The following is a 144,179-nucleotide window of genomic DNA, read 5'->3' on the forward strand; positions in this document are numbered from 1 at the left end:
TACCCGCCGTATTGGTGCCGACGCCGCATTGGTGCCGGAAAAATTTAGACCATCTCGCGTGTTTCACGTGCATCTAAACGTGGTAGATATTAATGCAGGGTGAAAACTGTTGGCTGACATCGATATTCATTTACACAAAAGCCGACGAACCACAGTACTCAAAGTCGACTTGGTACAGATCTTGGGCATAACTGTCAAGTCCACTGTGTCTAACGGATTGACCATAAGGAAGCTCCCAACGAAGACAGACAACGCATTACGTCTCCCCCGAAGTGTTGCCAATCGCCACCCCAGCTGCAAGGGAAGACAATCTCCTCCACATTGTGAATGCATTTGTCTTATGCGACTTCCTTTGCGTTGCGGCACTGCACAAGACAGATGGCAGAAAGGGACAATCTAAACACGCTGCTCCAGGAGATCTCTAAGCGTTCCATTAGTATAACGATTTTACCAAGACCAACCACCTCCTTCAACTTGGCGTCCACAGCACCCTTGAAGATATTGCGGAGACCCAGGAAAGAGCGCAACACGTGAAACTTTTCACAATGAGAGTTGGCAGACATATTTTAAAGGTGTTTAGCCCCACACCTACCGTCAAGGGGGCTCGTAAGTGTCAGCTACCCGCGCAGATACGCGACCTCATTAACATGGCTTCGTCGAGTATGGTTGTGGCAAGTGCCACAACTATACTCAGGCAAATGTATTGTGAAAAGCACGAGGCCAGTTTCGCTGATACGGTGGCCTACCATGGCCGACCTACCTTTTCTGTGTCTGTTGCAGATAAGAGGAGGCAGCTCCGAAATTTCGCGCCTATACGAACTGGGCACCCAGTCATAACAGAGCAGATGCATCGCATTCACACCTAATGATATCAACAATTAGATACAACGACTCTGGATTGATGTAAAGTACATACGAGTGTGAAGTAATCCGTGAACAGTCCCAGAGCCCACCGCAGATTCCCACCGGACAGGTTCTCTAACATGGTTCTCTAACTGTTCTCTAACATGGTTCCCCACACATCACATCTGTGCGCCCTCACCGTCTGTGCGAACACCGGACTCAACCTTGACTAGACTTCGGACGGAAGGGACGTTCCTGCTACCAATAAAATGACGAAGCACTATTAGCTAAGTACTCTCCTCCTCACACGCAATTGAAATTTACTTCAGGCGCTTAGATTTAAATTGCTCCAGGTGGAGACGTACCTGAATCTTTGTACACTAAATGAAAAATGCCAGGAGAACTATCTGAATGACGCGTCACCCGCATGTGAGGAGAAGTCCACAGCTTTGCAGGCACCCCGAATCAAGCCCAGTGTCCTCCTCCATGGTCAAGTGTGAGGCGGCGATCCACAGCCCGCTCCTGGCCGACCAGCTTTGGGCTGTCGAGCAGGCCCACGAAGCGGCCGAAAGGCTTGGCCTGGCGGTTCTGACGTGGAAGTTGCCACTGCGCGCTAAAGGGCGTCCCGCAGGATCTCTATAACGTTATTTTAATCAATTAATCTGTCAATAGGTCTATCTATCCATCTATCTTTCTTTCTATATATCTATTTATCTATCTATCTAACTGTCTATCTATCTATCTATCTATCTATCTATCTATCTATCTATCTATCTATCTATCTATCTAAATGCAGTAGACGGGCCACAAGAATGTCACATTGATCAAACAATGAGAGCGCCATAGAGAGGTTCGACGAATTTTAGGTCATCTCGCGAGCATCGTGACCACTTTGCCACCGCCCCTACGCTTAGCCATCACTAAGATCTTGCGTCATTGCAATTCTGCGTACATATGTTTTGCGCGTATACGACTACCACGTCCCGCTTGTGAATTCATTTACTTTTGGCATCCGTGACTTATGACACTCGGGTGATGCGTTATTTACATACAGGCTGTAGGAAAACATATTTAAGGTGGTGTTTTTAAAATTTTGAAGATAAATCGATGAAGCACCTGCTCAGTCATAATAAGAAAAATGCACCCAAAAATAATCTGAAAAGCAATTGGTAAAAAATCACTCATCTCTCTTCAAGCAATCTGAGGGTAATGATTCAGGCTAAAAATGGGCCAGCCATCCAATTAAGATCTTTTCTTGGTGGTGATTTATGCGCTCTTCGTAGGACATGAAAAACTCGCGATTCATGTAAAATATGTCCTAGCAGTTGGCGTTTGCCATAGCTATTTTGAAAGCGAGCCTTTTGCAGTTTTTGTGGAGCTCAATGACATAAACCAACAAGCCACATTCGTGAGTTAAGACTGCTACACGCTGCTGACTTGCAATGTGGTAGCTAGATAAAATCTTACGTGTGTGCCCTATAGAATATGCAGATTTATTCAGTTTTATTTTCTTCATTCTCGCGCGTGACATATATGTTGTTGTTGTTGTTTCCCTGTGCAAATAGCTCGTACCCAAAGGAGGGGATTGGCCGATTATAAGGTGAATTCGCCCTATACTTTCAGCATTGCGTCTTTCTTACAAAACTTTTGTAACTTAATTTTAATTTTAAATGCCGATATCAAGTTTGAAGAAAAAAAATGAAAAAAAAACAGTGACACCGTAATTTAGCAAGAAGATAGTTTAGTCGCAGTGATGTATTCCTGAATGGCGAATAAAACATCCCTGTGGCTGAAACCCAGTGTAGAGGCTCCAAAAAAAAGAAGATGAGGTTGTGATAATTGCTAGCCCAGTCTTTGAAGAGATGGTGCTAGTATGCTTTGTCTGAATAAATCGAAACGGCGACAATGTATTAAAAAATGACTGATCGTTTCCTCTTGATTACAGTAAAGGCACATAGGGAAATTCAATATACCTGACCTATGCAAGTGAAAATTGAGGGAGGTAACGCGGCAACGAAATTTTGTGATGACAACTTCCATCATCCTTGAATTAGACAGTTCACTGCGCCAGGGAAATAACAACTGTTTGTACTCTGAAGAAGCCGTCTGTGCAGGGTCTGATAAATTTTGCCTGATTTCAAGTGTGCGAAATCGCGCCACCGTAATGTATACTGTATGAGGGAAAAAAGGAATAATTGGGGTCGAAAGCGATGCCTTCACAAGATATCTGGCCAGCGCAAGCTTCGTCTTCAGCGCTATTCTTCACACGACATAATAACGCAAGCTCGGTCGCTTTCTTCAGTTTATGTAAAGTATGCGACTTTCATTTACGCAGAAAAGAACTCAGCGAATATGTCTTTTGATATATCAATGAAAGTTAACGAACATATTCACAAGGGACCACAAAACTTCAGCGAGCAATTTTTTTCCGATTACAATAATACCAAATCGTCTCTGTCATTCTGGCAATTTTCGTAGTGCGCAGACTGCGCCCTAACATTTAAATAAAGCTCCAGTCCCGAGTGTAGAAGCCAAAAAAGCGATGCTTGGTGCCCACCCTACACCAAAATACTTTGAAGTTTTTCTACTTCCTGTTTGGCATTGCTTCTCAGCTGCTTTCAGCGTCGCATGATTTTGAAAAAAATGAAAAGAACGTTGCCTAGAGTGTTGAACCATGGAGGAAAAGTATCTCAGTAACGCATATCAATTTATTCAACAGGAGGCGCACCTGATGGTAAGAGAAGCAAGTAAAAATAGCATCGGTACTTTATTCAGTCAAGCCCATCTTCACCACCGCCCATAAGTGACGTTCGGGTGACGACGACCTCCTCAGTTTAGACCTGTATTAGTTGATAAAACTTGATGAGTGCCAACGTAAAACGTTATTCGTGACTGCACCAGTTCTTGGGGCTACTCCACAGGTCAGCGAGAATCTATGTTTTGATATTCGGACTTTCTAGCGTAACAGATCGATGCTCAGCAAAAACAGTCCAATATTTTATTGATTGATATGTGGGGTTTAACGTCCCAAAACCACCATATGATTATGAGAGACGCCGTAGTGAAGGGCGCCGGAAATTTTGACCACCTGGGCTTCTTTACCGTGCACTCAAATCTGAGCACATGGGCCTACAACATTTCCGCCTGCATAGCGAAAACAGCCCAATATGCACTAAACCAGGACCCGAATCAGGGCTTGGAAAGGATGAATCAAGATTTAAACACCGCAATTCCGGAGTACAGCAACAAAACGCCTCTTTGTCGTCCTGCGAGTTGCCTCTAAATAGCCATGTGATGGAGCTACTGGTATTTACCAGCGACAGTAGGGGGGAAATGATATCAGTGAGCATCAATATAATGTTACCGCTTCGAATTGTACAGTACCGAATCTATGTGATATGAAGCAAAACGAAATTGCCACTGTAGACCGGGGGGGGGGGGGCGAATTTCCTAAGATTTCTATTTGGTACGTGTTTTTGACACTCTCTGGTCACCAAGCTTCACAGACTATACACCTAGCATTACGTTTGGCTAAACACTGTTTTACTAGTAATATTAACGTAACATGATTGCTTCACACGGGGAGCACTCAACGTATTAGTTATTGCCCTGTAGAAAGGCAATGTGTTCGATGCCTAGGCAGGCTCATGCTCCAGACCAACAGCCTAATGATATACCGAAGGTAAATACAAGATTTTTTTCCTCCGATAAAGATCCATTTGGTTTCTTTTCGACCGCATAATAAACAATTTCTCGCGCACTAACGTAGGATTGTTTTTCTAAATATTGCTGGATATCAAAGTTTTTTGTAAAAATTTTGTATTGAAGTACCACATCAACGGTAATGTTTCAAGATACAAAGATCAGCTTTGTTGGCAGTAGAAAGAATTCATTTTACGGTGAAACCATGCTGTACGGTACTAGGCCGTATGTCTCTCAGTGTATTTGTCCTCATATTTTGAACCCTAAAGTACATATTATCATGAAATCAATAAATATATAGGTAAACCATATATTAAATAAACATTGATAGGCAAAACAATAGGAATTATTGGCCGCAAAAAGTTTGTGATTTTCACCAAGTGCCTTGTTCTAGAAAGAGAAAAAGATTTTGAACCATAAAGAAATGTCTTGTTCTAAATTTTTCTATCATAATAAGGATTGAATATTTGCTAGTTACTAAGTCGTGTGCGCTGATTGACGTGCACTAGTGGGCTTTGTCATAATTCTTTGTTACCTAATGCTATGGGCACGGCGATACCAGCTCCAGTTTGCGCTCGCTTTTCTAACAACTGATTGGTCATGCTGTTGTTCAGAAGTTAGTCAGTGCCTGGACAGTTGAAAATTATAATGTGTTTACATATTAGCTGCCACCACAATACAGCTACGCAAAATTCAGTCATATGAAACTGAGCTTCAAAATTAGGCCAAACTGTTAGAACGCTTATATTGATAGCAAATACCAAGAGTAATCATGCTATTTTGTTTTTTTTTACCCTTTATTTCATACTATCAGGTGTAAAATGGTAGCCATCGCCAAGTAAAGGTGACAACGGCTTATTCATTTATTTCCTACTTCAATAACATTAAGCAATAATGAATCTCTAATAACTCCATTGTCGTGGTTAGACTTTCACTTTTCTGTTGCAGAGTCAGTTTTCAAATCGATCGAGCAGCTACTGTTCGCGTACCAAGACTATGCGTGTGGAATCTTCAAAGTAACCTTGCTCCACCCTGATCAAAGTACGTACAATATAAATAATATTTCAATGATTAGTATAAAGGTACAGTTACCGTAATTGACCCCTCAAAAAGAAATATGAGGACAGAAGGGTGATAAATCTACCGGAATCTAACGCAGTGCCCTTATGCTTTCATTGAAATAAATATTTTTCTCGTTCATGCAGTAGTGGGGCCTAATTCAAACACGGTCCTTCAAACAACTTTTCGTTCTCTCTCTGCGTATCCTAGACAGTCACGTAAGCATGTTTTCCAGACTCCACGCTCGCAGAAAGTAACCTACCAGGCGACGTTTCAATTAAATTGTTTGCAGAGAGTATACATGCGAACACACATCACCTAACAGTCATTCAATACACGTAACATACTGAGTCTTTATTAGGGTGTGCATTGTAGCAGATGGCTTATAGGGCTTATACATGCTGTACAGGTACCGTGTTTATGTCCCTCGTGAAATAACATGAAAAATCACACTTATGGGTAGAATTATCTTTCATACGTAGGTACCACTGTTGCTGCAGGAGTCAGATTTGGGTGCACGTTAAAGAACCCCAGGTGGTCAAAATTTCCGGAGCCCTCCACTACGGCGTCTCTCATAATCATATGGTGGTTTTGGGACGTTAAACCCCACAAATCAATCAATCAATTGTTGCTGCAAGAGTGGGGTCGGACAGTTTCGCATTTAACACCCACGTTTTGTCAAGAAAAAAATTGGCACTGGCGAAAGTACAATCCAGATTTCTGAGTGCTAAAGCCACTTCACTTTTGCGCTGCCCATGCGTTTATTTTCTGTATTTTGTGTGCTTCTTTTGTATATCAATTGAATGTAAGCCTATCTTTACCCTGTGATTCGTCGTACCAGCGCATTCATGATATACTCAGTCACGGTGGCATAAATGATAGGTGTACCGACTGAGTCAGTGCTCGTGACCTATTCCCTAAGGCGATGTGCTTTAATTTGAGTAAGAAATGATACAGCCAACGCGGATTTACTGTGCGCCCTAGTTGACGCAAAGTGTATTCTATAATGATGTCGTGCATGCCAGCGTTCCCGTCTACAGGTTCTTTCAACAATCTACAAAAATAAGTCAAACTAGACTTACGACAACCGCTCTAAGTTTCTCGGTTCACAGGGTTGACAGAACCACCAATATGACAAAAACAGTGTAGTTGAAGCATTCTGCTGAAATATCAAATTATTTACCATAAGCTATTTATTTCACATTCCGGGACACCAGCAAAATATGCGAATTGTTTTATAGCTGAGTTCTTAAACTTGTGATAATATTCAACAGACGTTTGCTCCGTCAACACATCTATTTTATTGATGAACAGGTCAATTCTGTATCTTATTTTCATAGGAGCAGTGTAGAAGCGGCAATCAGTGTTATCCTGCCACTACGTTTGTCATGCGAGTATGGCAACATCCCTTGTTTAGGTAGCCCTAAGCACGCTCTCCATCACTCTATCACTTCGCGTGTAGCACCACCATCGCATGCAATAGATGATTGTTGTTTCACACGTAAAACAGCCGGTAATAATAGTTCCTCCATCGTGATGTCGCAAACGAGTTTGCGAGCAGCATGCAGACAGTGGTTAGAAGCATTTAAACTACAACAAACTCCGCCATATTTTAGTTTTATGACACTGCGCGCGCATTGCGACAACTAATATGGAAGCTGCTGAGAGCCGCATCCTTATATGGACACAGCCGTGGTCACTGTCTTATGAAGGTAACGACGCGAGCAGCGCTGCGTCGTCTATGTTTCCTTGTAAGGCTGCTTTCACTCCTCTACGTTGAACATTCATGGCGCTTCGCACTTTGTGCGATGATCTTATTTATGGTGCAAATGACACCTGAAAACGGTTTACCATGGTGTCCAAACGCAATTTCGTTGAACATTTCAAGTACTTCATTCATGCCATTCGGCGGACGGAAAATGGATATATGTGCTCGTTCTGCGCAATGCGGAGGCCCCATGGCTAACGACAGGTTTTGTAAACCTTTCTAGGAGCACAATCACCAGAGGGAGGACAGTGAGTACCTAACAACGCCGCACGAAGCACGGATATTTTTCTCCACGGCTCGGTACCAGACCCACGGAGGTGCAATGGCGCCGCTGCTCATGACTAGGCCAGCTACACTGCACAACACGTAACCATAGCAAAGCCGCCACTGTGCCTACTGAGGCTGCCATGACGCCATTTTTCGACACTTATCACGTAGCGCACCGGATGGACATGCCCGCTCCCCTCGGCCCTTCCTCCGTGCTCTCACCCATTGCCTTCGCTTCAACTTGGCAGGTCACTTGCTTTTTCATCGAGCGGTAATGGAACTAGGTTACCGACCCACGATCAGGCACTTCACGGTTAGAGCGCACATCCGTACAGAAAAGGTTATTTCTTTAGCGTGTCTGTACGATCATCGCCTAAGTAAAACTGCAGCTATAAATGTGCTGGACACAAGATAAAACTGTGCGTTGGAAATGCTTGGTAAACTTCAGGTTCACCATCGGCGTTCTGTTATCTACGAAGTACACCTTGCGCATTCAGTTTCTTTTTTTTTTCTATGTGCCGCCAGTGCTCCCAGTGCACGGGCAGGCACTATACAGCGTGGCCAGTCTCTTTTAGTGCGCTGTGAGACGCTGGGCAACAGTGTACGGTTTTCTCAGTGTCTTTCAGATCACTATAGGTGGCATTGTCCACGCTTTACTGTCTGTCATCGTCTATTCCTAACACACTGTAACACACTGGGACACATTGTATAGCGTTTTCAGCGAAACACACAGCAATGGGGGCACTGCAGGCGCTTCTTTTTTTTTTTCGTTGGAGAGATGCATATCGTGGCGTGCATTCACACCTAATTATGCGTATGCTAGGGGAATAAAGATAAAATTGACAATTTGGGCCTCCCGTGGGGAGGGCAAGGGAGAAGATGATAGGAAGGCGTGAAGAATTGCGGAAACAGGGAGCAGCATGGCAGGATGGTAGCTTGTCATCGCATGGGAGAACACAAAGGCGTTTGTCTGTTGGGCGGCAAGGCCTACAGGAGCCGCAAACTTGTGGAAGTCTCGCAGGGCAGGCATATTTGACGATTTCAGGAAATTGCAAGTTCTCCCCACTTATCCAACGCAGATTAGTACAGTGATTGGAGTTCACAATCAAGTTTCGTTCTGGGGTCTGAACAGGACCGGAGTTATTTGTATGCAGTGACGTTTCTTCGTTGCCACATGTTTCGCATCCAGGGGATGAGCAGCAACGCGTAGAATACGTGCGTACCACAGGAGACGCGGTGTTAAGTGCCAGGATGATTTGCTGTTAGACCGTTCGGAATTCGATCACCATAACGGTGACATAATGTTGCCACATACCCTTTGGTAGCGCTATGGTATAACTGCTAATATTCACAGTAGCTCTCATTCGAGATGTTTACATATATGTACGTTCTCATTGCAGTGGATTACCTTGAGCTCCGGGTGAAAGAATCTATTCTGTCTGAGCCAAAACGACGTTGCATCGAAAAGTTCGTGGAGCATTCGAAAGGAGCAAAAATTACGCCGCTATATAGCAGTGCTTGCCGAACAAAACTCAAGCTGTGAGAAAACGCCACAGATCTACAAGGTCGAGTACACCAAGTCAATGTCAACGCAGTCGTCTGCAACAATATCATTTTGGCACGTAGCTTTCATGTGGTTGTTGATTTAGTGTGTACCGAAGTAAATAAGTGTATTTTAAATGTAAAAAAGAAATGCTCGGCCCTCATGACGTTGATTCTCCAATTCAATATTTCATCCCTAAGAATAACGATTCCACTTGATCTGTTTAGTGTTTCTTTTTTGTCGGGTCCTTTTATTATTTTAGAGCAGTTTTTCTTGCATAGAATAAGCCAACTATATAGGTACCGTCAAGACTCAAGGCTCTGAGTGTAGTCCCTCATAAATATTTAACCACATGGCCATCGCCATGACAAACTTGTTTTTGAGAAGAAAGTTATAGGTAAAAATGTCACAAGCTTTTCTATAGAGTGGTCCACCCACTTCTTAGATTGCATTACAACATTAGTGGACGTCTCTTTTGTTTCAATAGCAACAGTATGCACATTCCTGCTGGTGCAACGCCATGCCGCATATGTATAGGTTAGTAGTTAAAGCTGAATCTCAAAGAAAACGCAATTTTACACATTACCTTGTCTAACGAGGACATTTCCATTAATCGACCGCTACCATACACTCCGGTGTGCTGGCGAACTTGTATTAACGAAGCTTTCATGACGCTGAACACGTTCTAACTAAGTTTTTTTTTTACAAACGTATACATAAAACACGCAATATTTCGAGAACTTAGATACAGGCACGTTTTCCTTCGAGCATACGCTGTAACGCTTGCCGCCCTATTCATTACATTATCTTCATGCTAACGCGGTAGCAGGCACACCAATGTAGCGCCTTTACATACCATTAAGCTTGACTAATACGTTATCTTATGGCTTCTCCTGCCAGCTCGCACAATCACGTTGTTTATTCTGTGTGTTTCTGCGTAACTGTATCTTGGCACAACTTGGCGTGACTGCCCGTGCCGCTGGAATGGCGCCGGCATTGCAGGCTCTACTTTACAGCTACGTGATAGGTTTTATGTTCAAGCCCCTCTTGTGAACTTTTCGCTCCCCCTGGCGTGACTTGGCGTAAATAAAATGCAAGGTAAATTTTCACGTATTCCTGCTGTCGACGTTTCAACAATGAAGCTGTTTCAGCAACAGATTGTAATAATAAGATTATCGGAGGTTGAACATCCTCGAACCACGATATGAATATGAAAGACGCTGTAGTGGAGGGCTTTATACTTTTTAACCACCTGCTGTTTTTACATGCATAGGCTTAAGACAGAACACGAGCTTTGTATTAAATTGCCTTCATCGATATGCGACCGCCCCTGCCGGGATCGAGCCCACAACGTTCAGATCATCAACCGAACAGAGCCACTGTTCCACCGAGGCCGACAACCATGGGTCAGGCCATTTGGTGTGTGCTGAAATGCTTCGGTGTGCGATGACGTCACCATGCGCCACCAGCAACATGTTTCAGGAAGAAAATTTGCTATCAGAGAAGTGTGGAGAATGACTACATCAAACGAAATAAAATTTCTGACCAGTTAGAATTTGAACCCGAGTACGCACGGCCCAAATGCGAGCGTCCTGAAGGCCCAGCTATCCAAGGCTTTTAGCACGCTTTCGACCGTATGCTGCGTTCGCCACGGTGGTCGGCTTCTATCCCGAAGGTCGTGGGTTCAATTCCAGCAACTGTGGTCGCACTGCGGTGGAGACGGAACGGTAGAGTCCTTGGTACTGTACATGGTTGATACTTCCGGCACTCTAATACAGCGTTCCTTAAAACCATCACTGGCTGCTGGGGCGTTAAATAGGAGATAATATTGTTATTAGCCCAGTCCTACTTATAGTGGTTGTCTATAGTCCGCAAACAAAACAACAATTGTAACACCTAAAGACTGCTTTTTCATCCTCACAACTTGTAGGGGACGGCTGCCAAAGCTGTCCAGCGTTGTAGTTGTTTTGTCTGCGCAGCATAGCAGTTTTCTCTGTGTGCATTTGTTATTACATGTCTAGCTTGTATATTCGAAATGGAGAAAACCAACGCATTTTAGATTAAAAAAAGCGGCAGCAGTGCCACAAAGGTCATTTATTTTCGTAGTAGCAGGCCCTAAATATTATGACCACTTGCGGTTAAGAAGAAGTAATTCTCGTTCTCTTGGATAAATATTGCTTCTAAGAACAATGTATGGCGATTTTCAAGAACTGCTGTTGAATAGATTGTAATCTGTGCGCTGTGCGAGCAAGAAATAGGGACCATAGATAGTATATTCAAGTATGAACTAGTTTATCAGACTTCTTCAATGTGGGTTTTGCATGAAAGGAGGGTCGTATTTATAGAAAAACAAAACATTCAAAAAGAGCGTTACACTGGTTCATCTTCGATGTGTAATGATTGATATGTGGGGTTTAACGTCCCAAAACTACGATATGTTTATGAAAGACACAAATTCGCATATCGTTATTCATGTATCAGTACTTTAACTGTTCTGGAGAAGTACTTTATGTACTCTTGTTACTCTATTCCGGTTCACAATGTCATGACGTGGCCGAAGGGAGTCGACTAGACATCGAAGATGCCCCGCCGTTGTGGTCTAGTGGCTAAGGTATTTGGCTGCTGACCCGCAGGTCGCGGGTTCAAATCCCGGCTGCGGCGGCTGCATTTCTGATGGAGGCAGAATTGTTGTAGGCCCGTGTGCTCAGGTTTGGGTGCACGTTAAAGAACCCCAGGTGGTCGAAATTTCCGGAGTCCTACACTACGGCGTCTCTAATAATCATATGGTGGTTTCGGGACGTTAAACCCCACATATCAATCATTACACATCGAAGATGAAACAGTTTACTCGGGCCGAACCAGTGGCCAACAAATGAAAATCAAGATTACAGCGAAGCAATGGCACTGATAGCGGCGGGCAGAGCGTAGGGCGTCGATCAACTGACAAGCGGCGAAGTGCGTAGGCATTTATACACTTGCCATCGAATGATCTAGTGTTGTCGCCAGTGGTGACGTACTTTTTAGAATAATCTGTAAAGTTCGTTGAGTGGGCGTCCTGTTATCAAAATTATCTACTACAGTGCTCAAGCTTCTCGAAGACTACAGGCGCAGTTTGCGGTGAGAATTACGTAGTGTGATGGGGCGATAACAAACCTTGAGAAAACGAATGTGGCAATATGAAGATACATTCATATGGTGCTAATCTGCAAGCATTTGCGTCTAACTGTGGCCATCTGTACTGGCCTGAAAAAAAAACGAGCGTAGAACCCGGATAATTCCCAAGCTTAGTGCTGAGTTTGGAAAATAGGGTGCTTTCACTACACCAGTTGCGCTGGACCTCCTCGCCTTTCGAAGGCCTCCATACTGTGGTTTCTGTTTTTAAAGCTATAGTTCTACCAGACTCCTCCAATACATTTACTAGTCATAAAACATTGATAATTAAGTTTCAATGTCCCAAAATCACCATATGACTATAAGAGACGCCGTAGTGGAGGGCTCCGGAAATTTCGACCCCCTGGGTGTTTTTTTAACGTGCACCGAAATCTGAGCACACGTGCCTACAAAATTTCCGCCTCTATCATAAATGCAGCCACCGCAGCCGGGATTCGATCCCGCGACCTGCAGGTCACTAGACCACCGCGGTGGGGTGGTCATAAAGCTTTGGCAAAAGCTTTATATAGGGACAAGAGCAACTACTAAAGGTGCCCTCGCCCGCGCATGGACATCGGAGCGGGCCGGGCGATGCAATTGTACGGCATATGTCGAAACTGTAAAGCTTGATTAAGTTTGCCCATGAAGGTTGATTACATTTGCAGTGTAATGTTACCTTCAAAAAAATTTGGGGAAGCTGTAATACAGATCAATTAAACGTCAAATGAGGCCTTGAAGCCAGATTTTCAACGGCAACAAATGCGTGCTGCTTCTGCTGCGAAATATGCTACCATTATAAAAGGATGCTTATTTTTCACGAAACATCTAGCGGAAATTTGTGGATGACCCAACGCCTTTCAAGGCCTCTGTTGGATTTTAACGGGTCGCATAAATGCTGTGGTTGCAACTATTGACAGCGCATATAGAATATTTCAAGTCAATTAGACATTTGGTGTTCGTAATAAAGATATTCTAAAATAATCACTTGTTTATCGAGCCAACAATCAGTTTGATTGAGTCAGTGCTTTGAATTTACCCCTTCACGGCTATTGAGGAATACTTCATGCGGATTTATAATGGTTTTCAAGCTATGTTTTACTTTTATTTACCACCACGACACCCTACCACGTTAAAAAAGTTAAAAAATCGGTTGTTAGTGTCATTTAGTTCCTCAGTAAATCTTTATTCTGCTGTGTAGTTTACTCATGATCTGTGTTCCTTGTCTTTCTTCATTGTGTTTACTCTGAAGGCAAAAGCCTTAGAAGTGGCTACGATGTTCATGTGAATGGGAGCACTTTGTTGTGTTTCATTCGTTTACGAGGTAGATAACTGCACTGGCCGGGCCGGGTAAGACATTGTCGGATCAGGCTTGGCCTGGCTTCAGAACCATGAGCCTCGAGCTCGGGTCAGGCCCGGGCCTTAGTCAGGCGCGTAGGAGGCCCGGGTCTTATATACAGGATGTTTCAAGAAATGTGTTCAATATATTTGAAATTTACAAAAACGAGGTATCTGCGTGCTACCTGAGGCAATCTCTTTATATTATCATAAGGTATCTTCTGTTGTGTAAAACCTTATTTAGAACAATCTTTATTGAAATATAAATAATCAACTTTTTACGCTATTGGAAGCAGCTTGCTTTTCATCGAGGGTGTTTTCCAAGTGAGCGGGGAATGCGATGTTTGGTGCGGCGGAATCATTTTTGCCAGCTGAAATATCCAGATTTCCTCGTTCCGTTGGGATTACAGGTGGCAGCTTTTCCAAAAATTTTCAAGTAGGTATAGACTATTCGAAGAAAGAACTTTATTTCACCCTTTCGACTTGACTGGCTATTTTCATTCGTTAAAAAGTTATTTCTTTTAATTCCTTTTATTACTACAGTAATTATTGTGTCTACCCATACGACGATTACTCCTGGCAAAGTAAAGGAGCACTGCAGGTGGAACGCAGATGCCTCATGTCTGTAATTTTCATTAACATTGGACATTTCTTTTTGAATCACCCTGCATATAAATATAATGACCTCTTTACCTGTTCGTTTTTTTGTTTTTTAGAGTTTTACATTCTGAAGTGGCGCAGGTTACGTAAGACGCCGTAATTAAGGGCTTCGTCTAGGCTATACCACTTTGAGTGCATTAGGATTAGCGTGCATTGAACACAGGAAGTACAAAGTACAAGACGGCTAGGATTCGTCTCTGTCGGTATGATGTACACGTTTTCCAAAAACACTCGTAATATACTTACACCATTATATTGAGTGTAAGACGCTCTCGCGTACCGTAATGGTGAATTCCGCTGGTAGATTCGGAGTGGACACCGACGTTTTGGAGCGAGCACTCTGATTGCACCATGCCAAGTTTACGAGTAGAGCACGTAAATGCCCCACGTGAGGTCTCCGGAAGCTCTTTAGGCATACGTCACGAAACCACTAGTGGAAACTTCTCGGACGTAGCCGATTATCTTTAGTCGTGCACACGGCTGGCCGGGAAATATTTTCTTATACATCATTTCGTATAGCACATGTGGCTCGTCACCCTCGCTGCGGATACCGCTAGCAGAAGAAGTGTTCTCGCTGTCTCTCAAAGCGAGAAGCAAACCAGCCACAGCGCGTCGAGCAGAGTAAAACGCCGCCATCTTAGAAATGTAATTAAGTGCACAGGGTGACTAGACAGACACCGCCTCAAAAGACGCTGAAAACAACCTAGCTGCCGTATTGTACCTGAAATGACGGCAACGCATTCTTGTAGTTCCGGTGAAATCCATCTCTGCAAGAGGGAGCACGAGGAACGCTTCATCACTGAGTAGGTTGTTCCGAATCTGCCCGTAGAAAACACGGCCTTTCTGCGAATTTACCTACAGAATGCAGATTCTCGGCCTTGGAGCAACAAAACTTGCTCCCACTTGACGAGTAGAATTCGCCATAAGGAAAAGTTTGCCAAGTAAGACTGCTGCAACAGCAGTGATACAGGACTTACCTTATATAGTGGAGATAACATGTTCGCGCTTGTATCTGGAGAAAAAAATTAAAGTATGCAAATATGCTCGAATGTTCATCACGCCTTTTTCCTCCTGCGTACTGCGTAGACTCGTCAACGCGACTCGCGAGTCATAAATATCTGCGGAGCTGTAGTTGTTGCACTTTGAGTGCGAGATTTAAAGTGACTCTTACAAAATGTGCACCAATCAATGCAAATGTTACCAATTTTTTGTGCTAGCAAGGCAGTTGCAAATATTTATCACTTAAAAATTAGCTAGAAATGTTTTTCTTTTCACTGAAACACCCAAGATATATAGAACAATGTGTAACCTATTTTCACGGCCACGTTTGCGCTTTCTATATTTCTACAGTAATTCATAAGCGTCCTCATTTATCGAAGCGCAAGCGTTCCAAAGGCACGCTAAGATGAGGAAGCACTCTTACGGACGAAGTGAGAGCTCTGTATAAGGAAGGTCATGAATGTGATATTTATATGCTGTTGTACCCTTTGAATAAGGGGGGGGGGGGGGGGCGGCGTTAACAGGCATGGGTATTTTGGCACTTTTTACCGCATAAACTTCCTAAGGCTCCCACGCCACCCCGAGTTCATCAATCTTTCATCCATTCGGACTTCTCCCAATTGCAATCGTCGTTGGTATAGCGGATAAGTAACATAGACCAAAAATGGAGACATGAGTCCTACTCTTGTGAAAAAAAAACGCATACAGATTGGATGAGCTTAGCTCATTTTTCATTGGTGTCTGCAGAGGACCAAGCTGCGCATAGTTTCGAAAGATGCATACTCGCTTCATTAGGGACCTAAGGGGACCACATGCCTGTGCACACCACGTGTTTGTTACAAATTCAATGTATGCCTGTTGCTTGGCTCTTCAAAATATCTCTGGCAGACATGCTGCTTCTTGTTTAGCATGCACCTTTTTTTCTCACAATAGTCGCCACTTTTTGTTTCTTTTTTGCCGTACACCTTTTCCAACATTGTTGCCTCCGCGAGCCCAAAGCCTGCAACTACAGCCATACTTAGCTGTCCTGTTTGCACCGAAGCCTTCGGCCAGTGTTGACTGGGCAACCCAGTCTTCTGCTTCCGGACCCAGCAGGGGATCGCACTCCAGACACACGTACGTGTTCGACGGGGAGTGCTAAATAAGCCAACTGGTTCACTTCGGTGCTTGAATTGACAGTTAGTTTCGAAACCCTGAGTACGATCATGCTTTAAGAGCGCTGAAATTGCGTGCGACATGGACTGAAGAGACTAAGAAGAGTAGTAGGGCAGAAGCTTGTTGTTCTTGGCCTGTCTGAATACACGCCATGCTATAAATGACACAGCTTTGTGCGCTAATGAAGGCTCTATGCACATTTTCCCACAAAACATAAAACCATCAAATATCAAAGACTGGCACAAGAACACCATGAGATAGGCATCTCCAAGGAACAATGAGGACGGCGTCTCGCTTGCTTATGGATGTGGCTTACTTTGACTTATATGTTAAACTGTGGGGGCGGTGACTGACTTGGGGAAGAAGGGTAAAAAAAACAACCTTCTTTTGAGCGCGAAAACAGTGTACGTGGAGAACAGCTGAGCAGTTGACACGACAGCTTCAATTTATGAAATCCTGCCCAGCCTAGTTTATTTCTCTCATAAGTAGGCACAGGATGTTTTTTTTATTGCATAGCTTAATAAATGACGTTAGAAGGAGGCGTGTTACTTTCACTCAGTAGCTACGACTGACATGCAATTAATGTAGACTCATACTTTCAATGTCTTCCTTTTTTTCTCCTTCATGGGTGTAGAATCTTTTGGAGTGGTTCTTTAAATGCGAAAAAAATTGCGTGCTTAGCACTCCGTACATCAGACAGCCAGATATGACTGCCAATATAGTTTACATGACCCTGCGATTGTTTTGCGAAAGTGTTACGGGTATAATTAAACAAACGTACACAGAGTATACCAACAAAAGTAGTTACACTGAATGATGTTCCAAAACACTTACTAGAATATATCTTGTATGAGGCAGGCATCTTAACATTAACGAAAAAGACGGCAGTGCCTCGTTTATGTTGAAGGCATAACCGGCTGAAACAGGCCCGGCTGGGCCCAAACCTTTTGGGACCGGGCGGGGTACTGGCTCAACATAAAAACACCGGGCCGAGCTCGGGCGGGTCGTAGCATGAAACTTTCGGGTAGGGCTGAGCTCGGACCGGGCTCTGGCCGGAAAAATCAGCCCATGCAGTTCTATAGTACTATGAGACTCGGTGGTTTCAGTGGTCACCAGAAAGGCTGGGATTCCCCAATCACCCGTCTGACATCCCCGCGTACCGCATCTATGAACGACGACACAGCCTGGGCATTCGGTAGAGCTGCTGGTCCTGAACCTATTTTGGCACTGTAGTTCGCACCCACTCACGTAAGTTACTAAATGATCGTTCCGAAGACAGTCGGCACAAAGTCAGTGGGGGCCACACTCACATCCTGGTCGTAATTCTTTGCTCGTGGTTGAAGTGTTTTTTCCATTGTCGCGAACTCAGAACAGAACTGTGGAACGGTGTATGGTTGACTCCGAACAAAACACAAAACAGGTGAAAAGTAAAATCTCGCTGGAGCAAAACACAGCACATATGTTCTGTGCTATTGTGAGCAATATGAGTTCGAACACGTGAGCGCGTGGTGAACAGGCTCGAAACCTACATGCGCTGATTCGCAATGGCCATTGTTGGAGGCAAAGTGGAAAGGGCAACGTGCTTCTGGTATCTGTTGACACTCCCACTTAGGCTGCCAGCTGTTATATTAACTCACATAACTCGCACAGCCACACCCCATTACTCATGTAGCTGCTAATATATCAGCTGTGACGTAAGCTGCCGTGATTTTATGCCTGTATTATATGTAGATGGTGTTGACTGCGTGTTTTGATACACGTCTATTCATTACTTTCTGATGGGGCATTTTTTTTGTCCTATCATCGCCAGCGGCATCTGTCAGTCATTTGCCCACAACGCTAGCCACTTAAGTGGAAGGGCTGACAGGCAGTGGAATGGCACCCCTTCCTTCCCATCTGATTTCGGCAGTGCCATGTACGTATCAGGTTATCTTGGTTTCGAGGCTAATTGCCACGCACTCACGTGTTCGACCTCATATTGCTCACGATAGAACATACAAATTTTCATTATTCTGCCAGCCTTTTTTTAGGGGGCAGCGTCGGCTTTTCGCCGGCGGTCCGTATTCGAGCAGGAAGCAAACAGCTTCCGTAAGAAGTAATACACCTCTCCCTGTTTGTAAGCAATATGACGTCACTGCGAGCACCCCACCAACATTACTCTCTCTTGGAGCAGGTGCTGATTGGCAAGGAAGTTCCGCTGGCGGCCTCTTTCTGCATAGCAGAGCTGCGTGTCTGCATTCCTTCGACAGAAACTTCTACATTACTATGCCCTAAAGTAACAGCTTTTAAAAAAGTGGGGTCGCGGAAGGGTCACTACTCATAGCGTAGAAATTTTCCTATCGCAGATGGATGGAGAAACTTAATTTATAGTACTGAGAGACGCGGCTAGCACGCAGTGGGCTTCCCCCACGTAGATGGCAGCCTTAAAAAATCTTATCTTTTTCAAAAGTTCACGTTTTGAATGTACACGGTGACTGGCACTTTGAGAAATATTTGCACGACACGGATGCAAACTTATTGAATTTTCATCGAGGCATAAGCAATGCAGTTTTAAATGAGGTACAGCATTGAAGGCAGCATGGTTTTGAGCTACTGTGCGCGACTTCACGGGTAAGATTCTCACTCATTGCGCAAACGTCTGATTGGAGATGAAGGGAAAAAAAAGAAACGCTTCTTGCCGTGCGTTAGGCTGAGGTTAACATATCATTGGGAAAATTAAAGTGATATTCTGCCACTGCATTTCTCAATAACCCAGTGAAAAATCATGTGATGTAAAACCAGACAGCTTAATAAGATCTATTATCTGGCACTGTTGCATTGCTCAATTTAACGCCAATAACGTGTTTTCGTACCTATAAGGCTCCTTTAGGCCTGATACACAAACTTCTAATGCATATTGTCACTTCATAAGAATGTAGTCGTAAAAGGACAAAGTAGATAAGAAACGAAAATCTCTGCTGTTTATATTAACACGTAGCAGGCATCTAATAATACGAGTTATAGCAGTGGTGAAGCGTACATGCAGATTTGACAACGCTACAACATGCATATAGCTCAGGAGTAGTCGTATATAGCACCCGGAGATAATGTACTTTTATTTTTCTGCACACGACGCATATGCTGAGGTGTACCCAATTACAGATGATCGCGTCAAGTGCATTTTTACTTCGATTTGATTTACGCCCCACATATCATATTTGATTGTTATGTAGGGCGTAACGTCCCAAAACCATTATATGATTATGAAAGACGCCGTAGTGGAGGGCTCCAGAAATTTCGACTACCTGGGGTTCTTTAACGTGCACCCAAATCTGGGCACACGGGCCTACAACATTCCCGCCTACATTGGAAATGCAGCCGCTGCAGCCGGGATTCGGTCCCGCGTCCTGCGGGTCAGCAGCCGAGTATCTCAGCCACTATAGAACTCTGAGGTGGGGCTAAAATGCCAGATCGTAAAGTTCCATCGACAACATGGTACTGCAACCGGCCCACAACGAATACCAGTGTTTTCGCAAACAGGACGCATCGCGTTATCCACACTACCCAAACCACGCACATTATTCCTAGTTTGACCGTCCGCAAAGCTGAACCAATATTGTCGATGCCTTTCAACGCACACTTCACGTCACAGTCAACACATCACATGTTCGAAGACGATGACGTCGTTCCTCGCACAGGCCGCCACGTGTGCTCACTTCTGCGAGATAAACAGCCAGTCAGCGTGGCAAATATTTCCTCACGAACTTTACCACACACCTAGATGTTCTCTGACACATACTACAGCTAATGTCGCCACTATGAGATGAAGATTAAGCTTTACAGAAGAACAAATTTGGCCGCGTATCTGCATGTTACATTGAAAACGTCGTCAAAAGACGATAGCCTTGCTCTGGAGAGAGTGAACAAAACGTTTAAATGATGTTGAGCGCAAGAAAATTGGTGAATGGTATTCTGTAGGCGCTGCGTTGGAGTTCCTCGAGCGTGCAGCGGAGGCGAACGAGCGCAAGAAGTCACGTCACACGTGAGATATGAGCGCTATCTGGCAGTAGTTAGCTTAGAAAACGAAGCGCGCGCGCACCGCGCGCCTGTCTCGGGGGTGATGAGGTGTAGAACGCAAAGGGACGGGTAAGTGCCACCACCGTGTCGTCTTAGCAAAGCGTTGGCAACTCTTGCCTTTCCGTGCAAGCGTTGCATGGTCAGCGCAACAAGATAAACGCTACGGTTCTTAGAATTACTTATGTATGCCTTTTCTATTAGGAGACACAGAATATTGACGTGTTAGGGATCTCACACAAATGCAATAATTGCGTTTGCATATGCGCAATAATTGCTTTTTGATTGACAATCGCCCAAGTATGAACGCTGAATCTTGAGCGATATTGGTGGGCGCTGCGGATGGGGTTTGCCCTTTGGAATATCGTTTGGCCGCTTTAGTACCGTTTAGAGTACCGTTAAGGTGAACAAACGCCTCGCTGCGGTGGTCTAGTGGCTAAGGTACTCGGCTGCTGACACGCAGGTCGCGGGATCTAATCCCGGCTGCGGCGGCTGCACTTCCGATAGAGGCGGAAATGTTGTAGGCCCGTGTGCTCAGATTTCGGCGCACGTTAAAGAACCCCAAGAAGTCTAAATTTCCGGAGCCTTCCACTACGGCGTCTCTCATAATAATATCGTGCTTTTGGGACGTTAAACCCCACATATCAGTCAATCAAGGGTGAACAAACAAACAAATGTACATACATACATACATGCAGACAGACGGACAGATCAAATTTTTTGCGTCGAAGGTCCCCAAGAAAGACTATCATCTTTAAAAAACTTGTACCAAGCATCGAGTGACTGCACCACACTCAGCCACAGGCGGAAGTGCTTTGCCAACCACCACCTTGCACGTCCACTGGTGACGCCCTGCTGTGATGCATCCCGGTAGAGGTCTATTCAAAAGCAATATGGTGTGTCGTGATTTTAGAGGTGCATTCACGCGAAAATTTTCTGTTTAGTTTAGCCACGTCGTAGGTTGCGATCTGCAACCTTGCCGGTGGATAGAAAACGCTCAAGTCAATGCTCAGCGTCCATGCACGTATCACTTGGGGTACTGTCGGGTGTCATCGACATGTAGACTACAATTTCACTTGACGTTAGAATTCCTCCTCTTAATTCTACACGCATGCTCTATACGGACTTGGGAGAAGGTGTTTCTTCTAAATAAACGTCAGATGTTAGTAGCAACCTCTGTTTCCTTGTTTCCGCTTCTACCTAGGACTTGATTTCGTTGGTAATTGTTTTAGTTGCTTTCTGTATATGTATACGCACGAAGTTGTCCTACAAAGAACACTCTATATCCTTTTTATTTTGTTAGAACAAGAACAGACCTTTTCTTGAGAAGCAGATGTCTTGACGTGAGAAAATCTATATACCACGTGGTTTAGAATGCTGTTCAATTCAGCCTAATAATAAACATCCACAATTATACACAGCGTTTAAAAGACAGAAACATGAGGCGAAAACAATAACGTTTGCTGAAGAAGCACAGCCACAGGCTTGTTTGCACGTCAATGTTCTCGCCTGATGCGTGTTTGCTTAAGCGCTGCGTATTATCACGGATAAGTATCATGGTTATATCTGTTTATCGTATTGTTACTGAAAAGGACAAACAAAACAATTATTCATGACAGAAACAACTGGTCGACGTCTGTGTACCTAAGCGGCATCCTCCGAAGGCATGTGCTTGTCAGGTTGATTTGGACTCAAGATATTTTACTGCAATTTCTTAAGATATTAGAGTCCGCTTCTCCACCTAAGTGTATTATGATGATCAAAGAGATTTTGGTATTATTTCTCTCGAAAGCTGTATATGTTTAATGAAACAATGCATTGTTCCACTTTTAATATACAACCCGCATTGAGTGTCGACTTTTCGCATTGAATTTATTGCTCAGCCCTCAGTTGTATAGATCCGACTCATTATGGTAAAAGTAGTTAAGTAACCCCTAACTGTATTTCTTTCATCAGCCGTTACCGTATTGCTGACATTTGGTGATGTTTCCAATTGGCAAAAAGAAGACGTTACGGTTATCAGGAAGGCATGTTTTTGTCCTTGCTAGAACGTTAACGTTGCCAATATCCTCAATTTTTCTAAACAAGTAGACATTAAATCTGACCTACTCACGCACCTAATAATACCATAGTTGCAAAATTTAGGCCTCTAAAAACTCACTTTTAATTGTAAAATGATTTTGCTTATTACATAACTTTGCGGAACGAAAAATTCCCTGCCACAGTCGTCTAGTAGCTAAGGTACTCGGCTGCCAACCTGCATATTGAGGGATCGAATACCGGCTCCGGCTGGTGCATTTTTGATGGAGGTGACAATTCTGTGGGCCCGTCTGCTCAGATTTGGGTGCACGTTAAAAAACCCAGATGGTCAAAATTTCCAAAACCCTCCAATACAGCATCTCTCACATCGTGGTTTCGGGACGTTGAACGTCCCATAACAATCAAATTGCATCAAACTGAAAAAAATGGTGGTAAAGAGGACGCCACCTGCCTAGATTTAACATCGGGACCGCTCCGCTATATGAAGAGAGCGTTTATATATAAGATAGGTACTTTGGTACTTATACCTTGCCTGCTAAGATTTCGCTGTGTACGGCGTACTTAGAAACTGCCTTGACTGACGTTAAAAAACCCAGATGGTCAAAATTTCCAAAACCCTCCAATACAGCATCTCTCACATCGTGGTTTCGGGACGTTGAACGTCCCATAACAATCAAATTGCATCAAACTGAAAAAAATGGTGGTAAAGAGGACGCCACCTGCCTAGATTTAACATCGGGACCGCTCCGCTATATGAAGAGAGCGTTTATATATAAGATAGGTACTTTGGTACTTATACCTTGCCTGCTAAGATTTCGCTGTGTATGGCGTACTTAGAAACTGCCTTGACTGACGTTAAAAAACCCAGATGGTCAAAATTTCCAAAACCCTCCAATACAGCATCTCTCACATCGTGGTTTCGGGACGTTGAACGTCCCATAACAATCAAATTGCATCAAACTGAAAAAAATGGTGGTAAAGAGGACGCCACCTGCCTAGATTTAACATCAAGACCGCTCCGCTATATGAAGAGAGCGTTTATATATAAGATAGGTACTTTGGTACTTATACCTTGCCTGCTAAGATTTCGCTGTGTACGGCGTACTTAGAAACTGCCTTGACCGCTAGAATAGCTGTATAGCTTAGACAACACCGTATTATTTATTACCTCCACTATGTAAATTGAAAAAAGCGATTTTGATCTAACCACCTGTTTCTTCAGTACTGCAACAGTTCAATAAGACCTTAATCAGAAACCTTTTCTCCATCTGAATGAATTCTACAGACACCATTGCGTTGAAATGAGGTGATATCTGAAAGAAATAATAAGTAGAAAAGCGATTTTTGCGTATTAGTAAAATATCAATTCCGAATTGTGAAAACACCACTCCCACCGTGTAACGTAACTTAGTAAGCGTTAAAACGCATGAAAAGAAAGCGCGTGTGGTGATGCCACCTTGAATTTCCGCACAAAAAAACCCATGACGTGGCAAATTTTGAACGAGCCTACTCGACCCTACATAGCTTCCAATCAATAACAATAAAATTTATATTGTTATCTGTGGGGGCTGTACAGTTAGCCTAAGAAGTTCCAGAAAATCTCATTGAACTAATGCCACAAAAACACCGGACATACATTTTGAACATTCTTAGCTTCCGCGTGGAAACTTTGGCGCAAAATTAAAACAAATATATTTTCAACCTCGATTTTCTCCGCAAATACTGAACCTTCGATAGTTGAAATATATCACACTAAAGTTTTCAGAGAGAAATTTGTCAAAGAAAATGAAGTCATCGTTCCTCTTTATTGCATTTTCAGAGAGATGCTTTTACCACTAGAAGAAAAAGGAAAGCTATGTTGCTTTTTTTTTCTCGTGTAATCTGATTGTATTGATGCCCCCTCACCAAAATAATTCCGCACACTGCATTACATCATGTCGGTACTTCACGTACTTTTGCAGCGCCACTGTGATCAGTCAGCTTTCATCAAGTGGGGATCCAATGTCATGACGTCATGATATGGGGTTGAAAATTCAGAAAAACTTGGATGCTGCAATTTCCTGACATGGGGAAGTTATCGGATTATTATTTTTTGCAAAGGCTCACGTTGACACCTACGGTCACTTTGTCGCCCTTGATAAGGCATACAATTGGTCCGCCTTTGCAATAACAATGGGATGTGTCCGGTGTTTTACCAGCTGAGCTACATTTGGGAATGCAGGTGCAAAGCCTTTAAAATGCACGTGCATATAATATAAAGTGAACGGAGGCATCACTGACGCTGCAGCCAAGTTGGTAGATCATAAGGCGCGTTATTCCTAGCGTGGAGTTACGGACCCTGCCCAAGGCAAGTTATCTTTTCATAGTCTTTTATTTCCTCACAATGACATTACAATTGCATGTTACGCCTGGTATTTACACCTAGCTATACGTTATTTAGAAGTTCCACTAGTCATTTTATTGAGGTTATTTTGAGCAGGAAAATACACTTCATGTTGGACAAAATCGACAAAAAGAACACCTTGCTGGGCTCCTTTAACAATGACCTTTATTCTGGGTTCTGGGAAACAATACAGTTAGGTACGAAGGCACATTTTTTGTTGAAATCTACTGTAACTATTGCGCAGTCAGACTGTGTGCCCGAAGCTGTCTTGTGTATTTCACTTCTCGCTGAGGGCTTGCACTTTGTTTTTTAGAGGACTGCAACACAATTCGCTTCTTTATCTGCACGAGGTCACATAAGCGCTTTTTTTTGAAAGCTTGTATTCTGGATTGAACATATTCGCAAACACTCTTTATTCGAGTCTTGATTCAGCACTACGCTCTGAAAGATAGTTATCATTTACATATACGTCAAAATAGCAATTAAACTTCTGTATATTAAACTTCTGCAGATGAGTGGTAGTATATATTTATTATTTATGCCTTCCCGATTAGTTTCTTAGACAACAATAACTGCTTCCTAACGCAGGGTTTTGAACCTAACGCTTCGACTTCAGAAGCTTCATCATTCCCTTTTGAGATAATACAGTAATTGAGATTTTGAGGCCCAAGGAGCTTCTACGCCGAACAAATTTGCGCGCTACCGGGGCGCACGCGCAGAACGAAGGCCACTGCTGGGCCCTTGCGCTTGCGCTCACGCTCAGACAACAGCCACGAATCGAATAGTTGCGTGGGTCTCTTAGGCGTCTTAGATTTCCAGTGAGACGACTCAGATGCAGCGTGGCCCACACCACAGTGTGACCCGTGTCTCGAATAACATTATTTGGCCACGTGTGAAGATCTTGCGTTTCATTCGATTATTTAAAAATGGTAATCTCTTGAACGCAAACAGAGCCCAACTAATGCAGCTTGGAAATCACTGTTATGGCTCCACAATTCGCAAACTCAAATATATGCGGTGATTTACGCGGCACCTCAAAGACGCGAATGGTCAGAGTGAGTATGATTCGCCACCCGCAAGTACGAAGACTAGGCAAATGTGTGTACTACCCATCATTCCCATGGTCGCTGAACGATGGCAGCGACAAAGTACCCTCTAGTTAATTACTAGAGGGGCTCTAGTATTTAACTAGAGTCCCCTCTAGTAATGGTTACGTTAAAGTGGCTACGTACCATTACTAGAGGAGGAGTCCTCCTCTAGTAATGGTACGTAGCCACTTTAAAAATTGTTTTCTTGATGGCGTTGTGTACACATTTTCTTAGAAGTAATATCATCAGTATGCGTGCTGTTAGTAGCTTTCGTGTAGTTGACTGACGGGTGGACGGACAGACAGATAGACAGACATACGAACAGACGGACGAATAGATGGATGTACGCACGAATGGGCGGACGCTTCACCCCACTCATCATCATCAATAACTCGGTAGATATGCTCCGAATTTCTTTCTTTAGAATGCTTTTACTGAACGTGGAAGAGGCAAGCCATCCGACAATTTCAGCTTGAAAATCTTAAAGCCAGTCAAAAAAGCTGTGGAACGTCATAACGTTCAAGGGAACCCACCGGCGACACTCCAGGCACCGTAGTTTAAAGAAAGTTATAGGAAATAAAACGTAGGAGAATTTTTCACAACAAGAATGATCAATGAAACTGAAATCATTATACACGCGTTCGCGAGCTGCCTGATTTCGCACGCGCGGTTCACTATTGAAACACCACGTTCTTCGGTCTTCGATGACAATAGAATACCTTGATTTGATAATATTGATTGTGACAGTTGATTTAGGACGAAGATCCTCATTGTCTAACCTTGTCCTGCGTCACGCGAATCTGGCCGGCAAACCGGATGAACAGACAGACAGACAGACAACAGATAGACAGATAGATAGATAGATAGATAGATAGATAGATAGATAGATAGATAGATAGATAGATAGATAGATAGATAGATAGATAGATAGATAGATAGATAGATAGATAGATAGATAGATAGACGCACGGACGCTTCGCCCCCTTCATCATCATTCACTCCGGGGATATGCTGTGAATTTTTTTTAGGGTGTGATCCTCACTGGTCGCGATCAGCATGTGAGCGTACTCTGATCTACAGGCCAGTATATGTGGTATGGTGGTATGTGAAATGGCGTCCTCAAAACAATAGAAATAACGGGCAATATGACATACGAACTTACTGCACGGAAGAGCCTCACCTTCATTGGGGAGCCCCCCAACGTCACAGGGTAAGAAAAACCTGGTCAGGTGGCCGCGCGAAAAGTATATTTATTTCCGCCCACTTTATTGCATTTTAGATTTTTTTTCCGGCTGAAAAGCTTTCAAGTGTGTGTCCCTATTGCTACCGTTCTTGCTGCGCTAATCTCTTACGTCTAATATATACAAAACCACCTAGTAACATATGTAAAACAATGAAGTCTTCAAAAAAGTTGGAGGCCCCCTTCAAAGGGTAAACGGCTCATGGCACCTAATTTCCAGCGTCGGCGTTTGTGTCATTGGTTATGGGTGAAAAATCATTATCTTTTCCGTCACCGAAAAATAGGGAAAGATGCAAAATAAATCGGGAAACTTTGTGAGTGTGAATAAAGATGGAGCCCGAGTCACTTTTCAGGTGTTCATGCAGCCACACGTCTCCCTAGGAATACAGTGAAACAAAAACGTTATTTGCTTGCAGGTGCTGTGAAATATCATTCCTACTGTCGCAAACACATACGTCCATTGTAGTGGCTTCGCAACATCTAATATCATAGTAATATTGCATCGTACAAGCGTACATTGCTATCGGGTGGCAGAACAGGTGGTTATTCATAATTACCTCGTGGTAGGAAACAGACCTGCTATTAGAAAAATGCGCAGTCTACTTGGCGTATTTTCTTAAGGACACGCAAATGATGCATAACAACTTCAAAAACATTTCACGACTATAATTACTACTGGATTGAAGCATGCTACTCATTACAAGATTGCAGTCATGTGCAAAATATTCACTGTCACAATTCACTTTCATTTTTAATGATTATATTCTGATAGTCCGCAATTTCAACTTTACGACTAATATAGCACGAAAAAACTTATGCACCAAGCGCTTCAAGTAAGCACAAGTGACAGAATATTGCTATCGTATCATCTTCATCATCAGCCTGATTACGCCCATTGCAGAGCAAAGTCCTCTAAAGCAACCCGTTCTTGTTCTTTCTGGCTGCAACGTTATACCTGCGAACTTTTTAATAATATTGACCCACGTTCCTTTCCGTCTTCCTAGTAATAAGGGCTGCAGCGCGAGCACGAATGTGCTAGAAGAAACAGACAAAGTCGAGGTACGGAAGGCAAAAGAGGACAACACGAGCGCTGACTACCAACTGAATTTTATTCGCAGCACACATGATAATATATACAACAGGAAACCTTTTGAACAGCACACGTGAGCAACGTGACATATTCTGGGGCATGTTCTGATAAAAAGAAGGTACTAAAACTAGCTAACCTTTATCTAAAAGTGCGAACTCTTTTTCATGCAAGGCCACTGAAGGTTGGCTTACGCATCCGTCACCATTTTTTCTAATAAAAAACGCTTCAGCTATTTCCCGAGTTAACTTGTCCATGTGGCGTGCCAGCACACTCACGCCCGGAAAACGAGGCTGGCACCCGCAGCTTTTGCAGTGCAAAACAAGGTTTGAACTGATACCTTTGCATATGTCATTCATATGTTCTCCTAACCTTTTATTAATGCACCGCCCAGTTTGGCCTATATAACAACGACCGCACGTTAAAGGAAGCATGTAAACAACACCAACAACGCATTCTACAAATTTATTTATGTGTTTTACGGCGCATGTCCTACCTTCTTCAAACCATGAGATATATTGTGGAAGTATGGGAAGAAGGTAGGCTCGAGATATGGTGTGGATGTAGTTATATCAGCTCCGTGCAAAGTAAGCCAGATCTGCAGAATGACGGATGAGCGACTTAGTGGAATCACTAAAAAAAGTTGGACATGCGCCGTAAAACACATAAATAAATTTGTAGAATGCGTTGTTGGTGTTGTTTACATGCTTCCTTTAACGTGCGGTCGTTGTTATATAGGCCAAACTGGGCGGTGCATTAATAAAAGGTTAGGAGAACATATGAATGACATATGCAAAGGTATCAGTTCAAACCTTGTTTTGCACTGCAAAAGCTGCGGGTGCCAGCCTCGTTTTCCGGGCGTGAGTGTGCTGGCACGCCACATGGACAAGTTAACTCGGGAAATAGCTGAAGCGTTTTTTATTAGAAAAAATGGTGACGGATGCGTAAGCCAACCTTCAGTGGCCTTGCGTGAAAAAGAGTTCGCACTTTTAGATAAAGGTTAGCTAGTTTTAGTACCTTCTTTTTATCAGAACATGCCCCAGAATATGCCACGTTGCTCACGTGTGCTGTTCAAAAGGTTTCCTGTTGTATATATTATCATGTGTGCTGCGAATAAAATTCAGTTGGTAGTCAGCGCTCGTGTTGTCCTCTTTTGCCTTCCGTACCTCGACTTTGTCTGTTTCTTCTAGCACATTCGTGCTCGCGCTGCAGCCCTTATTACTATGAATTCAAACCAACTAGCCCAAATCGCCATTCTTTTCCGTCTTCCCTTTGTGCGTTTGCCTTTTCTGCGAATCTAGCCAGTTACCCACAACGACCAGCGGTTATTCTGCCTATATGCTATGCACCCGGGATTTGTAAATTTTTTTTCTTGATTTCAACTATGATGTTCTTGACCCCACTTTGTTCCCTGATTCACTGTGCTGCACTCTTTTTGTCTCTTATGATTACACCTATCATTTTCTTTTTCATCGCTTGCTTTGTCATCTTGAATTTAAGCTTAACTCTCTTTGTAAACCTCTAGGTTTATGCACCGTAGGTAAGTACTGGCAAGATCATGCTTTTATGTGCAATCCCCTTGAGGGTTAGTGGTAAAATACCATTCATGATATGAAAATGCTTGATGAATGTGATCTACTGCATCCTTATTGTTTTAGTTGTTATACTCCCAAGGGTCGGCTCCGTGGTTACTACCTGTCCCTAGTAGACTTACTTCTTTACAACTTCCAGTGCCTGTCCCACTATTCCAAAGCTCTCATTTTTGCCGAGGCTTTTGCACATTACTGCAGTTTTGTGTGTATTAATTTTCACACTTACGTTTTTGGTGTCCGTGTCTAGTTCAGTATTTATGAGTTGTAATTCGTCCCCTGAGTTACTCGTCAATGCGATGTCATCAGAGAATCGCATTTCACTAACATGCTCTCTATTAACCCTCATCCCAAACTCTTCCCAATCTAGTGCCCTGCAGGCTTCCCGTAAACAAGCGGTCAAGAGAATTTGAGAGATGGTGTCTCCCTGCCTCACACTCCTCTTTATTGGGATCTTGTTACTTTCTTTATAGAGAACTATGGTGGCTGCGGATCAAATGTAGATTTCTTTCAGTATGTTCATGCCGGTTTTTGAACGCTGTGATTTCATAGTGTCTCCATTATGGCGGATGTCTCGACTAAGTCAAACGCCTCTCAGTAATCTATGAGAGTTATATATAAGTGTTGGTTGCGTTCCGCGTATTTCTCTTTTACCTAATTGATAATATAATAATTCTCAAGCGTGGAGTATATTTATTCCTGCTAGTTCCTTAGGTTAATTGAACTCTAATGCCGCCTTACTTATATTAGCTAATATTTTCGTGAATACTTTGTAGAGAACGAAAAGTAAGCCGGTCAGCCTGTTGTTTTTTTTTCAAGTTCTTGACGTCTCTTTGTTTATGAATTATATTATGTTGGCGTCCTTCCAAGAATCTGGAACCCTTCCCGTCAAGAGACACGTCGTATATAAGGTGGCAAGTTTTTTTTAACGCAATTTTTCCGCCATCTTTCAGCAGGTCCGTTGTTATCTTATCTTCACCAGTGGCATTGCCTCTCTGCATTGCTTCTAGGGCTTTCCTTACTTCCGCTGTTGTTACTGGCAGGATGTCGAATCCATATGTGATAATATTGCTTCTTATGACGTCATCCTGGTTATTTCGGTTTCCATGCAGCTCTCTACAGAACTCCTCCGCCACCATATTCATATTGTTTATGACATTGTCTTCCTTGCCTTTGAATGCATGCATCCGATTTTTGCCTATGCACAAGTTTGCCTTCGAAGCTATTAGGCTTCGGCCGCTTTTTACAGCCTTCTTGATTCTCCCCGTGTTATGCCTTTTGATGTTTGCTACATTGCGTCTATCAATAAACTTTGAAAGCTAAACCAGCTGAAGTTTATTGTCAGTAGCATCCAAGACTTTTATAATTTGTGATCTCTTAGTGAGATATTTCGTCTGCTGTGATTGTTTGCCAGTGTCAAGTCTAGTGACTGTACCTCCAATCAGAGCACTGTACGGGCCCGGACCGGGCCGGGCATAGGCCCATAAACTCCTGGCTCGCGTCCGGCCCTTATCAGGCTCGGGTATTATATACAGGGTGTTTCATTGAATGTATTCAATATTTAAAAAACTACAGGAAGGTGAATTTCACGTGTTACCAGTAGAGATGCCTTTACGGTGGTATTTTTCTCATTAAGATGCGTGTAAACGTTATGTACGGCCGTAAAAATGGAACTTAAAAATTTATTTTTATTAAGTGGGCGTAAGCACTCGAGTTGAATGGCCAATTCCAAGTCCTCCTGTGGCTAATTTAAAACAACTTGAAATTTTTGAAATTCGGCCACTGATAATCACCGCACAGCGAAGAAATGTGGCTATTAAAGATATATAAAGAAAAATCTGATGTCATTACGTCATTCTGCTCCATTCCAATTTGTTCAGTATCTTTTAATGAGAAAGGAACAACTTTCGTACTTCGTATGGGAAGTTCAAGTAGTCCAAGTAGTTCAACGCAGAAAAAGAATCGCTTCTGAAACGCCAAGCAACTAATACAATTTCAAAAACACCTGCTGTAGACATCTGTGAACAATATCAGCATTTGAGCATATTGTACTTGAAATAGCCCATACGTTGCACATGCAGGTGTCTTTATTTTGCATCCAAAACATACTCATAACCAACAGGACTTCGAACAAGGTGATGTTGAAACTGGCTCTTAAAATATTTCTTTATACAGGTTGTTGGGTTGTCTTAGACGGTAATAATTGGCCCTATAGAAAGTGGTCATGCAGCATAAAAGAGGTATGTTTGCTTTCTTGAAATTTTGCGTTTTAAGGTACTCTCCCTTTCTTTCCAACTCAAGAATACTCCTTTGTGCATAAAAATACTTTTGCTTGATTCTTGTGTTCTGTAGTGATGAGCTCAGTTACCATTTTTTTCTTGCAAAAAGCTGTGGACTCTCATGCCCCCTCAAATGGCAGATATCACAATATGGCAGGTTGCTTCATGCGCTAATCAATGGCGCTGTGTCGTACCACTTCTAGATAAGCATGCTGAACTGCTAATCGCGTGTGCGTTGCAGCAGCCCCTTTTTGTTTACCATGTAACTGTAAATGTCAGTCGCAGTTACAGGGCTTGAGCATCCCTATGCTTGTAGTTCCCTTGCCGGTTTCCGGGCAGCTGCACCGGAAGCACGCAGCAGCGAATGCAGTAGCAGCAAATTGGATTGGTATCCCCTTGGGACACCATGTGTACAATTGTACACAAACTTCAAAGGTTCACCAAGCACCACGTGTTTCTTCAAACACGATCTGCACATTCATCTTTCGTACAGGCTTCTCAAGTTGATAAATGACGGTCAGTAAACCTGTTTGTGCTGCATATTGATGCAGAGCATCACTTTTACAAGACACTACCATGTTTGCTGGTCGATGAGTGGAGTAGATGTAGATGTAGATGTAGATCTTAAACTCATGGCTCACACCCACCCTAGGGGATCGGCCAAGAATCGGGTAGCTTACCAAAAAAAAACGAAATGTATATAGTTAAATACAGGCTAAAAGAAAATTACCAGAGATATTGTTTTCTGTTGTGAATTATTTTTTCAGAAAAGTATTTTGTAAATTATTTTGATGAATCAGTTCCTATCGACTGAGCAATAATTCATTGATATCGAAGAAAAGTTTTCAATATCCTACATGGGTTAACTGAGAACCTTTTGGTATTGAGCTTTTTAAGTAAATCTTTTTGACTTTACAATGAATTCTTGCACGGCCTGCCGTGCCCTAGGGTATGTGCACCTAAGGATAGTAAATATGACGTTGTCAAAGCTAAGCCAAAGATTTGTTATGGCATTTCTAGTGATACCTTTTTTAATGCTGAAAACTTTCTGCAAGAGATGAAACAGCGCTTTACAGTTTCCTCTTCTCCACAAAAAGAACCAAGTGGAGAGAGAGTCAAGCCTGCTGTAAATAAATAAAAATTTAATTATTACGACAGCGTAATCGACTGATTAAAACTTCCAGGCGTCAGTTATGACATGAGGAAGTTTTCTAGAGTGTCATTAAATGGTTGAAATCCTGGGAATTTTCGAAAAATGGTGTAAAGAATTTTCGCATCATCATTTGTCTCCGAAATCAAGAAGCTACTATAAAGGCTGCTGTAGGGGTAATATTGATAGCTGGTCTGTCTAACGCCGCTTTCGCTAGTGCGTCAGCTGTTTCATTTAAAATTATGCCTCTACGCCCCGGCACCCAGTTTAATCGCACCTGGGTTAAGGAATTCGGTACTAGGGAGTTGAATTCACCTAATGTTTTCGAACCACCGGATGCCGTGAGTGCACTGCAGACCGACAAGGAGTCTGTTATTATTACGGCGGAATCCATTGATGTTGACAGTTTTCGAAGGGCCAGTATTACGGCTAAAAATTCTCCAATAAAAATAGTTGTGAAATCTGGAGTTTGGAGGACTAACACGAAGAATTCTTTTTCTTTCATCTAATAGGATGCAATGAAAAAACAAACTGTTCATGCGTTTTCGGCTTAGTTTTTTTTATTATTTCTACATTTTGGTACGCGTATTGATGCTGAATATTTACAAGATCGATATTTAATTATTTGCTAGTGACATAGCATGCAGAAACTAACACAAAAGAACGCGTTTCTTTATTTTATTCTTGGAATACTGAAAGCCTTGAATCATAATATGTGAATTTGACGCATTTGCAGGCTGTAGATTGCTATTTGCGCCTGAAGGGGTAGTACGAAGTAAGGCTTGTTGCACTGAAGCGTGCGCCCATGCGAAGTGACAGTTGTGCTGTCCGTCTTTCCAGCAAACCTGAGTGATCAGAGCACAACAGTTACAAAGGTGTGAGTCATTTTTAGGGACGAAGCTCCATGAAGCGTGGGTCTGTACATCCTTTGTATGTATGTAGTCGTACGTAGCCGACGGTAGCACATACCCGCTCTAGAGCAGGTATGTGCCACGGGGCATGCTAGATGGGAGATGGCGGTACATGGAGCGTTCACTAGATGAACGCGCGGGCCGACGGATGGATAAACGCGTGGACCTACTGACGGACGAACGTACGAACAGGCAAACATACAGAAGAATGAACGGACTGGCGGACGGAAGCAAGAACGAACGGACAGACGGATGGACGGAAGCACGGGTGGGCTGGCGGACGCTTCGCCCTATTCATCATCATTCACTCCGTGGATATGCTGTGTTTTTTTTTATCCTTGGCAAGATTAGAAGCGTGACTACAAGATCGGGATATGATGCTACTACAGAAAAAAGAATCCCGCCTTTGTGGAACCCCTATGAGTCTTTCTCACTGCTGAAGACAACCAGTTCCTTTCGTCTCCGCTGGAGCCGCCCTCACTCTCAGTACTCACATCATTCATTGGTAAAGAAACAGACGCTGCTGCGGAAGGCTGTGAACGCACTGTACATTTATAGCGGACCAGATGGGTCAGATGCCTGGAATGCCTGGATATTTCTTATCCCAACAACATTTACAGCCACTTAGTGGTCGACACGACAATGTTGACCGCTTAGTTGGGCATCAGTTATACACAGGGGTTCAGGATGCAAATTGAAAAAAATAGCACAAAGTATGCAAGGTTTCAGTTCACATCTTCCCTCTAATGATTATGAATAGTTTGGTGGATGGTCTCGGAAGATAGCAGATTGTCACGGGTGAAGATGACTGCTCTTGTGTCGCAGAAATTATTTTAAGACACGTAACAGCAAGCCAAACTTTGATAGCGTAAAAAAAGGTCGCGGGTTCGATTCCCGGCTGCGGCGGCTGCATTTCCGATGAAGGCGGAAATGTTGTAGGCCCGTGTGCTCAGATTTGGGCGCAAGTTAAAGAACCCCAGGTGGTCAAAATTTCCGGAGCCCTCCAGTACGGCGTGTCTCATAATCATATGGTGGTTTTGGGACGTTAAACCCCACAAATCAATCAATCGATAGCGTAAAAAAAGTGGTGAAGGAAAGGCTACATAGAAGTCATGCAGTAGATATGTGTCCAATGAACCGAAGGTGGCTACGGTCATTGGATAGTCTCAGTCACATACAGTAAAGCCTCAGAGGTACACATCTAGCGAAGCTGCAAATTGTCATTCAAAATTTGTACCATCTGAAAACGTGACAAATCAGTATAAGGCAACAGAAAAGTCGCGTATGTTTTTATTCATTTTATTTTCAGTGCCACAGCAACATCTTGAGCAGCTGTGAAAGATTGCCAGTAAAGTTTACAGAAATCAACGATCATACTTGCTCTGGTAAATATTGGGTGCTTGTGCGGAAGCATATGCCAATGACCTGTAAAAGCTAGTAGCACCTTCCCTATCTGATAACACTTTTCTGCACACCAAATAATGGCGGTAAAAGCAACGCATGGACCGTTGCGCACAGTATAGATAAATACTAGAAGATTTAAAACCACTGTTCTTCGCTATTCTCTTATCGCGATGGTGCTGAGAATCTTTTTATGGATGATTGTTTAAAATCCGACTCTCTCGTACAAATAGAATAATTGGCTGCTTAGCACGTCCTATACAACCCTGCATGTTCACGTTGCGAGGGACACACAGTGATTTGGTGGTTAGCGCCGCACACTAAGGAGCTCGAAGTCGCTGGTTCGATGCTATGCTGTGCAACTTTTTCTTCTCATTTTTTTTACAATCTGTTAGTAAATAGTTTACAACATGATATTTATGACGGAAATACGTCGCGCAGCCATGGTGGACTCGGGCATAAAACACTTGCGTGTTGAAAAACGTCATCTCTGGAGTGAAGGTGGTGGCATAGAGAGAGAGAGAGAGGTAGATGAAACTTTGGTTTTTGCAGCAATAAAGACAAGCGCGCAATTACTATAATAGCCTCACCGAAGCCACCTTTTCTCATACAGTGGCCAGACATTGAGCCTTAAATGGGTGCACGGCAATGTGGACTGCCCTGTGATCGTCTTTTCGGTACTCGCTCGGTAGCATAGCGTGACATTCCTCACGGCTTTGTTGATTTCAAATGTAATGAAAATAGTGTTGGTTTTATGATGATCGCTGTTGTAGGAGTCATCGAGATAATGTGACTGAGGTTGGCGCATGCCGCCCCAGACGCTTTGCATAAAGGTACAGAAGCATTTAAGTAGACTCCATCATTGTGGAGCTCAAACGAAACACTACCATCGGGAGTAACACAGCAAAGGCGGAAATGCATGGCATCGGTGGCACACCATCGTCGGAAAAGCTTGCGTGATTTCCAAACGATTTAAATAATTGGTGATAACCACCATCGCATATTTTTCAAGGATGATTGGCGTGAAATATTGAAGTAAATCCATGCTGACTTGTAAAAAAGGGCTAGAGTTACCGTCACCCAGCTGAACAACTCAATATTCCGGAATGATTAGCGCTGAAAGGCTGCAGAGCTAAATTGTACAGAACGAAAAGATGCTCTGGACTGAAACCTGCTTTCATAGAACACATCATGCTTCCAAATGAAGAGGCGAAGTGTGTGGTTCTAGTGTGGCCTGATAAAGAGACCATTGATTGATTATTCACGATCGAAAGTCGGTAACCTTTATATAAGTGAGTCCATATTGACCATTGGGTAAGTTGCGGTGAAGGCGTTGATGATAGTATGCCATCAACTAACATGGTGAAAAAGCCAGTTTGTGTCCTGCAGCAATTCTCATAGTTTGTCCCATAAAATACATTTTATCTGAGCTTCCTACTTTGTGTTGATGCTTCCCAGAAGGTGTTATAGCAAAGATAATGAACAGCAGGCATGTGGTTGCTGAGGATTCAAAAGCTTCTGCCGTCAATGATGGGATCAACCTCTTTCATAAGCAGAATGAAGTAAAATCGAATTTATTAGCGCTTTATTCACTCTGATACAAACAGGAGTTGGCTAGCGCAGGTTAATGTGCTGCACAAGCTACGCTATCCCATGGCATGGAATTGACCAACCAAGTAGCTTCAATTTAGACAAACTTGGGGTTAAGCACACATATTATAATTCTTTCACTATGCGGTCCAATACAAGTACCAAACAGTAATTTGGCAGCGCGGACGTGGAGGCATGATAGTGACATAGAGAGCATTTAGCAGAGTTTGGTTTTATAGAAGCATTCCGAAAAAAAGAAAGACTGATGCCACGTCATACAGACAGTTTTAAGTGTTGCTATGCTTAACCGTGGTGTGTAATAGTTGAGGTGCATGAGGCTTCCTGTTGTTACACATGCTAAGTTCGGCCAGTTGAGCAAGCTGATGAAATCAAGAGGTTCTGATGTGTTTAGCAAAAAAACAAATTGCGCACATACTCGGGCTTACGTGGTACGACACAGTTTTTTTGCACCTTCAAGATTGATTCCTTCTATCTTGGACAACGTAGGCGGTGTTTACGGTCCCATGAGGCGGTGAGATGCCAACAATGAGAAAAGAAATTTTCAAGAAGTATGTAGCAATACTATGTCGGTAAACTTGCTGAGCACGGAACAGTCGTTTGATAGACATTCCATCGCGAATCTAATTTACACGAGTTTTGCTTGACTATTTTTCGCCTACTGGAGCTGTATTACATTATCATCATCATCATCATCATCATCATCAGCCTGACTAAGTCCACTGCAGGACAACGGCCTCTCCCATGTTCCACCAGTTAACCCAGTCCTGTGCTTGCTGCTGCCAATTTATACCCGCAAACTTCTTAATCTCATCATCCCACCTAACCTTCTGTCTCCCCCTAACCCGCTTACCTTCCCTGGGAATCTAGTTAGTTACCCTTAACGACCAGCGGTTATCCTTTCTACGCGCTACATGCCCGGCCTATGTCCGATGTGTATTACATACACATCGTTAAGCAGCGTTCAACGCCACCTTCTCAGCTTCTGGGTTCGTGAGAATAAACACTACAAGTCTAACTCAGATCATGGTAACCACGTTAAGACGACCAAGTGTTGCATATGCCACGTAGCTACCCCTAACCGTGGTTAGAAGTCACCGTTGTCAGCCTAACCTTAGTTAAGGCTGTCCATTATAAAGGTTAATAAGAGATTATTAAGGTTACTTTCAAAAATTGATGTAAAAAATAACGTTGTTGAAGTCCCGAGGGCATGAATATTTTTCGAAATCTTTAAAAACCAGACTTATTAGTGCATTCGGCTGTGTAAGTTTAAAGGCATCGTATTATCATGAGAGAAGGGCTTGCCCCTAACACACTTAAATGCCGAATCGTAGAGCCACCTCTAGAGCGCAAAACTCCGTGACTGTGGTTTTCATGTTACCCGCTTTTTTGTTGCAGTTTTTTTCCACGTCCAAGCCAATATGGACGCACACTACTACAGGAAAGACCAACCTAAGGTGTTTAGTGGACCAGGTTAATGAAATGAAGCAGAAATTCATTATCTACACACGATCGTGTTACAACAAGGAATATAAGTAAGATTCTTGGTGTGCGAGATAAAATTTGAATATCAATATAAACTCCTGCATTTACAGGGTGTCTCGGATATTGTACGGAACCTTTTATGAGCACCGAAGGAAACACATGGACGTGAAACCCGAAGGTTTGTGTCTGACGACTTTACTCTTCACTTGTATTATCCAACTTCCAATATCTTGTTGAATTCATTCGTTTTTAAATGCTAATGCGTTTCCTACACGGGATATGCCAGATGTCCGTCCAAATCCATCCACCGCCCTCTCCCATAGCAACAGCGGTGGGCGCGCTCGTCCCTAGCAACAGGAGTACCCACCATGTCACGCTACGGCGTCGGCAGCTGTCGGCAACAGCTGTGGTCCCACGCGCTTACTTTAACATTCCACTCTAGCTACCAGAGCTAGATACGTTTCTCACTACAGAAAAACGTCATGATGGTGAACTGCGCTATTGGCAGCATGGTGGTAATAAAAAAATAAAACATTTTTTCTAATGCTGGCGAGGGCGCGCTGGTCGCCGAAGAGAGCGGACGCGCATCCCGTCCGCTCCGTCTTCCAAGAACTATTTGCCAGTGATTTTCGGTCATTGAGCCCATGAATTTTACAACAACGCGTGCGGAAAGCGATCAGAATTCCACTGACACCAAAATTCAAGGTAGGAAAAAACTTTTTGCCGGATTTGAGAGGTTTTCAACCCGCGCCCCTTTGGCCCGACGCTCACGAAAGCCGGCCACTCGACGAGACGCGCTGAGCGTCTCCTCTGACGCGGGCGCTTTCTTCGCCCAATAACGATGGAAGTCCAAGTGAACGGAGAGGCTATCTCCCCCGAAGAGTTTCTGGAGGGCACGGATTGGTGCACCATCGGATCTAAGACCAAAGTTAACCGCGCAAACGCGCAGAGCAACACCCAGAACGAAGCCCCCTCCTGCACCGGCGAGGGAGCGGACTTCACCCGACAGCGTTCGCGTCGACAACCGCGTAACATCAAGCGGCAAGCCATTAGAAAGAGCAAAATGCCACTACTCCCACGGAGCGATTTTAAGAACGTGATACGACCACGAGGAGGCCTCGACGTGGCCACCACTTGAACCGTGCGCCTCGTATCGGCGATTTACCGCGCGGCCAACGTACCGGCTCATGAAGCAGGGGAGGACACGGTGTGTTCCAACAACCATCAAAACATCATCGTCGTGAGCACACCACATGCCTCTCACGCCGATAAGTACAGACAGCTTCAAGCCATGAATTATTCTCAATTAGAACGAGGAGCGCTGGCACTGGTTTTTGCCGTTACTAAACTTCAGGATTATGGGTTAGGTTTAGAATTCATCCTGGGTACCGACACCAGCAACTTCTGGGACTGCTGCGAACCGACCGCAAGACGCCAGCCATGGCTGCAGCTCGCATCCAACTGTTGGCCCTGTACCTGGTAGGATACCGCTGCAAGCTACAATATGCTCCAGGAAGGCAGCTACTGAATGCGGATGCGCCTAGCAGAGTGCCACTGCAGTGCACAGATCCCAATACGGAACCCGTACCTGAAGAGTTGGTTTTTTTTCAGTCTGGATGAAGCGACTGTCACGACGCACGAGCTTAAAGACCTAACCACAGCTGACGCGACCTCAGCTCATGTAAAACAAAACGTGTTGCACGGATCGCCGAAGGGCGCAGAGCGGCTTGACTTTTCCCCTGTTCCTTTTGCTAATCGTGAGTTGGAGCTATCTCTGGCACACGAACTCGTCTACTGGGGACATCGTGTCGTCATACCTGCCGCAGCATGGAAGCTTTTGTTGCAATTACTGCATGAGATGAACCAAGGCTTCTCGGCAATGAAAACAGTGGCGTGATCATTGTTTTGGTGGCTTGGAATTGACCATGACATAGAGTTAACGGCAGCGCACTGTAACAGTTGCATTCTAAATTTGCCTATGCCCCCAGCAGCCCAGCCTTTAAACTAGCCAAAAGCACAAGAAAGATGGGCGCGGGTGCACGTTGACTTCGCAGGCCCAAGGGAAGGTAAAATGGTTTTCGTGGTAGTCTATTCTCACACGAAATAGATAGAAGCGGTGCCAATAAACCAGGCTACTTCGGCAACCAACATTAACTGCCTGCTAGACATGTTTAGTCATTTCGGGGTGCCAAGAACCCTGGCGTCCGACAACGGAACAAAGTTCACCAGTAACGTATTTGCCATCTTTGTTGACAGAAACAACATTACACACCTAAGAAATGCTCCTTTTCATCCGCAGTCAAATTGAGCGGTGGAGAGGACAGTCAGGACGATCAAGGACAGACTGTGCAAGATAAAAGGCGGGAAGCTCGAGCATAACCTCCCTCGTTTGTTGCTCAATTACAGGAGGACTCCACAGAAAACCGGAAAATGTTCAACTGAAATGTTGCTGGGGTACCAGATACGGTCACGCCTGTACATCTGCTTTCCTGTGTCGGCGGGGCCCAACGCTAACGAGGAAAGTGACGAGTTGTGGACCCCAGTGAACTGTGATGTGCATGTGCGCAACTATGGGTCCAATGGTAAATGGATACCAGGGAGGCTACCAGCCGTGTCGGGAGGACGGATGGTCGCAGTAGAAACTGCGCAAGCAAGCGTTTGGCGGCACATCTATCAAGTTCGTCCTCGTACGTAACTACCATGCACTCACCCGGGAACTAACAGCAAGGAAAATACCCGGATCGCAACGCCCCTAGGCCCGCAGCTATCCGCGAGCCCCGACAACGCTGCGGAAACGTCGCCTCAGGTGGCGCTTCCAGATGTCAACCGGCATGCGCCGGCTGCTGGCCGAACGCCCACTCCATCCGGGACAGATAAAAAAACCACACAACTCCTCCATCACTCCAAGACAGTACGCAAGGCAGTTCGTTATTAAGAAGGAAGAAATGTTGTAAATCCGGTATCAAACTACGGCGTTATACGCGAACCATCATTTTGATGAGACAGGCTCCCTTTGATTGTATTTATTCTTACCTTTTATTATACACTTTTGCTTACATAGATGCGTGAAATAAAGGTTTTTTGGGTTGTTCCTCGCTGACACGGGATCGTGAACGTCCTCGTTTCTTCAGAGCGGCGTCAGACTGACGCCGCTATGCAACAGTTTTAAAACCATTTTTTCTTTGATTTTTAAAACGGTAGCATGTGATATGAAAATGCTGAGTATTTTTGGGTTCATTAAAGCTTGAGCACAGAGGGGATGGCACCGGACCAGATCTGCTTAAGTAGAAATTAAGAGGTGATACACGGCAACATAATTTTGTTACGGAAACTTGAAATTTACGCGTGGGACACCATTTATTATTTCATGCAAAGAGCAGGAGCGAGAATTCTGGATTTGGTATCGCAATTTTTGATGAGTCGTCAACAAGGGCAAGCTTTCTGAACCTCGCTGCTGTTACATAAGCTGCAAGAAGCATGATTGGCACAATGGGAAGATGAAGGGATGCCCGCGCGAGTGAATCAGCCATCTCATTTATAAGTATAATACGATGGCCTGGCACCGATATTATCCACACTAGACGAATAATTGCTGGGAATAAATATTTAAAAGTTTTTATATTGCTGATGTCGACGACGATAATAAAAATGAACACATGGAATACGAATTAGTCACTATCACAGGTGGCGAATGAGTCACAGGAAGCTTACAAATAGCTAGTATAACAGCCGTTAATTCCGCTTCAAATATTGGTGTATAATCGGGTAAGCGTAATGAAAAGGATCAGAATATTTAAAGCGAAAATTACCCACACCTACTTTCTCGCCACTCATAGATGCATCCGTTGCAATCACTATATTAGTACCTAATTGAAACAGGTGTTCGTCTTATAAGCCAATCAAATAATTAGAGGGCAAGTGTTTAGCATTTGTTGTGAAGATATCGTTCAATTCTATTTGCACTTGGCTGATTGCTTTGTCAGATGATATGATCTCGAATATGTTAGCATTTAAAGCATCTAGAAGTGTTTGAACAAGTAGCAGTTGGTGTTTATATACACGGGACCAATGCTCATTGAAAAAAATACGGGGCTCGGCAAAAAATAAAGCTGTCGTCTTCTTAAAGTACATCCAAAAAACTTTAATACCTTTTGACTGTTAAATTACGGAATCTGCAGGCATGAGTGGGTATCCGAGCTTCTTGATACAAAAGCCTCATCGCTCAGTCGTATTGAACTTAACAACATGTTAAATAGCACTGGTGATAGAACAGAGCCTTGAGGAACACCTCTCGTTTGGCTATACTTCGGTGTTGAAACACCTCGTTGGCAGCAATAAAATTTTCTGTCCTTTGAAAATTCGTAAATGCAATTTGTTTTATACTGCTGAAAGTTCAGGTTTTTTAGAGCATTGATAAGAATAGGATGTTCCACACTATTATACGCCTTGGCTATATCAAAGGTTACTAGGGCCGCATATTGTGGTCTGTGGTGAGCAAGCTTTATACGAGCCTCTAAATCAACGTGCGCCCACCATATAAAGTAATCTGGTCTAAATACAATGTGGCACCTACTGAGTATTGCATTAACTGTTATGAAGTTCATTTTCCTAATGTAAAGTGTTCTTTCTATTAACTTACCTCTATGTGATGTTAAAGCGATAGGCCTAGTCTTGTCTGTCTGCATTCCTAATTCCGTTTTTTTTTTGAAGAAGCGGTATTATTTTTGCAAGTCTCCAGTCAGGAGGTATTCAACTATTTTCAAGTGAGTGGTTGACAACGTTAAGAAAGTCTTCAGGAGAGATGTCGAATAACATTTTAACGCTCCTGAAGTGACACCATCTGGCCCAGGACTCGTGTTGGCAGAAAGTGAACGACGTGCGCAAGCTTATCCCTACTTACTTCAATAAACTCATTTCCGAATGAAGGTTTTACAAACACTATTTGTATTTGTGATGCATATCTCTTTCTACTTCTAATGCGATTTCAGCGAATATATCCTCCAACAACTTTGGGGAAAAATAAGTAAGTCAATAATTACGGGTGCTGCTTTAGCTTAAGGATAATGGAGAAATCTGAATAGAGCTTTCTTGTTACCGCTCTTGGAAAGATAGCTATTACGTTTTTCTTCATAGTCGTCTTTTGCTAATGGGACTGTTTTCCAGAACGTAGCTTTAGCATATAAATAATTTCTCCGATTAGTAAGACATTGGTTGGTAAGTAATTTTTTCCACACAACTTTTTGGCGTCTATAACCTCTAGCATTATCCAGATTCCACCAGGCAGATTCGAATTTTCCTTTTGTCGAAGATACAGTGCACTGTCATTTTTTTAATTGTACGCTTTTCAGTGGAACAAAGGCTTATAGCTTCAACATTTGTTTTCATACTGGGTAAGGAAGGCAATGTTGACTGTAATTTCTTTTTAAATTTATAGAAGTGTACAAAACTTTGCACCTTGTGGTCTACCGTCACTAAAGGAAGGTCGTCTTCAAATATCAGGGGGCCGCGATCACTACTTGTAGCAGTATCAAGAACTGTCCAAAACACTACGTCACATTTGAACTAGCAATTGTCAAATCTAAGACGGACCCCGAATCACATCGAACAAACATGGAAACTCTGGAATTCAAACAAATAAGTTTGTTCCGAGTAGTCCAGTTCCACAGTCATTTTCCCGATGAAACAGTGTAGAAACCCTACGACACATGCTGGGAATTGAAGTCTCCCGCAAATAGTATACTGTTTCTGCAAAAGCTCAGAGTCACATCAAGGGCTCTTTTATTTTGTATCCCAGCTGGAGAGTAGTTGTTGATTATACACAGTGGCGCGCATCCAGGAAAGTGAATTTCCAGAACCAATACTTTATAATCAAGTGATATTCGTTTGTAAACTAAATGTGCTTTATGACAAATTTCGGATGAAATGAAAAAAATTATTCCTCCACTACGTGAGTCTCTGTCCAGTCGAAAGCCCTGATAGTTTTTTAGATAGATGTTTTGATCAGCTGAAAGCCAAATTTCTCATAGCATTATGACGTGTGGAGATTGTTGAGAAATTAGGTATAATAGGTTTGTAGTCAGAAAGAATTTAACGGCTGTTCCACTGAAATGCTTCAAGGCACCTTATGATGAAAAACAAGAAGTAGCAACTGCTTGATCTAAGATACTGTCTTTTAAGAATTGCACTTTAGTCCTAGGTTCCTTCATACTATTTTTTGTTTTTAGATAAGAAGAATTATAAAATTTTCTAGTAGGTGATCTGGTGCGTTTCAGAAGGTGAGCATCTATATCTACATTCTGAATACACAGTGACTCTGAATCAGACATACCTTTTTGCTCAGTTGTGTTATATCGAGAAAGCCTTGCTTCATTATCGATACAGGCATCTGTCTGATGTTCGACAAGCTTATTGATTGAAGCGCTAGGAGGTTGGATATGCCTAGTTATTCGATCAGATACGCCAGACATCTGTGAATCTATATTATTATTGAGTTGAGTCGAACAGATTAAGTAAAACTTTTTCTAATACTTCTTCTACGGCGTTTTCTACCCTACTGAATTGGACTGAGAAAGTGATGCATCCATAGTAGGAGGCGGGTGAGCGGCTATGCCGGCATAACCCTGAATACTGCTTCGAATTTCTGCCATTGCTTCTGTACAAGAGCGTAGTCTCCTTTCAATGATTTGAAGCACCTGAAGTTCCTTCGATCTTGCAGGGTAGTTCGGATCGTCTGCACCCTATTGAAAATCTTGGGTTAGTGGATGCTGGAATTGTTGGTGGATATGGTGGAAATATTAGTGGATATGGTGGAAACTGTAGTGGGCATTATGGCTGATGTCGGCTAGACTGTAAAAATTGGTGGCAGATGGTGGTGGTGGTGGCGAGCCTATGGCGCTGATTGTGGAAAATGCCAACTGATGGTGGCGATCAAGACGTGCTTGGTGGAAAGCTTGGTGAGCAAGGTTGGTGACGGTGGCGTGATGGAAGCTTGGTGGATGATGGAGGCATGATGAAAAAAAAGCACATGACAGCATGTTAAATCAATTATTTGTAGTGTTTGATTCTTGAATGCGCAGACATATTTGTTTACGGCCAAAAGAAACAAACGCTGTTCAATACGCTTGAACGAATACCAGTGTTTTCGCAAACAGGACGCATCGCGTTATTCACACTACCCAAACCACGCACATTATTCCTAGTTTGACCGTCCGCAAAGCTGAACCAATATTGTCGATGCCTTTCAACGCACACTTCACGTCACAGTCAACACATCACATGTTCGAAGACGATGACGTCGTTCCTCGCACAGGCCGCCACGTGTGCTCACTTCTGCGAGATAAACAGCCAGTCAGCGTGGCAAATATTTCCTCACGCACTTTACCACACACCTAGATGTTCTCTGACACATACTACAGCTAATGTCGCCACTATGAGATGAAAATTAAGCTTTACAGAAGAACAAATTTGGCCGCGTATCTGCATGTTACATTGAAAACGTCGTCAAAAGACGATAGCCTTGCTCTGGAGAGAGTGAACAAAACGTTTAATTGATGTTCAGCGCAAGAAAATTGGTGAATGGTATTCTGTAGGCGCTGCGTTGGAGTTCCTCGAGCGTGCAGCGGAGGCGAACGAGCGCAAGAAGTCACGTCACACGTGAGATATGAGCGCTATCTGGCAGTAGTTAGCTTAGAAAACGAAGCGCGCGCGCACCGCGCGCCTGTCTCGGAGGTGATGAGGTGTAGAACGCAAAGGGACTGGTAAGTGCCACCACCGTGTCGTCTTAGCAAAGCGTTGGCAACTCTTGCCTTTCCGTGCAAGCGTTGCATGGTCAGCGCAACAAGATAAACGCTACGGTTCTTAGAATTACTTATGTATGCCTTTTCTATTAGGAGACACAGAATATTGACGTGTTAGGGATCTCACACAAATGCAATAATTGCGTTTGCATATGCGCAATAATTGCTTTTTGATTGACAATCGCCCAAGTATGAACGCTGAATCTTGAGCGATATTGGTGGGCGCTGCGGATGGGGTTTGCCCTTTGGAATATCGTTTGGCCGCTTTAGTACCGTTTAGAGTACCGTTAAGGTGAACAAACGCCTCGCTGCGGTGGTCTAGTGGCTAAGGTACTCGGCTGCTGACACGCAGGTCGCGGGATCTAATCCCGGCTGCGGCGGCTGCACTTCCGATAGAGGCGGAAATGTTGTAGGCCCGTGTGCTCAGATTTCGGCGCACGTTAAAGAACCCCAAGAAGTCTAAATTTCCGGAGCCTTCCACTACGGCGTCTCTCATAATAATATCGTGCTTTTGGGACGTTAAACCCCACATATCAGTCAATCAAGGGTGAACAAACAAACAAATGTACATACATACATACATGCAGACAGACGGACAGATTAAAATTTTTGCGTCGAAGGTCCCCAAGAAAGACTATCATCTTTAAAAAACTTGTACCAAGCATCGAGTGACTGCACCACACTCAGCCACAGGCGGAAGTGCTTTGCCAACCACCACCTTGCACGTCCACTGGTGACGCCCTGCTGTGATGCATCCCGGTAGAGGTCTATTCAAAAGCAATATGGTGTGTCGTGATTTTAGAGGTGCATTCACGCGAAAATTTTCTGTTTAGTTTAGCCACGTCGTAGGTTGCGATCTGCAACCTTGCCGGTGGATAGAAAACGCTCAAGTCAATGCTCAGCGTCCATGCACGTATCACTTGGGGTACTGTCGGGTGTCATCGACATGTAGACTACAATTTCACTTGACGTTAGAATTCCTCCTCTTAATTCTACACGCATGCTCTATACGGACTTGGGAGAAGGTGTTTCTTCTAAATAAACGTCAGATGTTAGTAGCAACCTCTGTGTTCTTGTTTCCGCTTCTACCTAGGACTTGATTTCGTCGGTAATTGTTTTAGTTGCTTTCTGTATATGTATACGCACGAAGTTGTCCTACAAAGAACACTCTATATCCTTTTTATTTTGTTAGAACAAGAACAGACCTTTTCTTGAGAAGCAGATGTCTTGACGTGAGAAAATCTATATACCACGTGGTTTAGAATGCTGTTCAATTCAGCCTAATAATAAACATCCACAATTATACACAGCGTTTAAAAGACAGAAACATGAGGCGAAAACAATAACGTTTGCTGAAGAAGCACAGCCACAGGCTTGTTTGCACGTCAATGTTCTCGCCTGATGCGTGTTTGCTTAAGCGCTGCGTATTATCACGGATAAGTATCATGGTTATATCTGTTTATCGTATTGTTACTGAAAAGGACAAACAAAACAATTATTCATGACAGAAACAACTGGTCGACGTCTGTGTACCTAAGCGGCATCCTCCGAAGGCATGTGCTTGTCAGGTTGATTTGGACTCAAGATATTTTACTGCAATTTCTTAAGATATTAGAGTCCGCTTCTCCACCTAAGTGCATTATGATGATCAAAGAGATTTTGGTATTATTTCTCTCGAAAGCTGTATATGTTTAATGAAACAATGCATTGTTCCACTTTTAATATACAACCCGCATTGAGTGTCGACTTTTCGCATTGAATTTATTGCTCAGCCCTCAGTTGTATAGATCCGACTCATTATGGTAAAAGTAGCTAAGTAACCCCTAACTGTATTTCTTTCATCAGCCGTTACCGTATTGCTGACATTTGGTGATGTTTCCAATTGGCAAAAAGAAGACGTTACGGTTATCAGGAAGGCATGTTTTTGTCCTTGCTAGAACGTTAACGTTGCCAATATCCTCAATTTTTCTAAACAAGTAGACATTAAATCTGACCTACTCACGCACCTAATAATACCATAGTTGCAAAATTTAGGCCTCTAAAAACTCACTTTTAATTGTAAAATGATTTTGCTTATTACATAACTTTGCGGAACGAAAAATTCCCTGCCACAGTCGTCTAGTAGCTAAGGTACTCGGCTGCCAACCTGCATATTGAGGGATCGAATACCGGCTCCGGCTGGTGCATTTTTGATGGAGGTGACAATTCTGTGGGCCCGTCTGCTCAGATTTGGGTGCACGTTAAAAAACCCAGATGGTCAAAATTTCCAAAACCCTCCAATACAGCATCTCTCACATCGTGGTTTCGGGACGTTGAACGTCCCATAACAATCAAATTGCATCAAACTGAAAAAAATGGTGGTAAAGAGGACGCCACCTGCCTAGATTTAACATCGGGACCGCTCCGCTATATGAAGAGAGCGTTTATATATAAGATAGGTACTTTGGTACTTATACCTTGCCTGCTAAGATTTCGCTGTGTACGGCGTACTTAGAAACTGCCTTGACCGCTAGAATAGCTGTATAAGCTTAGAACACCGTATTATTTATTACCTCCACTATGTAAATTGAAAAAAGCGATTTTGATCTAACCACCTGTTTCTTCAGTACTGCAACAGTTCAATAAGACCTTAATCAGAAACCTTTTCTCCATCTGAATGAATTCTACAGACACCATTGCGTTGAAATGAGGTGATATCTGAAAGAAATAATAAGTAGAAAAGCGATTTTTGCGTATTAGTAAAATATCAATTCCGAATTGTGAAAACACCACTCCCACCGTGTAACGTAACTTAGTAAGCGTTAAAACGCATGAAAAGAAAGCGCGTGTGGTGATGCCACCTTGAATTTCCGCACAAAAAAACCCATGACGTGGCAAATTTTGAACGAGCCTACTCGACCCTACATAGCTTCCAATCAATAACAATAAAATTTATATTGTTATCTGTGGGGGCTGTACAGTTAGCCTAAGAAGTTCCAGAAAATCTCATTGAACTAATGCCACAAAAACACCGGACATACATTTTGAACATTCTTAGCTTCCGCGTGGAAACTTTGGCGCAAAATTAAAACAAATATATTTTCAACCTCGATTTTCTCCGCAAATACTGAACCTTCGATAGTTGAAATATATCACACTAAAGTTTTCAGAGAGAAATTTGTCAAAGAAAATGAAGTCATCGTTCCTCTTTATTGCATTTTCAGAGAGATGCTTTTACCACTAGAAGAAAAAGGAAAGCTATGTTGCTTTTTTTTTCTCGTGTAATCTGATTGTATTGATGCCCCCTCACCAAAATAATTCCGCACACTGCATTACATCATGTCGGTACTTCACGTACTTATGCAGCGCCACTGTGATCAGTCAGCTTTCATCAAGTGGGGATCCAATGTCATGACGTCATGATATGGGGTTGAAAATTCAGAAAAACTTGGATGCTGCAATTTCCTGACATGGGGAAGTTATCGGATTATTATTTTTTGCAAAGGCTCACGTTGACACCTACGGTCACTTTGTCGCCTTTGATAAGGCATACAATTGGTCCGCCTTTGCAATAACAATGGGATGTGTCCGGTGTTTTACCAGCTGAGCTACATTTGGGAATGCAGGTGCAAAGCCTTTAAAATGCACGTGCATATAATATAAAGTGAACGGAGGCATCACTGACGCTGCAGCCAAGTTGGTAGATCATAAGGCGCGTTATTCCTAGCGTGGAGTTACGGACCCTGCCCAAGGCAAGTTATCTTTTCATAGTCTTTTATTTCCTCACAATGACATTACAATTGCATGTTACGCCTGGTATTTACACCTAGCTATACGTTATTTAGAAGTTCCACTAGTCATTTTATTGAGGTTATTTTGAGCAGGAAAATACACTTCATGTTGGACAAAATCGACAAAAAGAACACCTTGCTGGGCTCCTTTAACAATGACCTTTATTCTGGGTTCTGGGAAACAATACAGTTAGGTACGAAGGCACATTTTTTGTTGAAATCTACTGTAACTATTGCGCAGTCAGACTGTGTGCCCGAAGCTGTCTTGTGTATTTCACTTCTCGCTGAGGGCTTGCACTTTGTTTTTTAGAGGACTGCAACACAATTCGCTTCTTTATCTGCACGAGGTCACATAAGCGCTTTTTTTTGAAAGCTTGTATTCTGGATTGAACATATTCGCAAACACTCTTTATTCGAGTCTTGATTCAGCACTACGCTCTGAAAGATAGTTATCATTTACATATACGTCAAAATAGCAATTAAACTTCTGTATATGAAACTTCTGCAGATGAGTGGTAGTATATATTTATTATTTATGCCTTCCCGATTAGTTTCTTAGACAACAATAACTGCTTCCTAACGCAGGGTTTTGAACCTAACGCTTCGACTTCAGAAGCTTCATCATTCCCTTTTGAGATAATACAGTAATTGAGATTTTGAGGCCCAAGGAGCTTCTACGCCGAACAAATTTGCGCGCTACCGGGGCGCACGCGCAGAACGAAGGCCACTGCTGGGCCCTTGCGCTTGCGCTCACGCTCAGACAACAGCCACGAATCGAATAGTTGCGTGGGTCTCTTAGGCGTCTTAGATTTCCAGTGAGACGACTCAGATGCAGCGTGGCCCACACCACAGTGTGACCCGTGTCTCGAATAACATTATTTGGCCACGTGTGAAGATCTTGCGTTTCATTCGAATATTTAAAAATGGTAATCTCTTGAACGCAAACAGAGCCCAACTAATGCAGCTTGGAAATCACTGTTATGGCTCCACAATTCGCAAACTCAAATATATGCGGTGATTTACGCGGCACCTCAAAGACGCGAATGGTCAGAGTGAGTATGATTCGCCACCCGCAAGTACGAAGACTAGGCAAATGTGTGTACTACCCATCATTCCCATGGTCGCTGAACGATGGCAGCGACAAAGTACCCTCTAGTTAATTACTAGAGGGGCTCTAGTATTTAACTAGAGTCCCCTCTAGTAATGGTTACGTTAAAGTGGCTACGTACCATTACTAGAGGAGGAGTCCTCCTCTAGTAATGGTACGTAGCCACTTTAAAAATTGTTTTCTTGATGGCGTTGTGTACACATTTTCTTAGAAGTAATATCATCAGTATGCGTGCTGTTAGTAGCTTTCGTGTAGTTGACTGACGGGTGGACGGACAGACAGATAGACAGACATACGAACAGACGGACGAATAGATGGATGTACGCACGAATGGGCGGACGCTTCACCCCACTCATCATCATCAATAACTCGGTAGATATGCTCCGAATTTCTTTCTTTAGAATGCTTTTACTGAACGTGGAAGAGGCAAGCCATCCGACAATTTCAGCTTGAAAATCTTAAAGCCAGTCAAAAAAGCTGTGGAACGTCATAACGTTCAAGGGAACCCACCGGCGACACTCCAGGCACCGTAGTTTAAAGAAAGTTATAGGAAATAAAACGTAGGAGAATTTTTCACAACAAGAATGATCAATGAAACTGAAATCATTATACACGCGTTCGCGAGCTGCCTGATTTCGCACGCGCGGTTCACTATTCAAACACCACGTTCTTCGGTCTTCGATGACAATAGAATACCTTGATTTGATAATATTGATTGTGACAGTTGATTTAGGACGAAGATCCTCATTGTCTAACCTTGTCCTGCGTCACGCGAATCTGGCCGGCAAACCGGATGAACAGACAGACAGACAGACAGACAGACAACAGATAGACAGATAGATAGATAGATAGATAGATAGATAGATAGATAGATAGATAGATAGATAGATAGATAGATAGATAGATAGATAGATAGATAGATAGACGCACGGACGCTTCGCCCCCTTCATCATCATTCACTCCGGGGATATGCTGTGAATTTTTTTTAGGGTGTGATCCTCACTGGTCGCGATCAGCATGTGAGCGTACTCTGATCTACAGGCCAGTATATGTGGTATGGTGGTATGTGAAATGGCGTCCTCAAAACAATAGAAATAACGGGCAATATGACATACGAACTTACTGCACGGAAGAGCCTCACCTTCATTGGGGAGCCCCCCAACGTCACAGGGTAAGAAAAACCTGGTCAAGTGGCCGCGCGAAAAGTATATTTATTTCCGCCCACTTTATTGCATTTTAGATTTTTTTCCGGCTGAAAAGCTTTCAAGTGTGTGTCCCTATTGCTACCGTTCTTGCTGCGCTAATCTCTTACGTCTAATATATACAAAACCAGCTAGTAACATATGTAAAACAATGAAGTCTTCAAAAAAGTTGGAGGCCCCCTTCAAAGGGTAAACGGCTCGTGGCACCTAATTTCCAGCGTCGGCGTTTGTGTCATTGGTTATGGGTGAAAAATCATTATCTTTTCCGTCACCGAAAAATAGGGAAAGATGCAAAATAAATCGGGAAACTTTGTGAGTGTGAATAAAGATGGAGCCCGAGTCACTTTTCAGGTGTTCATGCAGCCACACGTCTCCCTAGGAATACAGTGAAACAAAAACGTTATTTGCTTGCAGGTGCTGTGAAATATCATTCCTACTGTCGCAAACACATACGTCCATTGTAGTGGCTTCGCAACATCTAATATCATAGTAATATTGCATCGTACAAGCGTACATTGCTATCGGGTGGCAGAACAGGTGGTTATTCATAATTACCTCGTGGTAGGAAACAGACCTGCTATTAGAAAAATGCGCAGTCTACTTGGCGTATTTTCTTAAGGACACGCAAATGATGCATAACAACTTCAAAAACATTTCACGACTATAATTACTACTGGATTGAAGCATGCTACTCATTACAAGATTGCAGTCATGTGCAAAATATTCACTGTCACAATTCACTTTCATTTTTAATGATTATATTCTGATAGTCCGCAATTTCAACTTTACGACTAATATAGCACGAAAAAACTTATGCACCAAGCGCTTCAAGTAAGCACAAGTGACAGAATATTGCTATCGTATCATCTTCATCATCAGCCTGATTACGCCCATTGCAGAGCAAAGTCCTCTAAACCAACCCGTTCTTGTTCTTTCTGGCTGCAACGTTATACCTGCGAACTTTTTAATAATATTGACCCACGTTCCTTTCCGTCTTCCTAGTAATAAGGGCTGCAGCGCGAGCACGAATGTGCTAGAAGAAACAGACAAAGTCGAGGTACGGAAGGCAAAAGAGGACAACACGAGCGCTGACTACCAACTGAATTTTATTCGCAGCACACATGATAATATATACAACAGGAAACCTTTTGAACAGCACACGTGAGCAACGTGACATATTCTGGGGCATGTTCTGATAAAAAGAAGGTACTAAAACTAGCTAACCTTTATCTAAAAGTGCGAACTCTTTTTCATGCAAGGCCACTGAAGGTTGGCTTACGCATCCGTCACCATTTTTTCTAATAAAAAACGCTTCAGCTATTTCCCGAGTTAACTTGTCCATGTGGCGTGCCAGCACACTCACGCCCGGAAAACGAGGCTGGCACCCGCAGCTTTTGCAGTGCAAAACAAGGTTTGAACTGATACCTTTGCATATGTCATTCATATGTTCTCCTAACCTTTTATTAATGCACCGCCCAGTTTGGCCTATATAACAACGACCGCACGTTAAAGGAAGCATGTAAACAACACCAACAACGCATTCTACAAATTTATTTATGTGTTTTACGGCGCATGTCCTACCTTCTTCAAACCATGAGATATATTGTGGAAGTATGGGAAGAAGGTAGGCTCGAGATATGGTGTGGATGTAGTTATATCAGCTCCGTGCAAAGTAAGCCAGATCTGCAGAATGACGGATGAGCGACTTAGTGGAATCACTAAAAAAAGTTGGACATGCGCCGTAAAACACATAAATAAATTTGTAGAATGCGTTGTTGGTGTTGTTTACATGCTTCCTTTAACGTGCGGTCGTTGTTATATAGGCCAAACTGGGCGGTGCATTAATAAAAGGTTAGGAGAACATATGAATGACATATGCAAAGGTATCAGTTCAAACCTTGTTTTGCACTGCAAAAGCTGCGGGTGCCAGCCTCGTTTTCCGGGCGTGAGTGTGCTGGCACGCCACATGGACAAGTTAACTCGGGAAATAGCTGAAGCGTTTTTTATTAGAAAAAAATGGTGACGGATGCGTAAGCCAACCTTCAGTGGCCTTGCGTGAAAAAGAGTTCGCACTTTTAGATAAAGGTTAGCTAGTTTTAGTACCTTCTTTTTATCAGAACATGCCCCAGAATATGCCACGTTGCTCACGTGTGCTGTTCAAAAGGTTTCCTGTTGTATATATTATCATGTGTGCTGCGAATAAAATTCAGTTGGTAGTCAGCGCTCGTGTTGTCCTCTTTTGCCTTCCGTACCTCGACTTTGTCTGTTTCTTCTAGCACATTCGTGCTCGCGCTGCAGCCCTTATTACTATGAATTCAAACCAACTAGCCCAAATCGCCATTCTTTTCCGTCTTCCCTTTGTGCGTTTGCCTTTTCTGCGAATCTAGCCAGTTACCCACAACGACCAGCGGTTATTCTGCCTATATGCTATGCACCCGGGATTTGTAAATTTTTTTTCTTGATTTCAACTATGATGTTCTTGACCCCACTTTGTTCCCTGATTCACTGTGCTGCACTCTTTTTGTCTCTTATGATTACACCTATCATTTTCTTTTCCATCGCTTGCTTTGTCATCTTGAATTTAAGCTTAACTCTCTTTGTAAACCTCTAGGTTTATGCACCGTAGGTAAGTACTGGCAAGATCATGCTTTTATGTGCAATCCCCTTGAGGGTTAGTGGTAAAATACCATTCATGATATGAAAATGCTTGATGAATGTGATCTACTGCATCCTTATTGTTTTAGTTGTTATACTCCCAAGGGTCGGCTCCGTGGTTGCTACCTGTCCTTAGTAGACTTACTTCTTTACAACTTCCAGTGCCTGTCCCACTATTCCAAAGCTCTCATTTTTGCCGAGGCTTTTGCACATTACTGCAGTTTTGTGTGTATTAATTTTCACACTTACGTTTTTGGTGTCCGTGTCTAGTTCAGTATTTATGAGTTGTAATTCGTCCCCTGAGTTACTCGTCAATGTGATGTCATCAGTGAATCGCATTTCACTAACATGCTCTCTATTAACCCTCATCCCAAACTCTTCCCAATCTAGTGCCCTGCAGGCTTCCCGTAAACAAGCGGTCAAGAGAATTTGAGAGATGGTGTCTCCCTGCCTCACACTCCTCTTTATTGGGATCTTGTTACTTTCTTTATAGAGAACTATGGTGGCTGCGGATCAAATGTAGATTTCTTTCAGTATGTTCATGCCGGTTTTTGAACGCTGTGATTTCATAGTGTCTCCATTATGGCGGATGTCTCGACTAAGTCAAACGCCTCTCAGTAATCTATGAGAGTTATATATAAGTGTTGGTTGCGTTCCGCGTATTTCTCTTTTACCTAATTGATAATATAATAATTCTCAAGCGTGGAGTATATTTATTCCTGCTAGTTCCTTAGGTTAATTGAACTCTAATGCCGCCTTACTTATATTAGCTAATATTTTCGTGAATACTTTGTAGAGAACGAAAAGTAAGCCGGTCAGCCTGTTGTTTTTTTTTTCAAGTTCTTGACGTCTCTTTGTTTATGAATTATATTATGTTGGCGTCCTTCCAAGAATCTGGAACCCTTCCCGTCAAGAGACACGTCGTATATAAGGTGGCAAGTTTTTTTTAACGCAATTTTTCCGCCATCTTTCAGCAGGTCCGTTGTTATCTTATCTTCACCAGTGGCATTGCCTCTCTGCATTGCTTCTAGGGCTTTCCTTACTTCCGCTGTTGTTACTGGCAGGATGTCGAATCCATATGTGATAATATTGCTTCTTATGACGTCATCCTGGTTATTTCGGTTTCCATGCAGCTCTCTACAGAACTCCTCCGCCACCATATTCATATTGTTTATGACATTGTCTTCCTTGCCTTTGAATGCATGCATCCGATTTTTGCCTATGCACAAGTTTGCCTTCGAAGCTTTTAGGCTTCGGCCGCTTTTTACAGCCTTCTTGATTCTCCCCGTGTTATTCCTTTTGATGTTTGCTACATTGCGTCTATCAATAAACTTTGAAAGCTAAACCAGCTGAAGTTTATTGTCAGTAGCATCCAAGACTTTTATAATTTGTGATCTCTTAGTGAGATATTTCGTCTGCTGTGATTGTTTGCCAGTGTCAAGTCTAGTGACTGTACCTCCAATCAGAGCACTGTACGGGCCCGGACCGGGCCGGGCATAGGCCCATAAAGTCCTGGCTCGCGTCCGGCCCTTATCAGGCTCGGGTATTATATACAGGGTGTTTCATTGAATGTATTCAATATTTAAAAAACTACAGGAAGGTGAATTTCACGTGTTACCAGTAGAGATGCCTTTACGGTGGTATTTTTCTCATTAAGATGCGTGTAAACGTTATGTACGGCCGTAAAAATGGAACTTAAAAATTTATTTTTATTAAGTGGGCGTAAGCACTCGAGTTGAATGGCCAATTCCAAGTCCTCCTGTGGCTAATTTAAAACAACTTGAAATTTTTGAAATTCGGCCACTGATAATCACCGCACAGCGAAGAAATGTGGCTATTAAAGATATATAAAGAAAAATCTGATGTCATTACGTCATTCTGCTCCATTCCAATTTGTTCAGTATCTTTTAATGAGAAAGGAACAACTTTCGTACTTCGTATGGGAAGTTCAAGTAGTCCAAGTAGTTCAACGCAGAAAAAGAATCGCTTCTGAAACGCCAAGCAACTAATACAATTTCAAAAACACCTGCTGTAGACATCTGTGAACAATATCAGCATTTGAGCATATTGTACTTGAAATAGCCCATACGTTGCACATGCAGGTGTCTTTATTATGCATCCAAAACATACTCATAACCAACAGGACTTCGAACAAGGTGATGTTGAAACTGGCTCTTAAAATATTTCTTTATACAGGTTGTTGGGTTGTCTTAGACGGTAATAATTGGCCCTATAGAAAGTGGTCATGCAGCATAAAAGAGGTATGTTTGCTTTCTTGAAATTTTGCGTTTTAAGGTACTCTCCCTTTCTTTCCAACTCAAGAATACTCCTTTGTGCATAAAAATACTTTTGCTTGATTCTTGTGTTCTGTAGTGATGAGCTCAGTTACCATTTTTTTCTTGCAAAAAGCTGTGGGCTCTCATGCCCCCTCAAATGGCAGATATCACAATATGGCAGGTTGCTTCATGCGCTAATCAATGGCGCTGTGTCGTACCACTTCTAGATAAGCATGCTGAACTGCTAATCGCGTGTGCGTTGCAGCAGCCCCTTTTTGTTTACCATGTAACTGTAAATGTCAGTCGCAGTTACAGGGCTTGAGCATCCCTATGCTTGTAGTTCCCTTGCCGGTTTCCGGGCAGCTGCACCGGAAGCACGCAGCAGCGAATGCAGTAGCAGCAAATTGGATTGGTATCCCCTTGGGACACCATGTGTACAATTGTACACAAACTTCAAAGGTTCACCAAGCACCACGTGTTTCTTCAAACACGATCTGCACATTCATCTTTCGTACAGGCTTCTCAAGTTGATAAATGACGGTCAGTAAACCTGTTTGTGCTGCATATTGATGCAGAGCATCACTTTTACAAGACACTACCATGTTTGCTGGTCGATGAGTGGAGTAGATGTAGATGTAGATGTAGATCTTAAACTCATGGCTCACACCCACCCTAGGGGATCGGCCAAGAATCGGGTAGCTTACCAAAAAAAACGAAATGTATATAGTTAAATACAGGCTAAAAGAAAATTACCAGAGATATTGTTTTCTGTTGTGAATTATTTTTTCAGAAAAGTATTTTGTAAATTATTTTGATGAATCAGTTCCTATCGACTGAGCAATAATTCATTGATATCGAAGAAAAGTTTTCAATATCCTACATGGGTTAACTGAGAACCTTTTGGTATTGAGCTTTTTAAGTAAATCTTTTTGACTTTACAATGAATTCTTGCACGGCCTGCCGTGCCCTAGGGTATGTGCACCTAAGGATAGTAAATATGACGTTGTCAAAGCTAAGCCAAAGATTTGTTATGGCATTTCTAGTGATACCTTTTTTAATGCTGAAAACTTTCTGCAAGAGATGAAACAGCGCTTTACAGTTTCCTCTTCTCCACAAAAAGAATTAAGTGGAGAGAGAGTCAAGCCTGCTGTAAATAAATAAAAATTTAATTATTACGACAGCGTAATCGACTGATTAAAACTTCCAGGCGTCAGTTATGACATGAGGAAGTTTTCTAGAGTGTCATTAGATGGTTGAAATCCTGGGAATTTTCGAAAAATGGTGTAAAGAATTTTCGCATCATCATTTGTCTCCGAAATCTAGAAGCTACTATAAAGGCTGCTGTAGGGGTAATATTGATAGCTGGTCTGTCTAACGCCGCTTTCGCTAGTGCGTCAGCTGTTTCATTTAAAATTATGCCTCTACGCCCCGGCACCCAGTTTAATCGCACCTGGGTTAAGGAATTCGGTACTAGGGAGTTGAATTCACCTAATGTTTTCGAACCACCGGATGCCGTGAGTGCACTGCAGACCGACAAGGAGTCTGTTATTATTACGGCGGAATCCATTGATGTTGGCAGTTTTCGAAGGGCCAGTATTACGGCTAAAAATTCTCCAATAAAAATAGGTGTGAAATCTGGAATTTGGAGGACTAACACGAAGAATTCTTTTTCTTTCATCTAATAGGATGCAATGAAAAAACAAACTGTTCATGCGTTTTCGGCTTAGTTTTTTTTATTATTTCTACATTTTGGTACGCGTATTGATGCTGAATATTTACAAGATCGATATTTAATTATTTGCTAGTGACATAGCATGCAGAAACTAACACAAAAGAACGCGTTTCTTTATTTTATTCTTGGAATACTGAAAGCCTTGAATCATAATATGTGAATTTGACGCATTTGCAGGCTGTAGATTGCTATTTGCGCCTGAAGGGGTAGTACGAAGTAAGGCTTGTTGCACTGAAGCGTGCGCCCATGCGAAGTGACAGTTGTGCTGTCCGTCTTTCCAGCAAACCTGAGTGATCAGAGCACAACAGTTACAAAGGTGTGAGTCATTTTTAGGGACGAAGCTCCATGAAGCGTGGGTCTGTACATCCTTTGTATGTATGTAGTCGTACGTAGCTGACGGTAGCACATACCCGCTCTAGAGCAGGTATGTGCCACGGGGCATGCTAGATGGGAGATGGCGGTACATGGAGCGTTCACTAGATGAACGCGCGGGCCGACGGATGGATAAACGCGTGGACCTACTGACGGACGAACGTACGAACAGGCAAACATACAGAAGAATGGACGGACTGGCGGACGGAAGCAAGAACGAACGGACAGACGGATGGACGGAAGCACGGGTGGGCTGGCGGACGCTTCGCCCTATTCATCATCATTCACTCCGTGGATATGCTGTGTTTTTTTTATCCTTGGCAAGATTAGAAGCGTGACTACAAGATCGGGATATGATGCTACTACAGAAAGACGAATCCCGCCTTTGTGGAACCCCTATGAGTCTTTCTCACTGCTGAAGACAACCAGTTCCTTTCGTCTCCGCTGGAGCCGCCCTCACTCTCAGTACTCACATCATTCATTGGTAAAGAAACAGACGCTGCTGCGGAAGGCTGTGAACGCACTGTACATTTATAGCGGACCAGATGGGTCAGATGCCTGGAATGCCTGGATATTTCTTATCCCAACAACATTTACAGCCACTTAGTGGTCGACACGACAATGTTGACCGCTTAGTTGGGCATCAGTTATACACAGGGGTTCAGGATGCAAATTGAAAAAAATAGCACAAAGTATGCAAGGTTTCAGTTCACATCTTCCCTCTAATGATTATGAATAGTTTGGTGGATGGTCTCGGAAGATAGCAGATTGTCACGGGTGAAGATGACTGCTCTTGTGTCGCAGAAATTATTTTAAGACACGTAACAGCAAGCCAAACTTTGATAGCGTAAAAAAAGGTCGCGGGTTCGATTCCTGGCTGCGGCGGCTGCATTTCCGATGAAGGCGGAAATGTTGTAGGCCCGTGTGCTCAGATTTGGGCGCAAGTTAAAGAACCCCAGGTGGTCAAAATTTCCGGAGCCCTCCAGTACGGCGTGTCTCATAATCATATGGTGGTTTTGGGACGTTAAACCCCACAAATCAATCAATCGATAGCGTAAAAAAAGTGGTGAAGGAAAGGCTACATAGAAGTCATGCAGTAGATATGTGTCCAATGAACCGAAGGTGGCTACGGTCATTGGATAGTCTCAGTCACATACAGTAAAGCCTCAGAGGTACACATCTAGCGAAGCTGCAAATTGTCATTCAAAATTTGTACCATCTGAAAACGTGACAAATCAGTATAAGGCAACAGAAAAGTCGCGTATGTTTTTATTCATTTTATTTTCAGTGCCACAGCAACATCTTGAGCAGCTGTGAAAGATTGCCAGTAAAGTTTACAGAAATCAACGATCATACTTGCTCTGGTAAATATTGGGTGCTTGTGCGGAAGCATATGCCAATGACCTGTAAAAGCTAGTAGCACCTTCCCTATCTGATAACACTTTTCTGCACACCAAATAATGGCGGTAAAAGCAACGCATGGACCGTTGCGCACAGTATAGATAAATACTAGAAGATTTAAAACCACTGTTCTTCGCTATTCTCTTATCGCGATGGTGCTGAGAATCTTTTTATGGATGATTGTTTAAAATCCGACTCTCTCGTACAAATAGAATAATTGGCTGCTTAGCACGTCCTATACAACCCTGCATGTTCACGTTGCGAGGGACACACAGTGATTTGGTGGTTAGCGCCGCACACTAAGGAGCTCGAAGTCGCTGGTTCGATGCTATGCTGTGCAACTTTTTCTTCTCATTTTTTTTACAATCTGTTAGTAAATAGTTTACAACATGATATTTATGACGGAAATACGTCGCGCAGCCGTGGTGGACTCGGGCATAAAACACTTGCGTGTTGAAAAACGTCATCTCTGGAGTGAAGGTGGTGGCATAGAGAGAGAGAGAGAGGTAGATGAAACTTTGGTTTTTGCAGCAATAAAGACAAGCGCGCAATTACTATAATAGTTTCACCGAAGCCACCTTTTCTCATACAGTGGCCAGACATTGAGCCTTAAATGGGTGCACGGCAATGTGGACTGCCCTGTGATCGTCTTTTCGGTACTCGCTCGGTAGCATAGCGTGACATTCCTCACGGCTTTGTTGATTTCAAATGTAATGAAAATAGTGTTGGTTTTATGATGATCGCTGTTGTAGGAGTCATCGAGATAATGTGACTGAGGTTGGCGCATGCCGCCCCAGACGCTTTGCATAAAGGTACAGAAGCATTTAAGTAGACTCCATCATTGTGGAGCTCAAACGAAACACTACCATCGGGAGTAACACAGCAAAGGCGGAAATGCATGGCATCGGTGGCACACCATCGTCGGAAAAGCTTGCGTGATTTCCAAACGATTTAAATAATTGGTGATAACCACCATCGCATATTTTTCAAGGATGATTGGCGTGAAATATTGAAGTAAATCCATGCTGACTTGTAAAAAAGGGCTAGAGTTACCGTCACCCAGCTGAACAACTCAATATTCCGGAATGATTAGCGCTGAAAGGCTGCAGAGCTAAATTGTACAGAACGAAAAGATGCTCTGGACTGAAACCTGCTTTCATAGAACACATCATGCTTCCAAATGAAGAGGCGAAGTGTGTGGTTCTAGTGTGGCCTGATAAAGAGACCATTGATTGATTATTCACGATCGAAAGTCGGTAACCTTTATATAAGTGAGTCCATATTGACCATTGGGTAAGTTGCGGTGAAGGCGTTGATGATAGTATGCCATCAACTAACATGGTGAAAAAGCCAGTTTGTGTCCTGCAGCAATTCTCATAGTTTGTCCCATAAAATACATTTTATCTGAGCTTCCTACTTTGTGTTGATGCTTCCCAGAAGGTGTTATAGCAAAGATAATGAACAGCAGGCATGTGGTTGCTGAGGATTCAAAAGCTTCTGCCGTCAATGATGGGATCAACCTCTTTCATAAGCAGAATGAAGTAAAATCGAATTTATTAGCGCTTTATTCACTCTGATACAAACAGGAGTTGGCTAGCGCAGGTTAATGTGCTGCACAAGCTACGCTATCCCATGGCATGGAATTGACCAACCAAGTAGCTTCAATTTAGACAAACTTGGGGTTAAGCACACATATTATAATTCTTTCACTATGCGGTCCAATACAAGTACCAAACAGTAATTTGGCAGCGCGGACGTGGAGGCATGATAGTGACATAGAGAGCATTTAGCAGAGTTTGGTTTTATAGAAGCATTCCGAAAAAAAGAAAGACTGATGCCACGTCATACAGACAGTTTTAAGTGTTGCTATGCTTAACCGTGGTGTGTAATAGTTGAGGTGCATGAGGCTTCCTGTTGTTACACATGCTAAGTTCGGCCAGTTGAGCAAGCTGATGAAATCAAGAGGTTCTGATGTGTTTAGCAAAAAAACAAATTGCGCACATACTCGGGCTTACGTGGTACGACACAGTTTTTTTGCACCTTCAAGATTGATTCCTTCTATCTTGGACAACGTAGGCGGTGTTTACGGTCCCATGAGGCGGTGAGATGCCAACAATGAGAAAAGAAATTTTCAAGAAGTATGTAGCAATACTATGTCGGTAAACTTGCTGAGCACGGAACAGTCGTTTGATAGACATTCCATCGCGAATCTAATTTACACGAGTTTTGCTTGACTATTTTTCGCCTACTGGAGCTGTATTACATTATCATCATCATCATCATCATCATCAGCCTGACTAAGTCCACTGCAGGACAACGGCCTCTCCCATGTTCCACCAGTTAACCCAGTCCTGTGCTTGCTGCTGCCAATTTATACCCGCAAACTTCTTAATCTCATCATCCCACCTAACCTTCTGTCTCCCCCTAACCCGCTTACCTTCCCTGGGAATCTAGTTAGTTACCCTTAACGACCAGCGGTTATCCTTTCTACGCGCTACATGCCCGGCCTATGTCCGATGTGTATTACATACACATCGTTAAACAGCGTTCAGCGCCACCTTCTCAGCTTCTGGGTTCGTGAGAATAAACACTACAAGTCTAACTCAGATCATGGTAACCACGTTAAGACGACCAAGTGTTGCATATGCCACGTAGCTACTTCTAACCGTGGTTAGCAGTCACCGTTGTCAGCCTAACCTTAGTTAAGGCTGTCCATTATAAAGGTTAATAAGAGATTATTAAGGTTACTTTCAAAAATTGATGTAAAAAATAACGTTGTTGAAGTCCCGAGGGCATGAATATTTTTCGAAATCTTTAAAAACCAGACTTATTAGTGCATTCGGCTGTGTAAGTTTAAAGGCATCGTATTATCATGAGAGAAGGGCTTGCCCCTAACACACTTAAATGCCGAATCGTAGAGCCACCTCTAGAGCGCAAAACTCCGTGACTGTGGTTTTCATGTTACCCGCTTTTTTGTTGCAGTTTTTTTCCACGTCCAAGCCAATATGGACGCACACTACTACAGGAAAGACCAACCTAAGGTGTTTAGTGGACCAGGTTAATGAAATGAAGCAGAAATTCATTATCTACACACGATCGTGTTACAACAAGGAATATAAGTAAGATTCTTGGTGTGCGAGATAAAATTTGAATATCAATATAAACTCCTGCATTTACAGGGTGTCTCGGATATTGTACGGAACCTTTTATGAGCACCGAAGGAAACACATGGACGTGAAACCCGAAGGTTTGTGTCTGACGACTTTACTCTTCACTTGTATTATCCAACTTCCAATATCTTGTTGAATTCATTCGTTTTTAAATGCTAATGCGTTTCCTACACGGGATATGCCAGATGTCCGTCCAAATCCATCCACCGCCCTCTCCCATAGCAACAGCGGTGGGCGCGCTCGTCCCTAGCAACAGGAGTACCCACCATGTCACGCTACGGCGTCGGCAGCTGTCGGCAACAGCTGTGGTCCCACGCGCTTACTTTAACATTCCACTCTAGCTACCAGAGCTAGATACGTTTCTCACTACAGAAAAACGTCATGATGGTGAACTGCGCTATTGGCAGCATGGTGGTAATAAAAAAATAAAACATTTTTTCTAATGCTGGCGAGGGCGCGCTGGTCGCCGAAGAGAGCGGACGCGCATCCCGTCCGCTCCGTCTTCCAAGAACTATTTGCCAGTGATTTTCGGTCATTGAGCCCATGAATTTTACAACAACGCGTGCGGAAAGCGATCAGAATTCCACTGACACCAAAATTCAAGGTAGGAAAAAACTTTTTGCCGGATTTGAGAGGTTTTCAACCCGCGCCCCTTTGGCCCGACGCTCACGAAAGCCGGCCACTCGACGAGACGCGCTGAGCGTCTCCTCTGACGCGGGCGCTTTCTTCGCCCAATAACGATGGAAGTCCAAGTGAACGGAGAGGCTATCTCCCCCGAAGAGTTTCTGGAGGGCACGGATTGGTGCACCATCGGATCTAAGACCAAAGTTAACCGCGCAAACGCGCAGAGCAACACCCAGAACGAAGCCCCCTCCTGCACCGGCGAGGGAGCGGACTTCACCCGACAGCGTTCGCGTCGACAACCGCGTAACATCAAGCGGCAAGCCATTAGAAAGAGCAAAATGCCACTACTCCCACGGAGCGATTTTAAGAACGTGATACGACCACGAGGAGGCCTCGACGTGGCCACCACTTGAACCGTGCGCCTCGTATCGGCGATTTACCGCGCGGCCAACGTACCGGCTCATGAAGCAGGGGAGGACACGGTGTGTTCCAACAACCATCAAAACATCATCGTCGTGAGCACACCACATGCCTCTCACGCCGATAAGTACAGACAGCTTCAAGCCATGAATTATTCTCAATTAGAACGAGGAGCGCTGGCACTGGTTTTTGCCGTTACTAAACTTCAGGATTATGGGTTAGGTTTAGAATTCATCCTGGGTACCGACACCAGCAACTTCTGGGACTGCTGCGAACCGACCGCAAGACGCCTGCCATGGCTGCAGCTCGCATCCAACTGTTGGCCCTGTACCTGGTAGGATACCGCTGCAAGCTACAATATGCTCCAGGAAGGCAGCTACTGAATGCGGATGCGCCTAGCAGAGTGCCACTGCAGTGCACAGATCCCAATACGGAACCCGTACCTGAAGAGTTGGTTTTTTTTCAGTCTGGATGAAGCGACTGTCACGACGCACGAGCTTAAAGACCTAACCACAGCTGACGCGACCTCAGCTCATGTAAAACAAAACGTGTTGCACGGATCGCCGAAGGGCGCAGAGCGGCTTGACTTTTCCCCTGTTCCTTTTGCTAATCGTGAGTTGGAGCTATCTCTGGCACACGAACTCGTCTACTGGGGACATCGTGTCGTCATACCTGCCGCAGCATGGAAGCTTTTGTTGCAATTACTGCATGAGATGAACCAAGGCTTCTCGGCAATGAAAACAGTGGCGTGATCATTGTTTTGGTGGCTTGGAATTGACCATGACATAGAGTTAACGGCAGCGCACTGTAACAGTTGCATTCTAAATTTGCCTATGCCCCCAGCAGCCCAGCCTTTAAACTAGCCAAAAGCACAAGAAAGATGGGCGCGGGTGCACGTTGACTTCGCAGGCCCAAGGGAAGGTAAAATGGTTTTCGTGGTAGTCTATTCTCACACGAAATAGATAGAAGCGGTGCCAATAAACCAGGCTACTTCGGCAACCAACATTAACTGCCTGCTAGACATGTTTAGTCATTTCGGGGTGCCAAGAACCCTGGCGTCCGACAACGGAACAAAGTTCACCAGTAACGTATTTGCCATCTTTGTTGACAGAAACAACATTACACACCTAAGAAATGCTCCTTTTCATCCGCAGTCAAATTGAGCGGTGGAGAGGACAGTCAGGACGATCAAGGACAGACTGTGCAAGATAAAAGGCGGGAAGCTCGAGCATAACCTCCCTCGTTTGTTGCTCAATTACAGGAGGACTCCACAGAAAACCGGAAAATGTTCAACTGAAATGTTGCTGGGGTACCAGATACGGTCACGCCTGTACATCTGCTTTCCTGTGTCGGCGGGGCCCAACGCTAACGAGGAAAGTGACGAGTTGTGGACCCCAGTGAACTGTGATGTGCATGTGCGCAACTATGGGTCCAATGGTAAATGGATACCAGGGAGGCTACCAGCCGTGTCGGGAGGACGGATGGTCGCAGTAGAAACTGCGCAAGCAAGCGTTTGGCGGCACATCTATCAAGTTCGTCCTCGTACGTAACCACCATGCACTCACCCGGGAACTAACAGCAAGGAAAATACCCGGATCGCAACGCCCCTAGGCCCGCAGCTATCCGCGAGCCCCGACAACGCTGCGGAAACGTCGCCTCAGGTGGCGCTTCCAGATGTCAACCGGCATGCGCCGGCTGCTGGCCGAACGCCCACTCCATCCGGGACAGATAAAAAAACCACACAACTCCTCCATCACTCCAAGACAGTACGCAAGGCAGTTCGTTATTAAGAAGAAAGAAATGTTGTAAATCCGGTATCAAACTACGGCGTTATACGCGAACCATCATTTTGATGAGACAGGCTCCTTTTGATTGTATTTATTCTTACCTTTTATTATACACTTTTGCTTACATAGATGCGTGAAATAAAGGTTTTTTGGGTTGTTCCTCGCTGACACGGGATCGTGAACGTCCTCGTTTCTTCGGAGCGGCGTCAGACTGACGCCGCTATGCAACAGTTTTAAAACCATTTTTTCTTTGATTTTTAAAACGGTAGCATGTGAGATGAAAATGCTGAGTATTTTTGGGTTCATTAAAGCTTGAGCACAGAGGGGATGGCACCGGACCAGATCTGCTTAAGTAGAAATTAAGAGGTGATACACGGCAACATAATTTTGTTACGGAAACTTGAAATTTACGCGTGGGACACCATTTATTATTTCATGCAAAGAGCAGGGGCGAGAATTCTGGATTTGGTATCGCAATTTTTGATGAGTCGTCAACAAGGGCAAGCTTTCTGAACCTCGCTGCTGTTACATAAGCTGCAAGAGGCATGATTGGCACAATGGGAAGATGAAGGGATGCCCGCGCGAGTGAATCAGCCATCTCATTTATAAGTATAATACGATGGCCTGGCACCGATATTATCCACACTAGACGAATAATTGCTGGGAATAAATATTTAAAAGTTTTTAGTATTGCTGATGTCGACGACGATAATAAAAATGAACACATGGAATACGAATTAGTCACTATCACAGGTGGCGAATGAGTCACAGGAAGCTTACAAATAGCTAGTATAACAGCCGTTAATTCCGCTTCAAATATTGGTGTATAATCGGGTAAGCGTAATGAAAAGGATCAGAATATTTAAAGCGAAAATTACCCACACCTACTTTCTCGCCACTCATAGATGCATCCGTTGCAATCACTATATTAGTACCTAATTGAAACAGGTGTTCGTCTTATAAGCCAATCAAATAATTAGAGGGCAAGTGTTTAGCATTTGTTGTGAAGATATCGTTCAATTCTATTTGCACTTGGCCGATTGCTTTGTCAGATGATATGATCTCGAATATGTTAGCATTTAAAGCATCTAGAAGTGTTTGAACAAGTAGCAGTTGGTGTTTATATACACGGGACCAATGCTCATTGAAAAAAATACGGGGCTCGGCAAAAAATAAAACTGTCGTCTTCTTAAAGTACATCCAAAAAACTTTAATACCTTTTGACTGTTAAATTACGGAATCTGCAGGCATGAGTGGGTATCCGAGCTTCTTGATACAAAAGCCTCATCGCTCAGTCGTATTGAACTTAACAACATGTTAAATAGCACTGGTGATAGAACAGAGCCTTGAGGAACACCTCTCGTTTGGCTATACTTCGGTGTTGAAACACCTCGTTGGCAGCAATAAAATTTTCTGTCCTTTGAAAATTCGTAAATGCAATTTGTTTTATACTGCTGAAAGTTCAGGTTTTTTAGAGCATTGATAAGAATAGGATGTTCCACACTATTATACGCCTTGGCTATATCAAAGGTTACTAGGGCCGCATATTGTGGTCCGTGGTGAGCAAGCTTTATACGAGCCTCTAAATCAACGTGCGCCCACCATATAAAGTAATCTGGTCTAAATACAATGTGGCACCTACTGAGTATTGCATTAACTGTTATGAAGTTCATTTTCCTAATGTAAAGTGTTCTTTCTATTAACTTACCTCTATGTGATGTTAAAGCGATAGGCCTAGTCTTGTCTGTCTGCATTCCTAATTCCGTTTTTTTTTTGAAGAAGCGGTATTATTTTTGCAAGTCTCCAGTCAGGAGGTATTCAACTATTTTCAAGTGAGTGGTTGACAACGTTAAGAAAGTCTTCAGGAGAGATGTCGAATAATATTTTAACGCTCCTGAAGTGACACCATCTGGCCCAGGACTCGTGTTGGCAGAAAGTGAACGACGTGCGCAAGCTTATCCCTACTTACTTCAATAAACTCATTTCCGAATGAAGGTTTTACAAACACTATTTGTATTTGTGATGCATATCTCTTTCTACTTCTAATGCGATTTCAGCGAATATATCCTCCAACAACTTTGGGGAAAAATAAGTAAGTCAATAATTACGGGTGCTGCTTTAGCTTAAGGATAATGGAGAAATCTGAATAGAGCTTTCTTGTTACCGCTCTTGGAAAGATAGCTATTACGTTTTTCTTCATAGTCGTCTTTTGCTAATGGGACTGTTTTCCAGAACGTAGCTTTAGCATATAAATAATTTCTCCGATTAGTAAGACATTGGTTGGTAAGTAATTTTTTCCACACAACTTTTTGGCGTCTATAACCTCTAGCATTATCCAGATTCCACCAGGCAGATTCGAATTTTCCTTTTGTCGAAGATACAGTGCACTGTCATTTTTTTAATTGTACGCTTTTCAGTGGAACAAAGGCTTATAGCTTCAACATTTGTTTTCATACTGGGTAAGGAAGGCAATGTTGACTGTAATTTCTTTTTAAATTTATAGAAGTGTACAAAACTTTGCACCTTGTGGTCTACCGTCACTAAAGGAAGGTCGTCTTCAAATATCAGGGGGCCGCGATCACTACTTGTAGCAGTATCAAGAACTGTCCAAAACACTACGTCACATTTGAACTAGCAATTGTCAAATCTAAGACGGACCCCGAATCACATCGAACAAACATGGAAACTCTGGAATTCAAACAAATAAGTTTGTTCCGAGTAGTCCAGTTCCACAGTCATTTTCCCGATGAAACAGTGTAGAAACCCTACGACACATGCTGGGAATTGAAGTCTCCCGCAAATAGTATACTGTTTCTGCAAAAGCTCACAGTCACATCAAGGGCTCTTTTATTTTGTATCCCAGCTGGAGAGTAGTTGTTGATTATACACAGTGGCGCGCATCCGGGAAAGTGAATTTCCAGAACCAATACTTTATAATCAAGTGATATTCGTTTGTAAACTAAATGTGCTTTATGACAAATTTCGAATGAAATGAAAAAAAATTATTCCTCCACTACGTGAGTCTCTGTCCAGTCGAAAGCCCTGATAGTTTTTTAGATAGATGTTTTGATCAGCTGAAAGCCAAATTTCTCATAGCATTATGACGTGTGGAGATTGTTGAGAAATTAGGTATAATAGGTTTGTAGTCAGAAAGAATTTAACGGCTGTTCCACTGAAATGCTTCAAGGCACCTTATGATGAAAAACAAGAAGTAGCAACTGCTTGATCTAAGATACTGTCTTTTAAGAATTGCACTTTAGTCCTAGGTTCCTTCATACTATTTTTTGTTTTTAGATAAGAAGAATTATAAAATTTTCTAGTAGGTGATCTGGTGCGTTTCAGAAGGTGAGCATCTATATCTACATTCTGAATACACAGTGACTCTGAATCAGACATACCTTTTTGCTCAGTTGTGTTATATCGAGAAAGCCTTGCTTCATTATCGATACAGGCATCTGTCTGATGTTCGACAAGCTTATTGATTGAAGCGCTAGGAGGTTGGATATGCCTAGTTATTCGATCAGATACGCCAGACATCTGTGAATCTATATTATTATTGAGTTGAGTCGAACAGATTAAGTAAAACTTTTTCTAATACTTCTTCTACGGCGTTTTCTACCCTACTTAATTGGACTGAGAAAGTGATGCATCCATAGTAGGAGGCGGGTGAGCGGCTATGCCGGCATAACCCTGAATACTGCTTCGAATTTCTGCCATTGCTTCTGTACAAGAGCGTAGTCTCCTTTCAATGATTTGAAGCACCTGAAGTTCCTTCGATCTTGCAGGGTAGTTCGGATCGTCTGCACCCTATTGAAAATCTTGGGTTAGTGGATGCTGGAATTGTTGGTGGATATGGTGGAAATATTAGTGGATATGGTGGAAACTGTAGTGGGCATTATGGCTGATGTCGGCTAGACTGTAAAAATTGGTGGCAGATGGTGGTGGTGGTGGCGAGCCTATGGCGCTGATTGTGGAAAATGCCAACTGATGGTGGCGATCAAGACGTGCTTGGTGGAAAGCTTGGTGAGCAAGGTTGGTGACGGTGGCGTGATGGAAGCTTGGTGGATGATGGAGGCATGATGAAAAAAAAGCACATGACAGCATGTTAAATCAATTATTTGTAGTGTTTGATTCTTGAATGCGCAGACATATTTGTTTACGGCCAAAAGAAACAAACGCTGTTCAATACGCTTTCTAGCACGTTTATTTTTTTATTCCTGTGATGTCAACAATGCTTCAATTTTTGTAGAGCGTAGAAATTGCGGCCGTAGATATATTTACATTTGGCGCACATTTTTACTTCAGTTTGACATCAGCAATCTGCTTCTTTGATGTGATGTTTAGAATACCAGAGGTGTCACTGTGAACAGTGACAATAAATGTTTTACATCAGCACGCAGTTGTCGAGAAATAAATGAGCTCCAGTTCACAATTGTCCTTTTTATAGTTAGAGCAGAACACAGCGGTCACTTGGTGTGGCCACGCTAGAAACGCTACTCTGGCAATTCTTGCACACTCTCTTGCTTCAGCCGTACTTTTTGGTTAACAAAGTGCGTGCGAATATGCCTTAACTTTCACTTTCGACATGCGTCGAGACAAGACCCCGCGAATTTGACTCTCACCCTTCTGTTCTACCACCATTATTTCCACCAGAAGTAAGTCCTACTGACCGAGCCATCACAAATGCAGCTGCCATATCATGATTTCAAATTATACACCAGAAATAAACATATAGGCAACCCTATAACAAGAACCGCAGCAGAATAAAACTGCAATAAATGCACACAACCACACATAGAGTGCACAATGCGAAACGGCAGTAGCTGCCTCAGCACTTGACTCCGGCATGAACCGAAAAAACGAAAGAAAAATGTTTGCGACGTTTTCTTTCCCACGTTCGCACTAATTTTTTCCTGTACACTTTACATTGCTCTTTCGCGAAACACGGCCACAAGTAGCTGCTGCAGCAAAACCAAAGCAATTTTAGGTGTCGTGCAAGCCGTTAACAAGGCAGGATTGTTTACTCGAAGATTACGTCCTAGGTTTAGCTAACAAACGTTTTGCTAGATTCCCCACTTCTCTTATTGCGCTCGTTCAAGCGTCAAACGATTTGCGAACGGAACAGATAACTATACCGAGCATAGCTGCGCTTTTCACAAAACCTTACTCGTTCAGTGAATTCGAATACATGTAGCGGCACAAAGGAAACCTAACCGCGCCAGCGTTGACTCAACTTCTTGAGTCAAGAAAAAAGTTTCACGCAAACGTGCTGTGAAGCATTCCAGTCAATTTTCACTTTGGTGTGAAGCGATCCACGAAACAGTACGCGAAGTGAAGAGCACAAAAAAAGACCTCTGCGCCAAACAGCACAATCCGAAGAAAGTTAGGTTAAGACTTCAATGGCAACTGCAATACGCGCTTAACACAGTGTTGACTGTGTTCGTACCTACCAGCAGCCAACCTGAGAGGCACCCGAAACAAGCGAAGATCACGACGCACGCCAGGCACGTTATCGCACATTTTTCGTGTCATCTCTCTGCTGCTGCCCGTACTTCTTTGCCGCAAATGCTCATGAACACGTAGCGTGACAACGATGCCGTCGCGTCGACACCATCTGCACTTCTATCACGTCGTATTCATGCCTGATCCCAGCCCTACCTTAACGCACCATACAATCGCAGCCGATAAAGACGGATTTAGGCCACTGTCACACAGGCAAAAACACGTAGACATATATTGCACTAAAAAAGGTACTGTAGTAAATAACCAGTAAAGGTGTTTCCTTAAACAGCAAGTGATGTGTTGCCACCTTACGGCTGATGTGAAACTGGGTAGATCAGCCGCTTTTTTGGTCCGAGTGACCACTCTTGTCATTTTAATGTTACTCTGTGGGCCTAGGTTACCCCAAATATTGTGTTTCGTGCTGAACACGCTGACTGCGGCATGGTGTGTCAAGCCGCTGGTTCCCATAGAAGGCATTGCGTGTCACTTTTGCAAATGGAAACTACATATGTCCTAAAGTGAACGCCGGCACAATATACGACGTCATAGAAACTATAGTAAGGAAACTTTAATGTGGCGTCACCCCCCCCCCCACCACGTTCCGTTTTCGCGTCTCCTCTCGCTCACCTAAGGTCTTCTCCTAGCAAGTGTGGTGTGTTTAGTATGGAGAACAAGTAACGTACTCATACGATAAAAATGGTTCTTCCTTAGTGTCCCATTAAGTAGGCACCTTGTTGTTATTCAGCCACATTGTTTACGTAATCTATGCTTTGTCCAGCTGTTTACGCTTTTTCAGCAGCAGGTATGAAACAAGCAGCCTATAACCACCTGCTTATATATGAGTTAGTGCGTGAAAACACAAGTATGTCTTTTCTCTTGCTGATAGTGCTCCGAGAGCTACAACGATGCACACACTTCATCCTGCTTATAGCGTCCATACCACTCACCCAGTCCAGTGAGAATTAGGCAGCTTGCGTATGACGTTTGTTAGCTTTGTAATCGGAGCACCTCGCTGCAAAAAGTACATAAATAGTAAATCAAGCAGTGCACTCAGAACACTGTAAGAACACCGGTCCTGGGTGCATGGGAAGAACACCTACGACATTCAAGCTAATTGTACCTTCAATAATCTTTATTAGGTAAATTCAGCCACCTATATTCTGCAAACACAATCTTCTTGAGAGCCCCACAATGTAGAATAAGATGGCGCACACACTGGCCTTAAGGTTTATTTTCTGGGCCGGTCGTTTCAGTGTGTTAGATGGCAATGTTTGGCCATGTAAACCACGGTTATACAGCTTAAAGAAGGGGGGCTTGTTATCGTGAACTATTAGATAGTTCAATACACATTTATTTTGATTCTAGTTTCAGCGTGCTTGTTCTCGTAGAGCACAACTTCTTTTTTTTTACGCGTTAATTTTATATTTGTTTATATGTGAGGCTTAACATCCCAAAACCACCATATGATTATGAGAGACGTCGTAGTGGAGGACTTCAGAAATTTCGACCAACGTTCATCCAAATATGTGTACACGAACCTACAGCACTTTCGCCTCCGTGAAAAATGCAGCCGCCGTAGCCGGGATTCGATCCCGCGACCTGGGGTCAGTAGCCGAGTACCTCAGCCACTAGACCACCGCGGCCTGGAGATTATCTATTTGTGACTTGAGTTACAGTTTATTTTTATTAAGAACTTTGAATTTTTCCTAGCCAGATATAAGGAGATATTTGTTTTTTTTGTGGGCTAAGGAATGTCAATGTATCATTTGCATAGCAAGATCATCATGCTTTTTACCTGCTGAAGTGGGCTGGTGTATATAGCGGTTGACAGCTCACCCACAAGTCACGGAATAGAATCCCGGCTGCCACCACCCCATTTTCTATGCATACGAAAATGCATGTAGCCCGTGGACCACGGTTACAGGTTAACGTTAAAACAGTTAGTCATTACTGATATATCGTCTAGAAGCACTGACGTTACATGAGTTACACAAGCTTTAGTGCCCGCCACCCTACTTCACCCCACCCTATAGTAACAAAGAAAAAGACATCATAATTAGAGGCTTCGTTTTGTAAGAGTCCTTATTGTTATAAAGGTGTTTTAGCCACCTTTCTCTATGGAACCCTTGTAGGTCTTTTTGCGCCCCAAAATCTTTCAGTACAAATGAGAGAGCAGTGCCGAACACGCATATCTCAAACCAGTAGACGTTTCATTGCAGCTGGACGCATTTCCCTATTCCGTAATATGAGGTGTACTTAGCTTGAATATTTCAAGAACGGACAGCTTATTTCACTCCTTTTATTTATCCCTTCAGCGCATATTATGGGTCACGATGCCCTTGCTGCCGATGCTGTTGCACCTCGTGACCTGCTCCCTAAGGCAATGTCCTTTATTACGGGAAGTGGGAATAGAGAAAAACAGCTCCAGACTGTTTCGCCTTTAATGCCAGAAAGCTTGTGTCGAGGTGCAGCTCATGCTTGTGGTGCACGTTTATATGTATCTTAAGCATTGAATAAAAGTAACACACACTCATGATAATTACAGTTCATTCTTACATTCACAGATGTAACAACAAGATGGTAGAATTAAACTTAGAGCAGAGCTCAGCACGATGATCCAGTACAACATTTCATTTTTCGTTTTCGACAGATAACTCATTGGCAATGCGGAATTATAAGGAGATATTTGGGTTTTCATTGAAGGTTTTGAACGAAAAAAAAGCGCTACCTATGTCTTGTGTTCAAGCTGCCAGTTTTGAAGATCGTCACGGTTCCTCTAACATCCACGTGCGTCCCCATGTTTCATGTTCGATAAGGTGTGAGAGCTTTTGCTTCGCTCACTACAGCAAAAAAAAATTGTGGATTACAATTTTACAGTTATAGAAGCTGCAATTAGGCGACAAACTGTACTTCGTCGGACCTTTGTATAAATGTGAAGGTTATGAATTTATAAAACAGTTTATGTGAGGCTGTCTTGGAACCAATTTTAGCCACCTCGAACAAGTCAATGTTCATTATCCTGGGTGATGCGGACCATAATACGGGATACTTGTCAATGTCATATTACGCGCATGTGAGTGCACTGGAATTGATCTCGATTGGTGATGGCTTTTATAAGTGGCAACAATAAGCCCAGCGAAGCATTTCTACTGCCCGCTGTATTGGTGACAGCTTGTGTCTTTGATCAGCCTGTCTCCGTGTGGTATATATTGAAGTGTGATGTTTCATTTAGGAACTCAATATTTATGGGCGAGGTAGTACGCACACGGACTGTCTCGCGAAATGAATCTGCACTAGTTCACGCGGGAACATGCAAGCCAAACAATACAGTACCGCAGCCCGTCGGGACATTAAAATTATTTTTTAAAATTAACAAAATTCATTCAATCTACTAACTGACAAGGCACGTCAACTCTCCTGTGGGTCACAAAAATTTCTGAAGAAAGTATAATGACACTTCAAAAAAAAGTAGACATGCCTCTTTACAAAGAATCATATAAATGGCAAGCCAGAACTCCAAAGAAAGAAACAAAGGCTCCTCTTTTTTGTTAGAGTGTACAAATGATTTACCTTGCCTAGATAACTCCAATATATACCCGAATTCACGTCCACTGGTTAAACTGAGCCCAATGTGTTGCATTATTATCGATTGATTTGATAGATATGTGGGGTTTAACGTCCCAAAACCACCATATGATTATGAGAGACGCCGTAGTGGAGGGCTCCGGAAATTTCGACCACCTGGGGTTCTTTAACGTGCACCCAAATCTGAGCACACGGGCCTACAACATTTCCGCCTCCATCGGAATTGCAGCCGCCGCAGCCGGGATTCAAACCCGTGACCTGCGGGTCAGTAGCCGAGTACCTTAGTCACTAGACCACCGCGACGGGGCTGCATTATTATCGAGGCGGTGGCTGAAATTATTACGTCAGTACGAAGAAAATAGAAAAAAAAGCAGTCAAGGTCTAGACGCGCCCTTGACTGATCTTCTTATCCTCGAGCCGGAATTTTCCGCCTAGCTTCCATTGGGTTTGTTGGGGCGAGAAGAGAGAGAATGCAAAAACAGTGTGCGACGAATGTTTGCAACTTCACTCGTACGTGACGTATTCTAAACGCTATTGTGGTCCACTGTTCATTATACTGTCGCAGTAGTGCAGAGGTAAAGCAGCGCCATATTCTCTGGCAGCACTATGCCGTAACCACAAAGACCTCTGTCTATTGTTGTAATTCCAAATGTGTCCCTTTTTTGTTCCAGTTAATTACTATCATCTGATGATAAACAAGCATGCACTTGTAGACATATGAAGAAGTTACATTGCAATGTCCGAGAATCTTTCGAGATGAACGGAGATTACCACAATATATAGCAATGCTTGACAAACCAGACGCACGCAGTGAAACTGACATAAAAACGACAGCCTCAGCCAAGGCAACATCATCGGCCACATCAATAATTTGTTTTTATAATCGTATCATACGTACACTTGGTGCCGCTGAAATAAATTAGTGTATTTATGAATATAGCATAACTAGGATCGAAACTTCGAGATGAGGGTTCTGCGTTCCCCCACCTCTCCGCCAAAAGTATTGACCTCATCGCTATTCAAGGGCAGTCATCCCGTTATTTCAGATACAAAACGGCCGCTTTTTGCACTGCAGTATACTATAACACCTGCTGCTCTTCATTTTATTGAGACAGTATTTATAAGCGCGTGTACGCCGCAGAAGACATAATCAGAAAACACTTTGCATGGCCTAAACCAGGTGAATTTATGCTGTGTCATAACAGGCGATTTTCACGCAGAGAATAAACATTCAGTGAAACGTAGTCAGCCGACGAGTTATTGAAGCTATCGGAGAACAAAAAAATGCACATGATAGGAGATGTACTCTATATTCTTTTAGCTGTACAGCAGCTGTAGTGAGACAAAAATGAAACTGTATTAAATTTGTATGAAAAAGCACCCTCGTCATTGCTGAAGCCCTATCCCACAACCTTCTATTTACACATTCACTGAGCTACCAGCTGAACTACGCCGAACGTGGTGCAGAAGAATTCTCGGTAAGAGAAAGAAAAAGACACGTGTTTGCCACTCGTGACCTACCCAGCAAAGTTCGCCGGCTAACACACTCCGCCTGATCACGCGCAGAAGTACACCAAGTATTGGACTCGTCAAGCTCGCCGTCCTAGTTGATATCACACAGCATCCCCCGGGAAATTCAAATATCTTGAGTTAGGGCCCCACCGTTGCCAAATGCGCTTTGCGTTCGTATTAACTTATCATGGCATCACGTTTACCACACTGTGGTTAAAAAGAAGAAGCGTTGTGCCGTATGCTTCCGTTCTGGTGTCTGTTAATACAAATGGGTTTATTAACACAAGAAATAACATTTTCGTTTTATTGCCCACCTCTACAGTTTGAATAAAATTATGTATGAAGATCAGACGATGATTCTTCCAGACCGTTTGTGTCGGTGGTGGTTTTCTGACATTCCTTCATGCTGCTAAGTTGAATAAGTGCTTTTGTACTGAAAACTAAAGGAGCCTTCTGCTTCGCTTTAAAGAGTTGAAAACAATAACATTAACCAGTCTCTAGTGCGTGTATACTTCAAACACTTAGTGTATACTTTTTATTGTATGATGTTCGTCAAGAAGCATGAATTGAGGGTTACCACTTTGTAGTTGGTAAACTTGAAAAAAGAGAAGTCAGTCAATATGTCGCATATGGCTAGCAATCCGTGTAAATGCTACCAAGCACGAGCAATTATTCGCGTGAAGTGTTTTCGAACTTGCTATGCACACACTGCGTGGTCTTATAGAAATGAGCTCATTAACGCATTAACGTTTGTGTCTTTTTTCTAGGGTGGCTTGAAGAAGAAGAAGAAGAAGTGTTTCTTTAGAAAAACGCTTGTTTCTGCGCTATGTTTTATTTTAGTGAAATTATCGGTCTTTTGAGGTGCCTCGCCTTCCCGTCTTGCGGTGATGGCCGTGGAGCATGCCAGAGGCCCGCCTGGTCACAGGTCCTCACACCCGTCAACCACAAGGAAGCGAGCTGGCTCTCCCAGTGACACTAAGGATACCGATCTTTATTTTATGTCGGAAGACGACACATCCGATGGCAGCTTTATACCTATCCGGGGTAAGAGGGCGAAAAGAAGGACGGCGAATGCAGCAGCATCAGCTCCTGCAAGCAAAGCGACTTTGCAGTCAAGGCCTGCGCGCTGGCCGCACGTCATCATCTTCATGCCCGAAGATTCATCAAGCAACCTACGTCTTCTGAACAGGAAAGCCCCTTCCGTTGCTCTCGAATATGCGGTGCCACATCAAATTAAGGACGTATGAGTAAATCCAAGGAAGAACATTCTCGCCATAGACGTGCACGATGTGAGTGCGCTAGGACAGCTGCAGCAAATGACTGAGCTAGGTGGCATTAAAATGCGGCCCTTTATCCCGATGGATGATAAATCAATTGCTGGTGTAATTTATGACATCAACATTGCCATTCTTAATGTTGACTTGTCTACCCTCATCAAGTCTGCAAACGAGGGATCTCTCATTAGGCAAGTGCGGTGCCTTGGAAATACGCGCTGCGTAAAAGTGCTTTTCAAGGGATATTTCATAACGTCCCACGTTAAAGTTGGACATTTTCGACATCCGGTTAGACCATCCATCCAAAAGTCACTTCAATGTCATCAGTGCTTCAGGCTAGGACACGTCAAGGGCGTATGCCCGAACTTACGACTGTGTCCCCCTTGCGCTGAACCTCATGCTGAAGGCGCCTGTCGGGCGTCTACTCTGAAGTGCTCAAACTGCAGCGGTCCTCATGCTGCCTCGTCGAAAGACTGTCCTGGACTCCAAAAGGAGCGCGCAGTTCTCAGAAAAATGTCCCGAGACAACTTACATACAGGGAGGCAGCTGAAGTAGTCCGGCGTCGGCGTCGACGTCGGCATCATCGAAAGTCTTCAAAGAAGGCACATTCCCGAGAAGCTCCTTCCCACTCTTTAGTGGTTCCATCCAGTAGCGCCGCGAAAGGGCCTACCACTTCTACGAAAGAAAGAGAGAAGCCTCCTTCTCTGGAGGAATGGCCCACGCTCCTGACGCAGTCTTCTGCCAAGAAACCTCTGCAGGTTGTGGCCACACGAGAGCTGTCTCTGACCATGGAATATTTGCCTAAAACTGATCGTCAAGTGATCTCGGTGCTTCGTTCCCTCAAAGAAGCCATCTGAGCGATATTAGTCGACATGAAGACACCATACGCTCAAAGCGCACTTGGACTATTGGACGCCCTAAGCCAAGTGTTTGAATCTCTCAACTAGGAAGATGGCTACTCACACCTCAACATTTCGTAAAGAAGTCAAGGCTGCATTCATCATCCAATGGAACGCCAGAGGACTAAAATCACGCCTTTCAGATTTTCGTCAGTTTGTTTTTACCAACGTGTTTCCAATCACCGTCATTTCTCAACCCAATTTGTCGAAACCAATAAGACTATCGGGGTACGAAGCTGTCATGTCTTCAACGAACGGTGCGTGCAGCAAAATCATCGTCTTTGTTCGTCGTGAACTGAAGTATGTTGTGCAACCAATTGCACTTCACGATGACAATCAGTATGTCTGCATCACTGTGAAAAAGAACAAACTCATGTTTACCCTCATAGGCGTTTATATATCGCCATCAAATAATCTCGATTCCAGGAGATGAGTGGATATTTTGAGTGTGTCCTGCACCATGGGTCCTCATAGGTGATTTCAATGCGCACAATGACGCATGGGTAAGTACGCGGACAAAGGCAAGAGGACGCAGGTTAGCAAACATAGCCTACAACTATGGCCTTACTCTCCTGAACGACGGCAGCCCCACTTTTCTTCGAGCGGTGACATACGGCAGCTGTCTCGACCTTGCCTTTGTCTCCAACTCCCTCGCGAGATACGTCAAGTGGTTTCCAGATGTTGAGACACGAGAAAGTGATCACATTCAAATCTACTTTAACATTGAAGGCTTGTCTAGTTATGGTCCACGGACGACCATTCGAGCAGTCGAATGGATCAACTTCAAATCTGACATGGAAGATGCTTGCAGCGATGGCCTACGATCTGGGTTAGAGGAAACAATTAAGAGCACAATGCGAAACGCCACTCGCACGGTGACAATATCTTCCACACGAAACAACTTTGATATAGAGTTGGAGCGACTCCGAGCACTGCGACGGCGGGCGGAGCGTCAGTATCGGCGTACAAAATCAATTCACGATCTTAGGGCAGCCAGGAGGATGCAAAAGAAGATTCGGCGTCGCATGGATAGATTAGCGTCGGAACGATGGACAACGTTTTGCCAGTCACTAGACCCTCGCAAGCCACTCTCACACATTTGGAAAATGATGCAAGGTCTGCGTCACCCTACGGAACAGCGCTTTGCATTCAAAGCGCTCGCGCTATTTCAAAGGAGGCAAGACATCGATGTCGCAGAAGATTTCTGCGCGCAGATCGCCAACCAAGCCACTCGTCCAGATTCTCCAGTGAGAGGTGACGTCCCCCGTTCCCGTGACTATCACATGAACCTCCTTTTTACAATGGAGGAGCTCGATGCGGCACTAGCTCTCTGCAGGCGTCCAACGTCTCCGGGCCCAGATGGTATTCCGTACTGAGCCTTGTGCAACCTTGGGGAAAGTGCAAGGAGAGAACTGTTGAGCCTCTACAACATCTCGTGGCAGGATGGCAATGTTCCTGATGACTGCAAAGTAAGCCGCTTGTTACTCATCTTGAAGCAGGGCAAATCCCCACTCGAACTCACCTCATACCGCCCAATTAGCACCATCCAGCTGCGTAGGGAAGATAATGGAACGGGTGATACTAGGCCGCCTGGAGTGGTATCTTGAATACTACAAGATTTATCCGAACTCAATGGCTGGTTTCTGACGCGACCGCTCTTCTATTGACAATGTCGTTGATCTCGTTTCGTACGTTTAGCACAAAGGGTCCCGTAAGTGAATATCTGCAGCTTTGTTTCTAGATGTGAAAGGCGCTTATGACAATGTACTACATGAAGCTATTTTGGGTGCTCTTGCGGTGGTTAGACTTGGTGGTCCAGTCTTTCGGTGGACTTCGAGTTACCTGGCTGCAAGATCATTCTTCGTGTTAACAGAAGATGGCCCAACTACGCGACGCTATACTTTCAGGGGTGTTCCTCAAGGCGGAGTTCTTAGCCTGACGCTATTCAATCTTCCACTAATTGGCCTTGTTGAATATTTGCCAAGCGCCATTAAAATCTCAATATACGCAGACGACATCTGTGTCTGGACATCGGCAGTCACACGTCCTCAGATACGTTCCCGGCTTCAAAAAGCAGCAACTATAATTGCCAACTACTTGTTCAAACAAAGTCTCAGCATATCACCAGAAAAATGCGCGCTGGTGGCCTTCACTCGCAAAGCAATGACCCCTTATGTCATCTCAATCTGCGAACGACTGATTTCTTACGCCAAAACCCACCGGTTTCTGGGCATCATTATTGATAAGAACCTTTGCTGGAGTCCGCATGCGACCTATATGAAGAAGCACCTGACCACTATTTCAAGTTCCTGGCAGAAAATACGTGGGGGATGTCAGTAGACGCAATGATGGAGCTCTACAGGGCCCTGTTTCTCGGTTTACTGAGATATAGCTTGCCCGTGCTTAGCAACACCTGCAAGACCAATTTTCTTGTTCTACAGGCAGTACAAGCCCAAGCGCTGAGAGTGTGCCTCAGTTTGCCCAGATGTACCTTAACGGAAGCAACAATTGCAATTGCTGGTGACTATCCGATACAAACTCACATTGTTGTAGAAGTCCTGAGAACGCACATCAGAAACTTCGCACGTGCTCCCTGCCATCACCTTGCACTGTTGCCTTCAGAGAGGCGCCAAGCATCGATCGCCAAAATGATTGTGAAATACAACGATAAACTTCCCTCGAGCTTCACACCTGCATCAAAACCATCCATACCACCTTGGTGTCTTATCCGACCCACAGTGCGTGTTAGTGTACCAGGGATCCGGAGGAAATCTGAGCTTTCGTCGCCCGTGCTGAAACAGCTGTCTCTTCTTTTGTTGCACGAGAAATATTTATACAGCACACATGTATACACCGATGGTTCCACGAACCACCAGTGTTCGTCAGGGGCAGTAGTTATCCCAGCAGGAGGTGTTACCATCAGCTTTAGGACTGACCACTCCACGGCATCTACAGCAGCGGAACTAGCTGCTTTGCACGCTGCACTTTGTGTGGTCAATCGGGAACCACCGCAACAATGGTCAATTTTCAGCAACTCAAGGGCTGCCCTACAATCTGTGCTCTCAGCACTGCGGCGCCGGCCATACGAACAGCTTGTTTTCGAAATTCGATGCCTTCTCCACACTTCACACGAGAAAGGGCATCATGTGATGCTTCAATGGCTGACAAGTCACTGCGGCATCTTAGGGAACGAACATGCCGATACCGCCGCGCGGGCAGCCCTTGAAAGAACACGAGAAGAAGCCATACCACTTTCGAGGACCGATGCTGCCAGCAATCTTCGACGACTTGCGCGTGAAATCACGTTTTCACTATGGTGCCCACCAAGCATCGACACGAATCGTCAACACCACCTGTCCTCCTTGATGGCTGTCCGCATGCCCACTGGACTCGACCGAAGAGAAGCCACCCTTCTTCATCGCTTATGGCTAGGAGTGGCATTTACAAATTCTTATTCCTTTGTCATAGGAATGGGCGACAACGCTCTCTGCAATGCCTGTCATTGCGAAGAGACGCTACACCACATCTTGTGTGACTGTCCGTTGTATGAAATCCAGAGACAGTCACTGGCGTCCGCTTTTGCGCGCATCGACAACAGCCAAATGTCTGTGGACACTATTCTGTCAAGTGCCCGTGAGAGGACATTGCAACAGAAGGCGACGAAAGCTCTGTTGAAATTCCTACGCGACACCGACTTGAACAAGCGACTGTAACAGCAATGTCACACACCGCGAAAGACAAGACTGGACTATCACTTAGTGCGCGCGCGTGTGCATCTGAATGTACTGTTTCTCTCTATCTGCCCTTTCCTTCTCCCATGCGCAGGGTAGGGAACCGTCTGCCTATAGGCTGGTTAACCTCCCTGCCTTTCTTATCCCTCTATTTTCCTTCCTTCCTTTATAGGGTGGCTTCAAACTTTATATATATATATATATATATATATATATATATATATATATATATATATATATATATATATATATATATATACGTTTATTCGAAAAAAAATATATATATACGTTTATTCGAAAAAAAAACAGGGAAAAAAACATACGGGGAGAATGTGGGTGGAGCCCCTATTCCAGGGCTCCACTGGCTTTAGCGGCCCGCTGCGCCTGGTTGAGGAGCGCATGGTTGCCTCCCATATCCTTGCTGGCAAGCAAAGTCTCCCATCGCTTCCTTGCAGAAACTTCGCCGGCTATTTGCGGTGAGTTAACTATGAATTCGTAATGATAATCACATCTTTTCACTACAGATGGCAATGTGCGCTTGTACGACACAGCATCAATTGTGATGACACATGTTGTATTGGGAAGCCAGTTTACAACACGCGTGCGTTTGTAAAGCATGTATTATATTTTCAGTGCATTTCTAAGAAGAGTGAGTTATTTTCACTGTGTTTTCTAGCAGATGTGGGGCTCTGTGGCAGAACACCTGCTTGTCATGCAAACGGCTTGAATTCCATCTTTACTCGTATTCGGAATTTGTTTTTAAGTATTTTGTTTGCATCTTCCACGGTTTTTCAATCACGTACAAGATAATTTTTTGCCCACAACCAAGGACGTCTAAATTTTCCCGAAAAAGCTCTTCAGCACTATTTCCAGATACAGATCAGGCAAAAGTGTAAATTTGAGGTCTTGATTTTTTCTTATATATATTATAATGGTAACAGATTACGTTGCCAAGAAGAGTATAGGGGAAATTTTAAGTAGTATTTGTAAATAATGTGTGAAGAATTAAAAGTGCACAAAAACTAACTTGCCGCTCGCAGAGAGCTAACCTGCGGCCTGCGAATAACGCGTCCGACGCTATACAAACAGAGCTGCAGCAGCGCTCATCCTTCCTTCCACTTACAAGATATTAATGATCGATTTGAAATATGGGTGCCTTAGTCAGCGCCAGCAGTAGCCATTACAGCATCTGTTTTGTCAAAAAGAACAGAAAGGGAATATAACAGCGAAAGCTGTTATAAAATCACAGCTTGGGTCACTCGCGACGCCTTAGTTGTCCGCCAACGCTGCCACCGCCGCCACCGGTGTAGGTAACCACACCTCACAAAATTTAAAAAGAGCTTAGTACCAAAGACACAATGGGGCTTGAACACAGGTCCGCTGCGTGCTATTCAAAATCCTACCACTGAACCACGCTGGTGTTTGTTTCGCAAACTTGCTTTAGCCAGACCCGATATCGGGAAAGGAATCACGTTAAATGAGTAACAAAGCGTTTTAGAACATCAAAAGAAAAACCATGGAGGTGTCACACAATGCGAATTGCGTAACAAGTGAGTCATCCAATGCTGCAACCCATTACAAAGGCTTGTTCTTGATCACCAATAAACTCTGGCGCATACCCACTTACCCATAATTCCTCATCATCTTCAGCCACTGCATGAATCATTGGCATAAAATTACTTGCAATTGTTTTGCGGAAATCACGCTTTCTAGAACAATGACGAAGGATAGCATTACAAATTCCCGCCTACTAGTCAGTAATTATTATTATTAATATTGCCATAGCGGGTATGCAGCAAGTGCGCTTGCAGCAGCTACTCAAGTGGTGTTGATAAAAGCCTTCGGAAGGCGGCTTTTTTAGCTTTCGCTGTGACTGTGCTGTGCCAAATGCGCGTGTCTGGATTTTTTTCGCTCACAGCTTCTATACCTAATTTTTCTGTGGTGGGAGAGTACGTAGAGCAATTACGAGTAAACCTGTTTATTTAGATTATCTATTAATTTAACACTCTCGAACCTGGAAAAGTAAAGTGACACTATCCGCACAGTATTTCATCTAACACCTCACAAATTAAAGTCAAACTTCTCATACCTGAGGGAATGTTATTTCAATGATCCCCACTTTGAGTGACGTCAATATTGTTGCATGTTTGTGGAGCTGGAGGCCAAACATGAACAGGTGAACTGAAGTCTTGAGTGAAAACGAGGCACCTAAACTCAGACGGGTTAGCGCCATTTTCGGAATGCTCGTTCAATGATTATAACACTGAGAAGAAGGCTTCAGTTCACATTTTGTGTGCTCTAGCTAGTGAGAGGACCAAAAGCGCCATTTTTCTAACTAGGAAGTGTTTTATGCTGGGGCTCACGAAGACTTCAGTGACATATTACTGTCACGGATATAAGGACAAAAAATACGTGGATATAAGGACAAAAAATACGAATGCTATGCAAAAAACACTCAGTGACATGTGTCATATGTGATATTGTCATGTAAAGTACCCTGGTGCTTCGTCAAGCAGCTGCGACAGATTTTTGTCCACATATGTCCCTCCAGATTTTTTTTTGGTAAATAAATTGAAATTGAAATTGAATTGAAATTATAAGACCCAAGTTGCCAAAGTCTACTATCGAAACTAGGACATTTGTAAGTGTACAAACCACATCGTGGTCTCGGTGAAAGCCGCAGTAAGTGGCACTAGTGACTTTCTCAACATCGTTAGTCAGAAATGCTTAAAATAGCCTAGAGCTGAGCTAGTGGATACGCAGTCATGTTCGAAGGCTCGGCCTAGAAAAACATACATAAATACGCGGTGTTCAGACTTCTATATCCTCTCAGGTGTTCACGCGGCAAGTTTTATTTAACGGGATAGTAGGCAAGACACAACAAGCGCAGATAATTCCTGGTCTTTGTGGTGTGCTGAGATTTGTAGTTTGTACCTCTGTTTGCGCGTCCAGTCAAAAATTAAATTCTAAGAAAGCCAAAGCGTGTGAGACTTCAAAAATATTGATGTGTAGGCATGGATAGGAACAGTCTCATTCTCGCCAGCAATCAGCATTTTATTGACTTGTTCATTGTGGCGTCTATCTTAATTGATTGATTGAGTAATATGTGGGGTTTAACGTCCCAAAATCACCATGTGATTATGAGAGACGCTGTGGTCGAGGCGTTCGAAAACTTTGACCTCCTGGGTTTCATTAACGTGCACCCAAATCTGAGCACACGGACCTACAGCACTTTCGCCTTCATCGAAAATGCAGCCGTCGCAGCTGGGATTTGATCCCATGACCTGCGGGTACCTTAGTCACTAGACCACCATGGCAGGACGTCTCTAATATTGACATTATGCTTTTGGAATGCTCAATCCTACATATATCTCCACCTACTTGTTCATTATGCTCGCGAATGTAAGGGCTACTGCAACTAGATGGTATAGCCTGAAACATTTTCTTGCTTCAGCTACTTTGTCGCCCTGCTTCACGTCGTTGTCTCGAAAAAAAAACGTTTACGTATACATTCGTGTCACTCTGTTTCTTGTTCTAATTCACTGTTCAGACGTCATGAAAGATTTCCCCAAAATTGTAGATGACTTCTGCATTTGAGATCACGACCATATATTCTAATATATATCTTGATTTGTATATTGCCCGTGGCTGGTTTGTCGGCAGTAAAAGCTCACTTTCAATATTCAAATAAATCTGGCATAAAAGCAGTGAATGGGAACCTTTGAGAAAGAACACTTTTGAAAAAACAGCTGCTGTAGAACAAATGGAAACTTGCAAAGGCATAAACTGAGCTAAAGCACTGAGAGTGATTCTTTATTTGAAACACGTGCCACCTGGTGGCAATGCCGAAAAGACGGAGTGAAAGCTTTCCTCTCAAATTCGTTGCCCTTTTTAATGCGTCATATTTATTTGCGTTGTTTTTTACGTAAGAATCTTCCTCACACAAGGTCATTATTGGAATCGCTGTGGGCTCCTGTTTTGATTGTGTTTTGATAATGATTGCGGCTCTCTAAATCTCATACTAGCTTTCTTGCTTGTGCTGAGAAATGTTCAAGTTTTTTTTTGTGTGTAAATCTAGACGAAAGGCTCCCGCAACATTTCAGGAACACTAATTTGGGATATTTGAAAGTGAATGACAGCAGTAAAACATAAACACAGAAATATATACAGTCAGCATGAGCGCTGAACGAACAACTGTTTTTTTTAATGCACGAATGCTATAAATTGACAAGAAAGAATCATTGACCCAAGGCGCAACACCTCACAATCGCAGCAAGGACAAGGAGAGAATCTTTATCGTCATTTAGAATCGGTTAGAACTCGCGAAACCCATGAACTATTTGTAAACTCCACATTCGAGTTATTTCGGTAGATATAAGAAAGGTGGTTTGGTTTGTTGCCAAAATGCCAAATATGCGCCACGGTAAACGTTTTGCCACCATTTATATGAAGAAGGAGGGGGGGGGGGTGTTTGCTGTCCCCAATCACAAGTCAAGAACTGAAAATGGTGGTGGGAGAGCAACTAAAACGAAAAAATGTCCATCCATGTTTCCAACAAAAGAGTTATTTATCTACCTGACAAATTAATTTCTTTAATAACATTACATTCTCAATAAGCATACTCATTCATGTGGTTCTCGTCTTGATGCTCGTCTTGAGAAAAGAAATGTCTTCAGAGGAAAAGGGGGAGAGCACGCTTTCTCAGTCATTGGTGGTTATTTCAGATCTCCCAAAAAAGAGATGGGGGCGCTTGCTTGGCTAAGGGCACTAACTTGGCATTTCACGGTAGGAACGTGACTGAAGTCACTTAACGCGACAAGTTTTCCCGTTTTTAAAATCACGTTACCTAACGGCACATGTTTTCACACGTCTTGAAAATTATGTAACATGACGCAACAGGTAAGGTAGTAACTACACACATTTCTGCAAGACCCACGTAGTGCCGAAACCTAACAGAAATGAAATAAAAATAGCCAAGCCGAATCATACTAAGTAACGGCTAGCGAAGACTTTCAATCTCAAGCAAAAGCCTGACACAACTTGCAAAACTTGCGAAAAACTCGGAGCACGCTTGAGCTTCGTTTTCATGTGTAGCACGTTCAAGCGCATTCGCAGACTTCAAGTGCATTGCCTTCTCAATACGTAGTCTGGCGTTGGTTCTGACTACATGCCTTCCTCATATCCGCCGTAAGGCAATGAACGACTAGGTGCACACCATTGGCTCTTTGAAGCTATCCTATAATTCCTACTGCAAGTTCGGTTGTTATGTGACCTACTAATGCCCTAATTAATCCTTTAGCGAATCAGCGAAGGGCCTACTGTGAGTCAATAAGCCACCACGCGAACTTACGCAGCTGTTCGCTTTGTTGATGCTTTGCAGGTGTTGATGAGTAAATAGTTATTAGCGCTTTGCAAAGGATTTGGCCCTTAGAATTCGTTCTCGCTGGGCAATTCACATGTTTTGATGCCCCACGTAAATGCGTACTTTCACCACGTAACATTACGCGCTTTAGAGAGAGTCCTTTTAGTACACTCGTGTAGTGTTTTAAAAGAAAATTCAAGCATTGTTGTTTCACTGTTTTAAGAAATCCTAGTTGCCACACGAATTTCCTGGTTTTGATTATGACTTCAACCAAACACATTTCTTAAACAATTGATCTACATCTTTCCCGAATTGTTGCTCTCGCCAACGACGCCGACACCAACACTGGAATCGCTGGAAGCTAGCTCTCTAACACTTTCACGCTTAAAAAATAGCTTATACCTTGCTCTGATGTTGGTGCTAGATTTACGCCTCTATAGGGAAAGCTGCACCTTTTTTGCGTAACAGTTTGCAGATGCATAATAGTTTTGCGTAGCAGTTCATTTTCCATAACAGTTCACAGAGGTCGAGGCTCCAGCGTTCTATCAGTGCTAAGTCAAATACTTCAGATAAAGCTCTCAAAGATATATCTCGACCTCAGTACAAAAGCCTCAGTACAAAAGGAGTGTGGTGTCAGTACAAAAGAAGTGTTGTGTTGCGCGAAATCTTAGTAGAAATGCCCTTAGTTCAACTTCCATAGAAATAGGACAATTTGCGCACGCTGTTTTTGTTGGCATGTAATCTCATAACTACATGGAAAAGAAAGAATTGCGTCTCAGCATAGCGGCTCGTGAATTTCGTGCATTACACCTGCTTTTGACAAATATGAACAATGCTGGTGAGACTCGGGCTCATTGTATATTGAACTAGGCTGAATTTTATCAGTTATGTGGCTTTTGGGGAGTTTGCCGCGTCAGCTCGTAGACATTAGCTGAAATAGCAAGGTGGAGATGTTGGTGCCTAAAATTCTTCTCTATGCCTGTAGTTTGACCGTATTAGAAGGAAATTGTTGGGATTGTTTAAAGAGAAGCCACACTATAAAAAAGGTAGGTTTTCAATTGCGACTGTTCACATAGTTACTGCAAATTTCCTTTGTTTATATATATGGTATTTTTCAGATAGAGGTGTATCAAAATTTCATGAATGACGAGTTCGAGTTTCACGACAAAAATTATTACTTTGGTTTCTCGTAGTGCTTCTCTATCGTTACCGTACCGGACTGAGTGATATATATTATCGTCAGTATATCAGTACCTAGTGGTGTGCTCTTCTACTGCAATTGCACAATGAACATGTTTACGTGAGAAACGTTAATGCAGCTCATCACCGCCCTGTTATTTAGATTGTCTGAAGGAACGAAAGCTAAGCAGTGAATTAGAAACGTTTCCTAATAAATACAAAACACAAATTCATTGCTAGTCAACAGAATTTTGCATGACCACCGTAAAAAGTGTGGCCCCTGTCCTCTTGTACTTTTGTTTTCAATGTTGTTGCGCTGTCTGACGAATATACAGCGTGGTGCTAGTAGCTTATTCAGGTGACTCTCAACGTGAATTTTTGTCTCCTGCACTACGACAATCATTATTGTCAAACTAACAAACAGATAAAAAAATTTGTATGCGCACGAGTTGAATACTGTGTGCCGTAGAAACAGATGGGTTAGTCAAGAATGCAGAGGATTGTTCAGGAAAGTCAAATCACAAACAAATCAACAAGAGCTGAAATGTTGTGTCCCGCCATTCAAATGACATTTCATGTGACCCGGAAAAGTTGAGGAAAGGATCAGGGATTAGTGCTAGTATGCTCAGTAAACCAGTTTGCACATTTAAGGTTGTATTGCCGCGTGTATAACACTCCACGAAAAGATTGATAGTTTTGACAAACCAAAACACCCATGACATTGGTATTTTAGTTTGCCCACCACCCTTGACTTATGGTGTTGTAGACACGGCAAGCATCTTTAACGGTGCAAACTTGTATACTGTGAGCCATATCTGTTTCGGCGAAATATTAGTCTCAGAAATGAACAGTCTCCAAAGCTACTAAACAATCGTGGGGGCCGCCGGACACTCTTTTGCTCAGCAAATGATGACCATCATGTTCCCACTGTTTATCTCTTAGTTGCAAGAAGTTTCAAAGAAGGATTGTGTCATCACATTTGATCAGTATAACACCAGACTACCCGTAATGTAGTTTACCCTTTTTCCGGACCTATAGAGATAGCAGGCTAAAATACAGAAAAACAACAACTTCAATTGCGGTACTTGTGCTGAGCAAAAAACTATTACAGCACTGTTATGGAAACTGCAAGTATCGGCATAGCTCAGATTTAAATTTTGTGTTTAAAGGAGTTCTCATTGCGAAGCAACCATAATGTTTTTCTTGGCCATGAAGGTTGTGACTCTACGTTACGTACAATTTCAGCAGCAGTATTTATTTTTATAGGCAGGCCTATTTACTACAATTTTACATGAGTTAAACCATGCTGCATGCTACGTATCTGCCTTCAAAATTTTTATTCATGGCTATGCAAGACACCGCCAGTTTTTTTTAATTATATAAAAACAATATGGGAAGGCAGTTATGTTAGAGCCAGAAGTATCAGTCAGCCTTTTGAGTCACACTTTCTATACGTCGATTACGAAAAGCAGACAAATGCATTCAAGGTGTATACTTTTTTAAACCAACTGTGAGTCATTTAAAACAGATCCTATACAATACACTATGTTCCTTCAGGAATCCTGCGTAAATGCTTCATGGTTTTGATGGTCACTGTGTAGCACATGTAAATTTAAGCATGTTATATAGCTTGTTGGCTATCGTATATACTACTTCAAGTGGCCTCGTATTCAAAGTTTTTATGCATCACTTTATCCAAATAGTATCCTCACAGTAAAAAAAGAACTCTCAAATATTCAATTCTATTGTATAATAGACTGCGACTATAGGAAAAAAGTTGTTTCGCAACGCAGCAAAACGTTGTTGTTCGCTATTTCTTTGCGCTGCGTATATTTTGAACTTACCGCAGGAAATACCATATTCAACGTTTCGGGATTTTGCAACCATATGCATTGTATTTTTCTTGTTACAATTGTTCTATTGTATTGATGATGCAAGTATTAAAAAGTAATGAAGGCCACCTTGCACAATAAATTATTTGACATGTGTAATACTTCAGGTGAGGCCAACATACTCTTTCGGTTCACGAAAATTTCAGCACGTCATAGATCTTGCAGGTGCGTCGGTGCAGATGATATACATTGTTTCGAAAAGTAAGTTGATGGGGCCAGTAAAGGTTTTTCTGCATGCTGAAGCCCTTAGTTGAGAGCAAAACGTTGTTTGAAATAGTACACTGTATCATTCACAACTAGATCTATACCATCGAAGGCATTTATTGACGAGTTATGCAAACAAAACTGCGAATAAAACACGCGAATAGGACGAGCTTTGTGACGTGCGAATGTCTTGCCATCGTGAAAGTAAATACTGACTACGCCTTTAAACGAGTTTGTTGAACTTTCAATGAAGATCCGCTGTGAACATCTTACCTTTCTTTCATAATCTTTGTAGTGTGAGCATCGACATCACGCTTTCTTAGTTATAATTTGTGATCCGTTAGGATGCTAGGTTTTACTTTACTTTGGGATCAGCACAGGTGACATTGAGTTCATTCAGTTTGCGGCTATGGCTATAATGCGTGTACGTTCACTTTTATTTCAGTTTTATTACACGTCGGAACCAATATGGACACATACGACATCTGGATACACCCGTATAAGGTGTTTAGTAGACCGGGTGAACGCAATGGAGAAAAAGTCCGTATTCTTCACACGATCTTGCTACAACAGGGGACACAAGTAATATTCTAGACACAACAAACCCAGGAGTGATGTTGATATATTTTGTAATTTTTGTATTTGCAGGGTGTCTAGAGCGTTTGAAGGAATATTTGTCACTGGTCGAAAAAAACATATGGACGTTAAAAATTTAGGTACGTCTGACAGTAAGAGTCCTCATTTGCATGATCCCACTAAGGACAGCATGCACATATTTTTTTTTTATAATGGTTGATATTGTGAAGTATTTTTGCCATTACTTAAGCTTGCGAAGCTGCTTTGCTCTTATATCTGACAGATGGGTGGCATGTCACGAAATAACTGAAAGACAGTGTGAGCTTTAAATGCGGCTTTCCTATTGTAACTACTTATATGAACATAGAATAAATAAGATAGCCTTCTACAATTTCACCACCGTCCAGGAAGAAAGTGCCAAGAGTTTCCATGCCAAAGTTCAGCTGCGTGTTTCATTCTAAAGGTCATCTTCTTTGGCACTGCTGTTTCTGTAGCAGTGTATGTGAATAGCTTGGAGTATATTGAATAAATGTCTGTGCGTCACACACCAGGATCATCGACATGCTTTGGCACAGTGAAGAGGGAAATCATTACGTAGAATGGTACAGCTGTAGTACGTCTGATCTTGACACCACTGGCAAGCTAGTAGACAATTGATTTCCGTAAAAGTAGGAATTAAGCGACAAGCACGAATCAAAAGTCGAATGAATATGTCATATATTGAGAACTGCCTTCTAGAAGGGTTGCATAAGGCCAACAGGGTCACTTTGTTCCGTAAAATGGTGTTATGCATTGAGTAGACAAACTATTCTGCCAAACTTCATAGTTTTCAATGCCCTCGACAAGGAAGTGGTTGGAAAGCTGTGGTAAGAAGACGTCCACGGTGAAGCAACAAGCGTGTGGTTCATGTTCTCGCCAATACTCCAACACATCGCACGCAGTACGATCAACTTGGTAATAACAGAGTAATTGTATCTGGAATTCCACGTCCTTAAACTGCGAGATAACTATGGAGGATGCTCCAAAGAAAAGTTCTTCAAGTTATGACTGTCTGTTGTTCTTTGTCTTGCACTAACATCGCACAGTACACCAGCCTCTGACGTTTCAACAGCATCAAAATGCGACCACCATGATCTGAATCAAATCAGCGACTTTTGGGCCAGCAGGCGACTACCAGAAGCACTTCTCCAGCGTAGCGGACAACATAGACTCAAGAAAACGAGCATTTTATAATAAAATTCGGCCTCTCGCATTCATTCGTTATTTAAAATGAACCTAAGTAGCACCACACTTCAAAAAATGGCACGAATGGCAGAGAAAATGGCAGTGTCTTGCTCCATTCCGTTCTTGTCCGCCCAACAACGGAGACTCCACGTAAGTGTCTTTGAATGAGTGAGAATGTGTCGTAATGAACTTGTGTGTTATTCTCGCTTCTCCGATCATAAAGAAACTTTTTGTCGTCATCAAGAGGGCACTGCAGGGAGTGAGATTAAAATGCCGCCAGATAATATCGCTGAAAGGCTAGGTAATATCGAAGGAAGTGCAATACAATCAGAAGCATACAAATCTCCTCTGGAGGTGTGCACGTGCTTCGGCCTGACACTCGAGTCTAGAGGCTGTGTTGGCAAGATTATGCATGAGAGCTGAGTGTCAACCGTGCATTTTTAGAATTTCTGAGAAGGAGCACGCCAATATAGAACGCTAGCAAGAGCGAAGACAGAAGCGCGCGTTTTGGCTCTGCTTGCCACCCAACTTCAAGGAGAAGAATGACCTCAATATTTTCTTCTGTGAACAACGTCACAAGATGCCCAAAGAAGATCGCACGTAATGTGACGGGAATCTCCGGTCCCAAGAACCATATCGTAAATCGTCTAATCATTATTTTTCATTTCCCGTGAACATTAAACCGTGAAACAAACGAGCAAGGTCACTGTTTTCATCAAATTTCGTGCGACAACAATTCTCCGTTTCTGTCACCTACAGGATTTGTTCAAAGGGTCATGCCAGTGGTTACAATGTAAAGTCTATGCCTATAACATGCCGAGACGGGGTGCTTTTGGTCGAAGGGAAAGTTTGAACGTACACGATTTTCACAGCGAAAGCTGTTATGAGAACAGAACACGGCTTAGCACGGCGCTGTAGTCGTCCGCCACCGCTGCTGCCGTAGGTGTTCGTAACCAGTGTCGAACAAAAAACTCAGTAAATAAAAATAACAACGTCACAGTGGGTTAGAACTCGGGTCCACTGCATGTCATTCCGATATTCTTACCACTGAGCCACGCCAGTGCTTAGACCTTGTTTGAAAACTGGCCTTAGGAAGGCTTGATGTCGGGAAAGGGATCGCGTTATCATGAGTAGTAAGGCGTTTCAGAACATCAAAGGCACAACCAGGCGTCACACAATGAGAATTGCATAACGAGTGGGTCGTCAAATGCTCCGACCCATTAGAAAACTTGTTCTTGATCACGCCTGTGGCGCATACCTTGTCTTGTCTTGTCTTGTCGCCTAGGAATTCTTGGCTCATACCCACAAGGGGGGTTGGCCACACTGTACCACATAATAGATATTTTTTGTACAACGCTTGCTAAAATAAAAGAAAGAAATTAGACAATAACAATAATAATGTTCCTTTGAAGAAACGTGGAAAAGTGCTGAAAAATTTGATAAACCAAAATATGTAAGAAAATTAACAATGATAAGGAAGGGGGACGAAAAATTGGATATATCTGGCAGTACCACTAGTAGCGTATCCTTCCGGTTGCCTGAATGAATTTATGTAGCGCAGACAGAATAGCTCTGCGGCCCACACCCAACTTCCTGGCTCCAAACGATAATAGGGTGAATGTATTGACTGGCAATCCGAGTATACCAATCGGTCTTTCAAGAATTATTCGGCGCAGTGAGGCGAAGTGGCGGCATGTGAGAAGAAAGTGATCTATTGTTTCCGGTTCATTGCAAACTACACATAGGTTAGTTAATGAAAATCCTGATTCGTTGAGATAAAAATTTAACAGAGGAACTCTACAGCGAAAGCTTGTGGGGGTCACCTCACATTGACGGGAAAGGCATTTTGCGGTGTTCCATGTGAATTGCAAGTGGTGAAATTCTTCAGATTGTAGAAGCGACGTTTCGTTGATTTTTAAGTATAACAGGCGTTTGAATCGTTCGGCAGTAATAAAAGGAAACTGTGGAGCTACTAGCACCACCGAAAAATTTAAAGATGCCGAAACGAGCGAATCAGCAATTTCATTTAGTTCAATTCCAGCATGCCTGGGGACCCAAATAAACCGAACTTCCGATAGGCTATGCGGTACGAGAGACCAAAATATCCTGAGAAGAGGAGAAAATTCTTTGCGGACGTGAGATGCGTACATACAGACAAAGCATCCGAAATAATAATAGCTTTTGATTGCTGATAATTTAGTTTTCGAAGAGCCAATGTAAATAGCCAGGAATTCTTCAGGCCTAATTCTTCATTGTCGTCAGCCACTGCATAAAACTTTGCACAAAAATTCGTAGCAAGAGTGTAACGTATACCATGCTTCTCCAAAAAATGACGAAGGATAGTGAATGCTGGCCTAGTACAAACATTATGATTATTTATTGCGTAGTGGGTACCAGGAAGAGTGCTTGTGGCAGTTTCACAAATAGTGTTTAGAAAATGCTCTCAAAGGCCGCTCTTTTAGCTTTCGCTGAGACTGTGCGGCGCGTTCTGCGTTTTTCGCACTTTTGTTTGCTATCATGTGGAGGCTTGAGACACATTTCTGCGCGCAACGTACATCGACTTCTCCTATAATATGAATGGTTTTGGTTATGGTAGACAGAAGGCCAAGTGCATCAATGGCACGAAGTCATATTAACAGGTCGTGAAGGTCAGTGATGCTGGCAGGAGCAAGTTTACTCATGATAGTACTAGATATCTTTCGAACTCGCAGTCTTTTCACTCTCATCTCAAAGAAACAGATGCTAAACGGCCACAAATGTATTCCTCACGAGTGATTATCGAATATTTCCAAATGCAAAAAGTGAACGCCAAGGCCATATCCTAAGTGATAACAGACAGCTCAAATCTTGCCGAGTTGAAACATGCAAGCACAGCTTTTTAATATGCCTGAAAAGTAAATGCACTTTTTGGACAACGTCTCAACTGATTACGTGGAGTCTGTGTTTCACTTCGAAACCGAAAAGAAAAGGGAAAAAGCCCCATGGTGTACTCAGCTTACCATCAGCCCAGTAGGACCAGAATGAGCAAGCCAAAGATCTGGCTTGTTGTATTTGTTGACACCAAAGCGCTTCTTGATAATGAGTCATATTCCACGGGTCAGTGCTCCTTATACACAATATAATAGAATGATTCATTACGAACACCCTCACACAGCGAAAAGTTGTAAATTTTATTAACAAGGCACCAGCCCACGCTGCCTTCACGATTGCCTATAAATGTTCCTCAAAGCGGTGTTTCACTTCGAATAGAGCCCACATGATAACATGTTATTGTCTTGGACAGATCTCCTCAATACACTTTTTTTTCATCTGCTCCCCTGCACACAATGCTCCAACACCCAAACTTGAGAGCGAAAATTGCTTCTTGTGATAACTCTATTGGGGCGAATTGTGTCATTAACCATTTACCAACTTAAAATTATATTACTTTCTATGAAATGAGTTTCCTGCCTCCGTACACAACTACCTCTATTTTTATCAACTAAGGGATAACATTGTTTGGATGTGTTAGCCTTAGTGCAGGATATAGGTATCGTGTGCAAATTGTCTCGATAATCAATGGATAACCTCTCAATTGCAGGCAAGGGTATGGGTTTTCAAGAGGATCTGCTGTACGCGACAGACGACTACAGATGTGCAGTTGTGATGGTCACGACAACTGTTTGCGGTTAGTTTCACGTTTTTATAGATTATGCGAACACTGCCTGGCTGTCTTCAATGTGTTTAATCTGATATTTTAAATGTGAAAAATCTAAGATGTCCAGACATTATTTCAACATCTCAGCGTGATTGCGCATAAGCATAGAAGTGTTTTGGGCCACTTTTTTATTGCCAAGGCGTAGTCTTATGAGCAATACTAAAACCCTTATATCGACTTACGCTTGTGCTCAAATCTACTAACGCGTATCTACACACATGGCTCTCATGCACCGCCTCATCTTTATATTATTCAGAGGCTTAAGTCCGGGGAAGGGGGTGCCAAGTTCTGCCACCAAAATCTTTCAGGGAATGTTCTTCATAAAGATATCTCGTCTGAGACGCATATAGTATGAAAACTTCCGTGCTGAATTCCAACCACTGAAAATTCCGACTGTATCTGGAAGCGTATCATGCCTAATGTATGAGACATTTGCGGTAAAGGCATGTACACTACGATCACTAAAGCTGATTGCAGCGAAAGCGATTATGAGATCAAAACTCGGGTCACGCGCAGTTGTCCGCCAACGCCACCGCGGCCGACGCTGGTGTACATAACCACAAAGTGCGAAATAAGAAAACTAGCAGCAATGACACAGAGGGGCTCGGACCCAGGTCCGCTGTGTACCATCCCAATATTCTACCACTGAGATACGCTGGTGTTTGTAACTTCTTGTCAAACTTGCTTTAGGCAGGTTTGAGCTGGCACCCATGACACAGGGGGGCTCGAACCCGGGTCCGCTGGGTGCCAGCCCAGTTGTCTACCACCAAGCTACACCGGTGGTTGCAACTTGTTGTTAAACTTGCCTTTGGCAGGCTTGATAACGGGTAAGCAATCGCGTTATTATGACTTATGAAGCGTTTTAAAACAGCGAAAAACAACCTGTGGCGCATAATGCGAATAGCGTAATGAGTGGGCCGTTCAATGCTCCAACCCATCAAAAAGCTTGTCATTGTCCTCCCATTAACTGTAGCGCATACCCACTTCAGCCACAATTTCTTTTCGTCGTCAGCCACTGCATGAACAATTGGCACAAAATTCCTTGCATGTGTTTAGCGGATACCACTCTTGTCAGAAGAATGATGAAAAATAGCACAGCGAACACCAGCCTACTACCCAAATGAATTTATAATAATGACCTAGTGGGTATCGAGTAAGCGTGCTTGCAGTAGTTACCCAATGAGTGCTTCTAAAATGCTCGGAAAGGCCGCTCTTTTAGCTTTCGCTGCGACTATGCTGCGCCTTCCGCGCAGGCTTGGCGTTTTTTTATGCGAGTGGACTAAATAGTCGACTCACTTATGCTCGCTCTAACTCACGTCGAGCCAAGAGCCTGAGTTGGAATGAGTCGAGCTGAGGTACATGCTGGTGAGTTTGCGTGCCATCGAATCAGCTTGGGGGGAAAATTATCGAGTCTGAGTCAGAAAGCGCTTTCAAAAGAAAGTGTACTTCTTAAGTGAGTTCCACTTTTAAGCCGACCTAGCAAATGCTGATACTATTACAATAATTGCGACTTTACTCTGACCTTGTAAGTCACCAGCTCAACTTTCGTGCACTGTGAAGTGTCTGCTGCTTTTTTACAACGGACTTTCAATACACAGCTGCTGGAGAAATAATTCTTGTGCCGGGGCTAAAGTAAATAAGCCGATACACTTCATCTTTTTTTGTGCATTTCTCTTTGTTATCTCTGTAAACGACCTTGCTCTGGGCATTTTATTTTTATAGAAAACATTTCGTCGTGGGCTTGCCCACTGTGTCGTCTCATTTTAATTCACACCGACTATGCTGAGATCGCGACGTTCTATTTATCGAACCCCTGAATTCCAAAGTTGTGAACGTGTGGAGTGAGTGCTAAATTATGAGCCATACCCTTCAAATTGCTTAAAGCTATTCTATCCAGATTCTTCTCCTAACGTGTCTTTGTACAGCCAGTACGAACGGGCAGTTCTTAGTAGCAGCCTTGATTTATGAACGTGTGAACGTACCGTATCACTTTACCCACATCACACCAGCTCTCTGCGCACGGCACAGGAAGACGCGTGTCACCCAGGAGACACTTTCAGCATTATGTAACAGCATTGAAGCGTGACCACTAAGGGGCTGGATTGAACCGGCAACCTTCGGGTTATCAGCCGAGCACAATAACCACTCTTTCACCGAGGCGAAGTTTTAAGCTACTCATATAACATGGTGCGACTGCGTATAAAGTTGAAAGCCGACGCCATGAATTTGCTGCGTCACGTCGAATGTTTTCTGGCTGTTCATTCCGTACCAACCTGTTATCAGCGTTTAGAGAAGTGAGTGAAGATGAGGGAAACAAAGTGCACTCGGGCCTCTTGACGAGGCCACCTCAATACAGTGTCCTTGTATTGCAACATAGCGACTTTATAAAAATTCTGAAGAGAAACGAGACCAAGCGCGGCAAGTTTACTTTGAAGATGATGCTCAGAGGCAAGACACCAGAATTCTTCCCCGCCACCGACTTGCCATCAGGCGTATAGCACCTGGAGTTAGTACCTGGAGTTCTACTATTCGCATTGGCACCAACCTCTCCTTACATACATTCAATAAAAAAAAGTTCTACTATTGAGGCAACGGCATCGTAGGATACTCAAAGTTGTCAGCAGTGCTTCTCCCACTTTTGAATGAGCGAACCCACGAAACACCGGGGGCCCTGTTGGCACTACGGACACCTTCCAATGAAGATTCAGTGGCAATGATTAAGCTACTAGCCGAGAACGTCAACCCCGATTTTTCTGGGTTACTTGGACGTTGTCGTTATCGAGACCGGCTTTTTAACGAATAGGTTAACATTATGTCTCAGCACTGCCAACCTCGGAAGATCACTTCAACTTTGGCAACGTAGACTCCACAACGTCAGGGAGGGGAGGCATAGGACGGTATTATGGAAATGCCGCCTCAAGGAGCTGTACAAGGCGACCTTTGAGAGTGATACTGCGAGACAAACTAGTAGTGGAGTCCACGATTCTTGTCTTCCACAATAGTTGCTAGCTGAGGATAACATAAGGTTTAAAAAAGCAGCCTCAGTGCTTATATGGTAAGCATATCATATGGCTGAGAAATGTTTCTTTAAAAATGATACATGTAACTTCTGCCGCAAGAAGGGCCACATCGCGAAAGCTTGTCTGCCTAAAAATGCTAAGGCTCAGGCGTGCCGAGGAAGCGATTGTTTGCAAGAGTTAGACGAATTGCTTGTACTGCAGGGTGACTGCCTCTTTACTGCATTTTTATTCGAAACCACAGATGATAGCCACACAAAGATTGCCATGACAGCCCGACTTTCTGTTTGGCCAGTGTAAATAGAAGTAGACTCAAGAACAGCGTTCTTCATACTTTCGCTCGCCTCTCCTTTCGTGTGCCCCGGTGTAAGGAGAACGAAAGCTTGCTCTACGGACATTGTCAGGAGAATGGTGTAACATCATTGGTCCCAACCTCATTGATGCTTCTTTCGAAAAGAACACAGCTCCGCTACCTTTGCTCGTCGCTGCAGGAGCAGGAGATGGCTAATTAGGACGTATTCGGTGCAAAAACTGAGAATTACATAGCATGGGCTAAGCAGTTTCAGAAAAAAAAAACATGACGCTCAAACTGAACATTCAGGCACACCCGTACTCATCGTCCTGTCTGAAGACACGACGCCGAAGTTCTTGAAATACCGGCAAATCCCATTTGCTGTACAAGATGCCGTTTGTCGAGAACTCGACAAGCTCCAGGCTCAAAGCATGACAAATTCCTTTCCGTATAGAACTGGGCTACATGAGTGGTTGTGGCGAGAAAGAAGAATGGATCTTTCCGACTGTGCATGGCTGCAGAAATACAGTGAAAACGCGAATCTTGCTATAGCGTAACTTCTGCCAACGACTGCTGACTTGCTTGCAACTATTTGAGGATAATAGATGTTTTTAAACATTTATTTGACTTAGAACTATCAACAGCTACATGTATATAGAGCCGCGTCAAAGATGCTGGCTATAAATACAATTACAGGCTCCTACGCAGTAAAGCATATACCATTCTGTGTTTCAGCCTCACCATGTATATTCCAATGCCTAAAGTATACTCAAGTTGCTAGAAGGCCCGATTTCACGCCTATTTGGACACCACTTTTATCACGGGAGCGTTGAATGAAGATCATTTAGGTCTACTGGAAGTAGTTTTGCAGCATATTCACCAAGCAGGCCCTAAAATAACAAAAAATTGGCGTATTTATGGTACGCGAAGGGCAGGTTCTGGGATAAAAAGTGACCTATAAGAGATCCAGGGTTCTTAACAGGTAGAAAGCCACAACAAACGCACCAAACAAGTCTAAGAATTCGGTACTGCAATCATTCTTACGAATGATAAACATTTACATCCAATTCCTTTGCGGCATGGCGCTCATCTTACCTTCTACAGCTAGCCCCGCTGCGGTGGTCTAGTGGCTAAGGTACTCGGCTGCTGACCCGCAGGTCGCGGGATCAAATACCGGCTGCGGTATTTGCGATGGAGGCGGATACGTTGTAGGCCCGTGTGCTCAACACGTTAAAGAACACCAGGTGGTCGAAATTTCCGGAGCCCTCTACATCGGCGTCTCTCATAATCATATGGTGATTTTGGGTCGTTAAACCCCACAAATCTATCAAATCAAATTAACCTTCTCTAGCTAAGGGGAGATGATAAGGCTGCTTTTGTACCCTTGACGCATAGCACGTATAATGTCATTCGCAGTGAATGACATTCAAAACGAACGCCGTCGCGATCTTGCATTCCAGGTATATTTGGCTTAATGAAATAACATTGGTGACGTACTGATGTCAATGTTTATCGGCAGGCTACTATGACACCAAAAAAAGTTGCAAATTATGTATTTACTTTACGTAACATTGTCCTGCTGGTTCAAAATATACTGCGACGAGATAAGAGAGCATTAGTAGAAAAAATTGTACATATCCAAAGCAAGAGTATCTTTTAAAGCTGCTCACAACTTGCAGTAGGCGATATTTTTCACCACAACAGCGTTCATATGTTTGTGACAACAATGAATGATGATCAAGGCAAACGAACATTAATTGCTCTCCAGATGCTGTGAATGATGCATCATAATCGATTGAAGTGCCTCACAGACGATGACGAATTTAAATACCCGCAAATTTGTTTGCGTTGAGTCTTCTTTGGGCTTCGACGTCTTCGGCGGTTATTAGCAAACCTTGATGTCTCTCAGGAGACGAAAAATGGTTTGAAAATACTCTTCGTAAAGTGTTTTCCAATACGTGCTCGCGTATTCTGCTCTATAAAGTCACGTGGCGATGCCGCACCTAATCAGGAGCGAGTGTGTGTAAAGATGGCTGACAGGAGGTGCTATAGCGTCAAGTCGGCGCCTGAGAAAGGGAATATAGCTACACAAATTGCTTTCTTAATTGTGTTTCATGTTAAAAAGTTACCGAAAACTTAACAACCTGTGATAAACCTCTCGACATTGTTTAGACTTGCTTAAGGATGTCAATTTTCTGATATCTTGTCAAGCGCCGGGTCGCAAGACTACAGATCTCCTCACATGAGTTCCGTAAACACTTTCAATAAGCGAATGCTATATCCGTGAATGTCATTCACTATTTTCTCGTACCAGGAACAAAACTCGCATTAATACCTAATGTCATTCGCAGCGAATACCATTAAAGGTGCCGTGTGACAAGGTATAATTGACGTCCTGCGTGAATGTACGGTAATTGTACATTATGACGACTCTCGTCCATTGACGTTCAGTTGTGATGTCTCGCCTCATAGTTTACGTGCAGTTCTTGCAGAGCTACAAGAAAATGGACCAGCAAAAAACTTCTGGCAAAAGGACACGTAACAAGGTACTTTACGTCCACCTATAAGGAGGCGCGAAGCATTCTCTGTTGGCGGTTTGAATCGGAGCCTTGCAGAAACCCGCGTACTGCTGTGTGTTAACGTGCAAGACGCAAATCTGTATTCTTCAATTTTGCACCAGAGAAATTTCCCACCAGCACTTCCTTGCTAGTCGAGATTGAGTGCATACATATGCGGGGTGGTCTGTTAACGGTTGTGCAATGCAAGCAGCTGTTTTTTTTTTTTTTGTTCGTACAACAAACTCTGTAGCAGATGCTGCCTGCTTCGACTTTGCATGTCCAGGGTGCGGACGCGTTCTCGTTTCTTGCGAGCTTGTTCGCACTCATCGCAGTGAGCGCTCAGGTGGCGCGTTGAAGCAAAATAAATCATCGCAGCAGCAGCCTGCAGCAGACGAGGAGCACGCTGTCACAACGACACCTAAGGTGCTTCGCTCTTAATATTAGTAGCATCAGCATCAAGGGCCCTCGGTCAATTTGATAATTTATTCTCAGCTATACAGGGAAGTCATCAGTTTAGTTTATCTTCCTTTTTTTCGATTTCTCTTTCAAAAATACTCACGTGCTTAGGTGCGTTAGAAGCTTTTACTCTGTCCTTAATGCGTGGTTCTTGAAGAAAATAAAAGGGCACGTAATTTTTGTATCCTTAACTGGAGAGATGGTGCAGTTATTTGCAGGAATTGGGAAAACGGAGATACAAAGAATAGTAAAGAGATAAAGAAGAAAGAACATTCAACCTCGCAGAAATGACAGAAAGAAGAGAGACGACCTAGGAAATATTGAGCCCACAATTGAAGGAGCCCGATTACGGTACACCAGTCGGCAAGAGCTAGACGGTGTCAGATCACGGGCGACACAACTAATCATCGCGGAATCCAGCAAACAAGATCATAACCATGTCTTCATTTTACACGCATATCATCCGCGAGATCTTCACCTACCCCGCTTTTTGTATTAACCTGACAGGTGTTTTTAACAGAGAATGAATTATGACAATGGTAACACGAGCTGAACAGGCACGCACTATGACATCAGTTTGACTATTTCTTATTATCGAGTTGTTCATTACAGATGCCTGATCTCTACGCAATGCCATATTTCTGAAGATAGGTTATAATGGTTTGATGTTGGTATCCTCTTTTACTTCCACAGAAATTTACCATAAAATTTATAATAAGTGTTTAGGCAGGATGATTTGAATTTGTGGGAACAAGAGCGTTTACTGAAGCCTGTACTTCTTTCTTTCACAGGTAAACATCGCACGTATGATCTTCGAATCAGGGGTGCTTATATTATACTTAAGCCTCCGCCTAAGTGCCTCGAACACTACCTGAAATTCGAGAAGCATGGGACAGTAGTTTATGAGAAAAACTGCACAGATATACTTAAGAGACAGCAAAAGGCGGGCTTGTATGAACCACAAAATGATCGCTGCGGAAATCGCGTGCACTGATTGTTGAATGTATTTGGAACATCACAAACATCCACACAGGCTCGCAAGCTCTGCTACTTGTTTTGAACACAGCTTCACTTACGAAAATGAACTTTATCGTATTTAATTACAATAAATCAAAATATTTTTAAATAATGAGTGCACCATAACTGTGTTTATAAATATTTTTTGACTGTAGACTATTTACGCCCGCAAATGTGAGTCGGCGTTTTCCTCAAATTTATTGTTCAACATGGGTCATTCACTGCAGCACAGGTTATTCAGCAGCACTATTAAACGGCACATTCTCCTCCGTGCCGAATAGAAAGGCAAGTGATTTTTCTTTGGCATGGACATTCATAAACCACAGCACACATGAAGTGTTAAGGCTCACATAGAGGTCTAGAGCAAAAAAATTGCGGCAAAATTGCCGGCGATCACGCAGCATTGCGCGTTGTGTCCCTTGAATGACTGAATGAATGATATGAATGATATGTGGGGTTTAACGTCCCAAAACCACCATATCATTATGAGAGACGCTGTAGTCGAGGGCTCCGAAAATTTCGGCCACTTGGGTTTCTTTAATGTGCACCCAAATCAACTGAATGAATGAATTAATTAATCTTTGTTAAGTTGACCTGTTTTCTTCGGGCAAAGCGAAGCGCAGAGGGGCTAACCCTTGTCCCTTCCCAACCTCCGTCGATGATTATTGCGGTATCTCAGGTGACGGCTTGAAGGTTGTGAACCCAGGCGGCGTCTTCCTATTGCCACATGCCCGAAAACTGGTCGGTCAGCTCGCCGCTGGTGAGCGCCGCCTCCCAGTCGCAGCGATGCAGCCGCAGCCGCTCCACAGTTGCGACTACAGCCGTGGTGGCGGCTGGCTTTAGCTCTCGCATGGTGGTAGCAGCAACAATTCGTCCTGCCCAACATGCGTCGTGAAGTTGTAGTAGTAGTTCGAAGAAAGGAAAAAAGGCACCTATTTTCTGTCCGTCATAAGGCAATACGGCGCCGTGGCTACGCGTCGTGAAGTGAGTGGTGGCAGCGGCATTATCTCTGCCGGCAACTCTCAAATCATGTGCCCTCACGTTTTGCGCGTGCCCGTTGGATATAGGCTCAGAAAACACAGGAGTAGGATGGCCGGGCTGGGACACGTATTTTGTTGTAATAACCCACAAGTTATGACGTAATAATAACGCAGAAGTTTTGTTTAAGTTGTTGTGTTGTGAGGCATTTTCCATCGGCTTAGTTTGTACTGTTTAAGTTTCTCACACAAATCAGAAATCAGTTCAGAGGTTAAACACTATTAACTAATATCATTCAAGACAAAAGATAATTATGAATTTTCTTTTCCAACTTATCCAGAGAAACTCGTTCAGCAACTTTCATAAATATTCTGACCGCGAAAAAAAAAGGCCAACGCAAGGCATTCAACAATAGACCTCAATGGCTTATATTTAACGCACATGTTTATGACACCGAATGAGATCTTGTCCTGACCGCAGCCGGCGCGCCCTGCTTCACGATGTCTTGGAACGCTGGAAACATGCACACCAATGGATTCATTTCATTCGTGTGTACCAAATAGCCGTAGTGGCGTATGGGTGGTGTACGTTGTAAAATAACATCTCTTGTGTATATCAAATGTATATAGTACATGCATCATACTGCACTTATCTTCGTAAGCGAACTATTCACCAAAGTTTTTGAGGGGTGCCCTTCTTACACTTTGCAAAATAACATATCTTGTGTATATATAGGGTTCACGAGAGAAGAGAGAGAAGACCAAGAGGGAAAGGAAAGGCAGGGATGTTCACCAGTCTGGAACGACCGGTATGCTACCCTACACCGGGGATGGGGATCTGGGAGTTTGAAGTTATTGAAATTGTATATAATGCACGCTAATGTAAATTCATGAACATTCCGAGTGCAGTGTACATATACCAACGTTACCTCGTCTAAGCATGATATTACGAAACGTTCACGGAGGATCCGAAGGTTGCCTGATCCTCTCCAAGTAAGCTACTCTAACATCATTTACTTTGTGGAGTCACTATAGCCAAAGGTAACAGATTTCGATTTATTGATTTTAGACAATACTTCTTTCAATTACTATACCAGAGGGTGCAGCCGACGACTTTTTACAATGACTAATCCTGGCAGGAATCCTGGCATGCGATCGAGAAAGAATGTGTGGTAGTTATGGAATACCGACGTGCGATGATCTTTCAATGAAGGTTGAGGCCAGAATTTTCTGCATATATGCGCCTCTTAGAGGCTTATTTTGGGTGTACACAGCAACAGCTTGAACATCTGGTATTTTTTTACTTAAGGTTTTATCTTTTCTCACATTCCTATCAACTAAATGAAGAAAATTGGCAAACCCTGTCTCACTTGCGCCGATGAAATAGTTTTGCAAGTGACAATGTAACGGATACATAGGATTTCTGACCAAAGCGCACCGTCGAGGTGATAAATGGAAGACTAGATTTCAGTATTCAGAATTCGTAGAACATGGTAGTCATGAAAACTAATTTATTTTATCTGAAGTAGGTCACTAAATGTTCCTAGAGTACTGAAGCCGTTTTATTTTAAAAATGGGATGACACATCGCTCATCATGTCGGGCCAGTATTCATGGACACTTCCGCAAGTTCTCAGCATGATAACTGCGTATTTTTGTGATTGTTGAAGACGCTGAATAACTATGACTTAGCACGTTGTAATGAGTATTCGCCTTAAACGCACTTTTTGTACGCAAGATATGGTTTTACTCCTGGTACGATTTCTCGTTTTCAACAGGCAATATTAATGCTACTAAAGAGTTTTATCCACCATCACGGAATCTGTATTTTCAATTATTGAGCATTTTGTGGTACTTTAGCGAAAAAGTTACAAGCACTAACGTTGCTATGAGGTAGAATACCTGACTGTGACGCAAACTACATGGTTTCTATATACCTGCCCTAATCTTGAATGCGATCCTTTCATTACATAGTGGTTTTTAGCTCATGCAAAAAAAAACCTCCAAATTAACCTGAATCAAAAGTAAAAATCACCCCACGTCTCCTGGTACATAGGTTATTTAACGCTGTTCTGTTAATGCAGTGTGCCATAAACAAATCACTGTTGATCACTGCTTTTTAGCACAGTTTTAAACAGGGAGATGAGTGCAAGCTTCCCCTTCAATGCGTCATATTTTTATTAGGTAAGATGGCGTAAGGTGTAGAGACATACGGGGCTAAAAAGGAATAATTTGGGCATTAAACACAACCCAAGTTGGCCAATGTTTAGCTCCAGCGTAATTCTCTGTTTAATAATTTTGTCGTCAATCCAAACGTCTCGTTCTCCTTGAACTCCTGTCAATATACACAAATAAAAAATATGGCGAGAGCGCCTGTCCTAAATTCTCTCGTGTACATTTTTATTCTCGGCACAAAACTCAAGATTTTATATACTAACCGACTCACCCAACATGTTCTTATTGTGACCACAAGTTCTTACCAAAGCGAAGCGAATTTCTATACGATCATTTAGTTGCAAATTATATTTAGCATGTTTCCTTTGCTCTTCCTAGTCAACACTGCTGAAAAGAACAATAAATGATGTCTTCTCTCTGGATATACACTAAGCATGCATGTTATAAATAAGAAAATATATGCGGCGCAGGGACAGAGGGGTGGGCTTGCAATCGCAATGAAGTTCGTTTTAGACGTCATTGGTTTTGGTTGTTTTGTTCCTTACTTGTGCGGATTTTGAAGCTCACGTTCTAGTAACCGACCGTTTCAGCTGGTAATACTTTTCTAGAAAAGATTACTTACTAAAAAAACGCACCTACAGGCATAGGTCGACGAATATATTATAGCACGCTCAGACTCATTGAAGAACATGTTTTGGGCTAAGGACTCACTCATACTCAGTCTCTAGAAGCTTTTCTTAAGCCAGAAAAAAAGGTAAAAGAAGTGTGATAGTGTATCACAAACACGAAGGCATAATATCTTACTAAGATTGGTGCACAAAAGGGGCGTCACTGCCATTTGCTTACGTCCCCGATTCCATATCTGTTGAGTATTTTGCCGGAGCAGAAATGTGCGCCTTCACATGTATTTTGAATCAGGGCATCGTCACATAGCTCGTGAGCTTATCTCTTGTGGGAGACTTTTCTACGTCTTCTGCTCTCACCGCAGCGTCTGAGTTCTACTCCATGAATCACTGCTGTATGCATGTATGTTTGGGATAGTGTGCGTGGTGTTTGAAGTGCACGCCGTGACACAACATAGAATGCAACGAAGAAGCAAGTGGGCACAGGCGTGGAAAAGTCAAAAGGACGAATAAATAAAAGGCCAATTGCAGAACACCATGGTGACGATTAGAAAGCGCATGAAGAGAGAGCGAAGCGAAGGGAAGGAGAAGCAGTCGCAGCGCTAGACGGGCAACGCGCCTGGGCAGTCGGATTTGAGACCCGAGCCTTTTGCATGCATTTCCTGCTTTTTTCTCGGTAATTATAAAACAGCAAAGTGAATCACGCAAGCTTTATCAGCCGTTTCTACATGACACTACAGGTAAGACTACTTTTTTGACGGCGCTCGGATTGGTAGTCAACAGCACGGTGCAGTTTTGCAATCTCCTTCAGGATCAATACATTTCACTAAACTTCAGTAAGAATGGGGTAGCTATCGTAGATTGTTGGTTAGGTACATATCATTGCAGAACTTCGCTGTAAAAGGCGCAATGCCTTGAACACACGGTAAAAAACACCTTTGCTAAGCAGCACCTGTGACGAACATCACCAACGTTCGAACTCATTGTTCCTGAAATATTATTTTATGAATGCAGTTGCCTGTGTTCCGGTGCAAAATACTTTAGCGAGCGGCATGATTTCGAACGAGATGGTGCGAACACTTGTGTTTAAATTGATTCTCTACGCAAGTGGTTTGAGTATGTTAGATGGCGCCTGTTGGTCATGTTTAAAACGGTCATACAGCATAGAAGAGGTAGGTTTGTTACCGTGAACTTTTAGATATTTCATTGCACACTCATTTCATTTCTACTTCGAACGCCCCTTTTTAACAGCCATAACTACTTTTCCTTGATGTGTTCATTCTATATTTGTAATGTATATTGCGTAACAACAATAGCTGTACAATTGCTTCCTATCAAACATAGACATATCACGTTTCTACGTGGGTTAAGGAATGAAAGCGTGCTGTATCACTAGTATCGCAAGATGACCATCCCGACCGGGCGAGCAATACCACTTTGTAGCACCCCATTTTGATTCACCACGCTATCGTAATTGTAGGTCGCAAGGTCTGGTCGGGAGTACCGGAAAAAGGCGCAGCTGTGTGGGAAGCGCCAAGGGTTTAATGCAATTGCAACAAACTGAACTATTACTAAAAAAGCTTCCAGCTAGCTCCCTTACCATAGGACTTAGCTCAACTCAATAGGATTCAACAATGGAATTGCTACAACTGCAATGATCGAAACGCCATGTGTGCAATCTATCCCGTCTGACCAGTATGCGCTGCTCATCGCAAACTGGGTGGCACAAACGCAGCAGTTACAATATGTCAGTCGTGTTGTTACGCCTGGGAGTCCACACCGAACCTCATTGCCTCTGAAAAGGAAATCTGTGTCGAGGCCAGCGAGTGAGCCCGCCTAACGCCATCAACTCAATGACGTCGCCAAGCGGCGGTGCCGGTCTGTCTTACGCAACGCACGGCGAGCTCACTCAGTCCACGGGCCCGATGAAGCAAGCGGTGCCATCCAGCCTGGCGAGTTTTACGCAATGCGTGGCAACATCACTCGTCCTAGGTTGCAAATTAACGCAGCGGCTCGGGAATTAAGGATGATGACGCAACTCAGCGGCGGTTGCTGACAAGAGGAATATGACATCACGGCCTGCGGTGCTTCTGATTGGACGTTGGTGCCGTAAAGGTCCTCCTGGTGCCTATGAAAAAATAGACCCGTACGCGTAGAAGCCGACGTGTGCGTCAGAGAGAACACATCTCGGCTCTTCGAGAAGGTAAGCTGTTGGCCCCAGTGCCGAATTCGTAACACCTCTGTTTCTATGCTGTACATAAATCTTGACTTAACTCATCGTCGTCTTGTCCGCTCGTCTATCAGCTCTGCGCAAAAGCAGTCGCGAGCTGAGAAACACACGCTACCCAACAGCCAGTGACCTTGGCAGCGGCGAGTTCGGAGCAGTTACGCTTTCGAGACCGGATTGTCGTCGCGCCGTCGTAGCTGTGGCGGCAGCGGTGGGATCGGCCGGCGTCAGCGACATCGATGCGGAGAGTGCCTGATGTTTTCCCCTCAGTTTACTAGACTACTCTAGCACAGGTTATAGTAGTTTAGAGAAGGGCTGTGTGAAGCATTAGAGTGACTTTTGATCGTTTCAAGCCAAGTTGGAGCGCTTTGAAACCAAAGGAAATGCGGAGGGTGTAAACACGGCAGTCTTAAAAGTTGCTTGCGCGTCTTGCTAGTGGACTTATAGCGGGTGCAGCCAGTAGATTTTTAATAGGGGCAAACAGCAAGAGGCTAGTGTGAGCGATGGGAAACCTTAAGGTGAAAGTCACTCAAGGACATTTGTGAGGAGTTTGTCCTTATTTTGGGCAGTGCGAAACGAAACGAAGCAATCTTTGAGATCATGATGGATGCAGGAGTGACGATTAAGGAAGCAGATGAGGCCTGGGTGGAGATCAAAGCACGCCACAAAGAGGGTGAAAGGCAAGAACTTCGTGAACGCGAAGAAGCTGAAAGGCGAGAACGCCATGAGGAGGGCGACAGACAGGAGCGCCTCGAGTTGAAACAAATGAAATCGGCAATCCTACAGTGTTTGCAGGCGCCTAGCGCAGCTTCTGCGACAGTTCAGCTCTGCGGTCATCGAATTCGGGACCAACTGCCACCATTCGTAGTCGGCGAGAACATGGCGAGGTATCTCGTGAAGTTCGAATACGTCTGTGAACGAAATGCCTTGTATTGGTCTCTTTGGGCGCAGAACCTGTTAGTTCTTCTACTCGGCGAAGTGTCTGACATGATAACGTGCTCGTCGAAGACAGCGTTTGAAAGTTATGACGAAGTGAAGTTAGTGCTTTTCAGACGTTATAAGCTTTCACTGGAGGCTTTTTGGCAAAAGTTCCGGTGTTCTAAGAAAGGAAATGAGTCACACGTTGACTTCGCGTTGTGCCCCTAAGCTGATTTAATTTATTAGCTCAAGGGCGAAGGTGTTAATGACGATCGCGATAACGTGGTATAATGCATCGTATTGGAGCAATTCTACCGCTGCATCGAGGAGGATGTCATGCTTTGGCTGCAGGACAATCTTGTTGGAGTACAGCTGAACAAGGCAGCAGAGTTAGCTGAGGAAAATTTTACTCGCTGAAAGAGGAGGAGAAGGAGGAAGGAAAGAAATGAAAGGCAGGGAGGTCACCCAGACGCACGTCCGGTTTGCTACCCTGCACTGGGGGAAGGGGTGAGCGGATTAACGGAGAAGAGAGAGAGAAGTGAAGGGCAACGTGTATGTAAATGTGATCTTGTCCACTGCACACTTATAAGCAGTCGCGTAGTCCGGTCGTCTTTAGAAAACTTAGCAATGCCCGCGTCGCTTTGCTGGCCAGCGACGCATAGAGCCATGAGCTAAGGATCTTCTCTTCGGAAAAAGGAAGTTGCATAGCAGGGCAGTGCGCAATGAAAAGGATGAAAGGAAAGAGGGCTATTCACATAAATCTGATCAACGGCAACCCACTCCGCACCGTAATATCAGGAAGGACCCGTCTCTTACGGAGGACAATTTAGGGGAAGGGCAAACGGAAGCGGAGAAATCGAGTGAGGCTCCAAAATAAGGCACTGATACCACACGGGCGTTTGAATCACGAAAGCCACTAATCTGTTACAACTGCAAAAAGGAAGGGCACATCACGGTAAACTGTAAGCAAAAGTTTGCTTTCACAACAATCCGAGAATCTGAAAAGAGCATGCGGCTTTTAGAGCCGTATCTCCAAGAAATTATTGTGAATGAGAAAACGTGTCGAGCACTTAGAGACTCAGCGTCAACCATAGACGTTGTCCACCCTTTGTTGGTGTCTCCGAATGACTTTACAGGAGAATGCGCGTGGATCAGGCAAGTTGCCGAGGAGCAGATTGCTTGCTTACCAATCGCTACGGTTGTCACTGAAGGCCCGTTCGGTAAGCATCGCACCGGAGCAGCTGTGCCTGCCACGCTTCTTCGTCGTTTTCCTTGTATTTTTTTCAACAACTTCGACCAGCTCCTCGAAGATTAGAGTAAATTGTTCTTCTCCAGCTTAGCGTATATGGCCCTCACGTGACCGCAAGCGCGGAATCTTTCGCAGGAACTTGATCTCGTTCAGTGTAGTGAAACACCACCTGCTAAAGAAGCTCATCTGCGTAACCTTGACGGCGAGGCGATGGAGCCTCGGACAGGTAATTCTACGGATGAGTGACTCAAGCCGCCCATCGCGAAAGTCATCTGTGTCGGCGGAGGAGACGACATGACGCCATTGGATGAGAGCGAGAGGGATGCAACGCTCTCGCCTGTAGCGGAAAGTTGCAGTGAGCTGTTGAGGGTTGATCGAGAAAAGCTCATTCGAGAGCACTGTGAGGACCACTCGATTAAAGCGGTAATGGAAAGCGTAACCGTGAAAAAAAAAGAATGTTTCTTTTTTGAGAAGGCAGGGCTCCTGTATCAGAGCTACAAAATTCTGCAAGGTCGCAAGCATGAGAAGCTTTTGGTGCCACAAAAGTATCGTCGCCAACTCTTGGGACTGGCGCATGAAAATGTGTGGGCAGCGAATCTCGGCGTAAAGAAGACCAAGACTACAGTTTCTATTGAGTTTTATTGGCTCAAATGCTGGAAGGATATCGAAGATTTTGTACGCTCATGCGACACATGTCAGAGAGCAGGGAAATCCACGGACAAGTGGAAGGCACCCGTGAAGCTTGTGTTAATTATGACAGACCCTTTTCGCCGCGTAGTATTTGGTATCGTCAGGCCATGGCCAATGTCTAGGAAAGGTTGTCGGTACATCCTGATGGCCCTCTGCGTAGCCACAAAATTTACAAAAGTGATACCACTTAAGGAGCTCAATTCTCCTCATGTCGTGAAAGCGCTGCTATCTATATTTGCAAGCGTCAGATTTCTTCCTTCCTAAATCCAATTCGGCAATGGTATTGCCTTCACCAGCTGCCTTACTTCTTCTTTTTTTTCTTTTTTTGGATAAATGTGGAAAAAAAGTTGTGCACAGCTCGATCCATCAACCGCCAACTAATCCGTTAGAGCCTATGCATTCCATTCTGAAACGAATACTGAGAGCTCTTTTGTACGAGCAGAAATGCGACTGGTAAGCCTGTAGTTCTCTGGCTGTGTTCACTTTGAGTTCAACTCATCATGAGAGCACTGGTTTTAGCCCTGCAGAGCTTGTGTATGGCACAAGTTTGAGAACACCACTGCTAATGCTACACGAGTCCTGGGAAGGATTCGATGAGGACTCTAATGTAATTGCGTATGTTTTAGACCTCCTTCAGAGGCTTGGAAAAACGAAAGATCTTGTGGAAAGCCACATGAAGGTCTCACAAGTGTTGTCGAAGGTGTATTACGACAAATCAGCGAGGAAACTCACATTTGAAGTTGGTGGTCAAGTAATGCTCCTGCAGCCATCCAAAAGGAACAAGCCTGAGGTTCATTGGAGAGGGCCCGCAAAAGTAATTTTGAAGCTTTCTGATACCAAATATGAAGTGAAATTAAGGAAGCCGGCCGAACAAAATTCACCGCAGTAACTTGATGAAACTATACGTTCAAAGTGAAGTGGTCGTAAATCTGGTTTTTAGTGCTTCAGAGGAAGAAGGAGCAGAAATTATGAGTTCCGGTGATGTAATCGAAAGAACAGTTTTGTACTCAAGTCGAAAACTGAGCTCAAGGGAAGAGGCATACAGGGCCTCTGAAAAGGAATGCACTTGTCTCGTGTGGGCCGTTCAAAAGCTAGTCTGTTATGTCTCCGGTTCAAGTTTCATGGTCAAAACGGACCACTGTCATCTAACCTGGTAAATAGCATGTCGCCTAAAAGTGGCCGCTTATTGAGGTGGAGCATGATACTCCAACAGCACAACTTTAACACTCGCTACAAAAAAGGAAAGCTAAACGCTAATGCAGACGCATCGAGCCGTGCGTTTTAGTTAGTACCTTCTCTACCTTTCGGTCTTCGGCTGGCTAATCAGGGCAACATTTTGTCATCATCACAGCCTCAGCTGAGTGCTCTCGTCGAGAGTGATCTCAAGGGGCAAACTTTATGTTGTATTCTATTTCATTACGTTGTTCTATGTGTAAAAGAATTTGAGTTCTGAATTTAATAGTCTTGTGTCCCACATGTGCCTCTTGGTGTAGAGGTATCGACATTACGATAGACACGTAACTAGGTATATGTTGTACTGTACTTTGTCTGGTGTTCTGTCAGGTAACTGAGGGCACTCGCTTGTGTCGTGTGTTGTCAGTTGTCGAACCGTCCTTGACAAGTTGAAGAACCGTCGAAATTTGCTGAAACTAAAAATATGAGAAGAAAAGAGCGGAGCAAGTCAACACGTTTTGGCGACAAGCCAGTGGAGCTGGGATCCGTCCTTAAGACGGCGATCTGTTCATGGAACTGAATCTGGAGCCACATGCTCCCCATAGCCGCAGATACAAACCTCGAGGGACCTGGCCAACCAGCACGCCCGACATCTGAGCGTTCTGAAAACAGCTCATCTTTCCGGCGCATGGTCTTGCGGCGCGGGTGCTGTTATGCTTAGGAGTACAGGCCGAACGCCATTGCTTCTGCAAAGGCAACCAGTGTCAAAGACAGCGAGCGAGCCCGCCTGACGTCATCACATTAACGACGTCATCTAGCCCGGCGGCCCCACTATGTCTGGCGCAACGCACGACAAGCTGTCTCCACGTACGGGTCTGGTTCCAACCAGATCAAGCGCCAAGGTCATCTAGTCTGGCGAGTCCTACGCAACGCGTGGCAATACAGCTTGCTCATGGGTGCAACCCAGCGCGGCGGTTCCTGATTGGAATACGCTGGCGCCACCAGCAGCAGTTCTGACTGGACGTTTCTGACGTAATGAACAACCGGGGGCCCATAAAAAAGCAAGTGGTTCGATGCCAAGCAGCCGACCTATGCGTCAGAGGGAAGACGACAGCGTTAGAGCGTCCGAAGACATCTCGACTGTTCGAGTGCCTAAGCTGTGGGGCCCAGTGCCAAATATGTAACTCGTCTATTTCGTGATGTACATAAAAGTTGTCTAACTAATACCGTCACCTTGTTCACTCCGCCTATCAGCTCTGTGTAGAAGCAGTCGTAAGTGGTGAAACACGCACTAACACGGCTGACACTAAGAATGCTTGTATTTAAAAAAAATGCTACACAAGCAGCAGGCACTGTTAGACCCACGAAAAATCAATTTATACCGTATTGGTCAAGCGACATCATATTCCGACCACTGTGGTGCCGATAAACTTCCTCTGGACTACCATATTCTAGAGGCCGAAATCAGAGCAGCCCTCCCAGAGTTCAATAACTGGATACCTCCAGAGAACCGAATCAGCAATATGATGCTCACGAATATAGAATACCGTCACACACCACGTCAGTTCAAGCGTGGCGCGAAAGCTTGACAAACAAGTGGAGAGGAAACGTAATAGCAAACTTTCGATGCACTGCATTCACCGTACTCCTCAGCGGCTTCCTCTCCCGTGAATCTTCGCTACCCTAGCCAAAATATAAGGCAAAGCATACTTTCCTTCGATGATCATCTGTATAAACGAGAAGTTAAGTTCTCGCGTTTTCTTTTTTTTTCATTTTCCCCCCGCTTAGGTCCAATCACTATTAGATACAGTTTAGGCAAAACAAAACACAATGCATTTGGGCCCAATGAGTGTGTTGTTTTTGATACTACGTGTGAAAAATAGCTTCGATATACAGTGTCTATGCAGCTAACGATACCACTGAACAACCAAACCCAGATTTAGGGAATCAAGTAGAGGTTCAGGCACTGTGAAACATGCATGTACACAAGAATGCATGCAGTGTCGTTTAAAAACGCAAACATATGAAATAGAAATATAGCAGATACATTGAAAGGTTGTTTTTTATGGTTGAACTTCCTTCCCCTCCCCCCTAAGAGATCTGCTGGCTTTACCGCTGCTTCAGGCAAATAAAGACAGAAATTACATAAGCATATGCCTGGTCAACTGCCGAAGAGCTGCGCCAAACGTGTTTCAAAGTAGTCAAAGCTCAATAACTAAATCATGCGTGTTTTTTAACGCAAGAAATATTTATAATTGTGTGCACCACGAGAAGTGACAAAAATTGCGGCTTTGCTGTCCTAGCTTTTATGTTTTTTTAATATTATTTCTTGCCTCTTTTGTGCAGGGGCCAGGCTACCGACTGAAAAACATAGAGGAAGGCTCTCCTAAAACGTGCCGCATTAAAAATGCATCGCAGAGTTTGCACGATTGTATACAAAAGGGCAAAATATGCAGGGATTGCGTGAAGCTGCACTGCCTTAGGCAAGCTATGGTGCCTACTACCTCCATTATATTTATGATGTACTACGAGCTTGAACTTTATGGTGACAGCGTGTCAGCTGCATATGCTTGATTGATGGACACTTTGCAGTTGCAGTGTTGTGTTTGCCACATAGCTCTTCATCAGCCAAACGTAATGAATGTTCATATTTGCCATTCGCAATATCTGCTTTCTTCGTTTATTATTACATAATTATCGTCATGGATGTTTTTTCAAGATGAGACAGGACCACAAAAACCGCTTCTCCGATTCTACAGGAAAGCAGTTCTACAAAGATCAAACTTGTTTTATATAATGCAGCACCACCTCCCTTCCACGAATCTGAGATGGCGTGGTTCCAACGTGCAGACATGCTAATGTTGCAAAAATAGCGGATATTTTATATATATGGTTCTTACCAGATGTATCCGTGATCAAAGCAGTACTATAGAGCATTTTTCACCTTTTTGTTGCACTGGTCGTCGTTAAGTCAGCAGAATATAATACTGTGCTTCTTGACATTTTTCTCGAAGGTTCAGAGAACCCACATAATTGTTTTTAATAGAGAATAGCGCCAAAAGTCAGAACCGGTATCAATTTTGTGATTTCCAAAAGATTAAAACATCTTCTACAATTCATGTATAGCCGAGGCTTTGGAATGCAACGCAGACACCACGATCATTTTCAACAAGTATTCCCAGCATTCGTATTCTACAAATACAAGCCAAAACATAGGTGCAAAGGTTATTTGCACATTAACGAATGTGCTTCTGAGGTTTCAGATAAAAGAGACCAGACAAAAATTTTAAGAAAGGGCTGCTGTGTGAACTTGGGAATAGGAGCAACGAAGATATGAATGTTACATCTATTCTAATCTGTCATATTTGCGCATTTACAAATGCAGGGTGAAAGAAAGATTGAAAAAAAAACTGCTTACTCTGGCATCCTTGAAAGTTTTAAGTTATAAAATTGAAACACGCACAAGCGCACTTATTACCTGACTATTTATGCTGCTGATTGAAAAAAACAACAACTTTATAAGGCTCTTTCACTATTAGTTGAAAAAAGTCACATGATCGCTTTTCTTACATTGAGTAGCAGTCTAATTCGAACGCTTTTTAACGGAATATATATGCTGCTGATTGAAAAAAATAACAACTTTATAAGGCTCTTTCAGTATTAGTTGAAGAAAGTCACAGGATCGCTTTTCTTAACTTCAGTAGCAGTCTAATTCGAACGCCCTGTCACGAGTATACCATGCCTGCTTTTTAGCGCTACCCTGGTATTACTTTATATACAGTTGCGAGAATTGTCTTCCAACTTTTATATTACATTCAGAGAAACAACAACGAAAGTGCCACGTTAAAATTAGCAGTAAATGAGAAAAATAAACACAGCACAGTCTCCTGAAATTAGCAACTGTGCACATACTCCCGCAGCGGGAACAAATTTACGTACAAGCAATCCTTGTACACAACGTGGTCGTGTATTCTAAAAGCACGCCAATGTAACATGATATATGGTAAAAGTTAGTCCACCGGGTTATACATTGTTAGGTTTGGCCTGGAGATTCGTCTCTCAATCCCTTCGGCGCCCAGTTTGCCAGACACTGTCGAAGATTTGAACAATTACCCAGACAATGCGGCAAGTAAAGGTGAGTTCCCGTCTTTCAAATGCGGACCCTTTTGTCGTCCCTTCAAGCAGCAGCGTGCCTGATGACTTCGGTGATTCATCTGGCGACGGGGAAGCTGTTGTGACCGGAGCCAGAGCTGACAGGAGAGCGGCGCTCCTTTTAATCCCCAAACAAGTAGACGACCGGCCGGCTGCCTATGCTCGTCAGGCATTGCCCGTGCTAGTCTGAGGATGAGACGTCGTGTCGCCGCGACGCCACAAAGAGGACAACAGGGACGGCGTCTTCCTGGAAGAGACTGCGGCGGCCACCGCAGATCGCCCCGCTGAATGGGCGAGCTGTGCGGCGGACCCTTTGAAGTACGCTGCCAAGATCGTGGGAACTCTCGACTAGCGGCACACACACGACGAGGAAGAGCCCTTCTGGCGCCACCTTGCAGTGCAGTGTTCACGTGGACCGAGCATGCTCGTCCCCCTCACCTGCGTGTGTGTGATTGGTGTTCCACTCGGAGGGGAGGAGCCCGACAGGGCTTAAAACGACGCCGCAGAGAGCTGGACGTCGCTCTGAACTATGTAACGTTCAACCACCACGCTCGTGGGTTGCGAAACCCCTAACCGTTCTTTTCTGTAAATATGTGTAAATAGTGACATTAAACCTGTTATGTTTTTCGTATCCTCCTGCGTTCCTCCTTCCGAGCCATAACAACTGGTGGCAGCGGTGGGATGCCATCAGCGACCTTCCTTCCCATCCCTTACAACTGGTGGCAGCGGTGAGGTGCCATCAGCGAAATTTCTCCTTCCCATCTCTTACACCGTTCAGTGCCTATCTGGTGATCAGAAGGCTCACACACAGCAAAGGGAAAGTGAACAAAGCAACAAACCGTTCGTTGTGCTTCCTGTCATCACTCGCGTAGTTGGTTAGTCACCCAGGCAAAAGTAGGGTCTGAAACAACACAGACACAGACACTACCGTAAATATAAACTGAAATTATAGACGCATATGAGACAAAATAAACTAAGCACGTAGAAACGTTCAGCAGCAGACGAAACACTATCAGCAGTTTGTTCAGCTGCCTGGGTGCCACTGTTGCCAGTCTTGCAGCGGGGTTTCGCTAAAGCTAGTGGTTGAAGGCTTACGGAAACCACGCTATCACTCTGCATGCATCTATTTTGCTGTAATGTCAAATAAAAATCAAGAAAAGCGTACAATCATTGTACAGAGATAGGCATTTCTTACCCATAATTACGAATACTCTCGTTATCAGGTGCCTTTCTCGGCCCCGTGGTTCACCCAAAAGTAAGGAAAACATCCAAGGGCTCTTTGGCGAACAAAGTGTGGAAGAGCGTTCATGAAACGCAGTGGCTTCTTGAGTAGAGGAGCACACTCGGCCTTGAATTCGTCAAGTCGAGGGGAACCGTCGAGTGAAGGAGCGTTTGTGATTACGGGGGTGAGTCTCGGCCGCGGAGCAAGAAAACTTCCTCCCACTCGATGACTGGAATTCGCCATAAAAAAGGTTTGTAAGGTGGTACTGCTGTAACCAGAACAATACACCATTAGCGTTTTATAGTGCAGATAAGATGTTCGCACTTGTATCTAGAGAAAAAAATTCGAGTATGCAGATACGTGCGCATGCCCGCCACGCCTTTGTCCGCCTGCGTGCTGCGTAAACTTGTAAACGCGACTCGTGAGTCATGAATATCTCCGGAGCTGTTCGCGCACTTTAAGTGCGAGATTCTGAGTTACTCTTACAAAAATCACGCCAATTGATGCAAATTTTGCCAATTTTTTGTGCAAGCAAAACAGTTGCAAATATTCAACACATCAAAATTAGCCAAAAATGTTTGGAATTTACCTAGAATGCCCGGCTTATATATAGAACTTTGTTTGGCCTATTTTCCCGTCCACGCTCGTGGTTTTCGTATTTCTACAATAAATCATAAGGTTCCTCATTTGTCGAATCATAAGTGTTCCAATGGCACTCAAAAAAGTGGAAGCTCTCCTATGGACGAAGTGAGAGCTCTGTATAAGGAAGGTCATACTTATGATGTTGATTTGCTGCCATACCCTTTGAAGTCTCAGACCGCATAAATGTCCTACAGCTCCTACGCCATCCCAACTTCTTCAATTTTTCATCCCTTCAGGCTTCTTTCTCCAATTTCGGCCTTAGTTCGATATAACGGATCATTAACACACATCCTAACTGAAGACATGAGTCCCTACTCTTATGAAAAAAAAGTAATGTATACAAATTTCACGCGCTTAGCTCATCTTTCAGTTGTGCCTGCAGAGTACCAAGCTGCTTGCGCCGCATAGTTCCGCAAGCTGCATACTCGCTTCAGTAGAGACCTGAGAGGACAACATGCCTGCGCAGCGCAAATCTGCTAAAAATTCAGACTGCCTGTTGCTTCCCTCATCACAGTATCTCCGTCTTTGCTTTGCTTTGCCTTGCTTTGCTTTCTAGATACATGACACGTACCCACTTTGGGGGATTGATCAAGAATGAAACTTATTGACTGTAAATGTTATTTTAGGTAAGCTATGAATTTTAAAACCAAAAATAGAGAAATGAAATGGCAATAATGCGTAAAATATAAAATTTAAATGCAAGTAATATGCTTGTTGCCTGAATTCCAGACTGCCGTAATAACCTGACGGGAAAAATTTTGAAAATTTAAATTTTAACTTAACGAAATGACGGCCATGCCGCTTCTTCTTTACAGTGCACATTGTCTGCCCCACAATAGTCGCCACTTTTTCCTTTCTGCAATGCAACGCCTTCTCCAACATTGTTGCGGCCGCGAGCTGAAAGCCTGCAGCCACAACCATACTTCGCATTCCTATTCGCACCGAGGTCTTCGGCCATCGGTGACTGGGCTACCCACCTTCCCACTTGCGGGCCCTGCAGGGGATCGCTCTCCGGACAGCCGATACGTGTTTGACGGGGTGCGCTAAAAAAGCCGCCTACTGGTGCACTTCGGCGTTTGAATTGCGAGTTAGTTTGGAAACCCTGAGTACTATCTTGCTTTAGGAGCAGAAAATCGCGCGCGACATGGACTGAAGAGACGAAGAAGGGTAGTGGGGCATAAGCCTGTTGTTTTCGGACTGCTCAAATATACGCCATGTTATAGATGACACTGCTCTGTGCGCGAATGAAGCCTCCACCCACAGTTTCCCACAAAGACATAGCAATCTTAAATATAAAAGGCCGTCACAAGAAGGCGACGAGATAGGCATCATTAGGGAACAACAAGGACGGCGTCTCGCATGCTAATGGATGTGGCTCACTTTGACACATCCGTGAAACTGTAGGGGTGGTGACTGACTTGGGGAAGAAGGGTGGAGAAAAAAACCTTTTTTTGAGCGCGATAACAGCGTTCGTTGGATACAGCCCAGGAGTCCACACGACAGCTTTAGTTTATGTAATGCGGCCCAGCCTTGTGTATTTCTCTTAGAAGTAGCTACAAGATGATTTTTATTGCACAGCCTTATAAATGACGTTTACAAGAGTTGGTTACTTTTACTCCACAGCCGCGGCTCACGTGCAGTTTATGTAGACTCAAACTATAAATGTCTGCTATTTTTTGCCCTCAAAACGGGCGTAAAGTATTTTGTAGTGGTTCTTTTAAATTCGAAAATGAGATTATGTAAAGAACACTGTGTTCATGGGACAACCAGATATCCCCGTAAATATGCTTTATATTACTCTGCAATTATTTGCCAAAAATGCTACGGGTGCAATAACCCAAATTATACAGAGTATACCAATAAAAGTAGTGATACTGAACGATGTTCCAAAACACTGACCAAAATATATCTTGTATGAGGCAAGGTATCTTTACAATAACGAAAGAGTGGGCAGAGTCTCCATTATGTTCAAGGCATAACTGACTGAAACAGGTTGGCCTGGGCCCAAACCTTTTGGGCCCAGGCCAACCTGTTTCTGTCCGAACTTAAAAACACCGCCAGGATTGGGCGGGTCGAAGCATGAAGTGTTCCGGTTGGGCTGGGCTCGGGCTGGGCTCATGGTAGAAAAATTAGCCCGTGCAGTGTTCTAGTACTATGACACCCTGTGGTCTCAGCAGTCACCGGGAAGGCTGGGATTCTCTAATTGCCTGTCTTGACATCACTGCGCACCACATCTATGAACGACGACACAGCTTAGGCATTCTGGTGGAGCTGCTGGCTCCAAAAATCTTCTGGCACTATAGCTCGCACTGGCTAACGTAAGTAATAAATGATCTTTCCGAAGACAGTAGGCACACTGTCAACGGTGGCCGTACTGAGATCCTGTGGTCGTATTTCTTTGCTCATGATTGAAGCGTTCTTTCCATTGTCACCAACTCAGAACGAAACTGTGCAATGGTGTTTGGTATAGACTCCGAACAAAACCAGCAAAAACTAAGACTTGCTTGGCGGAAAATACGTCACATAATTCCTGAACTATTGAGAAAATAATCAGTCCGAACAAGCAAGTACGTGGAGAATAGCCTCGAATCCTACATCGGCTGATTCGCAGTGGCCATTCTTAAGAGCAAAGTGGGAAGGGTGGCGCATTTCTGGTATCTGTCGCCCTTCCCGCCTATGATTTGTTTCTACAAAACTGCGAACGTTATTGCCTAGTAGCGATAATATAAACCCACTTAACGCGCACAGCCCTACCCAACTATGCATGTTGCAGCTGAGATATCAGCTGCAACGTAAGCTGCCGTGGTGTCATGCCTGTACTATAGGTAGATGGTGTAAAATTCTCATAATGATACCCGTCTTTTTCTTTGTTTTTGTGTGCGTTTTTCTTTCTCATATCATCGCTAGCAGCATCTACCATCCACCCGCAACGCTAGCCAAGCAGGAGTGCCAATGTTTCTCGTCCGGTTTCAGCAGCGCCATTCACGTATCAAGCTATCTTGGTTTTGAGGCTACTTGCCACACGCTCAAGTGTTCGAGCACATATTGCTCTCGATAGATTACAAAAATTTTTATTATTCGGCTAGCTTCTTCTTTAGAGGGCAGCGTCAGTTTTTTTTTCTTTTGCCGGTGGTCCGTAATTGGGCAAAGGGCAAACAGCTCCAGCCGAAAGTAATCCAATGGCAATATGGTTGTGTCGTGATCCACAAAGTGCATTCTTGCGAAAATTTTCTGTTCAGTTTAGACACATCGTAGGTTGCAATGAGCAACCTTGCCATTGACCGTCACGATGGACACAAAACGCTCAAGTCAATGTTCTGCGTCATCGCGTGTGTCGCCGGGGTACTTTCAGGCGTCGTCAACGTGTACACTACAGTTTTAATTGGCGTTCGAATTCCTCCTTTCATGTTTGCGTGCATGCCCTGTATACAGACTGAGGAGCAAGTGTTTCTTCGATATAAACATCAGGCGTAGTTGCCACCTCTGTGTCTTTGTCTTCGCGTCTACGTGGGAGTTGCTTTCGTTTATCATTGTTTTAGTCCCTTTCTTTTGGTGTATGTATGCACGAAGCTCTCCTGGAAGAAACACTCTATAAACACCTTCCTTTTGAGGCAACGAAAACAGACTTTTTCGTGAGCAGCAGGTGTCTTCTACTTGAGAACACTCAAGTACTGCGTAACTTGGAAAGCTGCTAAAGTCAGCTTATTGGTACACATCCACAATAATACATAGTGGCTAAAAGACCGTAACATGAAGCGAAAACGATAAAATGTGCTGAGAAAACACAGGCACAGACTTGTTCGCATTTCATTGTTCTCGCCTGATGCGTTTTTGTTTAGGCACTGCGTATTCTCATGGGTAAGTATCTTGGTTAAATCTCTTTATTGTATTGTAGCCAAAAATAAAAACAAACAAAACAATTAGTCGTGACAAAAACAAGTGGTCAATACCTGCGTCATTAAGCGACGTCCCCCGAAGACGTGTACTAATCAAGTAGATTTGTACTGATGTTCTTTTACTACAATTTCTTAATATACTAGACTCGCCTTCTCCACTTACGTGCAGCGTGATGATCAAAGAGATTTTGGTAATATACCGCTCAACAGCTGTACATGTTTCGGGAAAGGATGCGTTGTTCTACTTTGAAAATATAACCGACATTTAGTGTCGACTTTTTGCAGTCAATCGATTGCGCAGCTCTTAGTTGTAAACGTCTAACTCAATATGGCCAAAGTAGCTAAGCAACCCTTAACTGTATTTTTTTCATCAACCCTGACTGTATTGCTGACATTTAGTGATGTTTCCAGTTGGCAACGAGCAGACGTTTCGGATATCACGAAGGCAAGTTTTTTTTTTGTTATTGCTACAACGTTATGTTGGCAATATCCTCAATTTTTCACACAAATAAACTTGAAAGTTACCTGTTTACGCACCTAATAATATGGTAGTTACAGAGTTTAAGCCACTACCAACTCGCAATTGGATAACACGTTTTAATACACAACTTTGCAAAACAGAAAAAGCCCCGCCGTAGTGGTCTGACGGCTTAGGCACTCAGCTGTTGACCCGCAGGCCGCGGGATCCAATGCCGGCTGTGACAGTTGCATTTTCGATAGAGGCTAAAATGCTGTACGGCCGTGGGCTCAGACTTGGGTGCACGTTAAAGAAACCAAGAGGGTCGAAATTTTCGGAGCCCTCCACTACAACGTCTCTAATAACAATGAGGTCGTTTCGGGCGTTATTGCACACACATCAATCAAATTAAATCAAAAACTAAAAATTGAGGTAAAGAGGACACCATCTGCCGAGATTTGACATTGTGACCGCTCCGCTCTATGAAGAGCGCGTTGATATATAAGATGGGTACTTTGCTACTTATATAGTCCCTTGTGAAATACAATGGTATACGGCGTATTTATAAACTGCCTTCTCTGCATGATTAGCGGTATACCTTGGACAGCACCGTATTATTCACTACAATTGCTATGTAAATTGAAAAGCCATTTCGATCTAACTAGCTGCTTTTTTCAGTGCTACAACAGTTCAATGAGACCTTACCTAAATACTTTTTCTTCATCTTAATTATGCTACAGACACTATTGCTGCGACAGGTTCGCCACATTCAAGTAGCCCGCCACAATCATCGTCACCAGCACCAGCAAGACCCGGCTCGGCTGGCATGCGCCACGCGTTCGGACGTTCAACAACGAGGAAGAGGAAGTTAGTCAGATCTGTGCCACTCGGCTACTCGAACTTGACGACCATAGTTTTTAGAATCGTGGGCACAAGTTCGCCCTAATAAAGTCGCTTGTTTTTTTAACCTGTCGGCGTCAGCATCGCTACATTTCTGGTGGAGGGGCTGGGTATGAATCGAAGCCCCACGAGCTCAAGACAGCGTAGCCCCGACGACCAGCGTATCAACCCCGTGGAAGTGACTCCTGTACACCAGAGGGCAAGTCGCCGTCTTCGAGGTGACTCACCTGAGTTCGGTCCTCTTCACTTCATACCAAGGGGAATTCAAACGATGGATGCCACCACTATGACTAGCCAGGTAACACCGGCACAAGTGTTCATTAGCCAACCGCACCAGCCGCCAGTTTTCCACGGCGACTCGTACGAGGATGTTGAAGATTGGTTGGACCTGTTCGAGAGAGTAGCGAGCTTGAATGGATGGGACGAAAGAGAGAAGCTCCGTCGCGTATACTTCGCCCTGGAAGACTTCGCGAAGACATGGTTTGAGAACCATGAAACCTCGTTGTCTACCTGGGAGGTATTTCGACGACAAGCGGTGGCTACGTTCGCGAACATAGACAGGAAAGAAAAGGCGGAGGCAGCTCTTCAATCGAGAAACCAGCTAACAAACGAGAGTGCTGCTATGTACATTGAGGACATGGTCCGCCTGTTCAAGCGTGCGCATTACAACATGGCTGAGGATAAGAAGGTGCGCCATCTAATGCGCGGAGTGAAGCAAGAGCTGTTCGCCGTTCTCGTCCGCAACCCTCCGAGCACGGTTGCTGAGTTTTACTCGGAAGCGACGGCCATCGAAAAAACACTGGAACAGTGGGCTCGGCAGTACAACCGGAATCTTAACTGCGCATCTGCACAGGTATTTCCCGGAGGCGTGCGAAACGACGTTGAAGCCCTGCGAGAGCTAATTAGATCAGTTATCAGAGAAGAACTGAGCAGACTGCATATGCCCCAGACTTCAACTGCACTATCTGTTACGGACGTTGTTCGTGACGAATTGAGGCAGGTGATACGAGAGCCAGAGCGTGAGCTGCAGTCGGTTCGACCTATCCGAACATACTCTGAGGTTGTCAGACAACCCACGGTACACAGCAATGCAGCAGTTGCGATGGCAACGACTCCTCTCCCACCTGCGGCACGCAGCGCACCTCGTCCACGGGAACCGACAGCTACCTATCTGCCCCCAGGAGCACGTAGCACACATCACTATGTGGAGCGTAGGCCCAGGAAAAGTGACGTCTGGCGTGATCACGAGCGCAGGCCTCTGTGTTTTCATTGTGGGGAAGCGGGTCATCTGTACAGATTCTGTCCTTACCGACAGGCTGGATTAAGAGGCTTCCCGTCATATGCACCGTGCCCCCGAAACGGCGAACGACCAGCGGAGATTGAGGAGTACTTGTCGACGCGCCAGAACTCGCCAACTCTACGCCAACACCGGTCACGGTCACCATCGCCTATGCGCTACCGGTCATCCAGCCCACGTACACCTTCAAGGCTGCCTGGTCATCGCTCTCCAAGTCCACACCCGGAAAACTGAAGCAAGCGACCTGTGGAGGTGAGGCCACTGATAACGTCAGTTACAAAGATCCTCCAATTTGGTTTGAGGGTGATGACGGTGTATTTCCGGTAGATGGGTGCAGCAACGAAAACGTTACTTCAGATTTGCGGTTGAGAATGGAAGGATGGGAGCTGAATGCCTTAGTCGACACCGGTGCTGATTATTCAGTGATAAGTCACAAGATGGTGAAAAAGCTAAACAAAGTTGTGACACAGTGGAGTGGATCGCAGATACGCACGGCAGGCGGTCACATTATTACGCCCCTTGGCAGATGCACTGCAAGACTTGAAATACGGGGCTTTATTTACGTGGCCGATTTCATTGTGCTGCCAGAATGTTCAAGAGAAGTCATTATAGGAATGGATTTTTTGCGAGCTATTGGCGCCGTAATTAACCTGCGTAGGTCCAGCGTGTCGTTTTCGACAGAACGAGCTATACCTGTGGAGGAATCTGAGGAACGACGCCTAACTGCTCTACGCGTTGTTCATGATGACGTAACTGTGCCGCCACGCTGCAGTATAATGGTGCTCGTAGAAAATGATGCATTGTACAACCGCGAAGGCATAGCGGATACAAATGTAGGACTGTTTTTGAACAAAGGTGTCTGCGTAGCTAGGGGTCTTGTTCACTTGACGAATGGCCGTGCAGATGTCTTACTCACAAATTTCTCCAATGAGCTTCAACACATCGCTCAAGGCACGGCTATCGCCTATTTACACGAATTCTGTATGGCGACCGAACTATGCAGCTTACCGACATCAACCACTCGACCAGTGGCCTGCAACATCGACACATCCGTGACCGTCAATCAGAGCCTTCCGGACAGTCAGAAGAAACAGATTTACGCCTTGGTAAAAGAATTCTCTGATTGCTTTTCAAGTACCTCGAAGGTCCAGCGCACGTCAATCACGAAACACAGAATTATAACGCAAGACGACACGAGGCCTATATGCCAGCATCCATATCGGGTGTCACAGAAAGAACGGGAAATTATCAAGAAGCAAGTGGAGGAGATGCTTTCTGATGATGTCATCCAGCCTTCGAATAGTCCATGGGCGTCTCCCGTAGTGCTCGTTAAGAAGAAAGACAACACACTTAGATTCTGCGTCGACTACAGAAAACTGAACAGTGTGACTAAACGAGATGTCTACCCCTTGCCACGTATCGACGATACACTAGATCGGTTGCGATCCGCAAAGTTTTTCTCCTCCTTAGATCTGAAAAGCGGATATTGGCAAATAGAGGTCGACGAGCGGGACCGTGAAAAAACGGCATTCGTAACACCAGATGGCCTCTACGAATTCAAAGCGCTTCCATTCGGCCTCTGTTCCGCACCAGCGACGTTCCAGCGAATGATGGACACTGTCCTCGCCGGACTGAAATGGCAGTCATGCCTAGTGTATTTGGATGACGTGGTGGTATTCTCTGCAACGTTCGACAAACATCTAGAGCGACTACGCACAGTATTGGAAGCCATCCGGTCAGCGAAATTGACGATCAAACCCGAAAAATGCCACTTCGGCTTCGAAGAGCTGCGATTCCTTGGACATGTCATTAGTTCCGAGAGTGTTCGTCCCGATCCCGAAAAGACAGCCGCTGTTCAGAGGTTCCCTACACCCAGAGACAAAAAGTCAGTGCGTTGATTTTTGGGTTTATGTGCCTATTATAGACGATTTGTGGAAAACTTCTCAAAGATTGCGGAACCTCTTACAAAACTGACAAAAGACGACGTGCCCTTCACGTGGGAAAGCGAACAACAGAAAGCTTTTGACGAATTAAGGAAACGACTACAGGGTTCACCAATACTTGCCCATTTTGATGAGACAGCCGACACAGAAGTCCATACCGATGCCAGCAATGTCGGCCTCGGCGCCATCCTTGTCCAGTGGCAAAATGGTCAAGAGAAAGTGTTAGCCTATGCCAGCCGCAAACTATCAAAAGCTGAGGCAAACTACTCTGCAACTGAAAAAGAGTGCCTCGCAGTCATCTGGGCCATAAACAAGTTTCGACCCTACCTTTATGGTAGACCGTTCAGAGCTGTCAGTGACCACCATGCTCTATGCTGGCTGGCAAATCTCAAGGACCCGTCAGGTCGACTAGCAAGATGGAGCCTTAGGCTGCAGGAGTATGATATTACGGTCGTGTACAAATTGGGAAGGAAACACAGCGATGCCGACTGCCTGTCACGCTCTCCTGTCGATCCAAGTGTACCTGAAGAGGAAGACTTTCCGTTTCTAGGCGTTGTCGACACATCCAAAATCGCTCAACTACAACGAGATGACCCGGATTTGCTGGCACTTATACAACACCTGCAGGGTCTCGACGTTCAAGTCCCTCGCATATTCTCCAGAGGGCTCTCCGCGTTCTGCCTTCGAGGAAGTGTCCTTTACAGGAGGAACTTCGAACCTAATGGTGAAACGTTTTTACTAGTCGTGCCCACAGCCATGCGAGAGGAAATTCTGCACGCATGTCACGACGAGCCAACATCTGGACACATGGGTGTGAGCCGAACATTCGCCAGGATTCGCCTGAAATACTATTGGCCTAAGTTGCTCGCATCAGTGCAGCGCTACGTGAAAACTTGTCGTCAATGTCAACGGCGCAAAACTCCACCCGTAAAACCAGCCGGCCTTCTCCAGCCAATAGACCCTCCAGATGCCCCATTCCGACAAGTCGGCATGGACTTCCTAGGACCTTTGCCGACATCGCGTGCAGGCAAGAAATGGATAGTCGTAGCCACAGACTATCTCACCCGTTATGCTGAAACTGACTCTCTATACAGTGCGACAGCTGCCGAAGTCGCCAAGTTCTTTGTGAACAACATAGTGCTCAGACATGGTGCGCCAATCGTCGTTATTACGGATCGGGTCACCGCATTTACTGCAGACCTAATGCAATGCCTGATGCGCATGACAAATACCGATCACAGAAGAACAACGGCGTATCACCCTCAGTCAAATGGCTTAACCGAACGCCTCAGCAGAACTCTGACCGACATGCTATCAATGTATGTTGATGTTTAACATAAACAGTGGGACGAAATATTACCCTACGTAACATTCGCATATAATACAGCCGTTCAAGAAACAACCCACGTTGCCCCTTTCGAACTAGTATTCGGCCGAAGAGTGACCACCCCGCTGGATGCCATGTTACCACTACAGGACGAAAGCAGCTATCCACCTGACTTAGATGACTTCTTGCAAAGAGCCGAAGAAGCACGGCAAATGGCAAGATACCGAATACGCCACCAACAGCACGTCGATTCTAGTCGCTACAACAAGCGACGCAGTGACACACTTTATCATCCCGGTGACAAAGTGTGGATATGGATACCAGTGCGCCGCCGCGGACTCTCTGAAAAGCTTCTTTGCCGATACTTCGGCCCTTATGAAGTACTCAACCGTATCAGCAACGTCACTTATGAAGTTAGATCCGCTGGACACGTGAGTTCAAGACGCCGCAATCCCACGGAAGTGGTCCACGTAGTCCGCATGAAGCCCTATCATGACAGATCGTCGAAAAACGAGTGAGAGTGCGCGTGTATCTTTTCACTGTCTTAAGCATCGGGACGATGCGTCTGAGGAGGGGGGCAATGCTGCGACAGGTTCGCCACATTCAAGTAGCCCGCCACAATCATCGTCACCAGCACCAGCAAGACCCGGCTCGGCTGGCATGCGCCACGCGTTCGGACGTTCAACAACGAGGAAGAGGAAGTTAGTCAGATCTGTGCCACTCGGCTACTCGAACTTGACGACCATAGTTTTTAGAATCGTGGGCACAAGTTCGCCCTAATAAAGTCGCTTGTTTTTTTAACCTGTCGGCGTCAGCATCGCTACACTATTGTCTGTAGCATAATGAGATTGTTCCTGAAACACTGAATAGGAAAGCTATTTTTGCGTATCAGTAAAATATCATTTCAGAATCTAGAAAACTTTACTCCGACCGCGTAACAACGTTCATTAGGCGAGAAAACGCACGAAAAAGTGGGGAACCTTTAGGCTTCGCCTTTGGTGCGCTCTTCAACCACTAAGTGCATACTTATTTATATGTTTGGGTACACACACACGCACATACGCACACAGTAGATTGTACCAGCGTGCTCCATTATCGCCGAATGGGCTTGTTTTCATCATGACACCTGTACAACTAAATGCAATAAAGGGGCCTTGAAACACTTTTTCAAGTAACCATGGAATGAAATCACTAGAAGAGCTTTGTGCCCCACGCATTCAACGCCGCAAAAATTGTAAGAATCCGTCCAGTGCGAGTAGAGTTACATTAGTTTGTCTTTGCTCTAATTGCATTATCTCTTCTCTCATCCCGACGAAAGCGGTGAAAAGGAGGGATGGCAGGGGCGAAGAACCTACATCACCCGTGCCTCGTGACCTTGAGCATTTTTTTTTTCGAATGCGCGGCTTTCTCAGTGTGATCACACGCGCACGCGTGGACAAGTGGCGGCCTACCGTGCTGATCTCTAAAACTTGCTTTTCCGCTCATGAACAATTTTTCGCTCACGCCAAATGGTGCCAAAGCCGATGGCGGGATTTCTGCGACACGTGCTTTCTAACGCTATCGCGTTGAAAGAAAGTGCATGCGGCGACGCCACCTTGATATTGCCGCACAAATAACCGTTACGTTGAAAATTTCGAACGCGCCTACTCGGTCACACATAGCTTCCAATCGGTGCAAATAAACTACAGTGTAATCTGTGGGCGCCCAAAAAGTTTCAGAAAATTTCATCGAGCCAATGTACGAAAATTCCGAAAATACATTTTGAGTATTCTTACCCTACGCGTGAAGATTTTAGAGCAAAATTTAAATCTTATTTTCAACCTTGACTTTCTCCGCTTATAATGAACTTACGTAAGTGAAACATATTACATTAAAGTTCCCAGAGCAAACCATGTCAATTCAAACGAAGTCATTGTTCTTTTTTTTGTTGTCTTTCAGGGAGATGCCTATACAACTCGAAAGGAAAAAAAGCCATGTTCCTTTTCTTTCTCGCATCATTCGATTGTATTGATTGATGCTCCCTCACCCAAAAACATTTCGCATTTAAAGTTGTTTTCACTCCCTCAGGGACCCGAGGCATACGAATATATCTGTATTTTACGCAATTTTGCAGCGCCACTGTGACCAGTCAGCTTTGGCCAAGAGGGCATCTCACGTCATGACGTCCAGATACCGGGTCGAAAATTCTGAAGAACTTAGATGGTGCGACGTCCTGACGTGGGGAAACTATCACATTATCATTTTTTTTGCGAAAGCTTGTGTTGACGCCGATGGTCACTTTTTTTGCCTCTGATAAGGCATACAATTAGTTCGCTTTTCAAATATCAATGGGATGCGTCCGATGCTTTATCAGCAGAGCCACATTTGAAAAGGCATGTGAAAAGCCTTCGAAATACACGTTCATACAATATAAAATGCACGAAGGCATGAACGACGCTGCAGCAAACTTAGTAGACCATAATACGCGTTATTCTAAGGTTGCAGTTATGGACCTTGCCCAAGGCAAGTTACTTTTCGTAGTCGTTTCTTTCTTCACAGTGACATTACAATTGCATGTTACACCTGGCATTTACACCTAGCTATACATTCTTTAAAAGTCCCACTAGTCATTTTAATGAGGCTACCTTGAGCAGAAAAATAGACTTCATGTTGAATAAAATTGACAAAAACAACACCTTGCTGTGCTTCTTTAACACTACCTATCCTTTTATTTTGGTTCATGGAAACAGTACAGTTATGTACCAAGGCACGCTTTTTGTCAAAATCTGCAGTGACAATAGCGCAGTCAGACTTTGTGTCTGAGTGTATAATGTCTATTTCACATATCGCTATGAATTTCCACTTTTTTATTCTGTGGACTGCACCGCAATGCATTTCTTTTTCTCCACGTGGCTACACAACTGCTTTCTTTGTAAGCTTGTATTCTGGTCTGAACATATTTGGAATCAATTTTATTTCAGTCCCAACTCAGGACTACGCGCTGCAAGACAGTTATTGTTTATATAAACGTTGAAATAGCAATTCAACTCCAGTAGTTTAAACTTCTGCAGTTGAATGGTAGTGTAGATTTAATAATCATGTGTTTCCTATTAGTTTCATAGAAAATAATAACTGCTTTCCATCGTAGCATTTAAAACCTAACGATGTGACTGCAGAAGCTTCATTATTCTCTTTTGAGATAATAGAGTGATTAAGATTTTGGGGCCCAAGGAGCTTCTTAAGCTAATAAAGTGGCGAGCTACCGGGGCGCACGCGCAGAACAACGGCTAATGCTGGGCTTTTGCACTTGCGCGCACGCTTACACAACAGCCACAAATCGAAGACTAGCGTGGGTCCCTTAGGCGTCTTAGATTGCCAGCGAGATGACTCAGATGCAGCGTGACCCGTGTCTCGGATAGTTTTAATTTTGCCACGTGTGAAACACCATGCGTTTCACGCCATTCTTAAACAAAGTTCTAATCCCCTGAACGTAATAAAGAGGCCAGCAAATGCAGCTTGAAAATCACTCTCATGGCTCCCTAATTCACAAAGTCGAATATATATGGTGAGCTACGCGGCAGATCACAGACACGAATGGCGAGAGGGATATCCAAAGTACGTTAACTAATGTATTCACACAGTTTTGTGCTGTCTCTTTAGGACTTTATTTTGGCTGGCATATTTGCGCACAACGAAACTTAGAAATAGCGAAAATTGGATGAAGCTTTTGGCAAAATGTCAGAAAAATTAAGCACTTATCTAGAGCTCACCTAAACTGAGATAGGCAAGAGAGATGCAGCTCCCATTTTTCTTGACTTGGGGCTCTTCCAGCAAATACGCACTCAAATAAAGACATTCGTAGTACGCCAAAAAAAATGTTCTGGTCAGCTGGCATCACTTCTCATAAAATAGCTGCAGACAAAAAAGTTCACGATACCTAACTATGGTGAAATGAGCGCTTTTTCATCGTAGTTTGGTTCTTCTGTGCTTTATTGCTGCTGTATAGAGACTCAAGTAAATATAGGTGGTTTACAGATAGACGCACGGAAGCACGGATGGACGTAAGGATGGGCGCAGGAAAGCTTGGACGAATGCACGGAAGAACGCAGGAACGGACACATGGACAGATGCAGAAGGGCATGGACGGGTGGAAGAACGAACGGATAGACGGAAGCACGTACGGACTGATGGACGCTTCGCCACACCTATTATCATAGACTTCGCAGATATTCCGTGATTTTTCTGCCACTTCCGTGGGTTTTCGCTCAAGCAAACCCCTCATGAGCGTTTGCTTTTCCTCTTTTCCATCTCAGAAGGGTGTCGTCACCTTTCTTGCCTCGCCTCAAAAAGCAAAATGAACAAAAAGCAACAAAATAAACAAAAGTTCTTTTGCTGCTTTTTCACAATTTGTATCATGCTTATCCGAAGAAGTGACGACGAGGTTGGTGCACGCCACGCGCGCCTCGATGACGACATATCGCGTTCATTGGCGCAAGGGCCATATGATGGCCAAAGAGCGCCATGAACCATGATGAGGAAAAGCAATGGTGCGTTATTGAAGTAATATGATCAGAATATGAACAATGATAGTGTTGAACGGCTGTAAAGGGGCCTAAATTCCACGCACTGAGGCGGGTTAAAACTAAAAAAATCAAAATCATGGCGGTGACTTGAAACGCATAGAAGTGGAATTAATGACAATGTTGGTCAAAAGGGCCAACGCAGCCGCTGCCTCTGTACAGACGTCGAGCTATGAATCACCTGGAATTATGCGATGAAGTGTTGGACATCTTTTAAATATGTAAAAAGTGACTCAAGTTTAAAAAGCGGATTCCCACCGATGAGCATGACAGGATGTAGCGGTAGCTGCTGTCGGTAGGGCAATAAAAAGTGTTTTTATTTTCTTCAATCATCTAAATCACTACACTGGATTCGAATGTGGAGTACCGTAAGTAGATATCCACACCTCTCACACAGGTTGATAATCCCCAGACAAAATGTATGAATGTGTAGAGTGTGTGTTTCCTCTCTGCAGCCTTGTAAGAGTAACTTTTGTGTAGCGTAATCTGGACACTGGTGACCAATTTCCAACTATCTGTTTAATAACATGTGGTTTATTGTCTGTTTACCTATCTCATAGGCGCTGTCAGCGCGCCCTGAGCTCCCGTCGTAAGAAAGGTTTCATGTCAAGTGAAGGCACCGCCATGGGTGCATTGGCGGGTGCATGGTCGTGCGCAGACACAGCTAGCTGGTCTGCTGCCACGTTTCCAGCGATCTCACGGTACCCTGGCACACAGCACAAGATGGCGTAGATACTTCATAAAAGATAATAAAGCGGTACAAGTACAGGATTCTTATGTTTTTTGAGTGCTTTGAAAGCTGTCACGACGCTCAGCGAATCCTTGTTTACAACCGCGCCTGGTAGTTGTAATTCATTATTATACCTGACAGCCACAGATACCACATTAGCTCCTGCGGTGAAAATTCTTGTTTGGGGGTGCACTATGCCGGAATTTTAAAAAGATGGGTCAAGAGCTGCATAACGCCAGTGCGAGACTTAGAAGCATCTGTAGAGAAGTCCGGGCAAGTACACTTGTGTTGGAGTTCGAGAAAGTGCGTGCGTATATGTGCAGTAGGTGCGTGTTTAGGGCCCTCCACGAAAGGTAGATGACACTCTATAACCTGCCATTGCCACGCTGGCGGATGTACTGCTGGAGCCACCAAACAGTGTTCTACAAGTGGCTCGGCTGTTTCCTCAGCGAGCTTCCTGAAACAAAGTGAGGGCTGTCTCAGCGAAGTGCGTTTGTGGAATAAAGTAGAATTAGACACATCTATAATTGTGGAGTGAGTGGGATGTTCCTCGTTTCGGTTCACCCTGAGATAGTATGTAAAAGACGTATAGCACCTTTGCAGATGGGGCGACCATTCGTTTCACTCTGCATACAGGCTTTCTACGGGGCTAGTGCGAAAAGCGCCCGTAGAAAGGCGATTGCCTAAAGGTGGTGGACAGGGTCAAGCATCTTTAAAGTTGATGGTGTCACAGACTGGAAGGTTATAGCACCGTAATCGAGGTGCGTGTGCCAAAGACTTCTATAGAAATTCATCAGGCATTTCCTGTCACTACCCCATGTAGTGCGTGACAAAACTTTCAAAATATTCATTGTTTTTAAGCACCTGTTCTTTAAATACTTGATGCAGAGTATGAAGGTGAGATTTGTGTGTAATTTTACACCCAGAATCTTGTGCTCACACTGTACAGACAGACGTTGACCAGGGAGGTAAATGTCGGGATTGGGATGAACGCCCCTCTTCCGGCAGATCAAGATGCATGTGCTCTTTTGTGCGTTCAGTTTAAAATCATTCTGATCTGCCCATTGAGAAACCTCGTTAAAACCTAATTCAACCTGTTGTTCACATATTGAGAGGTTGCATGATTTAAAACCAACCTCTACATCATCTACATATGTGCAGTAAAATATATTGCGAGAGATAGCGAGGCGCAAGGAGTTCATTTTAACTATGAACAGCGAGAGATAGCGAGGCGCAAGGAGTTCATTTTAACTATGAAGAGCGTGCAACTTAATACACCTCCTTGCGGCACTGCTGTTTCCTGGACAAATGTTCGCGACGAAACAGTGCCTAATCGAACACGGAATGTGCGATTGGTTAGGTAGCATTCCATTATGTTCAACATTCTACCCCGTACACCGAAGCGTGAGAGGTCTCTTAGTATGCTAAAGTGCCACTTAGTATCATGAGCCTTCTCCATATCGAGGCACACAGAGAGAAAAAATTGATGATGAACGAAGGCATCTCGAATTTGAGCCTCAATTCGGACGAGGTGGTCAGTGGTGAACCTAGCCTCTCGAAACCCGCACTGATATGGGTGCAGTAGATCATTAGTTTTAAGGAAGCGCATAAGCCACCTGTTTATCATTTTTTCGAAGACCTTGCAAAGACAACTGGTTAGTGCTTTTGGCCTGAAACTCTAAACTGAGGACGGGTTCTTCCCTTGTTTTAAAATAGGAATAACTATGACTTATTTCCAGGTCGAGAGCACCTTGCCAGAAAACCATACAGCATTATACAGGCAGAGAAGGGTTTTCTGGGTTTCAATGGGCAGGTGTTTTAGCATTTCATATGACACATGGTCGGAGCCTGGGGCAGACTTGTTAGAGCAGTTTAGTGAGGCCTGTAGGTCAGCTAAACAGAAAGGGGCAGTGTATGCATCATGGGTGGTGGGCTTGCGCTGTAGTTTCTCTTTTTTCAATTTTCACTTTGTATCGTGGAAACTCTGCGGTATAGCGCGACGAGCTGGAGACCTCCTCGAAGTGTGCGGCGATGGAGTTCACCTGATCTTCCTAGCTGCCGCCCTGCATGTATACAAGGGAAGTGAATGTGCTTGTCTTCCTACTACTTTACCAACCATGCTTCAAACTTTAGCTTCGTCTGTATAAAGATTAATACCTGTTAAAAACTTCTGCCAGCTCTTCCGCCTAGCCTGTCGGCACACTCTTCTACCTTGAGACTTAATTGTCCTGAAACTATCAAGATTTTTGGCAGTTGGTGAGTCTCGGAGCAACTTCCACGCTTTGTTTTGTCTTTTACATGCATCTCGACAATAATTATTGCACCAAGGGACGCGAGGTTTTGTGACAAGTCATGATTGTAGGATACACTTTGTTGCAGCATCAATTAGGAAAGCTGTAAGGTAGTCTACAGCTGCATCTACGCTTAAGCCACACATATCAGGCCAATTTAGGTTGCGAGCTTTCAGAAACGTTTTTCAGTCTGCCTTATCATTCTGCCGATTGGGAGCCTGTCAAATACCTGTTTCATCTTATGTTGTTATCAAAAGTAAAAACAAAAATGGTCACTTCCCTATAGATTATTTATGACTTTCCATGTGAGCAATGGTAGGAGCGATGGAGAGACAATACTAAGGTCTATAGATGAGTAAATGTTGTTAGCAAGGCTACAGTATGTTGGGTTCTTTTGATTTAGAAGACACGCACTGAAAAAACTCTTCAATTAGGCGGCCTCGCGCATCACAGGGAGAGTCACCCATTAGGCTACTATGAGCAATAAAGTCTCATAGGACGATGTATGGTTCTGGATGTTGATGAATTAGCTACTGGAATTTGTGTATGTTCCGGTAATGATGTGGAGGAATGTAACTACTATAAAATGTTACCAGTTAATTAAAAAGGACAGCTCGAACAGCTACTGCTTCAAAAGATGTTTGAAGTGGTAAATGTGTGCAGGCTGTTCATCGACTAACTATTATGCTAACACCACCAGATGAGGCGAAAGCATCTACACGGTCCTTTCGAAAGATAATGTAGTTGTGTAGAAAGTTTGTGTGTTTTGATTTTAAGTATGTTTCTTGCACAAACAGCACTTTTGGCCTAGGTTTGTGTAAGAGTTCCTGGATAACATCAAGGTTTCTCAGCAGTCCTCTGACGTTCTAGTGTATTATTTGTGTCATCTTAATGCTGCGTGGTGCTGTGTGTACAAAAGTGTTGCCTTAGGTTACAGGGCCTTTTGGGGGCACTGTAATTCGGGGTTTTCCTTTCTTGGCGCACTACAAAACGTTGCGCCTATTCTTTGGCGTATGAGGCACCGGAGGAGTTGTACTTGTATCCATAACCTCCTGTGAGGTGGTGGATGGTGCCTGCTTGGCAGGCATGGTAACAGAACTTTCGGACCTAACTGCGCTTGCTGTGGTACGAAGTTCAGCAGACACGGGGGTCGGCCAACCCTCTTTGTCAGGTGGCGGAGCAGTACAGGCTGCTCCAGCCGGGGGTGCTGGTGGCACGGCCACAACCACACTCTCTGTGTCTTCGTGGATGCAGGAACATGTGGCGCGGCGCCTCTTCGCATCACATCTGCAAAGGAGGGATAAGAGGGGTTGTGCAGTGAAAAACGTTTACGTCCCTCTTGGAATGACAGATTGAATTCGACTTTGAGTTGCACTATTTGTTTCTCTTTTTTCCATGTGGGGCATGATCGTAAGTAGGCAGAGGGATTTCCTTCACTGTTCAAACAATGATGGGTGTTTCTTTCTTGACTCGCCGTATAATAATTCTCTGTACCTTGACTAAATTCTGGTCTTGCCAGCCTTCTAATAGTTCCCTTTCTGAGAGGCGAAGAAGATTATCATCAGAAATGACGCCGTGGAGAGTGTTCATAGACCTGTGTGGGCCCACAAAAACAGAGGTTTCTCCAAACGCTACAAGTTTAGACAGCTTCTCATATTGAGCTTTGTCACGAACCTCCAGAAAGAGATTGCCACCTTCCATCGTTGTGACTTGTCTGGACATATAGCTTCGGTGGGGGATTTCGACACAAGAAAAGGTGAAACTGCACCTGCTGCTTTTTTTCGTTCTGGCTATGAATGACAGGATACTTTGGCAAGGCCGGTTTTGGTGTGTTGAGTATGAATGTGTCTCCGATGCGCCACCTTTTCAGGGAAGCGATCAGAAGGGGGGGGGGAATTTTAGCCATAAACTGACTACAATGTTCGGCAGCGGTGCCAGCCGCGCTCCACCAAGCTCAACCAGGGGACGTGGCAGGAGATGCTGGGCAAGTCATGTCGACGCCAGCTGTACAGCGCTTCTATAACCGAATTTGAAATAGCCAACACTCTTATCCACACAAGGAGAACCCTTGCCGCCAGGAAATGTGGAAGTAAACAGAAAAGAAAAGTAGATAGGACAGATAAAAAGTGTGAGAGAAAGACGAAGGTGTAAGAAGAGAGAGACAGGAAAAGGCGACTGAATATATCCCCTGGGTGGGTCAGGCTAGGGGTGCTGTGGACGTGAAACCCGGGCCAAAGGCGTGTATTCCCTCTGTAGGAAGGCCTCAAAGGTCCAATCACCCGGCTCATCTCCAAGTGATCCTTGGTGATGAGCTGGTGTCGGCTTATCTTTAAGAATCACTTTTTACCTGGGCATGGCAAAGCCACGGATGGCTAGGCGTGGGAGGGGGTCGAGACCCCGCCTCCTCCGGTAGTTCGGGTCCGTGGTGACGCTATGCATCAAATGCTGCTCTCACAGACGCCCCTGCAGGGCTAGGACTACTCCAAAAAATGTGAATGTAGTTGTACAAAGATGTCTGCGGCCGTTCACAGTAATATCGGGGGTGATGATTGATTGATATGTGGAGTTTAACGTCCCTAAACCACCATTTGATTATGAGAGACGCCGTAGTGGAGGGCAACGGAAATTTAGACCACCTGGGGTTCTTTAACGTGCACCCAAGTCTGAGCACACGTGCCTACAACATTTCCGCCTCCATAATGGTGGGGGTAGGTAAAGAGCGTACGACCGGATTCGAAGACAATGAACTGTGTTTAGTGTGAGTTGATGGCTAAACCATTATCTGTGCAGTAATTCTTGAACAGTAATGGTGTTCAAGGACTTCTGCTGTGCAGTTATAAGAGCTCCTTACATCGCATTGTTAACCCGAAAAGATGGCGGACCAGAAGCAGGCCATAGCGAGCAACACGCCATTGCTTCGTTTTCACATTTTTTTTTTCAGAACCTTCACTCTTACACCATGCAAGACAGCTAGAGGTGCAAGCTCCTCTGAGGATCAATGGGCTTTGTCGCATAGTCTCCATTAACAATGGCACTTGTATACTGCTCCGCTTGACCAAATGGATTCACATTAAAACAAAAATAGATAGCTGTTAGTATTACACTTTATCATTTTGCAGTTAAACATCTACACACTTCTAAAAACATGAAATTAAACTTTCTAGATTTATAGATATAAAGATATCTTGGAGAGATGTAAAGACGAATAATGTAATGTGGTCAAGATGTTGAAAACTGCAGTAGTCGGTGAGATGGAGACCAAAATTTATTGCAGCGAACCAGCGAACCTTTGCCTGAAGTACGGAAAGTGAAACTACAAGCAATATATAGTCTGCCCTGATAGCGGTACACAGTGCGTCGGCCGTCTATAATGTGACAAGCAGTACAGTACGTCTGCTTTTACACGTGCTAATGGAAGTTCCGGGGTTAGTGCGGGGGGCTGCGTAAGCACTAGACTATTGGCGTCCCGTCCACAAACTTTGCAGTGTGATCTAAAGTTATTGCAGAGCTTCACAAACACTGCTGCGTGCCCTTGTGCCGAGTGTCACTGGAAGTATTTATAAGAGAAAACCCGACTTTAACTAAATAAAACACACGTAGCAATGTGCATGTACTTAATTGTGAGGCTTGTCATTTATAAGATAAATTTATCCCAAGCAAAAAAAAAATATTTTTATCCCTAAAGGCCAACAGACACCTGCATATGGTGTGATGTGCTGAATGTGTTATTGCCGTGACAAATATATATAGCAAGTCACTTAGATGAAGATGAGGTAGCAGTATTTGTGGACTTGACGTCTCCCAAAGATTTCGCAATGGCAAGTTATTTTTTTCCTTTTCAGCCCATCTAGTGACAGCCTTAAATAATCATCTCATATCCTAATGCTCTGGAAAAATCAATCAACATCTTGCATTTTTGTTTCTTTTTGGACAGGACAACATTTAAATGTTCAAGTGAGCGTTTGCATTTATTTATTTTTTTGCGGCAAAGCAACCAGAGTATGTAGGAATTCGACACAATTTGAGCCAGAAAATGAATGCTTCCAAAGCTTCCCAGAAAATACAGTTTATTGTTATTAATAAATATAATTTAGCCAGGTTGCCACTCGACATTTAGGCAAACATTTCCCCAAGAGATGAGCGAAGCTTCTGCCTTTTAGAAGCTTCGCCACTGATCACGATTACAGCGTTAATATTTTGTGCAGTGCGCGGATAGTCTAGTCTATGCTGGATCCCACGGGAGGGGTAGCGATAACGCTCGAATGTTCAATTGCGCATGTGAAATGCAACCGCATATTGCCGCTGATCAGATTATCGATGGTCGACAGTTTATTTGCAGCTATCAGCGGACAGCATCTACGCTTTCGCGTGGAGTAGTGTCGCATATCTTTCGGCTGTCACGTATAGGGGACTATGTTATGAATGTCGTATGTGCCTGACGTTCTTGTGTATGAAATATTCGTCGTGTTTTAAAGGCGAAGCATTTCTTAGCAACCTTCGGTGACTTTGCGCGTATCTATCTATCTATCTATCTGTCTATCTATCTATCTATCTATCTATCTATCTATCTATCTAGCCGCCTACGGCTTTCAGCTCTCCTGGCCGTTTCATTAATAGTATCGATACCAAACTTTGTATGGAATAGCATGACTATATGACGAGCGCAAGCAATTAGTCATAAGATGGTGATCGTAACATGTGTGACATGAATGTCATGATTTACATTTCATGGTCTTGCTGCTCCTGCAGTGGCTCGTTCACAAGACATGTCGAAAAACTGGTATGGTATGATACGACTGCATGGCAAACACAAGTGACAGACCCTAACCTGGAAATCATGACATGCGATGTCATGTAAGCCTTGAGTCTTCACTACACGGCATGCACGTGTTGCGATCAACTCGTTTCGCTAGCTTCACATATACCAAATTTGGTGATGATGATGTTTGAAGTTTTGTGGCGCAAGGGCCATTTCACGGCCAAAGAGCGCCAGTTCATGTTATTAAGAATATGGACAATGATTGTGATAAGCGGCTGTATAAAGGCCATAAAATTCCTCGCGGTAAGGCGGGTAAAAACATACAAGTAATAAAATCATGACCATGCCGTGAAAGGTGTGTGTGTGGTGAGGACAGATGTCAAGAGTTGGTGATTATAAAAAACGATAGTGGATATGAATGGCATTAGCACAAGTGCCTCACTCGTTCATACCCTTGCGTCCAAGGGCCGTGAGGCAAGTGCTTTCTTGTGTAACCACCGCAGCAAAAACCTCTCCGGAGAGGTCATGCTACGGGATGCCCGGATATATGATTTGAAAACTATGAATTTTTTTAAAAAACGCTAACAATGATTTGTGACTAAAAAACGGTTCCCTACCGACGAACATTGCAGGGTGTAAAGGTATATGTTGTCGGTAGGGTAATGGAAAGTGTTGTTTTCTTACAGTGTCCAATTGTTTGCACTCAATTAAAATGTGAAGGACTGTCAATACTTCACCACATCTGTCACACAATGGTGGATCGCCACCGGACAAAAGGTGCGTGTGTGTCGTGTATGTGTGTCCTATCCTGAGTCTCGTTAGTATTACCTCTGTATGACGCGATTTCGATACAGGCAGCCAATGACCAAGGTGTGGCTTAGTAACGTG

General features: G+C 43.8%; 2 protein-coding genes across 9 annotated transcripts in view; both read left to right on the plus strand.

Annotated features, from left to right (window-relative positions):
* Window positions 1-10,295, plus strand: part of LOC119168440 (uncharacterized) — a 15,673-nt gene extending 5,378 nt beyond the window's left edge. Inside the window, exons 4-5 of the mRNA XM_075866664.1 lie at window positions 5,494-5,586; window positions 9,040-10,295. Coding sequence (XP_075722779.1) covers window positions 5,494-5,586; window positions 9,040-9,182 — 236 coding nt within the window. The 3' untranslated portion in view covers window positions 9,183-10,295. The remainder of the gene's footprint in view (window positions 1-5,493; window positions 5,587-9,039) is intronic.
* A 21,710-nt stretch (window positions 10,296-32,005) lies between these two features.
* On the plus strand, window positions 32,006-117,779 carry LOC119167978 (uncharacterized). 8 transcript variants are annotated; one of them, XR_012884301.1, is made up of 9 exons: window positions 32,053-32,201; window positions 38,709-38,845; window positions 38,906-38,973; window positions 57,523-57,587; window positions 64,090-64,226; window positions 64,287-64,354; window positions 92,694-92,830; window positions 92,897-92,964; window positions 97,629-97,707. XR_012884301.1 is itself a non-coding variant. In XM_075866667.1 (9 exons), exons 1-9 carry the CDS (start codon window positions 32,100-32,102, stop codon window positions 117,479-117,481), a joined length of 756 nt encoding a protein of 251 aa, XP_075722782.1. In that variant the 5' UTR covers window positions 32,053-32,099; the 3' UTR covers window positions 117,482-117,779. The 8 variants fall into 8 exon arrangements, 6 of the variants coding, with proteins under 6 accessions (XP_075722781.1, XP_075722783.1, XP_075722785.1 ...); XR_012884302.1 differs by lacking the exon at window positions 97,629-97,707 and adding an exon at window positions 93,936-94,076; XM_075866667.1 differs by lacking the exons at window positions 64,090-64,226; window positions 64,287-64,354 and adding exons at window positions 106,799-106,871; window positions 117,463-117,779 and having other exon boundaries at window positions 97,629-97,715.
* The last annotated feature ends 26,400 nt before the right edge of the window (window positions 117,780-144,179 follow it).

This window comes from Rhipicephalus microplus, chromosome 6 (assembly GCF_043290135.1).
Source record: "Rhipicephalus microplus isolate Deutch F79 chromosome 6, USDA_Rmic, whole genome shotgun sequence".
NCBI classification, from domain to species: Eukaryota; Metazoa; Arthropoda; class Arachnida; order Ixodida; family Ixodidae; genus Rhipicephalus; species Rhipicephalus microplus.

Coding starts and splice junctions, on each gene's coding strand:
- LOC119167978 (XM_075866665.1), top strand. CDS start 32,100: ATGTTGAAACTGGCTCTTAAAATATTTCTTTATACAGGTTGTTGGGTT. Junction 57,588..92,693: donor GGTCATGCAGCATAAAAGAG/GTATGTTTGCTT, acceptor CTTTTATTTCAG/TTTTATTACACGTCGGAACC. Junction 92,965..97,628: donor TATGGACGTTAAAAATTTAG/GTACGTCTGACA, acceptor TCTCAATTGCAG/GCAAGGGTATGGGTTTTCAA.